General features: G+C 44.5%; 3 protein-coding genes across 5 annotated transcripts; 1 reads left to right on the top strand and 2 right to left on the bottom strand.

The window, feature by feature from the left end:
* The first annotated feature begins 20,603 nt into the window (after positions 1 to 20,603).
* On the top strand, positions 20,604 to 47,639 carry LOC131200932 (cytochrome P450 2J2-like). Its single transcript, XM_058188346.1, has 9 exons — positions 20,604 to 20,848; positions 25,524 to 25,686; positions 30,430 to 30,579; positions 33,566 to 33,726; positions 35,152 to 35,331; positions 39,116 to 39,257; positions 40,700 to 40,887; positions 46,007 to 46,148; positions 46,945 to 47,639. Exons 1-9 carry the CDS (start codon positions 20,684 to 20,686, stop codon positions 47,130 to 47,132), a joined length of 1,479 nt encoding a protein of 492 aa, XP_058044329.1. The 5' UTR covers positions 20,604 to 20,683; the 3' UTR covers positions 47,133 to 47,639.
* A 3,160-nt stretch (positions 47,640 to 50,799) lies between these two features.
* CAPN10 (calpain 10) lies at positions 50,800 to 100,134 on the bottom strand. Of its 3 annotated transcripts, none has more exons than XM_058188825.1 (15): positions 99,746 to 100,134; positions 96,956 to 97,053; positions 94,000 to 94,227; positions 89,609 to 89,817; positions 87,642 to 87,773; positions 83,464 to 83,660; positions 77,652 to 77,869; positions 76,478 to 76,619; positions 74,262 to 74,428; positions 69,640 to 69,923; positions 67,934 to 68,136; positions 64,614 to 64,869; positions 61,423 to 61,628; positions 59,934 to 59,979; positions 50,800 to 53,755 (listed from the first exon to the last, which is right to left on the bottom strand). In XM_058188825.1, the coding sequence occupies exons 4-15, from the start codon at positions 89,750 to 89,752 to the stop codon at positions 53,726 to 53,728; spliced, it is 2,025 nt and encodes a 674-aa protein (XP_058044808.1). In that variant the 5' UTR covers positions 89,753 to 89,817; positions 94,000 to 94,227; positions 96,956 to 97,053; positions 99,746 to 100,134; the 3' UTR covers positions 50,800 to 53,725. The 3 variants fall into 3 exon arrangements, with proteins under 3 accessions (XP_058044808.1, XP_058044810.1, XP_058044811.1); XM_058188827.1 differs by having other exon boundaries at positions 96,956 to 97,019; XM_058188828.1 differs by lacking the exon at positions 96,956 to 97,053.
* Positions 100,135 to 103,119: 2,985 nt separating this feature from the next.
* On the bottom strand, positions 103,120 to 143,422 carry RNPEPL1 (arginyl aminopeptidase like 1). The gene is made up of 11 exons (XM_058188829.1): positions 142,250 to 143,422; positions 133,715 to 133,855; positions 130,222 to 130,373; positions 128,173 to 128,289; positions 125,870 to 126,105; positions 121,702 to 121,815; positions 119,408 to 119,520; positions 116,528 to 116,636; positions 109,177 to 109,404; positions 108,631 to 108,773; positions 103,120 to 105,127 (listed from the first exon to the last, which is right to left on the bottom strand). The coding sequence occupies exons 1-11, from the start codon at positions 143,405 to 143,407 to the stop codon at positions 104,849 to 104,851; spliced, it is 2,790 nt and encodes a 929-aa protein (XP_058044812.1). The 5' UTR covers positions 143,408 to 143,422; the 3' UTR covers positions 103,120 to 104,848.
* Positions 143,423 to 143,790: the final 368 nt, after the last annotated feature.

Genomic DNA, 143,790 nt, shown 5'->3' with positions numbered 1-143,790 from the left:
GTCCAGAAGTCACAAAAACAGGAAGCAGAGGACGCAGCTACAACGTTGTTTTCCGGCAAGTTGAAACACCCATGCTGGTCTGTTATTAAGCCTTATGAGAGAGACCAATCATCGCTTGGCCCTACTCCTGAGTTGTCCTCTCTGCTTGAGCTGCTCTTGCCTTTTGGCAGCTCTTCTCATGCGTGCATGAGGAACACGCTCCTCCTGTTCCTCTGCCTCACTACTGTCAGTCTCTGGAGGCTCCGGAGTCCGCACCTCACTCCCTGATGGCCCTAGCCCCACCTCAGCCTCATTGCTGTCCGACTCTGTTGCCATCACCATAGGCTGCTGACGGACCACAAAAGCCTGTTCCTAATGCACGCATGAGAAGAGCTGCCAGAAGGCAAGAGCAGCTCTAGCAAAGAGGACAACTCGGGAGTAAGGCCAAGAGATGATTGGCCGTTCCCATAAGGCTTAAAACAGACCAGCACCGGCGTTTGGCCTTTGCCGGAAAACAACGTTGTAGCTGCGTCTTCTGCTTCATCTTCTTCTACGTCTTTGTTTTTGTGGCTTCTGGATGTTTGCCAGGAAGGGCCTTTGGCAGTTTGCCTAATTGGACCAAGGTTTGCGAGATAACTAAGGAATTTGTGTTGGGAGGCATTTGTTTTACTTTGAGTTGAATGAAGCTGGGAATGAAGTAATTCCCAACTGTTCGAATAAAGTTTGTTTGTTTTTTCATGGACTGAGTTTATTACTACCTACTTGTTGTGACTCGTCCTCCCTCCCTCCTCAGCTGGGCCCCTCCCGTCTCCAACCGGGCCTTTTATCAGACTCCGAGTCTGATAATGAAGATGAACGGCCTGTCATGACTCCAGCCCCCGGCCCTGGCCCCATGCCCGGAGAGGATTCAAGGAGTGAAAGGACAAGCCCGATAAACCTCACTCATACAGCGTGTGTTCCTTTGGCTCAGCCTTCAGAGCAGGAAGCCAGCCAGATGGTGGAATTACCCAGGCCTACTCCCTCTGACCCCTCCCTTTCCCAGACGCTGACAGCAGATCCAGCTGAAAACAATTCAGCATGGGTGGACCCTCGCTTCCGGAGATCTGAGAGGCGACACCAGCAGAAGGAAGGGTGGGACAGGCCTGGATAAGTGCTGAGTCATGGAGCCACACCCCACAGCCTATATAAAGGACCTGCTTTTGGCATTCCAACCTTGAGTCAAGCAAAGTCTTATCTAGTTTGCTGATATCGGACTCTATCGCTGAAGTCACAACTTGGACTCCTGCCTGCCCTGATAAACCTCGAAGGAACTTGGCAAGCTGCAGAGGCTTTGTTGCCAGGTTTGTTACGGACTTCCTTGACTCGTTCGGCGGAGTGGGAGTGGGACATGACACTACTTGGGCCTGGGTCACAATAAGTTTCAGCAGGTTCTGACCAGTTCTGGAGAACCAGTAGTGGAAATTTTGAGTAGTTTGGAGAACCAGTAGTGAAAATTCTGACTGGCCCCGCCTCCATCTATTCTCTGCCTCCCGAGTCCCAGCTGATCAGGAGGAAATGGGGATTTTGCAGTAACCTTCCCCTGAAGTGGGGTGGGAATGGAGATTTTACAGTATCCTTCCTCTGAAGTGGGGAGGGAATGGAGATTTTGCAATATCCTTCCCCTGCCTCGCCCACAAAACCCCGCCCATCAAGCCATGCCATGCCCACCAAGACACACCCACAGAACCAGTAGTATTGATTTTGAAAGATTTTGAAATAATTCAATAATTTCAAAATAAGATTTTGAAACTCACCACTGCTAAAGGTGCATTAGAAAACCGCTCGACCCCCTCCTCTCTGTGGCAGCCCCTCAAATATGGGAAGACCTTTCGTCGTGAGCTAAAAACATATTTATTCACTCAAGCAGGACTGGCATAAATAGTGGATTTTAAATTGGGGTTTTAGTAATATTTTAAATTTTTAAATCTTTTAAATTATCGGCCGTTTAGTAATAGTTTATTTTAATTTCTTTTAATTGTATATATTCTGTATTTTATTCCGGCTGTACACCACCCTGAGTCCTTCGGGAGAAGGGCGGTATAAAAATTTAATAAAATAAAATAAATAATAAATAAATAAGACTGCTATCATGTCTCCCCTGGTCATTCTCTTCACTAGACTAGCCATGCCCAGTTCCTGCAACCATTCATTGTATGTTTCATCCTCCAGTCCCTTAATCATCCTGGTTGCTCTTCTCAGCACTTTTTCTAGAGTTTCAACATCTTTTTTAAAGTTCGGTAACCAAAACTGGACGCAGTATTCTAGGTGTGGTCTTACTAGGGCATTATAGATTGCTATTAGTACCTCCCTTGATCTTGATTGATCTTGATATCCCTCTGTTAATGCAATTTAGGATTGCATTGGCTTTTTTGGCGTCTGCTGCACACTGTATGAAAGTGACCTCTTGTTGGCTGTGCCATGAAGGTGCCTTTCTGGCGTTGAGCGACCTATCTTCATGAATGAACTCCATCTCTTTCTTAGCCCACTCCTATGGCAGCTTCATCCTTTAAAAGGTAAAGGTTCCCCTCGCACTTACGTGCTAGTCATTCCCGACTCTAGGGGGCAGTGCTCATCTCCATTTCAAAGCCGAAGAGCCAGCGCTGTCCGAAGATGTCTCCGTGGTCATGTGGCATGACTCAACGCCAAAGGCGCACGGAACGCTGTTCCCTTCCCACCAAAGATGGTCCCTATTTTTTCTACTTGCAGTTTTACGTGCTTTCAAACCGCTAGGTTGGCAGAAGCTGGGACAAGGAACAGGAGTTCACCCCGTTACGCAGCACTAAGGATTCGAACCGCTGAACTGCCGACCTTTCGATTGACAAGCTCAGCGTCTTAGCCACTAAGCCACCGGGTGCCCTCAGCTTCATCCTTAGATCATCCTTAGATATCCAGGTTTGGGAATGGATGCTTTCCTTCTTCGCCCTACTCAAGGCTGGCCATTCCAACGGTGTAAGGAAGCTACTGGGGATGACCCTCTGGGCAAAGTGATCTATCTCTGCTCCAACTTGGCCTAAGACTTGGTCAAGCTTGTTGCATGAAAACAACCAATGAACTACACTCAACACTAGCTGATGGCCTTGAATTAAACTTTGATGGCCTTAAATTCCTGCCCTTGGTCATTCAGTAACACAGTTGCTTTCAGGGTTCAGATGGGATCCGGTCTTCTCCTTTATCTTCCATGGCTTGGTGGTGGTAGGGGGTCATGTGACTGTGTGGGCGTGGCCGACATCACCCCACCAAGCCACGCCCAAACCGGTTCCTAACCACCTGAATATCACCTCTGGTGAGCACCTTCTCTAGAACTTGCCTTATACACTGTAAGCCGCCCTGAGTCTTCGGAGAAGGGCAGGATATAAATGTAAATAAAAAATTAAAAAAAACTTCTTTGTCCATTGGATTCATTGTCTCTGCTTCTTCATAAGTCTCCCAACTCATCTACCACTCTCAGTGCCTTGCCAAGAAAGGTGAGATACCAAATCATACCAATCAAACTCAGGTAGCCCTCGACTTACGACCACACCTGAGCTCCAGATTCTGTCCCTGAGCGAGACAGTTAAGTGAATTTTGCCCCGTTTTACTGCCTTTCTTGTCACAGCTGTTAAGTGAATCACTACAGTTATTAATCTAGCAAGACGGTTGTTAAGTGAATCTGGATTCCCCATTGACTTTGCTGGACAGAAGGTCACAAAAGGGGATCACGTGACCCCAGGACAATACAATGGTCGTAAGTTTGAAAAATGGTCATAAGTCACTTTTTCCATTGCTGTCGTAACTTTGAACAGTCACCAAACGAACTATTGTAATTCAAGTGTAGTAGAAAACTTTCGTCTTAAAGTGAGGAGACAAGACCACAAAGGATTTGAGAAACAAGAATTAATTTATTATTTGCGCAAATAGGACACAGACCCCCACTCACGTGGAAAACAAAGGTCTGAGCCTCGAGCAAGGCTCAAGCATAATCTTTTATACCTTTGGTTACAGATATCACATAAGAAAAAGAAGAAGTTATCCTAATTGGTTGTCACAGACAAAAGCCCATATACGGACTACCATTATCATACACCATCCGGATACATACGTTGATGCATACGTTGCTATCGATGCCCCCTTCTTACCACATATAGTTACTGGAACAGGTTACAAAGAACAGCATGTAGAAATATTCCTGTGCTTTACAGAAAGCTTGCAACACCACACCTCTGCCAAGCAATATACTTCCGCTTTTATGTGACACGTCGACTTCTATCTCTAATGCATCTTGTTATAATCCTAACAAATAAACATAAAGCACTTGTATTATAAAGCATTGGGGTCCTGCTTCACAAGGACTACCTTTAAATGTTGGTACAGAATGCAGGTTTAAAAAGATGCTTTTTTTCTGATTGGCTTCCGCAAAATCTTTTGCTTCAAGGTGTCGCCTCGCCTTCAAGGTGATGCAAATTACTTTTCAAAAGTGTGCTTGTGTATTGTTAATTCCATATCCGCGGCTAATCGCTCTAAAAACCCGCTGCCAGAGCAGTTTGTAAGGTTACACAATCAGCTGAGTACTCGTACAGTACGAGTGTCATCATACTTGCAGTATGATGACACTAATTCACGGAGCAGAGGTTTCCCGCCAGCTTTAATTATTACTGATTATGAATCACTATGAATCATTATGCAATAAAGAGCTGAACACTTGACTTCTTCAGACTACTTTTAAAATCAGGCCCTGTCTTCTAATGTCACCAACAAAATCTTGCAAAGAGCTGCAAAGTTGCAAAGAGTCAGAACTGACGGATGGTCCAGGCTTAAATATATAAATAACAGAGTTGGAAGAGACTTCGGAGGAGAACCAAGTCTTTGAGTTCTGCAGCTGTTCTAACGTGAAACCAAGATTGAAGGATGGCTTCTATTAACTGGGTTTTATTGCTGGGTCGCTTCTGACTAACCAGTTTCTTTAGTCGGCTCCATCGATTTTGAATTGGGTTAAAGTCTGGGCTATTCCCAGGCCATTCCAGCAGTGGAATAGGATTCTCTTGACACTCAAAAAAAAAAAAAAAAGTGGTGTTATTAGCCATCAAACCTCAAAAATATACATTTCCCAAAAAGGTTTCCACAATTTTGGCCACAACTGTACTTCAGATATTAGCTCACACATACCCACACATCTCACCCTGAATCTCAAGATTTGCAAAGCAGATTTATGAGAGCATTGCTGCTTACAAGCACTTAAGAAATTAATTCAGGAAAGCCAAGATGGCCATGAGGAGAATAATCCTGAATTAAAAGCTTTATATTTGTATCATTATCCCTGGGAATGGAAACTAGTTCATCAGTTTAGCAAACGTTTGCTAAGTGGATCATAAGCTTCCTAACAAACAGGAAGCAGCAGGTGAAGGTAAGCAGAATCACATCAGATACCTGTACAATTAGCACAGCCCACCCCCACACTTCTCTTCTCTCTGTATACCAATGACTGCATCTCAGCGATCTAATTTCATTCGAGACAATGATGAATCTGCACACAGACGGGAGGTTGAACGACTAGCCTTGAGGTGCGACTGGAACAATCCGGAACTGAACACACTCAAAACTGTAGAAATGGTGGTAGACTTTAGGAGAAACCCTTCCATACTTCCACCTCTCACAATACTTGACAACACAGTATCAACAGTAGAGACCTTCAAATTTCTAGGTTCTGCCACATCGCAATATCTAAAATGGACAGCTAACATCAAAAAACGTCATCAAAAAAGCAAGCAAATAATGTTCTTTCTGCGCCAACTCAGAAAGCTCAAACTGCCCAAAGAGCTGCTGATCCAGTTCTACAGAGGAATTATTGAGTCTGTCATCTGCACCTCTAGAACTGTCTGGTTTGGTTCTGCAACCCAACAAGACAGACACAGACTTCAGAGGCTCATTAGAACGGCAGAAAAAACAATGGCTACAAATCTGCCTTCCATTGAAGACCTGTATACTGCACAAGTCAAAAAGAGGGCTGTGAAAATATTTACAGACCCCTCACATCCTGGACATAAACTGTTTCAACTCCTACCCTCAAAACGACGCTATAGAGCACTGCACACCAGAACAACTAGACACAAGGACAGTTTTTTCCCAAACGCCATCACTCTGCTAAACAAATAATTCCCACAACACTGTCAAACTATTTACTAAGTCTGCACTACTATTAATATTCTCATCGTTCCTATTACCCATCTCCTTCCATTTATGACTGAGTGACTGTAACTTTGTTGCTTGTATCCTTACGATTTATATTGATATTGATTGTTTCTTGATTGCTTATTTGTAGCCTATGACTATCATTAAGTGTTAAATTTGAACCCTATGACTATCATTAAGTGTTGAAAGTGTTGTATCTTGATGAAGGTATCTTTTCTTTTATGTACACTGAGAGCATGTGCACCAAGACAAATTCTTTGTGTGTCCAATCACACTTGGCCAATGAAGAATTCTATTCTGTTCTATTCTATTCTATTCTATTCTATTCTATTCTATTCTATTCTGTTCTGTTCTGTTCTATTCTATTCTATTAAAATATTTGGCTTGGAGACCTGCAGGTGGGAAGATAAGTCCCATTTTTCAGTGCTATTGTAACTTCAAACCGTCACTGAATGAACAGTTGGAAGTTGAGGGTTACCTTTATTACAGTTCATTATATTCCCAAGTGGGGAGTTTTCATTTATTTACTTCCTCAGGAGTACAATCAGGATCGGTTAATATTTGGCTGACATACTTGATCACACGCTGTGTGAAAAACGATCATATGTCCCTTTTTTTCAGTGCCTTCGAACCATCACTAAACCAAGTATTGTACCTGACAATGGGACTGAAAAAAAACACTGAGAGAACTGAATAAAAAAAAAGAGCCACTTAGAGATGTTAGCTGCCGGCAGGCGGAGGTTAAAGAAAAGAGGATCGACTCGCCTGACTTGTTCAGACAGTCTGGGGACAAGAAAGCTAAGGAAGCCACATACAGTTTCTGTATTTAGCCCCAGAGAAAAAAGTGTTGAACAGTTCAGGATTGCAAAATAGCCACCTTATCAGGGTGCTTCCTAAAAGAAAAAGTATCCTTCCACCCAAAATTTTGTAAAGTATAAAGGGCATTTACAAAACAGATAGCGGTTTTCCTGCACAGCCGATGTTCCGTGTGCCTTTGAACTGTATACTAATATTCCTGGGAATCTCAGATGGGGAATGAATACACCTGTAAAACTAATTTAAATAGAATAGAATAGAATAGAATAGAATAGAATAGAATAGAATAGAATAGAATAGAATAGAATAGAATAGAATAGAATAGAACTTTTTATTGGCCAAGTGTGATTGGACACACAAGGAATTTGTCTTTGGTGCATATGCTCTCAATGTACATAAAAGAAAAGATACGTTCATCAAGAACCTTAAGGTACAACACTTAATGATAGTCATAGGCTACAAATAAGCACTCAGGAAACAATATCAATATAAATCGTAAGGATACAAGCAACAAAGTTACAGTCATACAGTCATAAGTGGAAAGAGATAGGTGATGGGAACGATGAGAAGATTAATAGTAGTGCAGACTTAGCAAATAGATTGACAATGTTGAGGATATTATTTGTTTTAGTAGAGTGATGGCCTTCGGGGGGAAACTGTCCTTGTGTCTAGTTGTTCTGGTATGCAGGGCTCTGTAGCATCATTTTAAGGGTAGGAGTTGAAATAGTTTATGTCCAGGATGTGAGGGGTCTGTAAATATTTTCACAGCCCTCTTTTTGACTCGTGCAGTAGACAGGTCCTTAATGGAAGGCAGGTTGGTAGTAACTGTTTTTTTCTGCAATTCTAATTATCCTCCAAAGTCTGTGTCTATCTTGTTGAGTTGGAGAATCAAACCAGACAGTTATAGAGGTGCAGATGACAGGCTCAATAATTCCTCTGTAGAACTGGATCAGCAGCTTGAGTAACGATTGAGTAATGATTTCATGGGCACAATACCAATGAAGAAGAAAAATAACAGCTCTCAAAAGAAACCAGCATGGCTGCATAAAGAACTCTCTGACAAATTGAAAGACAAAAAGGACACATATAAAAAGTGGAAAGAGGGACAAATAACTAAGGCAGAAGATCAGCAAATAGCCCGAGCCTGTAAAGGTGAAGTGAGGAAAGCTAAGGCTCACAATGAACAAAGGCTAGCGACAAAAGTAAAAAATAACAAAAACAGCTTCTTCCAACATGTTAAAAACAAGAAAAAAGTCAAGGAAACGATTGGCCCATTGCTGGGAGAAAGTGGCAAGAAGGTGACAAGCAACAGGGAGAAAGCAGAACTACTTAACTCATATTTTGCATCTGTCTTTACACAAAAGGAAAAAACAATCCAACCTATCAAAAACAGCACCACAAAAAATAGATTAAGAACACAAGATAAAATAGGGAAGAAAATGGTAAGTGAACATCTGTCTACCCTAGATGAATTCAAATCACCAGGACCGGATGGATTACACCCCAAGGTTCTGAAGGAACTGGCAGACGTGATCTCAGAACCACTGAACTATATCTTTCAAAGATCCTGGAGCACAGGGGAGCTGCCAGAGGACTGGAAAAGAGCTGAGGTAGTTCCCATCTTCAAAAAAGGGAAAAAAATAGACCTAGGAAACCACAGACCTATCAGCCTGACGTCGATACCAGGGAAGATTCTGGAAAAGATAATCAAGCAACAGAAGCAAACCAAGTAATAACCAAAAGCCAAAATGGGTTTGTCAAAAACAGATCATGCCAGACTAATCTTATTGCATTCTTTAACAAAGTGACAAAATTAGTGGACCAGTCGATATACTGTCATATAATTTACTTGAACTTCAGTAAGGCATTTGATAAAGTGAACCATAACCTACTATTAGATGAAGTAGCAAAATGTGGTTTAGACAGCATCACCACCAGAGGGATTCGTAACTGGCTGCCCAACCACACTCAACGTGTAGTCCTCAACGGAACTGCATCCACATGGAGGGAAGTATGCAATGGAGTACCCCAAGGCTCTGTTTTAGGCCCAGTACTCTTCAACATCTTCATCAATGATTTGGACAAGGGGATAGATGGGGAACTCATCAAATTTGCAGATGACACCAAGCTGGCAGGAATAGCCAACACTCCAGAAGATAGGCTCAAGATACAGAAGGATCTTGACAGACTTGAACATTGGGCTCTATCTAACAAAATGAAATTCAATGGTGAAAAAAGTAAGGGTCTACATTTAGGTAAGAAAAACAAAATGCACAGGTACAGTATATGTGGTACCTTGCTCAGTAGTAGTAACTGTGAGAGGGATCTTGAAGTCCTAGTGGACAACCATTTAGATATGAGCCAGCAGTGTGCAGCAGCTGCCAAAAAAGCCAACACAATTCTGGGCTGCATAAACAGAGGGATAGAATCAAGATCACGGGAAGTGTTCATACCACTTTATAATTCCTTGGTAAGGCCACACTTGGAATATTGCATTCAGTTTTGGTCGCCACATTGTAAAAAAGATGTGGAGACTCTAGAAAGAGTGCAGAGAAAAGCAAGGAAGATGATGAGGGGACTGGAGGCTAAAACATATGAAGAACGGTTGCAGGAACTTGGTATGTCTAGTTTAATAAAAAGAAGGACTAGGGGAGACATGATAGCAGTGTTTCAATATGTCAGGGGTTGCCCCAAAGAAGAGAGAGTCAAACTATTCTCCAAAGCACTTGAGGCTTTCCAATGGGTGGAAACTAATCAAGGAGAGAAGAAATTTCCTGATATTGAGAACAATTAATGAATGGAACAACTTGCCTCCAGAAGTTGTGAATGCTCCAACACTGGAAGTTTTTAAGAAGATGTTAGATAAACATTTGTCTGAAGTGGTGTAGGGTTTCCTGCCTAAGCAGGGGGTTGGACTAGAAGACCTCCAAAGTCCCTTCCAACTCTATTATTCTATTCTATTCGATTCGATTCGATTCGATTTGATTCGATTTGATTCGATTCGATTCGATTCGATAATAATAATAATAATAATAATATCAGAGTTGGAAGGGACCTTGGAGGTCTTCTAGTCCAACCCCCTGCCCAGGCAGGAAACCCTTCAGAAACATTTCAGACAAATGGCTATCCAACATTTTCTTAAAAATTTCCAGTGTTGGAGCATTTACAACTTCTGCAGGCAAGTTGTTCCACTGATTAATTGTTCTAACTGTCAGGAAATTTCTCCTTAGTTCTAGGTTGCTTCTCTCCTTGATCAGTTTCCACCCATTGCTTCTTGTTCTACCCTCAGGTGCTTTGGAGAATAGCTTGACTCCCTCTTCTTTGTGGCAACCCCTGAGATATTTGAACACTGCTATCATGTCTCCCCTAGTCCTTCTTTTCATTAAACTAGGCATACCGAGTTCCTGCAACCGTTCTTCATATGTTTTAGCCTCCAGTCCCCTAATCATCTTCGTCGCTCTTCTCTGCACGCTTTCTAGAGTCTCAATATCCTTTTTACAATTTGGCGACCAAAACTGAATGCAATATTCCAAGTGTGGCCTTACCAAGGCATTAGAAAGTGGCACTAACACTTCACGTGATCTTGATTCTATCTCTCTGTTTATGCAGCCCAGAATTGTGTTGACTTTTTTGGCAGCTGCTGCACACTGCTGGTTCATATCTAAATGGTTGTCCACTAGGACTCCAAGATCCCTCTCACAGTTACTACTATTGAGCAAGGTACCACATATCTGGTACCTGTGCACTTTGTTTTTTTGGCCTAAATGTAGAACATTACTTTTTTCACTGTTGAATTTCATTTTGTTAGATAGTGCCCAATGTTCAAGTCCGTCAAGATCCTTCTGTATCTTGAGCCTATCTTCTGGAGTGTTGGCTATTCCTGCCAGCTTGGTGTCATCTGCAAATTTGATGAGTTCCCCATCTATCCCCTTGTCCAAGTCATTGATGAAGATGTTGAAGAGTACTGGGCCTAAAACAGAGCCTTGGGGTACTCCACTGCATACTTCCCTCCATGTGGATGTAGTTCCGTTGAGGACTACACGTTGAGTGTGGTTGGTCAGCCAGTTACGAATCCATCTGGTGGTGGTGCTGTCTAACCCACATTTTTCTACTTTATCTAGTAGTAGGTTATGGTCTACTTTATCAAATGCTTTACTGAAGTCCAAGTAAATTATATCGACAGCATTCCTCTGGTCCACTAATTTTGTCACTTTGTCAAAGAATGCAATAAGATTAGTCTGGCATGATCTGTTTTTGACAAACCCATGTTGGCTTTTGGTTTGTTTGCTTCTAGGTGTTCGGTGATTCGTTGCTTGATTATCTTTTCCAGAATCTTCCCTGGTATTCCTTCAGAACCCTGGGGTGTAATCCATCCGGTCCTGGTGATTTGAACTCGTCTAGGGTAGACAGATGTTCACTTACCATTTTTTTCCCTATTTTAACTTGTGTTCCTAATCTGTTTTTTGTGGTGCTGTTTTTGATAGGTTGGATTGTTTTTTCCTTTTGTGTAAAGACAGATGCAAAATATGAATTAAGTAGATCTGCTTTCTCCCTGTTGCTTGTCACCTTCTTGCCATTTTCTCCCAGCAATGGGCCAATCGTTTCCTTGACTTTTTTCTTGTTTTTAACATGTTGGAAGAAGTTGTTTTTGTTATTTTTTACTTTTGTCGCTAGCCTTTGTTCATTGTGAGCCTTAGCTTTCCTCACTTCATCTTTACAGGCTCGGGCTATTTGCTGATCTTCTGCCTTAGTTATTTGCCCCTCTTTCCACTTTTTATATGTGTCCTTTTTGTCTTTCAATTTGTCAGATAGTTCTTTATGCATCCATGCTGGTTTCTTTTGAGATCTATTATTTTTCTTCTTCATTGGTATTGTGCTAGACTGCGCTTTTATAATCTCACTTTTCAAAATTTCCCAAGCTTCTTGAGTTGTTTTCCCCTTGAAGATTGTCATCCATGGAATCCTTCTCAAGCTCTCTCTGAGTTTATTGAAATTAGCTCTCTTGAAGTCCAAGACTCTAGTTTGACTTTGTTCTTTGATCAAAAACATGTTTATTTATTTATCTATTTATAAACTGTTTCAGTGAAAATTACTCTAAGCAAGCGGCCAGCCCCTGCAGCCAATTCAGTCATACTGCAAAGGGAAAGCTTTAAAATTTTAAAATAGTTTTGTAGGGTTTTAGTTACTTATTTATTCCTTTGTAACCCACCTTTATTGTTTTTGCAAATAACTCAAGGTGGTGAATATAGCCAACACACCTTTCTCCGCCTACAACAACCCTGAGTTGGGCTGAGAGAGGGGGACTGGCCCAAAGTCATCCTTCTGCCTTTTGTGCCTAAGGTGAGATTAGATGTCCCAGTCTCCTGGTAATTGGCCCCAAATCACCCAACTGGCTTTCATGGCTAAGGTGGGACTAGAACTCCCAGTCGCCTGATGATTGGCTCAAAATCTTCCAGCTGGATTTCCTAGATAAAGCAGGATTTGAACTCACAAGCTCCCGCTTTCTACCCCGGTCTTTAACTCTCTAGAGCATAGACTAATTTGATTCTTTTTCTTTTCTTCCTTCCTTCCTTCCTTCCTTCCGGTCATAAGTCACATTTTTCAATGCCATCATAAATTTGAACAGTCACTAAATGAACTCTTGTAAGTGGAGGACTACTTGTCCTCCCTCCCTCCCTCCCTCCCTCCCTCCCTCCCTCCCTCCCTCCCTTCCTCTTTCTTTCTTTCTTTCTTTCTTCTTTTGGTCATAAGTCACATTTTTCAATGCCATCATAAATTTGAACAGTCACTAAATGAACTCTTGTAAGTCGAGGGCTAATTGTCCTTTTTTCCTTCTCTCTCCTTCCCTCCCTCCCTCCCTCCCTCTTTCTTTCTTTCTTTCTTTCTTTCTTTCTTTCTTTCTTTCTTTCTTTCTTTCTTTCTTTCTTCCTTCCTTCCTTCCTTCCTTCCTTCCTTCCTTCCTTCCTTCCTGTTTATTGTCTTGTGCACCGCACATTCCTTGATGACTGAATTTACCTGCTCTGTGAGTTTGGTTCAACAGTGACACAACAATGAAACAATGCAGCTCAAAAGCCACAAAAATCAAACCTACAACATTGCAATTAATATTAATCATGCTTAGTATGCAACACAAATGCCTCCATCTGGCTTTTAACTAATCAACTGAGTATATTGCCCGACTAACCTACGTGATTGTAGAAATGCAACTTTGAGGACAAAGGCCCCAGTCTGATAGATTTTTTTTTCTCCCTGTGTGTGTGTGTGTGTGGATGTGAAATGTCTCCATTTCACGACATCTGACTTGCAGAAATCCTCTTTTACCGCAATTGTTTACAAAAAAGAAAAGATCGCTTATCGCATCGTCTTACATCTGGAACAAGGGTAGAATCGGAGCCAGGAAAAGCAGGAGAAACTAAAAACATCTTAGTCTCTCAATGTAAAGGGGAAATGGAGATCTTTCAAAGGCAGAAGAAAAAAAAATTCTAGGCCCCCAGGTAAAAGATCTGTTGGGAGGAGAAAAAAGACATTTTAATAGCCTTGATGGATCATTCATCCAACAGTTGCTTTATTAGCAGACATTCAATACCACTTTGAAGAAAAGCAGCATTAAATATCCTTTAGTAGCGCTGTATTAAATATCCGCCTTTGGGGAGGCGTAAGATTAAAGACCACTCGGAGGGAAATGTAGAATTTTGAACAGACTTTTAAACAAGAAACAGTTCCAGAAAGCTGTTCCTTGTAAGTTAAAGGTAAAGGTTCCCCTCGCACGTACGTGCTAAGTCATTCCCGACTCTAGGGGGCAGTGCTCATCTCCGTTTCAAAGCCGAAGAGCCAGCGCTGTCCGAAGACGTCTCCGTGGTCATGTGGCCGGCATGACTCAACGCCAAAGGCGCACAGAACGCTGTTCCCTTCCCACCAAAGGTGGTCCCTATTTTTTCTACTTGCATTTTTTACCTGCTTTCGAACTGCTAGGTTGGCAGAAGCTGGGACAAGTATCAGGAGTTCACCCCGTTACATGGCAGCACTAGGGATTCGAACCGCTGAACTGCCGACCTTTCTGATCGACAAGCTCAGCGTCTTAGCCACTGAGCCCCTTGTTCTTGTAAGTAAGTTTTTTTTTTTTAACAATACCAGTGTCTTCTTTGGGACGTTGCAGGTAGTCTTCAACTTATGACCAAAACTGAGCGTGACATTTCTGTTGCTGAGCGAGACAGTCGTTAAGCGAGATTTGCCCCCGTTTTATGACGTTTCTTGCCACCGTTGTTTAAGTAAATCACTGCAGGTGTGTGAATAACAGGGTTGCTAAGTGAATCTTAACTTTGATTGTTAAAGGGCCACAAAAGGGGATCATGTGATCCCGGGACACAGCAACCGTCATCAATTTCAGCCGGTTGCCAAGCGACTGAATCTTGGTCACATGACCATGGGGATGTGCAATGGCCGTAAGTATGAATGCTTTTTTCAGTACCGTTGTACCTTTGAACGGTCACTAAACGAACTGTCGTAAGTCGGGGACTACCTGAATTTTCCCCAGGCCTGGAGATGAGAAGGAAGTTAAATGGTGAGAGAAGAATTCTGAATTTAATCTTAAAAATTGACGCTTATTTTTGCCTTTTATTGCCTAGGGTAAGCCCCAGATTCTCAAGCCTGTTTTACACCTGACACGACATTCTGTTATGTTGTTTAACTCTGGCTTAGCACGCTGCCCACATCCAGACTGGTTTGCAAGCTAACATTTGACGCTTCACTCGCTCCCAGCAGAATGAATGGAATTAACAAATCCTATTTAAAAAAATAAATAAAAAAATAAACGATGAAAGGATTTGGGCTGCATAAACAGAGGGATAGGATCAAGATCACGTGAAGTGTTAATACCACTTTATAAGGCCTTGGTAAGGCCACACTTGGGATATTGCATTCAGTTTTGGTCGCCACAATGTAAAAAAGATGTGGAGACTCTAGAAAGAGTGCAGAGAAGAGCAACAAAGAGGATTAGGGGACTGGAGACTAAAACATATGAAGAACGGTTGCAGGAACTGGGTATGTCTAGTTTAATGAAAAGAAGGACTAGGGGTGACATGATAGCAGTGTTCCAATCTCTCAGGGGCTGCCACAAAGAAGAGGGAGTCAAACTATTCTCCAAAGCACCTGAGGGTAGAACAAGAAGCAATGGGTGAAAACTAATCAAGGAGAGAAGCAACCTAGAACTAAGGAGAAATTTCCTGACAGTTAGAACAATTAATCAGTGGAACAACTTGCCTGCAGAAGTTGTAAATGCTCCAACACTGGAAATTTTTAAGAAAATGTTGGATAGCTATTTGTCTGAAATGGTGTAGGGTTTCCTGCCTGGGCAGGGGGTTGGACTAGAAGACCTCCAAGGTCCCTTCCAACTCTGATATTATTATTATTATTATTATTATTATTATTATTATTATTATTATTATTATTATTATTATTATTATTATTATTATTATTATTATTATTATTATTATTATTATTATTATTATTATTATTATAGGAGAAACTGAAGTCTGCCCGTCTTAAAACTTGCCAAATTTGAAAAAGAAAACCACTTCTAGTTCAACGGGATAACAACACAAGTATAACGGAATTGCTATTCTGTTGGAAGGGACTTTGGAGGTCTTCTAGTCCACCCCGCTGCTCAAGCCGGAAGCCCTCTAACATTCCAGACAAATGGCAGTCCAATCTCTTCTTAAAAGCCTCCAGTTTTGGAGCATTCACAACTTCTGGAGGCAGGTTGTTCCACTGGTTAATTCCCTGTCAGGAAATTTCTCCTCAGTTCCAGGTTGCTACTCTCCTTGATTAGTTTCCACCCATTGCTTCTTGTCCTGCCTTCAGGTGCTTTGGAGAATAGCTTGATTCCCTCTTCTTTGGGGCAGCCCCTCAGATATTGGAAGATCGCTATCATGTCACCCCAGTCCTTCTTTTCATTAAACAGACCTTTTTTTCATTCAGTAATAGCATAGCTCCGTGATGGCGAACCTATGGCACGCGTGCCACAGGTGGCACACATAGCCATGAGCTCAGCTCCAGTGTGCGCCAGCTGATTTTTGGGCCTTCTGGTCCCACCAGAAGTAGGGAAACAGGTTGTTTCCTGCCTCTGGAGGGCCTCAGGTGGATGGGGAAGGCCCGTTTTTTGCTCTCCCCAGACTCCAGAGCCTTTCTAGGAGTCTGGGGAGGGCGAAAACAGCCTTCCCCAGCCCCCAGAGGCCAAAAACGGCCCGTTTGCCAACTTCCGATCCCTCCCTAGACTCATAGAAAGGCTCTGGAGCTTGGGGACAGCAAAAAACGGGCCTTTCGATCCCACCGGAAGTTGGCAAAAGGGCCATTTCCAGCCTCTGGGGGGTTGGTGGGGAAGGCTGTTTTCGCCCTCCACAGACTCCTAGAAAGGCTCTGGAGCCTGGTGAGAGAAAAAAACGGGCCTACCGGGCCATCGTGTGCCAGGAATGGGAGGAGCGTGCTAGGAGCAGGACGCATAGAATTATGGGTGTGGGCACGTGCGACCCCCCCCCCACTCCCCCCACTCCTGGTACACAATAGCAAAAAGGCTAGCCATCACTGGCATAGGTTTACTTCTACAACAAACTGAACCAGATAACAAAATATTTAAACCTTCTTTAGCCTTGTCTAGACTATAATTATTGCACTCCTAAATCCCATTGACTTCCGTTGAAGCAGGATCCCAATGCTTTATAATACATTAGTTAGAACAATTAATAAGTGGAACGACTTGCCTGCAGAAGTTGTGAATGCTCCAACACTGGAAATTTTTAAGAAAATGTTGGATAACCATCTGACTGAGATGGTGTAGGGTTTCCTGCCTGGGCAGGGGGTTGGACTAGAAGGCCTCCAAGGTCCCTTCCAACTCTGTTGTTGACTCAGCCTTCCATCCTTTAGAATAGAATAGAATAGAATAGAATAGAATAGAATAGAATAGAATAGAATAGAATAGAATAGAATAGAATAGAATTTTATTGGCCAAGTGTGATTGGACACACAAGGAATTTGTCTTGGTGCATATGCTCTCAGTGTACATAAAAGAAAAGATACGTTCATCAAGGTACAACATTTACAGCACAATTGATGGTCAATATATCAATATAAATCATAAGGATTGCCAGCAAAAAGTTATAGTCATACAGTCATAAGTGGAAAGAGATTGGTGATGGGAACTATGAAACGATTAATAGTAGTGCAGATTCAGTAAATAGTCTGACAGTGTTGAGGGAATTATTTGTTTAGCAGAGTGATGGCCTTCGGGGGAAAAACTGTTCTTGTGTCTAGTTGTTCTGGTGTGCAGTGCTCTATAGCGTCGTTTTGAGGGTAGGAGTTGAAACAGTTTATGTCCAGGATGCGAGGGATCTGCAAATATTTTCACGGCCCTCTTCTTGATTCGTGCAGTATACAGGTCCTTTATAAGGTAGGTAAAATGAGGACCCAGATTGTTGGGGGCAATAAAATTTGACTTTGTATATAATATACAAATGGATGAAAGCTATTGCTTGACATAGTGTAAGCCGCCCTGAGTCTTCGGAGAAGGGCGGGATATAAATGCAAATTTAAAAAAAAATGCTTGGCAGAGGTGTGGTGTTGCAAGCTTTCTGTAAAGCACAGGAATATTTCTACATGCTGTTCTTTGTAACCTGTTCCAGTAACTATATGTGGCAAGAAAGGGGCATCGATAGCGACGTATGCATCAACGTATGTATCTGGATGGTGTATGATAATGGTAGTCCATATATGGGCTTTTGTCTGTGACAACCAATTAGGATAACTTCTTCTTTTTCTTATGTGATATCTGTAACCAAAGGTATAAAAGATTATGCTTGAGCCTTGCTCGAGGCTCAGACCTTTGTTTTCCACATGAGTGGGGGTCTGTGTCCTATTTGCGCAAAGAGCCTCTGGTGGCTCAGACTGGTAAGACAGTCTGTTATTAACAGCAGCTGCTTGCAATTACTGCAGGTTCTAGTCCCACCAGGCCCAAGGTTGACTCAGCCTTCCATCCTTTATAAGGTAGGTAAAATGAGGACCCAGATTGTTGGGGGCAATAAAGTTGACTTTGTATATAGTATACAAATGGATGAAGACTATTGCTTGACATAGTGTAAGCCGCCTTGAGTCTTCGGAGAAGGGCGGGATATAAATGCAAATAAAATAATAATAATAATAAATTAATTCTTGTTTCTCAAATCCTTCGTGGTCTTGTCTCCTCACTTTAAGACGAAAGATTTCTATTACACCGTGAGACTTAAGTCTGGCTACTGTATGTAGATCCTGGTTTATAATTCCAGACGGGATTCGATTGGCACATTTTTTTGCTCGTAAGATATCTAGACAGTCAGGCAAGCAGGGAAGAGAAAGAGAAGATTATGGGGGCCACATTTATTTTTTAAAAAAATCAATCAAGTAAAGGCAGTCCTCGACTTACAACTTTCATTTTCATTTAGTGGCTGAAGTTTCAACAGCCCTGGAAAAAAGTGACTTATGACTGTTTTTCACACTTACGACCACTGCAGCATCGCCATGGTCACGTGATCCAAACTCAGACATCTGGTAACTGACTCGTAGTTATGACGGTTGCAGCGTCCCGGGGTCATGTGATCCCAGGCAAAGTCAATGGGAAGGCGGCTTCGCTGAGCAACCGTGATATTAATTTAACCACTGCAGTGATTCACTTAATAACTGTGGCAAGAAGTGGGGGGGGAGTGTTTCCCTTAGCGACATAAATGTTGGGCTCAGTTGTGGTCGTAAGTCGAGGACCACCTGTAATCAGATAGACCAGGGGTCTCCAACTTTGGTCCCTTTAAGACTTGTGGACTTCAACTCCCAGAGTCCCTCAGCCAGCAAAGCTGGCTGAGGAACTCTGGGAGTTGAAGTCCACAAGTCTTAAAGGGACCAAGGTTGGAGACCTCTGAGATAGACCACGAATGAAGAAAAATGATGGTTGAAAAATGCAAGATAAAACGAACTGTTCCCAATGTTCGTTTGTTTTTTAAATGGTGGGCGCAAGGTTGGTTACCTCCTCTGTGGAAAACTGTTCTTCTGTTCTAGAACAATCCAGAAGCATACGGTAGATTTGAAAGGAATGACTGATGGAGCATTTCCCAGGCCTGTCAATTATTGATTCTGGCCAATATCCATCACACAATAAGATCAAAGTCTATGGTGCTTCTCAGTCACTTTGGGTCACAGTTGATTTTTTTTTTTCAAGAGGCAACTGGACTTTCCAGTTTTCATTTGAAGATGTTTCGCTTCTTACCCAAGAAGCTTCTTCAGCTTCTTGAACTCAAGGAGCTTCTCAGGTGAGAAGCAAAACGCCTTCAAAGAAAAAAACCAGGAAGTCCATTTGTCTCTGGAAATAAAAGCAAAGGTTAAATTTTCCATTTTTTTAGTTGGGGAATTTATTTTTATTTTTTTTTGACAATTTCCCTCTTGGATCATTTTTTGAAAAAATGACTTTAAAACGCCGTTTGTTAAAAATGAAATGTTCCTCAATGTTCTTCGACGTAAACGACCGTGGAGGATCTCAGAAGCCAAGATGGGCCAGCCTTGGATAGTAACATAACATAATAACATAATAACAGAGTTGGAAGGGACCTTGGAGGTCTTCTAGTCCAACCCCCTGCCCAGGCAGGAAACCCTACACCATTTCGGACAAATGGCTATCCAACATTTTCTTTAAAATTTCCAGTGTTGGAGCATTCACAACTTCTGGAGGCAAGTTGTTCCATTTATTGATTGCTCTGTCAGGAAATTTCTCCTTAGTTCTGAATTGCTTCTTTCCTTGATTAGTTTCCATCCATTTCTTCTTGTTCTACCCTCAGGTGCTTTGGAGAATAGTTTGACTCCCTCTTCTTTGTGGCAACCCCTGAGATATTGGAAGACTGCTATCATGTCTCCCCTAGTCCTTCTTTTCATTAAACTAGACATACCCAGTTCCTGCAACCGTTCTTCATATGTTTTAGCCTCCAGTCCCCTAATCATCTTTGCTGCTCTTCTCTGCACTCTTTCTAGAGTCTCAACATCTTTTTTACATTGTGGCGACCAAAACTGAATACGGTATTCCAAGTGTGGAATAATGCATTCAGTTTTGGTCTCCACGATGTACTTAGATGAGAGACCACAAGGAGATCCCAGGACAGAGGGGGGGGGCTAACCTGGGAATGCAAAAACAACAACCCATGCTAGAAGATATCCATCTGTTTTGGTCATGCTATATAGATGCAGGTTTAGGACAGTGCTCCCTTAAATGCCCTGGATGTCCCTCGGGCCCCATCCTTCTGGATCCAAAATTTTACCACCGGGTGACTAGGAAAGATGGTGTTGGGGGAAAATCATCTCTCCTGCAGACTTGTTGCAAACTATTTTCACCAGAAAGAGCCAAACGATTGGAAAAAACCGCCAGGGAAGGAGTGGCTTGGCAAAATGAATGGGGAGGGGAAGAGAGAGAGAGAGAGAGAGAGAGAGAGAGAAGCTTATTTCTAAGCCATAAATAGAAGGGAGAGAAAAAAAGAGAAGGAGTGAGAGAATGGGGAAGGAAAGGAGGTGAAGCGAAGGAAGAAGGCTGCACTTTCCAAGAATTAATATATTTTTTTAAAAAAGCAAAAAAAAACCCCAACCACCCAAAAACCAGGAGATTTGCAAAGAAGAGGACGTATCCGAGATGCTGATCGAAGGATTCTTGCTTTTTGCCCTCTTGATCTTCGCTTTCCAGTTTTTACAGTTGCAACGGGCACGCAGTCGACTTCCCCCTGGTCCCACTCCTCTTCCCATCCTCGGCAATTTATGGCTGCTGGACTTCGCTCTGAAACGAGAAACTCTGGTGAAGGTAATTGGGTTGTGATTTTTTCCCCCTCAAATTGATTTATTTTTGCAGGATGGGAGAGAAGGAGAAAGGAGAGAGGAGGGAGAAAAAGAAAGAGGTTACGTTAGCATTGATCAAGCGCAAATCCCCAGATGATAAAGATGATAATAAAACCATCAAGTCAACCCTCCGGTGGGGTTAAATTTATTTTTAACGTTCCCTGCTCCGTTTTGAAAACCAACCAAGCTGTTGAAATGAGAGGAGAGCCTCTTGTCTGGTTGGCGTTTAGAACAAACATCAAAGTTGGTGGACTTCAGAGTGTTTGTTGGAAAAAGCAAACACAGGAAAGGCTCCCAAATGGTTGGCCAATTCGAAGGCATGAACCATTTTCGTCCGTAAACAATAGATGCCTTCTTGTGGACTCTGAACACAAGCGGGAAATCGATCTCTCGCCACCACCTCTGAGATCAAGGTCTCTCATCCCAGGTGAATTCAGGTGGTTAGGTCAGGGGTTATAAATGGCCTTTCCAAAATCTCAGGCCCCCTGAATCGTCAGTGAACCCAGACGGGTGGGTTCGGACAGCATCCTGGTTTAATGGGATGTGTGAACGTAGCATAGAACTGACTCGGGGGTGTGTGTGTGTGTTAGGTTTTTGTGTGGACGCAGACCCTCTGTGGCCACCCGCAAAAGGCTACGCTGAGGGCTTTTTGTGATTCTCTAGCAACTGTCTGTTAGTTGATTTCTTGGTTTCTTTTGGTATTGTATGTGTTCTTATTTGTGTTTAATGTTGCGAGCTGCCGAGAGTCATAGCCTTGAAATGGATGGCCAGCTAAAGCAAATGGATAAATAAATAACCATGATGCGGGCAAAAATATGGTTAGAGTTTAAATAAACTAGCACGTTCCTGGAAATATATAACTTTAACTTTCTACAACAGCTTGGAAGTCACCTATATCTGGTGACAAGATAGCTTCCTTCCTTCCTTCCTTCCTTCCTTCCTTCCTTCCTTCCTTCCTTCCTTCCTTCCTTCCTTCCTTCCTTCCTTCCTTCCTTCTTCTCCATCCCTTCTTTCCTTCCTTCTCCTTCCTTCCTTCTTTCCTTCCTCCCTCCTCCTTCTCCCTCTCTCCTTTCCCCTTCCTCCCATCCTCTCCTCCTCCCTCCTTCCCCTCCTCTCTCCCTCCCTCCCTTCCTTCCACCTCCTCCTTCACCCTCCTTCCATTCCTTCCTCCCCCCACTCCTCATCCTCATCCCCCCTCCTCCCTCCCTCCCTTTCTTCCTTCTTCTCATATATTTAAACTACTTTTATACGTTCCTGACAATTTCTCTTCTGGTGATCTACACCAGTGGTATGTCATTTGATAAAAATTCTCTTTAAGGTTATAACAGTATAAACTTCAATCCTATCATCATCTTCATCATCTTTTAACGACCCCATAATCCCTTGCGGGTGGAATCTGGGCAACTGAATGGAGCTAGCAGAGTGTTTACTGGCCGGATGCCCTTCCTGTCGCCAATGCGGAGTTTTGTTCAGCAGATATATTCTCATTGTGCCCAGAGAGAGTGAAATATCTGCCTCTACCTAGGATCGAACTCACAGCCTCATGTGACCTGCAGTAGTTGTAAGTGTGAAAAATAGCCATGAGTCACTTTTTTCAGTGCAGTTGTAACTCTGAACGGTCACTAAATGAACTGTTGTAAGTCAAAGACTACCTGTACTATGCCCAAAAGTTTTGCTCAGCCCAAGTTGGTATTTATGTAAGTATGAGGTTATTTTTCTAAATAAAAATCAAACTGCAAAAATGAGAGCCAGTTTCGAAACGTAAAATAAAACCAAGAGAACCAAGTGGCAGAGGGATCTACATGCCAATGCTTCTCTTATCTACCATCAACAGAAAGATTTAAAGTAGACATTAAAGAATTTAGGAGCTCTCTAAGACTGACTTCACAATAGAATGGTGTACAAATGCTAAACCTGCAATTGCTGAAATACATAAGCCCTTCTTGAAATTTGAAACAGGAGAAGAACAAAATGGAATAAAGATCACTTAACAACAGTCTCACTTAGCAACAGAAATGTTGGGCTCAATTATGGTCACAAGTTGAGGACTACCTGTATAGGTGGTCCTGTATTGGTGGGGAGGGGTGGCCTGTGTCCAGACCAACACATGTGTGTTTGGTGTGGTATGCAACGCACATACTGTGCTGTATTTCTGGCAGGTCATTCTGAGAAGCTCTGGGAACGATGTTACGCCAGTAAAACCAGGCAGTGAAGCAAGTTAGCAAAACTGGGCCTGAGGAATCCCACAATCTCCAGCCATTGAAATAGAGTTGAGAAATATAAGGGAAGGAGGCAGAACCAGAAGGCCAGTTTCCAGAGGCCGTGTTTCTCGACCTTGATGGGTGGGCTTCAATGAAAAAGAGAGAGGGAGGGAGGGAGGGAAGGAAGGAAGGAAGGAAGGAAGGAGAAAGAGAGAAAGAAAAAAGATAGAAAGAAGGAAGGAAGGAAGGAAGGAAGGAAGGAAGGAAGGAAGGAAGGAAGGAAGGAAGGAAGGAGAGAGAAAGAAAGAAAGAAAGAAAAAGAAGGAAGGAAGGAAGGAAGGAAGGAAGGAAGGAAGGAAGGAGAGAAAGAAAGAAAAAAGAAAGAGAGAAGGAGGGAGGGAGGGAGCGAGGGAAGGAAGGGTAAAGAAAGAAAGAAAAAACAGAGAGAGAGAGAGAGAAGAATGGATGGATGGAATGGATGGAAGAAAGGAAGGAAGGAGAGAGAAAGAAAGAAAGAAAGAAAGAAAGAAAGAAGGAAGGAAGGAAGGAAGGAAGGAAGGAAGGAAGGAAGGAAGGAAGGGAGAGGGAGGGAGAGAAGGAAGGAAGGAGAAAGAAAGAGAGAGAGAGAGAGAAAGAAGGATGGGTGGAATAGATGGATAGATGGAAGGAAGGAAGGAAGGAAGGAAAGAAGGAAGGAAGGAAGGAAGGAAGGAGAAAGAGAGAAAGAAAAAGATAGAAAGAAGGAAGGAAGAAGGAAAAAGGAATGAAGGAAGGAGAAAGAGAGAAAGAAAAATATAGAAAGAAGGAAGGAAAGGAGGAAGGGGGAGAGAGAGAGAAAGAAAGAAGGAAGGAATGAGGAAGGGAGGGAAGGAAGGAAGAGAGAGAAGAAAGAAAGAAAGAGAGAGAAGGAGGGAGGGAGGAGGAAGGAAGGATAAAGAAAGAAAGAAAAAGACAGAGAGAGAGAGAGAAGAATGGATGGATGGAATGGATGGAAGAAAGGAAGGAAGGAGAGAGAAAGAAAGAAAGAAAGAAAGAAAGAAGGAAGGAAGGAAGGAAGGAAGGAAGGAAGGAAGAAAAGAGAAGGAGGGAGGAGAGAAGGAAGGAAGGAGAAAGAGAGAGAGAGAAAGAAGGATGGGTGGAATAGATGGATAGATGGAAGGAAGGAAGGAAGGAAGGAAGAAGGAAGGAAGGAAGGAAGGAAGAGAAAGAGAGAAAGAAAAAGATAGAAAGAAGGAAGGAAGGAAGGAAAAAGGAATGAAGGAAGGAGAGAGAGAAAGAAAAATATAGAAAGAAGGAAGGAAAGAAGGAAGGAGAGAGAGAGAAAGAAAGAAGGAAGGAAGGAAGGAAGGAAGGAAGGAAGGAAGGAGAGAAAGAAAGAAAGAAAGAGAGAAGGAGGGAGGGAGGGAGGGAAGGAAGGAGAAAGAAAGAAAGAAAAGAGAGAGAGAGAGAGAGAGAGAGAGAGAAGAATGGATGGATGGAATGGATGGAAGGAAGGAAGGAGAGAAAAAGAAAGAAAGAAAGAAAGAAAGAAGGAAGGAAGGAAGGAAAGAAGGGAGAGGGAGGGAGGGAAGGAGAAAAGGAAGGAAGGAGAAAGAAAGAAAGAGAGAGAGAGAGAAAGAAGGATGGGTGGAATGGATGGATAGATGGAAGGAAGGAAGGAAGAAAGGAAGGAAGGACAGGTAAGAACAGAACAGAACAATACAGGTAGTCCTCAACTTACAACAGTTCATTTAGTGACCATTCAAAGTTACAGTGGCATTGAAAAATGTGACTTATGACCACTTTTCAGACTTACGACATTTGCAGCCTCCCCATGGTCATGTCAACAAAATTCAGACGCTTGGCAACTGGTTCATACTTACGACCATTGCAACTGGTTCATACTTACGACCAAGGTCACGTGATCCCCTTTTGCGACCTTCTGACAAGCAAAGTCAATGGGGAAGCCAGATTCACTTAACAATCCAACAACAGTGGATTGCTAACTGATTAACTGCAGTGATTCGCTTAACAACTTGTGGCAAGAAATGTCGTAAAAATGGGGCAAAACTCACTCAACAACAGACATTTTGGGCTCAGTTGTGGTCGTAAGTCCGAGGACTACCCGTAGAGTTAGAAGGGACCCTGGAGGCCTTCTAGTCCAACCCCTCTGCTAAAGCAGGAAACCCTCTACCATGTCAGACAAATGGCAGTCCAATCTCTTCTTTAAAAACCCCAGTGTTGGATCATGGACAACTTCTGGTGGCAAGCTGTTCCACTGGTTAACTGTTAATTCCCTGTCAGGAAATTTCTCCTTAATTCCAGGTTGCTTCTCTCCTTGATTAGTTTCCATCCAACACTTCTCGTCCTGCCTTGGAAATCGATCAATAATCCTCCCTCCCTCCCTCTCTCGAACCGTGACACCGTTTTGCTCATTTACTCTCTCATTCCATCTTTCAGTTAACAAACATCTATGGGGAAATCTATACCCTTTGGCTGGGGACGGCGCCGGTGGTTGTGCTGAATGGCTACAAGGCTGTGAAAGAAGGACTCGTCACTTACTCAGAGGAGACCTCTGGAAGGCCACTGACGCCTTTGTTTTTTGATCTGATGGGTGAGAAAGGTCCGTTCTGAACTTCTCCATCGAAATTTGCGTAGCTTCTTTTCCAAAAACACCACACTACTAACCAGAGCATAGAAAACATTTGCTAGACCAATTCTAGAATACAGCTCGCCTGTTTGGAACCCTCACCACATCTCTGACATCAATACAATTGAACATGTCCAGAAATATTTTACAAGAAGAGTTCTCCATTCCTCTGAAAACAACAAAATACCTTATCCCACCAGACTTGAAATCCTAGGCTTAGAAAACTTGGAACTCCGTCGCCTTCGACAAGACCTAAGCTTAACTCACAGAATCATCTGTTGTAATGTCCTTCCTGTTAAAGACTACTTCAGCTTTAATTGCAATAATACTAGAGCAACTAATAGATTTAAACTTAATGCCAACCGCTTTAATCTAGATTGCAGAAAATATGACTTCTGTAACAGAATCATCAGTGCTTGGAATACTTTACCTGATTCTGTGGTCTCTTCCTACAATCCTAAAAGCTTTAACCAAAAACTTTCCACTATTGACCTCACCCCATTCCTAAGAGGACCATAAGGGGCGTGCATAAGCGCACAAACGTGCCTACCGTTCCTGTCCTATTGTTTTTCTTTTCTTCTTCCTATATATATATATGCTTATACCTCCTAACATTTACTCATATATATGTTTATATACTATATAATCTTTTTGTATGATGTTGTGACAAAATAAAGAAAATAAAATAAAAATAAATTATACAACGCAGATTTGGAGGCATAACTACAACGCCTTTAAGCACGGTTATTTTTATCTCACGTTGATGCTTGGCTGTCTTTCCTTTAAGGTGGCACCTATGAGGGTCTCCCTTAACTAATCCCCAAAAAAACAGCAACCCCTTTGAGAAAGGCTGGGCTGAGAGTATTTTTATTTTATTTTATTTATTTTGTCACAACAGTATATATAAGCATAAGCATGAAATAACTATAAGATATATAAGCATACAGTATATATAAGCATAAGTATGTAATAACTATATGAAATTTAGATACAATCAAAGGGAACATTAGGACAGGAACGGTAGGCCCGCTTGTGCTCTTATGCACGCCCCTTACAGACCTCTTAGGAATGGGGTGAGGTCAATAGTAGACAGTTTTTGGTTAAACCTTTGGGGATTTTGGGAAGAGACCACAGAGTCAGGTAGTGCATTCCAGGCATTAACAACTCTGTTACTGAAGTCATATTCTCTGCAGTCAACATTGGAGCGGTTCACATTAAGCTTAAATCTATTGTGTGCTCGTGTATTGTTGCGATTGAAGCTGAAGTAATCTTCAACAGGAAGGAATTGTAATAGATGATTCTATGAGTTAAACTCAGGTCACGTCGAAGGCGGCGGAGTTCTAAATTTTGTAAACCCAGGATTTCAAGTCTGGTGGCATAAGGTATTTTGTATAGCAAGTATAGGTCAGAGTAAAGTAAAGTAAGTAAGTATAATGTATTTTATATAGTAAGTATAGGTCAGAGGTCTTCAAACTTGACAGCTTTAAGATTTGTGGACTTCAACTCCCAAAATTCTCCAGCCAGCTATCCTCCGTGTACGCCCTGCACTTACCTGCATCCAAAACGGGCCGCGTGGGGACTCCTGGGAGGGGAGGGGTGGGGTGAGCGGGGCCAGCCAGGAGTGGGATTTAGGCAGTGGTGGGATTCAAGTAATTTAACAACCGGTTCTCTGCCCTAGTGATTTCTTCCAATAACCAGTTCACCAAACTGCTCAGAAAGTTAACAACCGGTTCTCCCGAAGTGGTGCGAACTGGCTGAATCCCACCACTGGATTTAGGGGTTTCTCCAAACTGCACAGAATCTTTGCTATAGGTTCCTCCGAACCCCTGCGGACCCCCAGCAGCCCCACTCCTGCGTGTGACCCAAGCCTTTTACGACTGACCCTTCTCTCGTCTCCCTGAAACATTTCTGTGGTTGAAGAGAGCTTTGAAAATAATGTGGAATACCTAAATATTAAAGCAGGGAAATGGATTAAAATCTCAGACAGAGCAAAGAAACTTAAGATATTGCATTTCTGCAGACATTTGGTACAGATATTATATTGTCGCAGGTCTGCATGTGGAACACACCTAGAATGATCAAAACTCTCTTATTGCCTCCTTTGTTAGAAGCGCAAAGAAGAGATCTCAAACCAAAAAGGCCCAGTTAGCCCAAAAAGAAGAAAAAAATAAATAACCAGGAGCCATCAACAATGAGCATTGTAAGGACTGTAACAGCATTTAAGTACTAGAGACAGGCAGAAGACTGTCAAAGCATATCCCTGAACACTGACTAGCTGTCAGAAGACATGATGAAAACTCCTTAATTGTACAACACATTGAGAGACTTAACCATAGTTTAAACTGGAAAGGTGGGAGCACCTTGGCCAAGCCAAAATTGCTAGACAATTCCTGGAATTCATGCAGACAAATCAGCCATCGATGGACCCGTAGAGATAAACAACATCTATATAGCATTTATAGATGCTGTCGCCAGAGGACCTTTTTATCAGGTTCGCCTGATTCGCCAGTTACATCCCTTCTTAGACCGGGATGCCCTATGCACAGTCACTCATGCCCTTGTCACCTCCCGTCTGGACTACTGTAACGCTCTCTACATGGGGCTCCCCTTGAAGAGCACCCGGAGGCTTCAGCTGGTCCAGAATGCAGCCGCGCGGGTGATAGAGGGAGCAAGTCGAGGCTCCCATGTAACACCACTCCTGCGTAGGCTGCACTGGCTTCCGGTGATCTTCCGGGTGCAATTCAAGGTATTGGTTACCACCTTTAAAGCGCTTCATGGCACGGGACCTAGTTATTTACGGGACCGCCTACTGCGACCGACGGCCTCCCAGCGACCAGTGCGCTCCCACAGAGTGGGCCTCCTCGGGGTGCCGTTGGCTAGACAATGTCGGCTGGCGACCCCCAGGGAGAGGGCCTTCTCTGTGGGGGCTCCAACCCTCTGGAACGAATTACCACTTGGTATTCGCCAACTCCCTGATCTCCGGACTTTCCGACGCGAGCTGAAAACATGGTTGTTTCATTGCGCAGGACTGGCCTGATAGTTTTAATTGGGAATTTTAAACGGGTTTTAAGGAGTAGCCTAAATTTAAATATTTCATTTTAAATTATTTTAATGTTTGTATACTGTTTTTTATATGGCTGTAAACCGCCCTGAGTCCTTCGGGAGAAGGGCGGTCTAGAAATTTAAATAAATAAATTTAAAAGAGACGATCAAAAGCTAAAAAAACCACAGCAATTTATTCAACAGAGCACTGTTTCTCCACCTTGGAAACTTGAATCGGGTGGATGGACTTCGACTGAACGAATTTCCCAGTCAACATCTTTAAGATGAATTGAAGTCCACTCATCTTAAAGTTGTCAAGGTTCAGAAACACACTGCGATAGAGCATGGTTTTAACAACTATTGTTAGTTACAGTTGAAACAAACCAAGATAAAAGAACCTATTGTTGTCTATGGAGATTCTCAGTCATCCGGTTCATGGTTGTCCAAAGGTGCTTTTTCAAGAAGTTCCTTCCTTCCTTCCTTCCTTCCTTCCTTCCTTCCTTCTTTCTATAATAGATTGATTATATAATCTATCAATCTCTATCATCTATCTATTATCTCTCTCTCTGTGTATCTATCTGCCTGCCTGCCTATCATCTGTTTATCTATCATCTATCTATCTATCTATCTATCTATCTATCTATCTATCTATCATCTATAATTTATAATTTATATTACATCCATAAGGGGCGTGCATAAGAGCACACTTGCCTACCGTTCCTGTCCTATTGTTTTCTTTCATTATATCCAATTAATATAGTTATTGCATGCTTATGCTTATATATATATGCTTATATATTATATAGTTACTTTCATGCTTATACTTATATATATTGTTGTGACAAAATAAATAAATAAATAAATCTATCTATCTATCTATCTATTTCTGCCTATGAATCTATGTATATCATCTCACTATCTCTATTTCTATCATCTCTGTCTACCTATCATCTATCTATCTATATAGAATAGAATAGAATAGAATAGAATAGAATTTTATTGGCCAAGTGTGATTGGACACACAAGGAATTTGTCTTGGTGCATATGCTCTCAGTGTACATAAAAGAAAAGATACGTTCATCAAGGTACAACATTTACAACACAATTGATCAATCTATCTATATCTAGATTGATTGAACACAATCAATCTATCTATATCTATATCTATACCTACCTACCCTGTGTATCTATCATTTCTCTCACACACTCTCTCTCTCTCTATCATATCTCTCTATCTATCTATCTGTCTGTCTATCTATCTATCTATCTATCTATCTATCTATCTATCTATCTATCTATCTATCTATCTATTTCTGCCTATGAATCTACGTATACCATCTCTCACTCTCACTATCTCTATTTCTTTCATCTCTCTCTGTCTATCATCTATCTCTATATCTATCTCTACCTACCCTATTTATCTATCATCTCTCTCACATTCACACTCTTTTTATCTCTATCCTATCTATCTATCTATCTATCTATCTATCTATCTATCTATCTATCTATCTGAAGAAGAACTGAAGAAGCTTCTTGGATGAGAAGTGAAACATCTTCAAGGAAAAACAAAGAAAGTCCACTTGCCTCTTGAAAAAGGGCTTCCACCTTAGGAAGCCCAGCTGTTGTACCAAAATCTTATACAGAAATATAAGATATTCCAACTTTGTGCTGCAGGCGTTTTTATGACCAGTGGCCCCATCTGGAAACAGCAGAAGCGCTTTGTCATGACAACGCTGCGAAATCTGGGCGTGGGAAAGAAGATCTTGGAGAACCGGATCCAGGAGGAGGCGCATCACCTTCTGAAGGTGTTCAAAAGCAAGAAAGGTGACATCTTTTTTTCACCTCCCTGCACAATAAAGCAGCAATGAGCAACCTGGCAATGGTCCAGGGTGATGTTGAGATTCCCACCCCCAACATCTTCTTTTAAACTTTATTATGCTTAATAATCTAGTTCTGCGGTTCGAATCCCTAGTGCTGCCATGTAATGGGGTGAGCTCCCGTTCCTTGTCCCAGCTTCTGCCAACCTAGCAGTTTGAAAGCACGTAAAAAATGCAAATAGAAAAATAGGGACCACCTTTGGTGGGAAGGTAACAGCATTCCGTGTGCCTTTGGCATTTAGTCATGCTGACCACATGACCATGGAGACGTATTTGGGTAGCGCTGGCTCTTCGGCTTTGAAACGGAGATGAGCACCGCCCCCTAGAGTTGGGAACGACTAGCACGTATGTGCAAGGGGAACCTTTACCTTTACCTTATGTCTAATTTATGCCCAGTTGAGTGGCAGCAGGTAGCCATAGTTTGTAACATCGAAGCCTATTTCAGCCTGGTTAATACTTGGAAAGGAGACCACCAGGATATATATGACTCTCAAGGAAAGATTGGACACTAGAAAACCATCTGAGAGGAAGAAAATGGTGAACAATGTGACATACATGTTGTTTTCCCCAAAATGCATGGAAATTAGTTAATAGATAGATAGATAGATGAGTGAGAGACAGAAAGAGAGGATGGATGGATAGATAGATAGATAGATAGATAGATAGATAGATAGGTAGGTAGATAGATAGATGATAGATAGATAGATAGATAGATAGATAGATAGATAGATAGATAGATAGATGATAGACAGACAGACAGATAGATAGATAGATAGATAGATAGAGATAGATAGATTAGATAGATAGATAGATAGATAGATAGATAGATGATAGATAGATAGATAGATAGATAGATAGATAGATAGATAGATAGATAGATAGATGATAGACAGACAGACAGATAGATGATAGATAGATAGATAGATAGATAGATAGATAGATAGATAGATAGATGATAGATAGATAGATAGATACCGTATTTCCCCGAAAATAAGACATCCCCCAAAATAAACCCTCCTGCAAAAATATTTAAATGCATGTGCAGCCAGTCCCCACCATTTCCTCTGGTTAGGGTTAGGGAGACAAAGCTGGAAATCAGGAAAGACAGCAAGAGGAGCCCCATCTTGCTCCATGCACCCCAAAATAATAAGACCTCCCCAAAAATAAGGCCAGGCATTTATTTTGGGGTTCAAAAAAAATATAAGACAGGGTCTTATTTTTGGGGAAACACGGTAGATAGATAGATAATGGATGGATAGACAGATAGACAGACAGACAGATATAAATAGATGATAGCGAGAGAGAAGAGAGAGATCATATGATAGAGAGAGAGAGAGTGATAATAGATAGATATAGATGGATGGATGGATAGATAGAGATAGATAGAGATAGATGATAGATAGATAGATAGATAGATAGATAGATAGATAGATAGATGATAGATAGATGATAGATAGATAGACAGACAGATAGATGATAGATAGATGATAGATAGATAGATGATAGATAGATAGATGATAGATAGATAGATAGATAGATAGATAGATAGATAGATAGATGATAGATGAATAGATAGATGATAGATAGAAGATAAATAGATAGATAGATAGATAGATAGATAGATAGATAGATAGATAGATGATAGATAGATGATAGATAGATAGATAGATAGATAGATAGATAGATAGATAGATGATAGATAGATAGATAGATAGATAGATAGATAGATAGATAGATAGATAGATACCGTATTTCCCCAAAAATAAGACATCCCCCAAAATAAACCCTCCTGCAAAAATATTTAAATGCATGTGCAACCAGTCCCCACCATTTCCTCTGGTTAGGGTTAGGGAGACAAAGCTGGAAATCATGAAAGACAGCAAGAGGAGCCCCGTCTTGCTCCACGCACCCCAAAATAATAAGACCTCCCCAAAAATAAGGCCAGGCATTTATTTCGGGGTTCAAAAAAAATATAAGACAGGGTCTTATTTTTGGGGAAACACGGTAGATAGATAGATAATGGATGGATAGATAGATAGACAGACAGACAGATATAGATAGATGATAGCGAGAGTGAAGAGAGAGTTCATATGATTGATAGAGAGAGAGTGATAATAGATAGATATGGATGGATGGATGGATGGATGGATGGATATATAGACAGATGAGAGAGAGAAGAGAGACAGAGAAGAGAGATCATACAATAAAGGTAGAGAGATAGATGATAAATAGATGATAGATAGATAGATAGATAGATAGATAGATAGATAGATAGATAGATAGATAGATAGATAGATAATAAGCAAGCAGGCAGAGAGGTAGGTAGGTAGGTAGGTAGGTAGGTAGGTAGATAGATAGATAGATAGATAGATAGATAGATAGATAGATAGATAGGTAGGTAGATAGATGCTAGATAGACAGACAGAGGCAGGCAGGCAGACAGACAGACACATAGATAGATGCAGGCAGGCAGGCAGGCAGAGAGGTAGATAGGTGATGGATAGATGATAGATGGATGATAGATAAATAGATACATAGAAGAGAGAGAGAGAGAGAGATGAGAGAGAGAAAGAGAGAGAGGGATAAGGGATGGATAAATAGATAGATAAATAGACAATCTATATTCATGAGTTGTATGTATGTATGAATGAATCCAGCCAGGATCCCCAAATCCCAAGCTGCAGACTATTATTGATCCACGGTCTGTTGGGAGCCAGGCCAGACAAGTGAGCAAAGCACTTGTCTAGATAGTGCACGAAACCATCAGCTCACCCCACCCCAACCCCCAAGTCCGTGGAAAAATTGCCTTCCACGTAACCCTTCCCTGGTTTCAAAATTTATATAGATTCTATATAGATTCCCTCACTGGGTCTTCACTCCTTCAGATCAAGTCCACTGTGTGAACGCAAACTCTATATTTTCTCCCTTCCCAGAATCGCCCTTTGACCCCCGAACGCCTTTATTCAAAGCGGTCTCAAACATTATATGCAATTTTATGTTTGGTTATCGCTTTTCCGAAGAGGATGCCCATTTCAACAAATTATTAAAAGCTGTCCACCTGATTGTCTACATTTCTGGCAACGCCTGGGGCAGGGTAAGCGCTGTATCTCTGTTTGAGTTCGGGGTGGGTGTGGCTGGGTGGGCGTGGCCTGGGTGGGCGTGGCCAGCTCGACATCACTCCTGTCAGGAGCACCTGTGGTGGCCAAATGCTAAGGCAGGACTCCGCTCAGACCCTCCCTCATTCTCTTTATAATCTTCCTTCCTTCCTTCCTTCCTTCCTTCCTTCCTTCATTCATTCATTCATTCATTCATTCATTCCTTATTTTTTTATTTATTTTATTTGTCACAACAGTCTATATAAGCATAAGCATGAAATAACTATACGCTATATAAGCATATATATAAGCATAAGTATAAAATAACTATACGAATTGGATACAATCAAAGGGAACATTAGGACAAGAACGGTAGGCACGCTTGTGCTCTTATGCACGCCCCTTACAGACCTCTCAGGAATGGGGTGAGGTCAATAGTAGAGAGTTTTTGGTTAAAGCTTTGGGGATTTTGGGAAGAGACCACAAGAGTCAGGTAGTTTATTCCAGGCATTGACAACTCTGTTACTGAAGTCATATTTTCTGCAATCAAGATTGGAGCGGTTCACATTAAGCTTAAATCTATTGTGTGCTCATGTATTGTTGTGACTGAAGCTGAAGTAGTCTTCGACAGGAAGGACATTGTAACAGATGATTCTATGCGTTAAACTCAGGTCCTGTCGAAGGCGGCGGAGTTCTAAATTTTCTAAACCCAGGATTTCAAGTCTGGTGGCATAAGGTATTTTGTTCTAATCAGAGGAGTGGAGAACTCTTCTTGTAAAATATTTCTGGACACGTTCAATTGTATTGATGTCTGAAATGAGGTGTGGGTTCCAGACAGGCGAGCTGTATTCTAGAATTGGTCTAGCAAATGTTTTGTATGCTCTGGTTAGTAGTGTAATCTTTCTGGAGAAGAAGCTATGCAAGCTTAAGTTTACAACTCTTAAAGCCTTTTTGGCGATGTAGTTGCAGTGGGCTTTGGCACGTAGATCATTTGATATGAAAACTCCAAGGTCTTTAACAGGGTGGGGGTCATCTACAAGGTAATGTCCATCCTTCCTTCCTTCCTTCCTTCCTTCCTTCCTTCCTTCCTTCCTTCCTTCCTTCCTTCCTTCCTTCCTTCCTTCCTTCCTTCCTTCCCTTCCCTTCCCTTCCCTTCCCTTCTTTTTCCTTCCCTCTTCATTCTCTTCTCTTCTTCCTTCCGCTCTTTCCTTTTTTTTCCGTCCTTGCTCTCTTCCCATCTTCCCTTCTTTTTCTTCATCTTTCCTCTTTCTCCTTTCCTGTCCCTTCTTGCATGCCCCGTTTTGTTCTCAGTTTCTTTTGCTAGCCCTCTGCCAGCGAAAAAGGAAGCACCCAACAGCCAGCCTGGCGGTCAATTCTCACTTAACGTCATTCTCCTTCGTCTCCGTTTTGCTGCCTTGCTGTAGGCCTACGACTCGTTCCCCACAATTATGCGGAAACTTCGGAAGCCTTACCAGGCGTTGTTCGAAGGGAACGAATTCTTGCACGACTTCGTCACGGACCAGATTCAGAGCCACAAGGAGAGATGGGAAGAAGGCAATGAACCAGAGGATCTGATTGACTTCTATCTGGAATTCACATCCAAGGCAAGGAGAGGGCTTCCGCGTAGCGTCGTCTTCGGCTCAGCCTCCCCAGTTCTGAGCGACTAGCCGTCTTGGCTAGGGACAGGAGAGCCAGGGGCATGTGGCGAGGGTCCCAGGTCAAGATGGTGTTTGTAAACACGGAGTTGTAGCCACCATCTTTACTGTGGGGTCCTTGGTACTCTCTGCACTTGGTTGTTTTCTTGCAGAAGTTTCATTGCCAACCGGGTAATGTCACTGTTCCTAGTTGGGTTATGAAACATCTGCAAGAAAACAACCAAGCTCAGAAAGCATGAAGGACCCCATACTCTACTTCCTCCTCCTCTTCCTCCTCCTCCTCCTCCTCCTCCTCCTCCCCCCCCCACAAACTTCACTCCTTACTAGCACTGATAATGTTACCAAGTTGGGTAATGAAATGTTTGCAAGAAAACAACCAAACTCAGAGAGCACCAAGAACTCTACAGTCTTCCTTCTCCCCCCTACATACCTCACTCCTTACTGGTGCTGATGATGTGACCTAGTTGGGTAATGAATTGTCTGCAAGAAAACAAGAACCTTTGAGACAACTATGACCTGGATGATTGAGACTCTCCCTAGACGTAAGGACTCAATACTCCTACTCCTACTCCTCTCCTCAAACCTCACTCCCTTCTAGCACTGATCACATTCCCTAGTTGGGTAATGAAGCATCTGCAAGAAAACAACCGAGCTCAAGAGCACCAGGGCACCACAGTTGAACCCCGAGCTATAAAGATTTTCCTTTATTGCGACCATCCTGGACTTTTGGGCACACACACAAACACACACACACACCCATTCTCCCAAACAGGGTTCTCCAACCTTGGCAATTTTAAGACTTGTGGACTCCCAGAATTCCTCAGCCAGCTTTGCTGGGAGTTGAAGACCACAAGTCTTAAAGTTGCCAAGGTTGCTCCAGACAACTTGTAGGTAGCAGATATCCAAATAATGACACTGTTCTTATATCAATGTAAGACCAGCCTCTCCTATGTGACGCCAACCTATTTCTTGACTTCATAAGTTAGTGGGTGTAATGGTATTATGCAGTGGTGACATTCAAATTTTTTTTACTACCGGTTCTGTGGGCGTGGCTTGATGGGCATGGTGTGGCTCGGTGGGCGTGGCAGGGGAAGGATACTGCAAAATCCCCATTCCCTCCCCAATCCTGGGGGAAGGATACTGCAAAATCTCCATTCCCTCCCCAATCCTGGGGGAAGGATACTGCAAAATCTCCATTCCCACCACACTCTTGGGGGAAGGAAACTGCAAAATCCCCATTCCCTCCCCACTCCAGGGGAAGGATACTCCAAAATCTCCATTCCCTCCTCACTCTTGGGGAAGGATACTGCAAAATCTCCATTCCCACCACACTCTTGGGGGAAGGATACTGCAAAATCTCCATTCCCTCCCCACTCTTGGGGGAAGGATACTCCAAAATCTCCATTCCCACCCCACTCCAGGGAAAGGATACTACAAAATCTCCATTTCCTCCTCACTCTTGGGGAAGGATACTGCAAAATTTCCATTCCCTCCCCACTTCAGGGAAAGGATACTGCAAAATCTCCATTTCCACCCCACTCTTGGGGGAAGGATACTGCAAAATCTCCATTTCCACCCCACTCTGGGACCAGCCAGAGCTGGTATTTGTGTTGTGACTCGTCCTCCCTCCTCTCCTCAGCCGGGCCCCTCCCGTCTCCAACCGGGCCTTTTATCAGACTCCGAGTCTGATAATGAAGATGAACGGCCTGTCATGCCTCCAGCCCCCGGCTCTGGCCCCATGCCCAGAGAGGATTCCAGGAGTAGGAGTACAAGCCCGATAAACCTCACTCATACAGCATGTGTTCCTTTGGCTCGGCTGTCAGAGCAGGACGTCAGCCAGGTGCTGGAATTACTCGGCCCTACTCCCTCTGACCCCTCCCTTTCCCAGAAGTTGCCAGCAGATCCAGCTGAAGACAATTCAGAGGAGGACCCTCACTTCCGGAGGTCTGACAGGCGATACCAGCAGAAGGAGGGGTGGGGCAGGCCTGGATAAATGCTGAGTCATGGAGCCACACCCTATAGCCTATATAAAGGACCTGCTTTTGGCATTCCAACCTTGAGTCAAGCAAAGTCTTATCGAGTTTGCTGATACTGGACCCTATCGCTGAAGTCACAATTTGGACTCCTGCCTGCCCTGATAAACCTCAAAGGAACTTGGCAAGCTGCAGAGGCTTCGTTGCCAAGTTGGTCACGGACTTCCTTGACTTGTTCGTCGGAGTGGGAGTTGGGACATGACAATTTGCTAATTCTCCGAACTACTCAAAATTTTCACTACTGGTTCTCCAGAACCTTCTGGATGTCGCCCCTGGTATAATGGATAGAGCTTGGAAGATGGGTGAAGTGATGCTGCCTAGGGAACTGTTCGATAAGAGGGAGCAGAGCCCTCAGCTGTACAGTCGATGGATCAAGAGGCTTAGAAGGGCTGTAAAGAGGAGGGCAGGCAAACTGTACTTTCGGACTTGCAAAAATCTGTAAATGTAACCTTACAACAAAGCAGAATTAGTTTACAAGTAGTCCTCAAGTTACAACAGTTCACTTAGTGACTGTTTGAAGTTGCAATGGCAGCGAAAAAGAGATTTATGACCGCTTTTCACACGACCGTTGCAACATCCTCGGGTCACAAAATCCAGATACTCATATTTATGACGGTTGCAGTGTCCCGGGGGGGTCAAGTGATCCCCTTTTATGCCCTCCTGACAAGAGCAATCAAGGGGGAAGCCGGATTCACTTAACAACCGTGTGATTCACATAACATCGACAGCGATTCCCTTAACAACTGTGGCAAAGAAAGGTTGTAAAACAGGGTGGAATTCACTTAGCCGTCTCACTTAGCAACAGACATTTTGGCTCAATTTATCTGTCCATGTCTAGTCTTAACTGGGAAGGCTGACAGTGAGAAAGACAGGAAACCCAGAACAAAATGTTTCTCTTTCAATAGGAATACTTTTATCCTTTCAACGGGCAGATCAGAGGTGGGTTTTAGCAGGTTCTGACCAGTTCTGGCGAACTAGTAGTGGAAATTTTGAGTCGTTCGGAGAACCTCAAAGGAACTTGGCAAGCTGCAGATGTACATACCGGTACATACCACCTCTGACTGGCCCCCAACTATTCTCTGCCTCCTAAGTCCCAGCTGATAGAATAGAATTTTATTGGCCAAGTGTGATTGGACACAAAAGGAATTTGTCTTGGTGCATATGCTCTCAGTGTACATAAAAGAAAAGATACGTTCATCAAGGTACAACATTTACAACACAATTGATGGTCAATATATCAATATAAATCATAAGGATTGCCAGCAACAAGTTATAGTCATACAGTCATAAGTGGAAAGAGATTGGCGATGGGAACTATGAAACGATTAATAGTAGTGCAGATTCAGTAAATAGTTTGACAGTGTTGAGGGAATTATTTGTTTAGCAGAGTGATGGCCTTCGGGAAAAAACTGTTCTTGTGTCTAGTTGTTCTGGTGTGCAGTGCTCTATAGCGTCGTTTTGAGGGTAGGAGTTGAAACAGTTTATGTCCAGGATGTGAGGGATCTGCAGGATGATCGGGAGGAAATGGGGATTTTGCAGTAACCTTCCCCTGCCACGCCCACCAAGACATGCCCACCAAGACAAGCCACACCCACCAAGCCACACCCACAGAACCGACAGTAAAAAAAATTGAAACCCACCACTGAGGCAGATCTAATGAAAAGTCACCCACTTAATCGGCCTTTTCTCCTATTTTCCAGAGCAAAGATGACTCCGGTTCTATTTTCAGCGAGGACAACATGGTTCAAATTATCGTCGACCTGTTGATTGGAGGAGCACAGACCAGCTCTACCACTTTGTACTGGGGCCTCCTTTATTTGCTCAAATATCCAGATGTGCAAGGCAGGTGAATGCAGCTGCCGCGGCTTTGGAATTTGAGTATCTGTTCACTGGGTCAATGTGATATTCAGCTTGCAACAATCCATTTAGTGACCGTTCAAAAATTACTGTTGTGGGACCGTCGGCAGAGCTAACAGCAGAGTCAGAGGAGGGGAAGGGGGAGCCTGGGCCATCTTCGGATCCTTTGGAAGTATGAATCCGTTGCCAAGCATCTGAATTTTGATCATGTGACCATGGGGAGGCCGCAATGGGCGTAAGTGTGAAAAACAGTCCTAGGTCACTTTTTTCAGTGCCGTTGTAACTTCAAACAGTCACTAAATGAACTGTTGTAAGATGAGGACCAGCCGTTCTCAACAAATTTTGAAGCTAAAATCTTGTCCCGATACTTGTTGTTTTTCCTGGTACTCAACATGCAAGCTAGTATTTGTCGGTGTTGGCTGCTTCGTGACCCACTACCCCTTCTGGCCGAAATAAAGGGTCACGTGGTAGGCCACACGGTTTGCTTAGTACTCGTCATTTTTAGTACTTATTGAACTCCCTGGAATGAAGTAACAATGAGTACTGAGATACCACTGCACGTTGCTTCATTGGAGCAATATGTTGTGGTCCGCCAGCAACCTGCAGAGCTGGCAACGGAGTTGGACAGCGATGAGGCTGAGGAAGAGCGTGAGCCAGTCCTGGAGGCTGGGGAAGGCCCGGATGAGAGCTCTGCATCGGAGGCTGAGGTAAGGCCAGGGCTATTGGGGCATGAGGTACAGACTCCGGAGCCTCCAGAGGCTGACAGTAGTGAGGCAGAGGAACAGGAGGAGCCTGTTCCTAATGCACGCATGAGAAGAGCTGCCAGAAGGCAAGAGCAGCTCAAGCAAAAAGGACAACTCGGGAGTAGGGCCAAGAGATGATTGGCCCCTCCCATAAGGCTTAAAAGATAAGCAAAAGCGTTTGGGCACTTTGCCGGAAAACAATGTTGATATCTTTGTCTTGTTGCATTTGTATCGGTGTCTTATGAACTTTTGCCAAGAAAGGCCTTTGGCAGTTTGCCTAATTGGACCAAGGTTGGTGATAGGACTGAGGAATTTATATTGGGAGGGATTTGCTTTAATTTAATTGAACTATGCTGAGAATGCAGTAATTCTCAGCTGTTCAAATAAAGTTTGTTTGTTTTTACATTGACTGAGTTTCCTACTACCTACTGTGGCCTGGGTCAAGTAACATTTGAACTATGTCCCAAATGAAAGAAATTAATCACAATTTGCAGGAATCAGGAGAGAAAATGGCAAAGGCAAGATTAAGATAACCTGTAATGCAGGGCTGTCAAACTTGCGTCGTCATGTCGTCGTCACATGACAGATCATGAACTTTTTCCCCCTTCGCTAAACTGGGCATGGGCGTGGCCAGCGCGTGATGCATCCGGGCCCCAAGTTTGACTGTAATGTATCTATCTATAGAAAAAATCCACCATGAAATAGATGCCATTCTGGGGCCTTCTCAAGTGATCACTTATGAGGATCGGAACAGATTACCCTACACGAACGCCGTACTGCATGAAATCGTTCGCTACAGCAACGTTGCGATCACTGGGCCCTTACGGAAATGCCTGAAGGACATCGATATCAAGGGATTCCCAATTGCAAAGGTAAACGTCTCTCTTTTTCTTCCCCCCCCCCCACCCGCAGCTTGTTGTGGTACACTTATTAGCACAAGAGCTTGCAAAAATATGGGGCTAAATTGACATTCAGCTTAGTGATGCAAGGACTGTGTTCTTCGTTGTTGCAACAGACGGAATCCCAAGTGAGCCAAAAGAGGCTGGGTTTGCAAAATGCTAAGTCAGAGAAATATGTGTTAAAAGTAAGCAGCGTCGGCGTGTTGTGTAAGGACAAGGTAGTCCTCGATTTATTACAACGGTTTGTAAGGTTGTCGTGACCGTTCGACGTTACGGCGGCACTGAAAAACGTGGCGTAAGAGCGTTTTTCAGACTTTTAAGATTTTCCCAGCATCTCTGTGGTCACAGGATCAAAAAGATGCTTGGCAATTGTAAGGCATTTCATAAAGTAGACCTCAACCTACTTCTTGGTCAGATTCAAGAATGTGGGTTAGACAGCATCACCACCACATTTCAACCCCAAGAATACATTAAAGCAGAAACTTGTCTACCCCAAGGATAAAACACCCAGACAGAAGCCGAGCAACATGCTATATGCAGTACAATGCTGTGAGCCCTGTGCAGATCTCTTTATTGGGGAAACAAAACAACCACTTCATAAACGCATGGCACAACATAGGAAAACAAACCCATCAGGACTAGATTCAGCAGTCCATCTGCATTTAAAAGACAAAGGCCATTCTTTTGAAGACAGCAAAATCTACGTTCTGGACAGAGAGGACCGTTGGTTTGAAAGAGGGGTTGCTGTGACTCGTCCTCCCTCCTCTCCTCAGCCGGGCCCCTCCCGTCTCCAACCGGGCCTTTTATCAGACTCCGAGTCTGATAATGAAGATGAACGGCCTGTCATGACTCCAGCCCCTGGCCCTGGCCCCATGCCCGGAGAGGATTCAAGGAGTGGAAGGAGAAGCCCAATAAACCTCACTCATACAGCGTGTGTTCCTTTGGCTCAGCCTTCAGAGCAGGAAGCCAGCCAGGTGGTGGAATTACTCGGGCCTACTCCCTCTGACCCCTCCCTTTCCCAAACGCTCACAGCAGATCCAGCTGAAGACAATTCAGCGTGGGTGGACCCTCACTTCCAGAGAGCTGAGAGGTGACGCCAGCAGAAGGAAGGGTGGGGCAGGCCTGGATAAATGCTGAGTCATGGAGCCACACCCCACAGCCTATATAAAGGACCTGTTTTTGGCATTCCAACCTTGAGTCAAGCAAAGTCTTATCTAATTTGCTGATATCGGACTCTATCGCTGAAGTCACAACTTGGACTCCTGCCTGCCCTGATAAACCTCGAAGGAACTTGGCAAGCTGCAGAGGCTTCGTTGCCAAGTTTGTTACGGACTTCCTTGACTCGTTCGTCGGAGTGGGGGTGGGACACGACAGGGGTTTAAGAGGCCATCTATGTCAAAATTGGACAGCCCTCTCTCAACAGAGGGGGAGGGATATGACATCATCTATCTCCAGGCTGCAACACAGTCTTTTCAGCAGTTCCAAGGTGTTGTGGTCCACTAGCGGCCTGAGAGCTGGCAACAGACTCAGACAATGAGGAGGCTGGGGAGGAACATGGGCCAGTCTTGGAGTCTGGGGAAGGCTCGGACGAGGGCTCCATGTCGGGGGCAGAGAAAAGGCCATCTGGGAGGTATGAGCTGCCTCCGGAGCCTCCAGAGTCTGACATCAGCGAGGCAGAGGAACAGTGGGAGCCTGTTCTCAGTGCCTGCATGCGCAGAGCTGCCAGAAGGCAAGAACAGTTAAGACAAAAGGGGCGACTCGGGAGTAAGGCTTGGAGATGAATGGCCCCTCCCATAAGACATAAAGTGGAGCAAAGGGACATGAGCCTTTGCAAGAAGTAACTTTATTCATTCTGGTCAGTTTAAACTCTGAAGCTCCATTCTGACTTTGTGCTCCGTTTGGCCTTGCAAAGCTAATTGGCAATTAAGTCTTTGGCAGCGTTTCAAGGGAGATAAAGGTGGGTGTTTATCAGCCTTATCTCGAAGGACTGTGGCAGACTTCTGTCGGACTCTTTACAAACTGCTTGGGACTCATTACGGGCTGTGAATGAACGTACTTCCCAGCCGTTGAAATAAAAAGAGGGTTTTTGGGATTAAGCGTGTGATTGTTACTGAAGAGAACTGAAGAAGCTTCTCAGATAAGAAGCGAAACGTCTTCAAAGAAAAACCAGAAAGTCCAGTTGCCTTTTGAAAAAACAGCAACTTTGGAACAACCGTGACCCACGACTGACTGAAAAATCTCCATAGATATCTTCAGAACTGTGTCATAAATACTTGTGGGGGGTGGGGGGTGGGGGGTGTCGTAACTTTGAACCATCGCTAGGTGAACTGTCGTAACGCGAGGACTACCTATATTCTGTTCTGCTAAGTCCGTCTAGCCGTCAAAACCGAAAGGCTAACTTTAAAAGTCCAAGGCATAGATAAAAATCGGTAAATTGAAGAAACGAAAACAAAAAATAAGAGCAAAATCTTTTTTTTTTTTTATTGAAAGAGTTTTAAAAAACAAAAACATTTTCCCCCTTTTTCCCCCCTCCCTCCCAAAAACACCCTTCCCCTCCCCGGCTTCCCGGGTCAATCACAAGGTATTGTTATACATAAACCAAACATAGAATAAAATTTTCCCTTCCAATCCAAATAACCACATCCAAAGCTTTTCATCTCCCAACCCCCTCCCCATTACATAAAATAACTTTCTAATTATTCAAAGGCAATCTGATATTTCTTAATCTGATATTTGTTTTGTAGATAATCAATCTATTTTTTCCATTCAATTAAATATCTTTCCTGTGTATTGTCTTTTAAAAAAGCTGAGATTTTAGCCATCTCAGCCAAATTAATGACTTTCAGTATCCATTCTTCTATTGTAGGTACCTCTTCTTTCTTCCAGTATTGTCCAATCAACAGTCTTGCTGCTGTTATTAAATTCAAAATCAATTTAGTCTCAATCCCTGTACAATCCGTTATAATTCCCAAAAGGAAAAATTGTGGCAGGAACTTTATCTTCTTCTTCAGTACATTTTGAATAATCCACCAAATTCTTATCCAAAAGACCTTAATTTTCTTGCAAGTCCACCAAATATGAAAATATGTAGCGTCATCACAATCACACCTCCAACATTTCGCTTGGATATTAGGATACATACATGATAATTTTTTGGGATCTAAGTGCCATCTATAAAACATCTTATAAAAATTTTCCCTTAAATTCTGTGCTAAATAAGAGCAAAATCTTATTTTGTGGGGAATTGTGGGAACCGAAGTCTACAGATTGTCCTCAGTTTGCAGTCAGTTGGTTAGCCATGATTCTGTTAAAAGACACCCTTAAAAAGCTACTTACGGCCCGGTTGGTCACATGATTGAGTTTTGGGCACTTGGCAAACTGGCCCGCATTTACAATTGTTTGCAGCATCCTGTGGTCACGTGAACATGATTTATGACTTTTTTTAAAAATTCCCAAAACATGGATTTAATTCCAGTTTACAGCAAAAAACGGCCGACAGCAAACAATTCACTTAAAGACCACGGCATTTGCTTTTAACAGCCGCAGCAAAAAAAAAGTTCGTAGAAACAGGCCTGGTTAAAGTGGCGACTGCTTTATGACCATGACAGCTTATAACCATAACCGGCGAGCTCAATTACAGTCATAAGTTGAGGACTACCTGTACACATGCTGACCAGGGAATTCTGGGAATTGAAGTCCACCAGAGGTGGGATTCGCTTACCTTCCCTATCGGTTTGGAAATGTGAGCGCTCGCTTCGCTACCACGCCCCATCTTCCGCACACACTCGGCATTCCATGCATGCTCTTTGCTCGTGTACACGCCTTCTGCGTGTGCGCATGGCCTCCAAAGCATGGTGTTGTGTCTGCGCCCCCCCGAGCCCGGCCTCCTGCCACAAAGTGACTTGGAGCCGGGCCTCCTGCCAGAAAGTGACTTGGAAAGTGAGGGGGAAGGGCCGTCAGGACTTACCTCGGGAGCACCGGCTTCCGAGCCAGAGGCATGTCAGGTGGAAGAGATAACGAGGCCTCCGTCCCCTGACTCTTCCCTCCCCAGGCCACGCCTCCAGACCCAGCTGATGGCAATCAGGCCTGGCTGGACCCTAGGTTTTGTAGGCAGGAGAGGCGGGAACAACAGAAGCAGGGGTGGGGCAGGCCTAAGAAGTGCTGAGTCATGGAGCCACACCCCAAAAGGCAGCAAGAGCTGCTGTGCCTCTTCGTAGCAGGCAAATTAACTGCTTAATTAAGAGCTGAAGTACTGTTTGACTCATCGGTGTCGAGGGAGATAACAGAGACACTTGGCAGATGCTGGCTATTTTGCTGCCAGAGCTGATAGTGCCGGCTAATTAAGCCATCGCTTGGACAGAGGCGAAGGGGGACAGAACACATGGCTAAATAGGACGGCATTACGTCTGAGTGAGTGAGCAGGACCTACCGCAGTTCAGGGGTAAAATGCTCCCGGTTTGGACTGGATCGCGTGATGGGGGCAGGTAGTTCGGAGAACCGGTAGCAAAAATCCCTGCACCCCCTCCTGCCCACGCCTCGCTGTTCCTCTTATCTGTCCCTGAAGCTCTCGGTAGTGATATAGCTGCAAACAGCCTTAAATGACTGCCGTGGCACTTCAAAGGGCCGCACTATAGCTGTTCAGTGCTGTAGGTGGCTAGTTGACTGGTGCCTCTATTTTTAAAGTAGGTAGACCGGTGCCTCCGAAAAAAGGGCAATTGGTAGACCGATGCTTCTATTTTTAAAGAAGGTAGACCGGTGCGCTCCCAAGTTTTGTATACTTTATTATTTATTGATTATTATTGGCCATGCCCATTCAGTCACCTGACCACCAAGCCACCGCCCACCAATTAAGCCACGCCCACAGAACCGGTAGGGAAAATTTTTAGATTTCACCCCTGCCGCAGTTGGCACTACTGGTCCACCTGAACTGAACGGAACCAGCTGAATCCCACCACTGACATTCAACTTTCTTCACTGTTGGGAAGGAGAAAACCTGGAGAATTGTTGGCCTCCTTCTCAAGATGGTTGAACAGATAATTTATAAAACAAGAACTCATAATTTCCTTTGGGTTTTGTTTTTTTTCATTTCCAGGGAACACTTCTGCTGCCTAATGCCCATTCTGTGCTGTATGACCCAGAGTACTGGGAAACCCCTTGGAAATTCAACCCCGAGCATTTCCTTGATTCTGAAGGCAATTTTGTGAACAATGAAGCTTACTTGCCGTTCTCAACAGGTAATGTTAGGGATCCTTCTTTCCAGAACTCAGCCTGAACGGATTTTTAGAAAACCCTAGAGCGGATGTTTCCATGGGTGGGCTGCTAGGGGTTTGGGAGAACCTCTAGCTAAGATTTTGCGCAGTTCAGTGAACCCCCAAATCCCACTCTTGGCTGGCCCCGCCCACCTCATCCTGCCCCTCCCAGGAGTCCCCAGATGGCTGTTTTGGATGCAGGTAAGTGCAGGGTGTGCGCGGAGGCTTCAGGAGGGCGAAAAATGGGCCTACCAGAAGTTCGGGACAACCGGAAGAGATCGATGGATCGATGGATGGATGACAGTAATGATAGACAGACAGACAGACAGACGATGGATGACGTAAGGCAGGGGTCTCCAAACTTGGCAACTTTAAGACTTGTAGACTTCAATTCCCAGAATTCCTCAGCCAGCTTTGCTTACTCTCTTATAATCCCTTCCTCTGCAATCTCTCCACTTTGGTGGGTAAGAAAAAAAACAAGACACGGCTGGCTGAGGAATTCTGGGAGTTGAAGTCCACAAATCTTAAAGTTGCCAAGGTTGGAGACCCCTGACGTAAGTTACTAATTCTTCTCTAGAAGTTTGTCTCTTTCCCCCCCCATCTATCCTTCACTCAATGTGGCCGTCCTTAATTTACAGTCATTATTCCTTGGGCGGCAATGTTGCTGTGTAAAAAAGGCAAATAATTGGACAGAGCAGGATTCCCTTTGAAACGCGTTTCCTTTTGTTTTCCAACCCTCCCGTGAACCAACAATGCCTGTTGCTTCCTCCTCCTCTCGTAGGGCGTCGGGTATGTGTGGGGGAATCCTTGGCCCGAATCGAACTCTTTGTTTTCTTCACCAACCTTCTCCGTTCGTTCAAGTACCAGCTCCCACCAGAAGTAAAGGATGTCAGCTTTGAGGAAATCACAGGGTCCACCCGCCAGCCCCTCCCGTATCACCTCTGTGCTATTCCACGCGAAACCGCCTGATGGCTTCTTCCTTCCAGGAACAGCTGACGGAGCAAGATTTTTGAACCATTTCATGTCTTCTCACTTAAGCGTAGATGTCCTCAGTTCTTCCTGGGCCATCTTTGTCCGTTTTGTTTGTCGTTGAAATGCATAAAGGGAAGCTCCTTGGGGGTCGGACTAGATGACCTACAAGGTCCCTTCTGAATCTGTTATTCTGTTATACGCGGAAGTGCATGTCTGTCTGTTCAAGCTTATTACAATACAGGTAGCCTTCAACTTAATCCCCATTTGTTTAGTGGCGATCGGAGTTACGACGTACCTGAAAAACAGGACGTGTGACCATTTTCCCCAGTTACAACCGTTGCAGCATCCTCATGGTTGTGTTATCAAAATTCGGATGCTCAGCAACTGGTTTATACATACGACGGTTGCAGAGTCCCGGGGTCATGTGATTCCCATGACGAATGTATCTTTTCTTTTATGTACACTGCGAGTATATGCACCAAGACAAATTCCTTGTATGTCCAATCACACTTGGGCCAATAAAAAAATTCTATTCTATTCTATTCTATTCTATTCTATTCTATTCTCACTAAGTGTTGCATCTTATGATTCTTGACAAATACACGTATTTTATTTTTTCTTTATGTACACTGAGAGCTTATGCACCAAAGACAAATTCCTTGTGTGTCCAATCACACTTGGCTGATAAAGAATTCTATTCTATTCCATTCCATTCCACTCCATGTTTTCTATTCTATTCTATCCTATCCTATTCTATTCTATTATCACTAACTGTTGTATCTTATGATTCTTGGCAAATATATTTTATTTTTTCTTTATGTACACTGAGAGCTTATGCACCAAAGACAAATTCCTTGTGTGTCCAATCACACTTGGCTGATAAAGAATTCTATTCTATTCCATTCCATTCCACTCCATGTTTTCTATTCTATCCTATCCTATCCTATCCTATTCTATTCTATTATCACTAACTGTTGTATCTTATGATTCTTGGCAAATATATTTTATTTTTTCTTTATGTACACTGAGAGCTTATGCACCAAAGACAAATTCCTTGTGTGTCCAATCACACTTGGCTGATAAAGAATTCTATTCTATTCCATTCCATTCCACTCCATGTTTTCTATTCTATTCTATTCTATCCTATCCTATTCTATTCTATTATCACTAACTGTTGTATCTTATGATTCTTGGCAAATATATTTTATTTTTTCTTTATGTACACTGAGAGCTTATGCACCAAAGACATATTCCTTGTGTGTCCAATCACACTTGGCCAATAAAAAATTCTGTTCTATTCTATTCTATTCTGTCCTGTCCTGTCCTCTCCTGTCCTGTCCTATCCTATCCTATCCTATCCTATCCTATCCTATCCTATCCTATCCTATCCTATCCTTTGTGGCACTTCTGATAAGCAAAGTCAGAATGGGGAAGTCGGGTTCACGTAAGAACCACGTTACTCATTTAACAACGGCAGTGATTCATTTAACAATCGTGGCCGGAAAGGCCGGAAAATGGGCAAAACACACTTTTTTTGTTTTGTTTACATTTATACCCCGCCCTTCTCCGAAGACTCAGGGCGGCTTACAGTGTATAAGGCAATAGTCTCATTCTATTTGTATATTTTTACAAAGTCAACTTATTGCCCCCCCAACAATCTGGGTCCTCATTTTACCTACCTTATAAAGGATGGAAGGCTGAGTCAACCTTGGGCCGGGCTTGAACCTGCAGTAATTGCAGGCTTTGTGTTCTTAATAACAGGCTGTACCAGCCTGAGCTATCCACTTAACAAACACATCTCACTTAGTAACAGAAATGAGCTCAACTCTGGTGATAAGTCGAGGACTACCGTATGTTGCACAATCGAAGTTGGTTTGAAGGTTGCAAACATGTCATTATTAACAGCCTCCGGGTCATTCAAGGTTTAAGTGCGTAAGTTGAATTTGTGACTGAACAGGTAGCGGTAGGATCAGGAGGCAGGTGGGCAAACCCAGGAAGGAGATACGGTGGGAGTGAACAAGTGGCTGTTATATTGATCTCTACTTGCTTAGCATAGGTTAGCACAGGGGTCTGCAAACTTGGCTCCTTTAAGACTTGTGGACTTCAACTCCCAGAGTTCCTCAGGCAGACGTGTCTGTTTCTCTTACCTGCCAAACTGGAGAGATTGCAGAGGAAGAGATTACAAGAGAGTAAGCAAAGCTGGCTGAGGGATTCTGAGAGTTGAAGTCCACAAGTCTTAAAGTTGCCAAGGTTGGAGACCCCTGCTCCAAAGGACCTGAAGGCAGGACAAGAAGCAATGGATGGAAACTAATCAAGGAGAGAAGCAACTTGGAATTGAGGAGAAACCTCCTAACAGTTAGGCCACGCCTCCAGACCCAGCTGATGGCAATCAGACCTGGCTGAATCCTAGGTTTCATAGGCAGGAGAGGCGGGAACAACAGAAGCAGGGGTGGGGCAGGCCTAGGAAGTACTGGGTCATGGAGCCTCACCCCACAGGATATAAAGGCAGCACGAGCTGCTGTGCCTCTTCGTAGCAGGCAAATTAACTGCTTAACTAAGAGCTGAAGTACTGTTTGTTCCTGGGTAACTCATCAGCGTTGAGGGAGGTAACAGAGACACTTGGCAGACGCTCGCTAGTTTGCTGCCAGAGCTGATAGTGCCGGCTAATTAAGCCATCGCTCGGACGGAAGCGAGGGGGGACAGAACAAGGACTAGGGGCGATATGATAGCAGTTGTCCAGTATCTGAGGAGCTGCCACAAAGAGGAGGGGTATTCTCCGAAGCAGCAGGCGGCAAAGACAAGGAATAATGGAGGAAAAAAGAATCAAGGAGAGAAACAACCTAGAACTAAGGAGAAATTTTATGACAGTGAGAACAACAGATTATAAGTTGACTTTGTATATAATATACAAATGGATGAAGACTATTGCTTGACATAGTGTAAGCCGCCCTGAGTCTTCGGAGAAGGGCGGGATATAAATGCAAATAAAAAAAATAAAAAAAATAAATAAATCAGTAGAACAGAAGTTGCCTCCAGAAGTTGTGGGTGCTTCATCACTGGAGGTTTTTAAAAAGAGACTGGACAGCCATTTGTCTGGAATGGTATGGGATAATATAATATAACAACAGAGTTGGAAGGGACCTTGGAGGCCTTCTAGTCCAACCCCCTACCCAGGCAGGAAACCCTACACCATCTCAGTCAGATGGTTATCCAACATTTTCTTAAAAATTTCCAGTGTTGGAACATTCACAACTTCTGCAGGCAAGTCGTTCCACTTATTAATTGTTCTAACAGTCAGGAAATTTCTCCTTAGTTCTAAGTTGCTTCTCTCCTTGATCAGTTTCCACCCATTGCTTCTCGTTCTACCCTCAGGTCCTCTGGAGAATAGCTTGACTCCCTCTTCTTTGGGGCAGCTCCTGAGATATTGGAACACTGCTATCATGTCTCCCTTAGTCCTTCTTTTTATTAAACTAGACATACCGAGTTCCTGCAACCGTTCTTCATCTCATGCTTGAACAGAGGAGTTAGACTAGATGGCCACCAAGGGTCTTTTCCAACTCTGCAATTCGGTTATCCTGCCTATGTTCTGCTCTAAATGTTATCAACCTGCCATGCAAATGTTCCCAATATCAGAAATCAGAGAATTAAAAAATAAACAAACACGTTTTTTTCATATTGCTAGTCCACATTTTTATTATTATTATTTTTATTTCAAAAGACATTTCAACACCACCTCACTTATTTAGAAACAAAATGAAAACACAGTGTTTCCAAATCTTAATCTTTTAAAAAATGCTCTCCAACGATACTGAGGGAAAATGAAACGAATACTGTATGAGCTACTGGAAGGAAAGTCGGGATAGCAAAATAATAATCCAGATTTATATTTTGCCTGATATCGCATTTCTTCCTTTTATAAGGTATTTCCAACCTTCCTGATCGACGTTTTTTTATGACAGAAACACCATAAAAATCTTTGCCACTCCATTGAGTATAATCTTTTCCAGAAATCACTTCCCTGAATAGTTGTATTTTAACTCTGCCACGGTCTCAATTACCTAGATAATAAAAGGGAAAATGGGACCGTGTATTTTGGCAGGGATGGGAAACGGACAGCATTTTTTTTCCCCAGATGTTCTTTGACCAGCAAATGTGACTCTCTTTAAGTAACAAAAATAAGGGGAAAAAAATTTTTTTTTGGACTGACGAAAGGAAAGGTGAAGGAAATGGAGAGATGAAATTTAAATAGCAAAAATAAGAGAAACGTTGGACTGACGAAAGGAAAGGTGGAGAAAATGAACAGACGAAATTTAAATAACAAAAATAAGGGAAACACCGGACTGAAGATAGGAAAGGTGAAGGAAATGGAGAGATGAAATTTAAATAACAAAAATAAGGAAAAAGGGTGAAGAAACAAAAGATGGAAGAAAATGGAGAGATGAAATGGGATAGACGTTGAAAAATTGTCAAGGAAACGCACACTAGAACGGTGTTTCTCAACTGCGGCAACTTGAAATCGGGTGGACTCCAACTCCCAGAATCCCACATGCTGGCTGGGGAACTCTGGGAGTTGAAGTCCGCCCATCTTCAATTTGCCCAGGTGGAGAAACACTGTCCTAAAGAAAGCCACGAATAACTCTTTTCTTCCAACAACCGCCAGTTCAACTCGTTTTTGCGCCATCTTTTTCTTGGGCAGCACCCGAACATTTATTTAGCCTTTGACCCGAGATAGGCGGCAAATAAGTTTCATAATAAATAAATAAATAAATAAATAAAGAGTTGAGCAGGAAATGGAGCGCCAGAGAGATTTCGCGGTGTAAATCTCTTCTCTGCCAATTTGCCACGCTGTCTCCCGCTTCCGTCGTGCTCTTATGGGGGAATTTAAGGTGCTTCCTGTGCTGCTCAACAACAGCTCACGAAGAGTTCAAGATCAATGTTGAGGGATGTTTGTTTATAACAGTGGTGAGGAACCATTGGACCTCTTTTATGACTTGTGGACTTCAACTCCCAGAATTCCTGAGCCAGCCTAGGAATTCTGGGAGTTTTTTTTTTTGTTTTTGTTTACATTTATACCCCGCCCTTCTCCGAAGACTCAGGGCGGCTTACAGTGTATAAGGCAATAGTCTCATTCTATTTGTATATTTACAAAGTCAACTTATTGCCCCCCCAACAATCTGGGTCCTCATTTTACCTACCTTATAAAGGATGGAAGGCTGAGTCAACCTTGGGCCAGGCTCGAACCTGCAGTAATTGCAGGCTACTGTGTTCTTAATAACAGGCTTTACCAGCGTGAGCTAAACCGGCCCTTATAGTTGAAGTCCACAAGTCATAAAGAAGCCAATGGTTCCGGTACGGGTGATGCCCAAGAGGAAAACTGCACTATAAAACAACAAACGAATCCACAGTGGAGGACCAATGCCACAGTCTCTCAGAAGTATCTGGAGAGCTAGGATCTCTGGGCTGGCCTAGACCAGGTTTAAACAGGGCCGGAACCTGGTTTAGAGCAGACCTACCATGTGATAAAAGAGTCCAGCACAAGCCATAATGATGTCTTGCGCAAATAACCCAACGGACGCTTGTGATAAAATGATGTCACTATATACACTACAGAATTCACAAATCCACTTACCCTGTTTTGACCACATCATGCAGACACTGATGTTTGTATACTGGAAACCAAATTTATGCTCTAATTTTATTGCTCTTGAGCCCTACAGACTAGAAGAACCCAGCACTGGCGGTGTGCAAAACCCATTCATTCTGACCTCTCTCGACTGTAAAACGTCTCCCTTTGAACACAAAATGGCTGACGCGCATTTTGAAAGATTGTCTTGATCATTTAGGAAAATATTTCCAGCTCAAAGCATCTTTGGTTCGCTTTCAAAAAACCCTCAGTTTTGAGCCCAAAACACTTCATCAATAATCAAAATGTCTCATTTTATTTTTTTTTCAACTCAAGATGAGGCCAGGGAGGAAAATTGGAATAGTTCAAATTCAAAATCTTTTGGACGGCCAAAGCTCCGATTGTGGCGCATTCCAACTTTTTTGCAGCTTCAACTTTTCTGACGTGTTTTATAACCGCATCTTCTTTTTCCAGCATCGTTCCTTCCGTTTTCGTTGGCAATCCTATCTCTCTGCAGAAGTGCTGATCGCTACGAAAATACAAGCACGCACACCACACCGAAAGAATATTATTCGCCACGGACCCAAAACCAATTTGAACATCATCACATGTACACAAATTTTCATCGATGTTTAAAGGTGGCCGGAATGAGAAACGAAAGGAATAGAAACACAGGCAAAACCAGGAAGAAATTTTGACGATTTCAACATCAGTTGAAATTCAGATATGTATTTTTTTAAAAAAGGGGGAAAAAAAAACCAAAACAGGAGGGAAACTTGAGCTGGGATGTCACTCAAGTTTGTTTCTACAGAAAAGTTGGTTAAAAGTCACAGATGTTCTTCTAACCCAAGAAGCTTGGAGATCCAACGTAGATTTTGGAATGATTTCAATTTAAACTAAAACAAGTTTGGCTTCCTTCTAAAGGTCTCCCTTATGTCTTCCTGCAGGAAAAGGATCACTCCAAAAATTACATTTTCATCACAGCCTTGAAAGAGACCTGCAGAAACCAAGAGGATGGGAAAGGAAGAGATTAAAAACAAATAACTTGGATAAGTCAAAAAGGAAAAATAAAATAGGTTACAGACTTCAGTATATGTTGCTTTTACAGAACAAGAATTTGGACACAGAAATGACATGAGAAACTCATCCAAGAAAAATGAGAAACAGTTCTAAAATTATTGTATATAATATAGAGATAATTGTATATATGTAAAATCAGAACGTATTATGTTATTATAATATGTTATATATAATATATAATGTAACATAATTATTATACTATTACTAGAGTTGTTAAAATTTATGATAAGGCAAACATGGAATATTGAATTACATAAGCAGAATATACATGTTGATACGGAAAGCTGTAAAATTACATCACACTGTTGTGTTGCTTGTTTTTTACTTGTTTGTATTTGTATTTGTTTGTTTCTTTTTATTTTTTCTCTTTTCTTTTGTACATATGTTTTTTAAAGCTGGAAAACGTTTAATAAAAACTATTATATAAAAATAAAAGAAAAAAAAATAGGTTACCGACTTCAGGATGTTGCTTTTACAAAACAGGAATTTTACAGAACAGGAAGCTTGAGAAACTCATCCAAGAAAAATGAGAAACACAAGAATTCTTAACAACAGACAGATAGTCCTCAACTTACAACCACAATTGAGGCCAAAATTTCTGCTGCCTAGCAAGGCAGTTGTTACATGAGTTGTGCCCCATTTTATGACCGTTTTCTGAGTTGTGCCCCATTTTATGACCGTTTTCTGAGTTGTGCCCCATTTTATGACTGTTAAATGAATGATTGCAGTTGTAAAGCGAATCACCCAAATTTTAATCACATGACCATAGGGATACTGCAAGGTAAGTGTGCTAAATGATCATGAGTCACTTTTTTCAGTCCTGTTGTAACTTCAAACGGTTATTAAATGGATGGTTGTAAGTCGAGGACTACCTGTATTTGATAATTAGAGAAAAGACTCATTGAGGGCTTTAGTGATGGACCCAATTGGGATGCAGGAGGATATTCAGATTTTAATCTCTTAATCGAGATCAGTATTTGTCAACCTTGGCAATTTTAAAACTTGTGGACTTCAGCTCCCAGAATTCCTCAGCCAGCATGGAAGAGAAAATGGAGCTGGGAGGTCACTCAATCTACTTCTGTACAAAAATTGGCTGCAAGTCAAAGATGTTCCTCGGGGTGGGGAATGATGGGCCTTTTATGACTTGTGGACTTCAAGTCCCAGAATTCCTGAGCCAGCCATAGTGGACTTCAACTCCCAGAATTCCTAAGACAGCCATGCTGGCTCAGGAATTCTGGGACTTGAAATCCACTGATCATAAAGGGACTATAGTTGCCCATTTCTTTTATAACCTGTGGACTTCAACTTCCAGAATTCCCAAGGCAGCCATGATGGACTTCAACTCCCAGAATTCCTGAGCCAGCCATGGTGGACTTCAACTCCCAGAATTCTTAAGACAGCCATGCTGGCTCAGGAATTCTGGGACTTAAAGTCCACTGATCATAAAGGGACTATAGTTGCCCATTTCTTTTATAACCTGTGGACTTCAACTTCCAGAATTCCTAAGGCAGCCATGATGGACTTCAACTCCCAGAATTCTTAAGACAGCCATGCTGGCTCAGGAATTCTGGGACTTAAAGTCCACTGATCATAAAGGGACTATAGTTGCCCATTTCTTTTATAACCTGTGGACTTCAACTTCCAGAATTCCTAAGGCAGCCATGGTGGACTTCAACTCCCAGAATTCTTAAGACAGCCATGCTGGCTCAGGAATTCTGGGACTTGAAGTCCACCGATCATAAAGGGAATATAGTTGCCCATTTCTTTTATAACCTGTGGACTTCAACTCCCAGAATTCCTGAGCCAGCCATGATGGATTTCAACTCCCAGAATTCCTAAGGCAGCCATGATGGATTTCAACTCCCAGAATTCCTGAACCAGCCATGATGGACTTCAACTTCCAGAATTCCTAAGGCAGCCATGATGGACTTCAACTCCCAGAATTCCTGAGCCAGCCATAATGGACTTCAACTCCCAGAATTCCTAAGGCAGCCATGATGGACTTCAACTCCCAGAATTCCAAAGGCAGCCATGCTGACTCAGGAATTCTGGGAGTTGAAGTCCGCCAGGCTTAAAGTTGCCAAGATTGGAGACCCCTGGACTAAAGGTCCTTTTAATTCTTTACAGCCTACAATTCTAAGAAAGAATTCAAAATGATCAGGAACACTTTCTGCCTCCTTCCCCCCACCCCCCAGCTTCCCCCTCCCCCCACATTTCTTTGGAAGTTTTAGCGGGCCCAATAAAACTAACTTTCTGATCTCGCTCATAAACTCGTAAATTAAAAAGCCTATTTTATGGCTTTTTAAATGAAAAAAGAGATGGGAAGAGCGGAAAAGAAGCCAGAGGAATGTTCGGAAAAGAGGAGCAGAAAGGGAAAAATTGGCTTACTGTGGCCTGGGGGGGGGAAATTAGCGGATTCCTGTACCATGAGGCACTTAACAGGCAGAATTGTTTGGAAAATATACATCAGGATTGTGGCCGCTTAGAAGTTACCGTGTATCACAATTTGCTCGTTCTATATAGTTGGGAGTATGGTGGGAATCCAGCCAGTGGTGGGATTCAAATTTTTTTACTACTGGTTCGGTGGGCGTGGCTTGGTGGGCGTGGCCAGGCGGTGTGACAGGCAGCACTCGGCCTCCTGCACCCCCCCACCCCGGGAGCAAAAATGGACCGTGTGTGGGGGGGGCACCTCCGTTTTGGGCCTAGGAGGTCTCTCTGAAGCCTCCTGGCGAAAGCGGGCCGCAGGGGAGGGGGGGCTTGGCCCCACCCCCACCCCGTTTTGGGCCTAGGAAGCCTCCCTGCACTTACCTGGAGCCAAAACGGGGGTGTGTGGGGACTCCTGGAAGGGGCAGGCAGGAAGGGACAAGGCCAGCCAGCAATTTAACTACTGGTTCACCAGATTCGGTTCGAACCGGCTGAATCCCACCACTGAATCCAGAGCATTAACTGATGGATCAAATTTACACATAGCCTATCTCACTATATAAGTGACTGTGAGTGGTTTATAAGAACAAAAAAACCAAACCAAAACAAAACACCAGGTGAGAAAAATATTTAAAGGTAAAACGGATGAAGACTGTCAGCAAACACCCCCAGGGTTGCATGCCAATCTCAGAACCTCATGCTTAGTTGGCTTAATAGGTTGGCTTATGGTTTAGTAGAGTGTGAAAATGAGGCATATGAGACCTCCAGATGGATACAGAAGGGCTGATCTAGAAACCAGGAGACTATGACCTCTAGTACCCCTTTAGGTGTGAAAGCCGGCTGCTGATTTTGGGCCAATCACCAGGAGATTGGGAGTTCTAGTCCCATGTTAAGCATGAAAGCCAGCTGGGTGACTTTCGGCCAATTGCCAGGAGACTGGGAGTTCTAGTCCCACCTTAAGCATGAAAACCGGCTGGGTGAGTTTGGGCCAATTGCCAGGAGACTGGGAGTTCTAGTCCCACCTTAAGCATGAAATCAGGCTGGGTGACTTTGGGCCAATCTCCAGGAGATTGGGAGTTCTAGTCCCACCTTCAGCATGAAAACCGGCTGGGTGACTTTGGGCCAATCTCCAGGAGATTGGGAGTTCTAGTCCCACCTTCAGCATGAAAACCGGCTGGGTGACTTTGGGCCAATCTCCAGGAGATTGGGAGTTCTAGTCCCACCTTCAGCATGAAAACCGGCTGGGTGACTTTCGGCCAATTGCCAGGAGACTGGGAGTTCTAGTCCCACGTTAAGCATGAAAACCGGCTGGGTGACTTTGAGCCAATCGCCAGGAGACTGGGAGTTCTAGTCCCACCTTAAGCATGAAAACCGGCTGGGTGACTTTGGGCCAATCTCCAGGAGATTGGGAGTTCTAGTCCCACCTTAAGCATGAAAACCAACTGGGTGACTTTGGGCCAATCTCCAGGAGATTGGGAGTTCTAGTCCCACCTTAAGCATGAAAACCAACTGGGTGACTTTGGGCCAATCGCCAGGAGACTGGGAGTTCTAGTCAAGTCTTAAGCATGAAAACCGGCTGGGTGACTTTGGGCCAATTACCAGGAGACTGGGAGTTCTAGTAGATGGATACAGAAGGGCTGATCTAGAAACCAGGAGACTATGACCTCTAGTACCCCTTTAGGTGTGAAAGCCGGCTGCTGATTTTGGGCCAATCACCAGGAGATTGGGAGTTCTAGTCCCACCTTAAGCATGAAAGCCGGCTGGGTGACTTTCGGCCAATTGCCAGGAGACTGGGAGTTCTAGTCCCACGTTAAGCATGAAAACCGGCTGGGTGACTTTGAGCCAATCGCCAGGAGACTGGGAGTTCTAGTCCCACCTTAAGCATGAAAACCAGCTGGGTGTCTTTGGGCCAATTGCCAGGAGACTGGGAGTTCTAGTCAAGTCTTAAGCATGAAAACCGGCTGGGTGACTTTGGGCCAATTACCAGGAGACTGGGAGTTTTAGTCCCACCTTCAGCATGAAAACCGGCTGGGTGACTTTGGGCCAATCTCCAGGAGATTGGGAGTTCTAGTCCCACTTTCAGCATGAAAACCGGCTGGGTGAATTTGAGCCAATCGCCAGGAGACTAGGAGTTCTAGTCAAGCCTTAAGCATGAAAACCAGCTGGGTGACTTTGAGCCAATCGCCAGGAGACTGGGAGTTCTAGTCCCACCTTAAGCATGAAAACCGGCTGGGTGACTTTGGGCCAATCGCCAGGAGACTGGGAGTTCTAGTCCCACCTTAAGCATGAAAACCAGCTGGGTGAGTTTGGGCCAATTGCCAGGAGACTGGGAGTTCTAGTCCCACCTTAAGCATTAAATCAGGCTGGGTGACTTTGGGCCAATCACCAGGAGACTAGGAGTTCTAGTCAAGCCTTAAGCATGAAAACTGGCTGGGTGACTTTGGGCCAATTGCCAGGAGACTGGGAGTTCTAGTCACACCTTAAGCATGAAAACCGGCTGGGTGACTTTGAGCCAATCGCCAGGAGACTGGGGGTTCTAGTCCCACCTTAAGCATGAAAACTGGCTGGGTGAATTTGAGCCAAATCGCCAGGAGACTAGGAGTTCTAGTCAAGCCTTAAGCATGAAAACCGGCTGGGTGACTTTGAGCCAATCTCCAGGAGACTGGGAGTTCTAGTCCCACCTTAAGCATGAAAACTGGCTGGGTGAATTTGGGCCAATCACCAGGAGACTGGGAGTTCTAGTCCCACCTTAAGCATGAAAACTGGCTGGGTGATTTTGGGCCAATCGCCAGGAGACTGGGAGTTCTGTCCCACCTTCAGCATGAAAACCAACTGGGTGACTTTGGGCCAATCTCCAGGAGACTGGGAGTTCTAGTCCCACCTTAAGCATGAAAACCGGCTGGGTGACTTTGGGCCAATTACCAGGAGACTGGGAGTTCTAGTCCCACCTTAAGCATGAAATCAGGCTGGGTGACTTTGGGCCAATCACCAGGAGACTGGGAGTTCTAGTCCCACCTTAAGCATGAAAACCGGCTGGGTGACTTTGGGCCAATCGCCAGGAGACTGGGAGTTCTAGTCCCACCTTCAGCATGAAAACCAACTGGGTGACTTTGGGCCAATCTCCAGGAGACTGGGAGTTCTAGTCCCACCTTAAGCATGAAAACCGGCTGGGTGATTTTGGGCCAATCACCAGGAGACTGGGAGTTCTAGTCAAGCCTTAAGCATGAAATCAGGCTGGGTGACTTTGGGCCAATCACCAGGAGACTGGGAGTTCTAGTCCCACCTTAAGCATGAAAACTGGCTGCGTGACTTTCGGCCAATCACCAGGAGACTGGGAGTTCTAGTCCCTAAACAGCCAAAGTTTTAGCCTAGTGGAAATGTCCCCTTAATTCGGGCAGCCCTGAAAGAAGCCAGCACTAGCTGGAAACATTTAAATTCTTCTTCTCTTACAGCTTTTTAACACCGTGGCAATAGAGTTGCCCCCCTCTTGACATGCCTGTAACTTTCCTTTTTCCACCCACTACGATTCTGATCTCGGCTGTTCTTCATTTTTTTCTCCTTGGTCCGTGACTTTTTGGTTACTGAACGCTGTGTTGTTTTCTTTGGACGGGGTGTGTGTGTTTGTGTGTGAAACCGTACGCTGCCAAATCCCGAACGAAGGAAGAGCTCACCTCTTGCAGCCTTTGTCCCAAAGTCTCCTTGCTCCAAATGCTCTTCCTGTGGGAAAGCAAACACAACCTCATTAGAAGAGACCAAAGTGCAGAAGGGAGAATTCCTCCAAGCTCCTGGTGTTTTTTCTTCATTACAAGCAGCAGGGGAAAAAAAACCTCGGCGCATCACACAGCAGACCACTGTGTGTCTTCCTTCCCTCCTTTCTCCTTCTTTCCTTTTTCTTTCTTCCTCCATCCACTTTCGTTCCTTCCTTCCTCCCATGCGTCCAGCCAACCATCTATCCATCCATTCACTCTCTTTCCTTCTTTCTTTCCTCCCTTTCTCCTTCCTTCGTTTTCCTTCCCTCCCTCCCCTCCCTTTGTCTCTTCCTTTCCTCCATCTCCTCCTTTCTCTTTTTCCTTCCTTCATTTTATTTTTCCTTCCTTCCTCTATCCACTTTTGTTCCTTGCTTCCTCCCATGCATCCAACTATCCATCCAATCACTCTTTCCTTCTTTACTCCCTCTCTCCTTCCTTCTCTCCCTCCCTTTCCTCGTCTCTTCCTTTCCTCCATCTCCTCCTTTCCTTCCTTCTTTCCCTTCCTCCCTTTCCTCCATCTCTTCTTTTCCTCCATTTCCTCCATTGCCTTTCCTTCCTTCGTTCCCTTCCTCCCTTTCCTCCATCTATTCTTTTCATTCATCTCCTCCTTTCCTTCCTTCCTCCCTTTCCTCCATCTTTTCTTTTCCTCCATTTCCTCCTTTCCTTCCTTCCTTCCTTCCTTCCCTCTCCCTCCCTTTCGTCCGTTCCTTCCTTCCTTCCATCCATCCATCCATCCATCCAATACAATTGGGGGATTATGACAAATACCTCAGCTGAGAGTTGAAAAGGCCCAGTGAGATCATCAAGCTCAATCTCCTGTTCAGTGGTAGAATCAAAATTCTGGGAATTTTGGGCTGGGAAGTGGCTCACCAGGCTAATGCAGCCTGTTATTAACACACAGCTGCCTGCAATTACAATTACTGCAGGCTCGAGTCCCACCAGGCCCAAGGTTGACTCAGCCTTCCATCCTTTATAAGGTAGGTAAAATGAAGACCCAGATTGTTGGGGGGGCAATAAGTTGACTTTGTATATAAATATACAAATAGGATGAGACTATTGCCTTACACAATGTAAGCCGCCCTGAGTCTTCAGAGAAGGGCGGGATATAAATTCAAATTAAAAAATAATAAATAAATAAATAAATAAAAATGGGATCTTTTTTTTTTTTGGGGGGGGTCTATCTACATGTCGGCTGGGGATTCCTGGGAGTTGAACTCCATGCACATTAAAGATTCCAAGGCTGCCCAACTCTGATCTAGAAGGGCTTTCAAACAGCTTGCTGTGCTCCCGAAAAATTAGAATTAAAATCCACCCCCACACACACTAAATTCTCACCCAGACTGAGTTGCCGCCACATCTGATTGAAGCAGGCTGGATTGACTGAGTGGCTATGAAGTATTTTTCTTCTCACCTGTCTATCTTCCTTGCTACAATCACTGTAAAGCTGCCCTCCGTGTCGGGCAAGTATGTCGATGGGACAATGGCGTAATTCCCTGAAGGCAGCCGACACGTCTGACTTATTTCCTGAGAGTAGCAATGAGGCACACAACTAACCACCGGCTCCAATTGCAGGAAAGCCGTGGAGGCCATTTTCACATGGTTGTTGTCACTGGGAACCTGAGGAGAAATAACAAAGTCATCCCTATAATTATATTTTACGTTTCCGAGGTCCGCAGCTCTTTTAATTATATGATTATGTCCTATAATAATTATAATTGTATTATAAATAATAAAATATCTAAATATATGATTATAATTATAGAACTGTCTTCATTTAACATAACATAACATAACATAACATAACATAACATAACATAACATAACATAACATAACATAACATAACATAACATAACATAACATAACATAACATAACATAACATAACAACAGAGTTGGAAGGGACCTTGGAGGCCTTCTAGTCCAACCCCCTGCCCAGGCAGGAAACCCTACACCATCTCAGACAGATGGTTATCCAACATTTTCTTAAAAATTTCCAGTGTTGGAGCATTCACAACTTCTGCAGGCAAGTCGTTCCACTGATTAATTGTTCTAACTGTCAGGAAATTTCTCCTTAGTTCTAAGTTGCTTCTTTCTTTGCTCAGTTTCCACCCATTGCTTCTTGTTCTACCCTCAGGTGCTTTGGAGAATAGTTTGACTCCCTCTTCTTTGTGGCAGCCCCTGAGATATTGGAACACTGCTATCATGTCTCCCCTAGTCCTCCTTTTCATTAAACTAGACATACCCAGTTCCTGCAACCGTTCTTCATATGTTTTAGCCTCCAGTCCCCTAGTCATCTTTGTTGCTCTTCTCTGCACTCTTTCTAGAGTCTCAACATCTTTTTTACATCGTGGCGACCAAAACTGGATGCAATATTCCAAGTGTGGCCTTACCAAGGCATTATAAAGTGGTACTAACATGTGATCTCCTAGATCAGGGGTCTCCAATCTTGGCAACTTTAAGCCTGGCGGACTTCAGAATTCCCCAGCCAGCTGTATCTGTTTCTTTTTCTTTTAATCTCTTAAAGTGGTGAGATTGCAGAGGAAGGGATTACAAGAGAGTAAGCTTTGCTGGCTGGGGAATTCTGGGAGTTGAAGTCCACCAGGCTTAAAATTGCCAAGGTTGGAGACCACTGTCCTAGATGGCTGCAGCCTGAGTCCTTCGGGAGAAGGGCGGTATAAAAATTTAATAAATGAAAAATGAAATGAAATGACTCATATTTACGACGGTTGTATTGTTCCGGGATCATGTATTTTTTGCAACCTTCTGACGAGCAAAGTCAATGGGGAAGCCAGATTCACTTAACAACCCTGTTGCACATTTAACAACTGCAGTGATTCGCTTGGCACCTTTGGCATAGAAAAGTCATAAAAGGTCGGCAAAACTCACTCAAGGCTTGTCTCGCTTAGCAGCAGAAATGCTGGGCTCAGTGGTGGTCATAAGTCGAGGACTACATGTGTGTGTGTTTGCTGATGCTTTATTTAAATCTGTATATCAGTGATTGCCATACGCTAATGAAATAAATCAAGACCCTTTTCTATCTATGGATGGGTTTACTCAGAACCCGAACTCAGATCTTGGCCACAGACAGCTGCTGCTTCACATCTGGCAATCAGGATTTGAAGCCATGGTTGGAAGTTGATTTGAAAATCATCACAGGTTACAGGATTCATTGTCATGCCTGAACACACAGAACGACAAAAGTGCCCGGCGCAGTCAAGAACTCCAGCAGGAAAATCCATTTACAAGCTCATATTATGGGACGGTTTCTGAATTACAGGAAGTTCCCGGACTCGAACGGTTCATTTAGTTACGGCCCTGCGACAAATGACTTAGGGGCCGATTGTCATATTTGGGACCACTGCAGCATCTCTATGGCGACTGGATCAAAATTTGGAGGCTTGGCAACCGACTGCTCTTGATGATGAACACAGAAAGTGCCGGCTGGGGAATTCTGGGAGTTGAAGTTCCTGCCACCTTCAAGTGACCCAGGTTGAGAAACGCTGCTGGAATTCAATCAGCAACCACGAACCTGTTCTGAGCCAGCTCCCCAAACCCTCTGAGGTTAACTCCAAGATCCCTTTATTAGGAACGCAGGCAAAAAGTTCCTCTCTCACCGCAGGCTAACAAGTCCGTCCAGCTGGGAGATGAATAGTTGTCTGCCACACCTATTCATTTCCACTCCCCTGCCTTTTTTCCCCAGAGCTAAGGTGGGGCTTCGCTAGCAGCAGTGGCTCTTCCGTCCCAAGGACCGGCCCATGGATTTCCACTGCTCTCCTCTCCTCTGCCTTCTGCGCATCTGCGCGTCAGGCGCTGGACCCTCCTCTTCCTCATCAGCCGCCACCAAACCTGGGGGCTGTTGACTCTCCCTCTGAGGGCTGATGGACGGCCCAGGCTCCACCTCTGTCTCTCTCTCTCTCTGTTGTGACTCCGGCCCCCGAGCCTGTCCTCAGGGAGGAGGATGACTCTGAGAGTGATGGGGAGGAGCTGACAAAGCCTCCCTCTCCCGGACCCTCCTCCTCCCTGGCAACGCCTCAGGTTCCAGCTGCTGAAGATCAATATTGGATTGACCCGAGGCAGAGACGAAAAGATAAGCGTGCGCAGCAAAGGAAGAAGTGTGGCAGGCCCAGAGATTGCTGAGTCACTGAGCCACACCCCACAGGGGATAAAAGCAGGTGGAGTTGCCATCTGGCCCTTGTGACGGACAAAAAGCTACCAAGTGTGAACTGCAGATCGGTCGTTTGGGAGTTAAAAGGCCTGGATTGTGCAAAGGATTTTTCTGTGAGCTCTTGGCAACGGATTTTGGACACGTGGGCTCCTATCTCCGTAAGAGATAAGGAACTCGGAACTTGGCAGGCCTTTGCACTGTCGCTGCCAAGTCTGTCATCCACTACCGAAAGTCAGGTCTGTTGTAAATATAAAGGACTGTGGGACACGCGCCTCTGCGTCTTCTCTGAGAGGTGGGGAGGGGGACAGAACACTCTCTCTCTGCCAGCTCCATTCCCTCTTCCCCCTCGCTGACCCTGACTCCCATGCCTCCTCCTCCTCTGATTCAGCCCCTGGAGGGGCCAACAGCCAACAGGCCACAAGAGAACCTCAAGATTACCTGGAAGATATGAAAGCCAATGGGACGGCACTTGTTATCCGGGCAGTGCTGACGGAGGGACACCTTGACGCTTCTCTGTCCAAACCCGGCGGGAACCGACAAAGGGAAGCAGGGATTGGTGTGGAACGAAGGGAAGTTGCGGCTGCCCCCGGCGCTGTGGCCTTTCTTCCACGATCCCTCCAGCTGAGCCGTCTCCCACTCGCCCCCTGGGAACGCTTCGTGGATGGTGTTATCCAGCAAAGGCAGCTTGATCTCACTTGCGAGAGACGGAGGAGGCAGAAAGGCAGAGAAGGAAGAAAAAAAATTGATCTATCATGTGGCTTCTCCTGGCCCTAACTCCCCAACCCTGATTTTTTTTTTTAAAAAAAAAAAACCCTTTTCTTAAAAAAAAATTAAAATTTTAATATACCTAAGTCCTCGACTTACAACTGTTCATTTAGTGGCCGTTCAAAGTTCCCACAACGATGCTGACAAATGTGACGGATGACTGTATTTCACAGTTTTTCGAAGTATTTCTAGCAGGACTTTTACCAGATTCTGGAACAGCTTTGTTCCCGAGACCAGGGGTCTGCAAACTTGGCTCTTTTAAGACTTGTGGACTTCAACTCCCAGAGTTCCTCAGCCAGCTTTGCTTCGCTGGCTCAGGAACTCTGGGAGTTGAAGTCCACAAGTCTTAAAAGAGCCAAGTTTGCAGACCCCTGGTTTAAGCCATCTGTCTGGTAAACTTGCAAGATTCTTTTTTCTCACCATGTACATCTATACATCCGAAGCAGACTCTGTGGTTTCTCTGTGTCATATATTTAGAATTTAGAATAACAGAGTTGGAAGGGACCTTGGAGGTCTTCTAGTCCAACCTCCTGCTTAGGCAGGAAACCCTACACCACTTCAGACAAATGGTTGTCCAATCTCTTCTTAAAAACGTCCAGTGTTGGAGCATTCGCAACTTCTGGAGGCAAGTTGTTCCACTGATTAATTGTTCTAACTGTCAGGAAATTTCTCCTTAGTTCTAAGTTGCTTCTCTCCTTGATTAGTTTCCACCTGTTGCTTCTTGTTCTGCCCTCAGATGCTTTGGAGAACAGCCCAACTCCCTCTTCTTTGTGGCAGCCCCTGAGATATTGGAACACTGCTATCATGTCACCCCTAGTCCTTCTTTTCATTAAACTAGACACACCCAGTTCCTGCAACTGTTTGTCATATGTTTTAGCCAGGGGTGAAATCCAGCAGGTTCTGACAGGTTCGGGAGAACTAGTAGTGGAAATTTTGAGTAGTTCTGAGAACTGGCAAATACCACCTCTGGCTAGTCCCAGAGTGGGGAGGGAATGAAGATTTCGCAATATCCTTCCCCCAGGAGTGGGGAGGGAATGGAGATTTTGCAGTATTCCTCCCCTGGAGTGGGGTGGGAATGGAGATTTTGCAGTAGCTTTCCCCTGCCACACCCACCAAACCACACCACACCATGCCCACCAAGCCACGCCCACTGAACTGGTAGTAAAAAAAAATTGGTTTTCACCAGTGGTTTTTAGCCTCCAGTCCCCGAACCCTCTTTGTTGCTCTTCTCTGCGCTCTTTCTAGAGTCTCCACATCTTTTTTACATCGTGGCAACCAAAACTGGATGCAAGATTCCAAGTGCGACCTTACATGCGTGTATGTGGGTGTATGCATAGTTTTGTCCACATTTATTTTGTCATGCTTATGTAGTATATATTGGAGGCGGTGACCCTTTGAGAGCTGTATGCAATGATATTTCATTTTAAAGTATGCCAATTTGTGTACATTCAAAGTGACGATAAAAGTTATTATTTTAGTTCAGGGGTCTCCAACCTTGGCAACTTTAAACCTGGCGGACTTCAACTCCCAGAATTCCCCAGCCAGCTGTATCTGTTTCTTTTTCTTTTAATCTCTTAAAGTGGAGAGATTGCAGAGGAAGGGATTACAAGAGAGTAAGCTTTGCTGGCTGGAGAATTCTGGGAGTTGAAGTCCGCCAGGCTTAAAGTTGCCAAGGTTTGAAACCTCTGTTCTAGTTTATGACCTTTGCAGCATTCCCGCAGTCGTGTGATCAAAATTCAGACGTTTGGCAACTGGTTCATATTCATGATGTTCGCAAATGCCCCCAGGTCATGTGATCACCATTTGTGATCTTCTGACAAGCAAAGTCAATAGGGTGGCCAGATTCACTTAACAACCAGGTTAGTAACTTATCAATTGCAAGTAACTCACTTAACAACTATGGCAGGAGAAGCCATAAAACGGAGCAAAACCGCATTTAACAAATTTCTCGGCAACACAAATTCTGGTCTTAGTTGTTGTTGTAAGTCCATCGACTTATGACCATCCATTCAGTGACCATATTCAAAGGGACAACAACACTGAGAAAAGCAACTTACGGCCGTTTTTCACGCTTACGACAAACTGCAGCATCCCCGTGGACCACATGATCAAAATTCAGATGCTTGGCCACTGACTCGCATTTATGACGGTTGCAGCGATCCCCTTTGGCGGCCTTCTGACCAGCATAGTCAAAGGGGAAGCCAGAGCTACTTAACAACCGTTTCCACTAATTTAATAAGTGCAGGGATTCACTTAACAACGGTGGGAGGAAAGGTGGTTAAAAACAGGTCAGAATTATCTGAACGAATGTGTTGTGTCTCGCTCGCTCCCCCTGCCGCAGCCGGGCCCCTCTTATCTCCTGCCGGACGTTGATAGTTCGGAAGAATGTCCTAGAATGCCTCCAGCCCCCAGCCCTGGCACCATGCCCAGACAGGCCGAGCAAGACGAAGGGCCTGACGTGCCTTCAGCCCCCAGTCCTGGCACCATGCCCAGGCAAACGGAGCAACTAAACCCCTCCCCCACAGCATGTGAGCCTGAAGAATGTGAAGCCAGTCACGAGCTAAGATTACCAACAGCTGGAGGCTGGAGAGATCCTCGCTTCTGGAGAATGGAGAGGCGACGTCAGCAAAAGGAAGGGAGGGGCAGGCCTGGATAAGTGCTGAGTCATGGAGCCACACCCCATGGCCTATATAAAGGATCTGCTTTCTGGCATTCTCTGAGTCAGGCAAAGTCTAACTTGGATTGCTGAAGTCACTTCCTGGTCTCCTGCCTGCCTTGAGAACTCTGATAGGACTTTGGCAGAGCTGCAGAGGCACGCCTGATACGGACTTCCCCGACCCGGCCGTCAGCGGAGGAGTGGGACACGACAGAATGTCTCGCTTAACCACAGAAACTTTGGGCTGCGTTGCACTCGTAAGTGAAGGACCACAGATTCAAGGATCCCACCGATCTCTCTTCCCAATGCCACCCATCCCACCCTGGGTGGAAGGTACCTGAGAGAAATTCTGCCACTGGAGAAAACCCGGAGCAGGAAATTCCCTTCCGTATTGTTCAAGAAAGTGCTGGGAACGACCAGGTAGTATCCAGGAGAAAGCTCACAATGGAGATGCACCTCTCGGTTGAAGGAATGACACGCCGTGCTCGCTACCGGGGGCGCGGAGAACGTCTTGGGAAGGTTGAACTGTTTCTTCTCAATCTGGAAGACAAGAGAGCAGCGCGGGGCTGAAATACACGAAGTCCTCGACTTACAACCATTTGTTTCGTGCAGGGCAGTGGTGGATTTCAAAAATGTTTTACTACCGGTTCTGTGGGTGTGGCTGGTGGGCGTGGCATGGCTTGGTGGGCGTGGCTGGGGAAGAATACTGTAAAATCTCCATTCCCTCCCCAATCCAGGGGAAGGCTACTCCAGGGCCGCGGTGTGGCTCAGGCTGTAAGACAGCCTGTTATTAAACACAGCTGCCTGCAATTACTGCAGGCTCCAGTCCCACCAGGCCCAAGGTTGACTCAGCCTTCCATTCTTTATAAGGTAGGTAAAATGAGGACCCAGATTGTTGGGGGGGTAATAAGTTGACTTTGTATATAAATATACAAATAGGATGAGACTCTTGCCTTACACAATGTAAGCCGCCCTGAGTCTTCGGAGAAGGGCGGGATATAAATGTAAATAAAATTTTTTTAAAAAATCCCCATTTCCTCCCGATCAGCTGGGACTTGGGAGGCAGAGAATAGATGGGGGCGGGGCCAGTCAGAATTTTTACTACCAGTTCTGTGGGTGTGGCATGGCTTGGTGGGTGTGGCTTGGTGGGCGTGGCAAGGGAAGGATACTGTAAAATCTCCATTCCCTCCCCAATCCAGGGGAAGGCTACTGCAAAATCCACATTTCCTCCTGATCAGCTGGGACTTGGGAGGCAGAGAATAGATGGGGGCGGGGCCAGTCAGAATTTTTACTACCAGTTCTGTGGGTGTGGCTTGGTGGGCGTGGCATGGCTTGGTGGGTGTGGCTTGGTGGGCGTGGCAAGGGAAGGATACTGTAAAATCTCCATTCCCTCCCCAATCCAGGGGAAGGCTACTGGAAAATACCCATTTCCTCCCAATCAGCTGGGACTTGGGAGACAGAATAGATGGGGGGCGGGGCCAGTCAGAATTTTTACTACCAGTTGTGTGGGTGTGGCTTGGTGGGCGTGGCATGGCTTGGTAGGCGTGGCACGGGAAGGATACTGTAAAATCTCCATTCCCACCCCAGTCCAGGGGAAGGCTCCTGGAAAATCCCCATTTCCTCTCGATCAGCTGGGACTTAGGAGGCAAAGAATAGATGGCGGGCAGGGGCAGTCAAAATTTTTACTACCGGTTCTCTGAACTACTCAAATTTTCGCTACCGGTTCTCCAGAACTGGTCAGAACCTGTTGAAACCCACCTCTGGTGCAGGGGTGTCAAAACTCGATTTCGTTGAGGGCCGCGTCAGGGTTGTGTTTGACGTCGGTGGGCTGGGAGGGCGTGGCCAGCTCAACATCACTCGTGTTTGGGCGGTGGGTGCCTGTGGCGGCCTGAGGGTTCTGCCAGCGAAAACGGGCTCAGCAAGCTCCGTTTTCAGCTGCGACGGCCTCCTGCCCTCTGCCAGAGAAAACGGAGCTCGGGAGGGCTTACTTCCAGGAAAACGGAAAGGACTCATCTGCCTGCGCAGCCAGCTCATCTTTCCTACCTTCCATATGTGCAAGCCCACGGCATGGTAATTCTTCCCTCGGACGTTATCCACCAGGGACGGGTCGGCTTCCGGGAGGCGAGGCCAGGCGCGAATCCTGCCAGCCCAATCGGTGCTGTGCTTCCGGGGCTTCTGCAGGAGGGCGATGCACAGCTCGCTCTGCTCGCAGACTCTCAGCCAGAACTTGGGGTTCGTGGGGAAGGTGCTGTTGTTACGGCAACCCCCTGCAGACTGCCCCCGCACCCAGGACCCATACAGCTTCTGCGTGTGGCTCAGCACTTTGTCTGAATGAGAGGGGGGAAAAAGATACCGTAGTTTTCGGTGTATAAGACGCTCTGGATTATAAGACACACCTATCTTTTTTGGGGAGGAAAACAAGAAAAAAATATCTGCTTCCCAGCAATTTACCTCCTTGCAGGAAACAGTAAACAGCCTGTTTCAGTTTCAGCACAGCCTGATTAGCACAAGAAAAAAAATCTGCTTCTGCCTCCCAGCGATTTGCCTCCTTGCAGCAAACAGCCCGTTTTAACTTCAGCTTCAGCACAGCCTGATTAGCACAAGCAGCTGATTGTGGGTTGGATCGGCCTCCCGAAGATCAGCTGTTTCAGGCTGCAGGGATTGCCATAACCTATTGCCGCCTCTGCGCCGCCCATTTTCAAGGGGGCCGGCAGGTGGGCAGGGCTACATTTGGTGTATAAGACGCATCCAAATTTTCACCCTCTTTTAGGGGGGAAAAATGTGTTTTATATGCCGAAAAATACGGTACTCAATACCAACTCTCCTGCTACTGGAGGGGAACAAAACTTTTAATATTAATATTCTAAGACATTTCAAGTAACAAAACTTTACACAAAGGATTTTCTTTGTCGGCAAAAAGAACTCAGGCAACCAAGACACAGAAGGCATCTAATGAAAATGTAATACAGGTTAGTCCTCGAACTTACAACAGTTCGTTTAGTGACCGTTCAGCATTACAATGGCACTGGATTAAGCGATTTCACACTTACGACCATCACAGCATCCCCCGCGGTTCACTTGATCAAAACTCAAGACGCTTGGCAACTGGCTCGTATTTATGACAGTTGTCGCGTCCCCTTTTGCGACCATCTGACAAGCGAAGTCAGCGGGGAAGCCAGATACACTGTACAAGTGTGTTACTTGTTTAACAACTGCAGTGATTCATTTAACAACTGTGGCAAGAAAGGTCGTAAAAGGGGGAGAGGGAATTCACATACCTACTGTCTCACTTAGCAACAGAGAATTTTGGGCTTGATTGTGTTCGTAAATCGAGGACTACCTATAGCTGAATAGCCAAGATACAGATAGAGTAGGCTTTTAAAAATCTCTCTTATGAAAGGAAATCACCATCTCTCTTGCCTCAGATCTTTGTCTCTGCACATGTGCAGAGTTTAGGGAAGGGTGGTTAGAGAAGAGTTATCTCAGCCTCATTTTTTGGATGTTGTTAGGCGGGGCCTCCTTTTTTCCTTCTCTTCTTCTTAAAAAAGGAATGTTGACTTACCACCACATTGGAGCCCAAACCTTCTGTTGCTAAGTGAGACACCTGTTAAGTGAACGTTGCCCCATTGATCAATCTAGAGCAACCAGTATGATGAGGGGACTAAAACATACGATGAACGGTTGCAGGAACTGGGCATGGCTGGTCTAGTGAAGAGAGGGACCAGGGGAGACAGGATAGAAGTTTTCCAATATTTGAGGGACTGCCACAGAGAGGAAGGAGGTCAAGCTGTTTTCCAGAGCAAAAGGAAGGAAGGAAGGGAGGGAGGGAGGAGGGAGGAAAGGAAGTGGAAGGGAGGGAAGGAAGGAAGGAAGGAAGGAAGGAAGGAAGGAAGGAAAGGAAGGAAGGAAGGAAGGAAAGAAAGAAAGAAAGAAAGAAAGAAAGAAAGAAAGAAAGAAAGAAAGAAAGAAAGAAAGAAAGGCATCTGAGTGAACCATGGATGGACAGAAGACATGGCTAATCTAGTGAAGAGAAGGACCAGGGAAGATAGGAGAGCATCTTCCAATATTTGAGGGGCTGCCACAGAGAGGAAGGAGGTCAAACTGTTTTCCAGAGCAAAAGGAAGGAGGGAGGGAGGGAAGTGGAAGGGAGGAAAGGAAGGAAAGAAAGAAAGAGGGAAGGGAAGGAAAGACAGGAAGGAAGGAAGGAAGGAAGGAAGGAAGGAAGGAAGGAAGGAAGGAAGGAAGGAAGGAAGGAAGGAAGGAAGAAAGAAAGAAAGAAAGAAAGAAAGACAGGAAAGAAGGAAGAAAAGAAAGAAAGAAAAAAGAAAAGAGAAACATCTGAGTGAACCATGGATGGACAGAAGACATGACTAGTCTAGTGAAGAGAAGGACCAGGGGAGACAGGAGAGCATCTTCCAATACTTGAGGAGCTGCCACAGAGAGGAAGGGGGTCAAGCTGTTTTCCAAAGCAAAAGGAAGGGAGGAAAGGAGGGAGGAGGGAGGGAGGGAAGTTGAAGGGAGGGAAGGAAGGAAAGAAAGAAAGAGGGAAGGGAAGGGAAGGAAAGACAGGAAGGAAGGAAGAAAAGAAAGAAAGAAAAAAGAAAAGAGAAACATCTGAGTGAACCATGGATGGACAGAAGACATGGGTAGTCTAGTGAAGAGAAGGACCAGGGGAGACAGGATAGCATCTTCCAATATTTGAGGGGCTGCCACAGAGAGGAGGAAGGGGGTCAAGCTGTTTTCCAAAGCAAAAGGGAGGAAAGGAGGGAGGGAAGTTGAAGGGAGGGAAGGAAGGAAAGAAAAAAGAGGGAAGGAAAGACAGAAAGACAGACAGACAGAACGACAGACAGACAGGAAGGAAGGAAGGAAGGAAGGAAGGAAGGAAGAAAAGAAAGAAAGAAAGAAAGAAAGAAAGAAAGAAAGAAAGAAAGAAAGAAAGAAAGAAAAACATAGCATCTTCCAATATTTGAGGGGCTGCCACAGAGAGGAAGGGGGTCAAGCTATTTTCCAAAGCACCTGAAGGCCAGACAAAAAATAATGAATGGAAACTGATCAGGGAGACATTCAACCTAGAAATGAGGAGGAATTTCCTGACAGTGAGAACAATCAACCCATGGAACAAAAGTTGCCTTCAGAAGTTGTGGGAGCTTCATCCCTGGAGGCTTTCAAGAAGAGACTGGACTGCCATTTGTCAGAAACGGTGTAGGGTTTCCTGCTTGGGCAGGGAGAGGTTGGACTAGATGACCTGCAAGGTCCCTTCCCAACTCTGTTCATCTTGTTAATCTATTAAGCGGGATTGTTAAATGAGTGACACGGTGGTTTAAGTGAACCTGGCTTCCTCATTCAGAAGGTCGCAAAAGGGGATCGAGTGACCCTGGGACACTGCAGACATCATCCCTATGAACCGGCGTCCGAGCGTCCGAATTTGGATCGTGTGACCACGGGGAAGGCTGCAACGGTTGTGAAGCGTGAAAAACGGTCATAAGTCACTTTTTTCAGTACGGTTGCAACTTTGAACAGTCACTAAACAAACTGTTGTATGTCAAGGATACAAGGGCCTCCTGGTGGCTCTACAGACTAATGCAGTCTGTTATTAACAGCAGCTGCTTGCAATTACTGCAGGTTCGAGTCCCACCAGGCCCAAGGTTGACTCAGCCTTCCATCCTTTATAAGGTAGGTAAAATGAGGACCCAGATTGTTGGGGGGAATAAAAGTTGACTTTGTATATAATATACAAATGGATGAAGACTATTGCTTGACATAGTGTAAGCCGCCCTGAGTCTTCGGAGAAGGGCGGGATATAAATGCAAATTTTTTTAAAAAAAGGATTATCTGTACTGGTGTCCCAAAGGTGCTTCTTCAGGCCTGAACTGGACTTTCTTGTTTTTTCTTTTGAAGACGTTTCGCTTCTCATCCAAGGAGCTTCTTCAGCTCTGACAGGATGGTGGAGAATGGAAGGATTTATATGTTGTGTCTCGCCCAATCTCACCACAGCCGGGGCCTTCTTATCTGCTTCCGAACACGGAGGAATGTTCTAGTATGCCTCCCAGCCCCAGCCCTGGCTCCATGCCCAGACAGGCTGAAGAGGAAGAAATACCTCCAGCCCCCAGCTCTGGCTCCATGCCCAGGCAAACGGAGCAACTAGACCCCTCCCCCTCCTCCACAGCATGTGAGCCTGAGGGAGGTCAATTACCAACAGCTGCAGACTGGAGTGACCCTCGCGTCAGAAGACTTGATAGGCGGAGGCAACAGAAGGAAGGGAGGGGCAGGCCTGGATAAGTGCTGAGTCATGGAGCCACACCCCATGGCCTATATAAAGGATCTGCTTTCTGGCATTCTCTGAGTCAGGCAAAGTCTAAACATATCTTGCTGAAGTCACTTTCTGGTCTCCTGCCTGCCCTGAGGACTTTGCTAGGACTTTGGCAGAGCTGCAGAGGCACGCCTGATTCGGATTTTCCTGACCCGGCCGTCAGCGGAGGAGTGGGACACGACATTATATTCCTTGCAGACAGCTGGTCATTTGCATCTTTTTAGAGGGTCATTAAAGCACCTTTGGGACAACCACGATCTGGATGACGGAGAATCCAAACCGACTATCCGTACTTGCATTTTGCAAAAAAAGGTCTTTTCTTTTAAAAACTGGCTTTTTTTCTGGCACCGCATACCAGTGTAAAGGCTCTGAAGCTGTCCTTCTTCTGTGACAGGATATCCGGTGATGACCTCATCAAATTCCATGAAAAATTCCTCTTCTTCAGCCCAAAAGTCTCCCTCCTGCAGCTGGGATAAAAGTTCAGCGCCCACCACCGGATCCAATTGATTCCATCCAGGCCCTCTGAAGACCAGAAATCACAGTGAATATTAATACGGTTACAAAAGGTAACTGGTTTTGGCAGCTTACAATACCATAAATTGTCAGCGTTCCAGAAAACCCCCCCAACTCCAAGTAAAAACTCCGAAGCAAGTATCTTTCAAAGTTCTATTTACTAGGATAGGTAAACTGGCACATCTGGGAAAACCAGATTATAAAGGTAAAGGTTCTCCTTGCACATACGTGCTAGTCGTTCCTGACTCTAGGGGGCGGTGCTCATCTCCATTTCAAAGCCGAAGAGCCAGCGCTGTCCGAAGATGTCTCCGTGGTCATGTGGCTGGCATGATTAAATACCAAAGGAGCACGGAACGCTGTTATCTTCCCACCAAAGGTGGTCCCTATTTTTTCTACTTGCATTTTTTACGTGCTTTCGAACTGCTAGGTTGGCAGAAGCTGGGACAAGTCATGGGAGCTCATCCCGTTACGCGGCAGCACTAGGGATTCGAACCGCTGAACTGCCGACCTTTCTAATCGACAAGCTCAGCGTCTTAGCCGTTGAGCCACCGCGTCCCTTTTAATAAATATTGTACAATGCCCTAAATATTGTACATTGCCATCAATATTCCAGAGTCATCCAGAAGCTATCCATCGTCGTTCGTTATGAGATGGGCAGCAAATAAATTCAACAAGTAAATAAATAAATAAACAAACAGTATAAAACAATTTAAAAGGTTAAAAACATTAGACAAATTGAATTTTAAACCATTAAAACTGACAACAAAGTGAATAAAATAAACCCGTTGAAGTCCATACGTGCTGTTTGGGGAATCCTGGGAAGTGAACTCCATACATGCGGGATAGGGAATTCTGGGATTTGAAGTCCATGCGCTTTAAACTAGCCAAAATTGAGCAACTGCCAGCTGACAGTTTATGCTTGCTTGCGCTGTCCATGCGCTACCATCATGAGCAATCTTCCATGAACTCTGGGGAAAGTGGATATGTGAAGGGATGCTTGGGGGAAAATGAAAGTAACTTCCGTATCTCCCCGAGATGCTGCCTCAAGGTCACCCGGCTGGGAGAAGAAAGCAGCTGTATATCAATTTACGCTTGGAGTGATCGTTCTGAAAACATCTTGTTTGGACTTGATTGGTCATGGTGGACTGGGGGAGGTGTTAGAGATGGCAGGCATATAGGGGAGGGAACTTACGGATTTTGGCATGCGATTCTCAGTTCTGGCTATGCTCGATTGCAATACACTTGACTTCTAATAAAAGTATCATATTTTTCAGAGTATAAGACGCAGCTTAGTTTTTGGGGAGGAAAATAAGAAGAGGGCTGATTGGCAAGTGGATTGGCCTCCCGGAATACCCCCAATCAGCTGTTCTCAGAGGTGAATTTTAGCAACAGGTTCTTTGGTTGTGAGCTCTGTGCCTTGCTTTTTTTTTTTTGCTTTTTTTTCTGCCTCTGAAACTCCGGAAGTTGAAGCTCTCTGAAACAAAGCTTCAGAAAAAAAGCCTCTGAAGCTCTGTTTGGGGGCTTTTTTTCTGAAGTTCTGTTTGGGGGCTTTTTTACTGAAGCTCTGTTTGGAGGCTTTTTTTCTGAAGTTCTGTTTGGGGGCTTCTTTTCTGAAGCTCTGTTTGGAGGCTTTTTTTCTGAAGCTCTGTTTGGGGGCTTCTTTTCTGAAGCTCTGTTTGGGGGCTTTTTTCCGAAAGCTCTGTTTGGGGGCTTTTTTACTGAAGCTCTGTTTTGGGGCTTTTTTTCTGAAGCTCTGTTTGGGGGCTTCTTTTCTGAAGCTCTGTTTGGGGGCTTCGTTTCTGAAGCTCCATTTCTGATGTTTTTTTCAGCCTCTGAAACCTCTTGAGAAGCTGGGCGGGGCTACATTCAGAGTATAAGACGCGTCCAGATTTTCACCCTCTTTTTGGAGGGAAAAAGGTGCGTCTTATACTCCGAAAAATACGGTATTCCTTTCCCAACGAATGGAGTAAAGTATTGTTTTCACTTAGAGGTTTAAGTAGCGGCCGGTCTGACAGAAACATTATTGTAGATGCTGGAGTCAACATATGCCCCACTCACCCTTCCCTCCAAGGGCCTTTCCAGCAACGCCTCCCCCAGGGATTCCGGATCCGCAGCAGGATGGTCTCTTTCCTGGACACTTTGGAAAGATCCTGCATGTCAACCACAATGAAGGCGTGGAACTCTCCCAGCTGGCTGGTCCCTGGAGTGCAGAAAAGAGATAACATGGTAGCCACCATAAAAGCTTAAATCCCAGCAGCTCCTGGGAAGCTAGGTGAGGGTGGTGGGAAGGGCTTCAAAGATGGGGGAGTGGCTTCAAGGATGGTGGTCTCCACATGTTGTGGAGACCCAGGCCCAAGTAGGTAGTAATAAACTTAGTCCGGGTCCGATGTGGCTGGATCCGGCCTGCGGGGCCGTCCTGGAAAATGTAAAGGGGCCGGCCCATGTTGCTTTGGCCCAGTCTACCCACGTCATTACTCCCAGTCTACCCATGTTTTTTCGACCCAGTCTACCTGCGTTGTTTCTCCAGTTTACCCATGTCGCTTCGGCTCATTCTTCCCGCGTCGTCTCTCCCAGTCTAACCACGTCACTTTGGCCCAGTCTACCTGCGTTGTTTCTCCCAGTCTATGTCGCTTCGGCCCAGTCTACCCGCATCGTTTCTCCCAGTCTACCCATGTCGCTTCAGCTCAGTCTACCCGCGTCGTTTCTCCCAGTCTACCCATGTCGCTTCGGCCCAGTCTACCCGCATCGTTTCTCCCAGTCTACCCACGTCGCTTCGGCCCAGTTTACCCGTGTCATTTCTCCAGTTTACCCATGTCGCTTCGACTCATTCTACCCGTGTCATCTCTCTCAGTCTACCCACGTCGCTTCGGCCCAATCTACCTGCGTTGTTTCTCCCAGTCTACCCATGTCACTTTGGCCCAGTCTACCCAATGAGAAGAGGAAACATCGACCAAGCGTGGTGTCGACCCGGTCTACCCAATGCAAAGAGGAAACATGGGAAACATGCCAGCAGTTTGGGGAGTGGTGTGAAGCTGGTAACACCCACCCAGTCAGCCATGCCCAGTGAGTGGCGTCAATCTGGCCACGCCCACCCAGTCAGCTATGCCCGTAATCCTGATGCGGCCCCCCCAGTGAAATTGACACCCCTGGTAATACGGGATGAAATATATTTCGATATGAAACTTTCCGCAGGACTAACGACGAGGACTAACAAATTCTCCCCTTCCCCTACCTTGCCGTGAACTGAAGACGGAACAGCTCATGACACATTTCTCCTTCAGGTTCATCAACCGTCTGAACACCGTTTTCTCCAAGACTTTGCCGGCCCGCTCCCGTTCAGGATTTTGGCTCAGGTCTTTCAGCGACCAGCGTTCCGCAAGGCCTCCGGTCAGATCAACAAGGGCATCGGCTACCTGTCCTGCCCAGAGCTGTTCATAAGACCCATGAACCCTGAAAGCAGAAAGATCCAAACACAGCTAGTCCTCAATGTACGACCGCAATGTGTTGTGTCTCGCCCGCTTTCACTGCAGCCGGGGCCTTCTTATCTGCTTCCGAACGCTGAGAAATGTCCTAGTATACCTCCAGCCCCCAGCTCTGGCTCCATGCTCAGACAGGCTGAGGAGGAAGTACCTCCAGCCCCCAGCTCTGGCTCCATGCCCAGGCAAACGGAGCAACTAGACCCCTCCCCCTCCCCCACGGCATGTGAGCCTGAGGGAGGTCAATTACCAACAGCTGCCGACTGGAGTGACCCTCGCGTCAGAAGACTTGATAGGCGGAGGCAACAGAAGGAAGGGAGGGGCAGGCCTGGATAAGTGCTGAGTCATGGAGCCACACCCCATGGCCTATATAAAGGATCTGCTTTCTGGCAGTCTCTGAGTCAGGCAAAGTCGAACATATCTTGCTGAAGTCACTTTCTGGTCTCCTGCCTGCCCTGAGGACTTTGCTAGGACTTTGGCAGAGCTGCAGAGGCACGCCTGATTCGGATTTCCCTGACCCGGCCGTCAGCGGAGGAGTGGGACACGACACAATGGAGCCCAACGTGTCTGTTGCTCAGCGAGGGATTTGTTAAGTGGGTTTGCTCCGTTTTACTACTGTGCCTCACCACGTGTGTTAAGTGAATCAATGCCGTTCTTAAATTAGGAACGCGGTTGTTAAGTGAATCGGGCTTCCCCATTGAATTTCCTCTTCAGAAGGTCGCAAAAGGGGATCACGTGACTCCGGGATGCTGCAACCATCATAAACATGAGTCAGTTGTCAAGCAGCCAACTGTAAATCACATGACCACGGGGATGCTGCAACGGTAATAAGTGTGAAAAAATGGTCGTAAGTCGACCTTTTTCAGGGCTGTTGTAGGTTTGAATGGTCACTAAATGAACTGCTGTAAGTTGGGGACTGCCTGTTATCTGTAGGATTACACAGTTGTCATGGTAGTTGGGGATGACCTTGGGCGGCGGGGGACAAGCCAAGGGAAAAATCAGATAGCAACAGACTTATATACCGCTTCATAGTGTTTTATAGCCCTCTCTATGGGGTTTACAGAGTCAGCATATTGCCCCCCCAACGATCTGGGTCTTCATTTTATCGACCTCGAAAGGACGTGTTGTGTCTGCGCCCCCCCCCGGAGCCGGCCCTGCTGCCAGAAAGTGACTTGGAAAGTGAGGGGGAAGGGCCATCAGGACTTACCTCGGGAGCATCAGCTTCCCTGGCTCAGCTCCAGAAGCCAGAAACAGGCCAGGTGGAAGAGATAACGAGGCCTCAGTCCCCTGTCTCTTTCCCCACAGGCCATGCCTCCAGACCCAGCTGATGGCAATCAGGCCTGGCTGGACCCTAGGTTTCGTAGGCAGGAGAGGTGGGAACAACAGAAGCAGGGGTGGGGCAGGCCTAGGAAGTGCTGAGTCATGGAGCTATACCCCACAGGATTTAAAAGGCAGAGAGAGCTGCTGTGTCTCTTTGTAACAGGCAAATAAGGACTCCAGGACTTTGTCAACTTCCGGACTTCCGAACCTTTCGTCGCGAGCTTAAAACGCACTTATTCATCTGCGCGGGACTGGATTAGATTTTAAAGTTATTGGTTTTAAGGGTTTTTTTATTATTTATATTGTTTTTTAAATTCGGCAATAGAATAAGTTTTTTAATTGTTGTTTTTTAATCTGTATTTATATGTATTTTAACAGCCTGTGAACCGCCCTGAGTCCTTAGGGAGATAGGGCGGTATATAAATTTGAAAAATAAATAAATAAATAATAAATAAATCCACTGATTAAGAGCTAAAGTTTGTTTCTAGGTGACTCACCAGCGCCGTGGAAGATAACGGAGGCTCTTGGCAGATGCTGGCTATTCTGCTGCCAGAGCTGATAGTGCCGGCTAATTAAGCCATCACTTGGACGGAGGCGAGGGAGGACAGAACAGGATGGAAGTCAATCTTGAGCCGGTCAGAATTGAACCGCTGGCAGCGGGCAGAGTTTGCCTGCAATACTACATTCTAACCACTGCATCACCACCGCTCTACTACTATTAATCAAATATTTGTAAAGACTGGAAGCTTTTATTTCAAAGCCAGCCTCTTGCCTCCCAACAATCAGGGTATTCTGTTTCCCTCCCACAATACTCCCAACAAAGAGTCAGTCAAAGGCCTCCTCTTCTACTTTATTTACATAGATAAATGTCCTGGCCACGTCTACCCACGGGCCTGCCAAGTTTCTGGAGATAACAAGGAAGTTATAGATAAGGCCAGAATTACTCACGAATATATTCTTCCCTCCATTGATACAGTTTGCCTGCGCAAATTCATTGCTTTGTCCAAGACAAAAAACCAGGAAGTCCCGCCTCCTATTTATAGTCTCTGCAGATGTCACTGCATGACAATCATTACTTGGCTTTATCCCAACGCTGCTTCTGCTGCGCGCGCCGGTCATGTCTGCGCAGTCTTGCATCACTCCAAAACTGTTCTTGGGGTGTTGCCAAATCAGAAGAAGGCTCGAGAGAATCAGGCCTTGCCGGCCCCTCCTCCTCCCTTTGAGTGGGTGCCAGGGAGGGAGAGGGCCCAAGAGAAGCAGGGCTTGCCAGGTCTTCTCCCTCACTTTCTGAATCATCCGAGTCCAGGAGTCCTGGTCCAGGAACCTGGGTCACAACACTGGGTTTTCATTTTACTGATCTGGGAAGGATGGAAAACTGAGTCAACCTTGAGCCGGTCAGAATCGAAGTCCTGGCAGTGGGCAGAGTGAGCCTGGATTACTGGATTCTCACCACTGTGCAACCAAGCCTCTCAGATAAGAGACAGCTTAGCCCACAGCAGGAATGTCGACAAGTCAAGCAGCTGAAAAGGGACCCTAACCACTTATTTTCTTGGACTGCACAGGTAGTCCTCGATTTATGACCACAACTGATCCCAAAATTTCTATTGCTAACAGAGATTTGTTTTTGTCTCATTTTATGACCATTCTTGCCACAATTGTTACTGCAGTTGTTAAGTTAGTAACACGGCTGTGAAGTGAATATGCCTTCCTTGTTGACTTTGTTTTGTCAGAAGGTCACAAAAGGGGATCACATGATCCCCAGGACACTGCAACCATCGTTAAAAAGGTCACTTAACGGCTATGGTGATCAGCTTCTATCCAACCAAGTCAATGGGGAAGGCAGGTTCGCTTAAAGACTGTGTTACTAATCTAACAACTGCAGCAATTCACTGAACCAATTATGGTAAGAAAAGTCATAAAATGGGGTAAAACCAGGGGTGAAATGCTCCCAGTTCGGTTCGGACCGGATCGCCTGATCCGGCAGCAATGGAGGCGGGTGGTTCGGAGAACCGGTAGCAAAAATCCCTGCCCCCGTCCCCATGCCCAGCTGAGCCGCAGGATCATCAGAAGTTTTTTTTTTTTTTACTTTTAAAAGCATTTTTTCTTCAGCCAAAAAAATGCTTTTAAAAGTAAAAAAAAAAAAAAGCCTCTGATGATCGCGTGGCTCAGCTGCGATCGTCAGAACCCTTTAAAAGCACATTTTTTACAACCTCTTCGGCCAAAGAGGTTGTTAAAAAATGCTTTTAAAAGGCTCCTCTGGTGATCCCAGCTGAGTTGCCTGATAGTCAGAGGCTTTTTTTTCTTTTAAAGACAAAAAAAATGTGTTTAAAAGAAAAGAAAAGCCTCTGACGATCAGGCAACTCAGCTGAGATCATCAGAGCCTCTGGTGGCTCAGCAGACTGTCTGTCTGTTATTAACACAGCTGCTTGCAATTACTGCAAGTTCAAGTCCCACCAGCCCAAGGTTGACTCAGCCTTGACTCAGCTCTGCACTACATCCTACAGCATCTTGAGTCTCCAAAGACCTATGCAAGGGTCCTTTTTGTAGACTTTAGTTCAGCATTCAATACCATCATTCCAGACATTCTTCTAACTAAGCTAAACCAGCTACAGGTACCGGAACAGACTTGTAAGTGGATCACAAGCTTCCTAACAAACAGGAAGCAGCAGGTGAAGCTAAGCAAGATCACATCAAATACCTGTACAATTAGCACAGGGGCCCCCCAAGGCTGTGTGCTCTCCCCACTTCTCTTCTCTCTGTATACCAATGACTGCATCTCCAATGATCCATCTGTTAAGCTACTGAAGTTCGCAGATGACACAACAGTGATTGGTCTCATTCGAGACAATGACGAATCCGCATATAGACAAGAGGTCGAACGACTAGCCTTGTGGTGCAACCAAAACAATCTGGAACTGAACACACTCAAAACCGTAGAAATGGTGGTAGACTTTAGGAGAAACCCTTCCATACTTCCACCTCTCACAATACTTGACAACACAGTATCAACAGTAGAAACCTTCAAATTTCTAGGTTCTATCATATCGCAAGATCTAAAATGGACAGCTAACATCAAAAACATCATTAAAAAAGGACAACAAAGAATGTTCTTTCTGCACCAACTCAGTAAGCTCAAACTGCCCAAGGAGCTGCTGATTCAGTTCTACAGAGGAATTATTGAGTCTGTCATTTGCACCTCTATAACTGTCTGGTTCGGTTCTGCAACCCAACAAGAAAAACACAGACTTCAGAGGATAATTAGAACTGCAGAAAAAATAATTGCTACCAACCTGCCTTCCATTGAGGACCTGTATACTGCACGAATCAAGAAGAGGGCCGTGAAAATATTTACAGACCCCTCGCATCCTGGACATAAACTGTTTCAACTCCTACCCTCAAAACGACGCTATAGAGCACTGCACACCAGAACAACTAGACACGAGAACAGTTTTTTCCTGAATGCCATCACTCTGCTAAACAAATAATTCCATCAACACTGTCAAACTATTTACTGAATCTGCACTACTATTAATCTTCTCATAGTTCCCATCACCAATCTCTTTCCACTTATGACTGTATGACTATAACTTGTTGCTGGCAATCCTTATGATTTATATTGATATATTGATCATCAATTGTGTTGTAAATGTTGTACCTTGATGAACGTATCTTTTCTTTTATGTACACTGAGAGCATATGCACCAAGACAAATTCCTTGTGTGTCCAATCACACTTGGCCAATAAAAATTCTATTCTATTCTATTCTATTCTATTCTATTCTATTCTATTCTATTCTATTCTATTCTATTCTATTCTATTCTTTATAAGGTAGGTAAAATGAGGACCCAGATTGTTGGGGGCAATAAAAGTTGACTTTGTATACAATATACAAATGGATGAAGACTATTGCTTAACACATTGTAAGCCGCCCTGAGTCTTCAGAGAAGGGCGGGATATAAATTCAAATAAAAAAGAAAAAAAGAAAAAAAAGAGGAGCCTTTTAAAAGCATTTTTTCTACAACCTCTTCAGCCGAAAAACGCTTTTAAAAGTAAAAAAAAAAAAAAAGTTGGGCATGCCCACCCAGTCACATTACACACACACCCACGAAGCCACGCCCACAGAACCGGTAGTAACAAATTTTACATTTCACCACTGGGTAAAACTAAAAGCAGTGGAAAATTTGGAGGTTTCTGGTGGTTGTAAGTTGAGGACCACCTGTAACCCGAGTGGCCATGCCCATCACATACTTGGCATAAGCTTTCTCCAGCAGGGGAAGCCAAAATACGTCTTCCGTCTGGCACTGGGAGAAACAGAGCTTGCCCCCCAGACAAGGCAGCCGATCATCGATGGTCACCTCTACCCAGTGGCCAAACTGCCAGATACGACAAGTGAAGCAGCCGCGGTATTTCTCATCCTTCCAACTGGGCTGGCCTGGAGGTATCACCTGCGATAAGAGAAGAATCACTCAATGCTACGAATGCAACTGGTCGAAACAGCCGTCAGTTTCCTAGATTGGTTACTTAATGTTGTGTCTGCGCCCCCCCTCCTGCCAGAAAGTAACTTGGAAAGTGAGGGGGAAGGGCCGTCAGGACTTACCTCGGGAGCACCGGTTTCCCTGGCTCAGCTCCAAGAGCCAGAGGCAGGCCAGGTGGAAGAAATAACGAGGCCTCCGTCCCCTGACTCTTCCCCACCCAGGCCATGCCTTCAGACCCAGCTGATGGCAGTCAGGCTTGGTTGGACCCTAGGTTTCATAGGCAGGGGAGGAGGGAACAACAGAAGCAGGGGTGGGGCAGGCCTAGGAAGTGCTGAGTCATGGAGCCACACCCCACAGCCACGCCCACAGAACTGGTAGTAACAAATTTTACATTTCACCACTGGGTAAAACTAAAAGCAGTGGAAAATTTGGAGGTTTCTGGTGGTTGTAAGTTGAGGACCACCTGTAACCCGAGTGGCCATGCCCATCACATACTTGGCATAAGCTTTCTCCAGCAGGGGAAGCCAAAATACGTCTTCCGTCTGGCACTGGGAGAAACAGAGCTTGCCCCCCAGACAAGGCAGCCGATCATCGATGGTCACCTCTACCCAGTGGCCAAACTGCCAGATACGACAAGTGAAGCAGCGCGGTATTTCTCATCCTTCCAACTGGGCTGGCCTGGAGGTATCACCTGCGATAAGAGAAGAATCACTCAATGCTACGAATGCAACTGGTCGAAACAGCCGTCAGTTTCCTAGATTGGTTACTTAATGTTGTGTCTGCGCCCCCCCTCCTGCCAGAAAGTAACTTGGAAAGTGAGGGGGAAGGGCCGTCAGGACTTACCTCGGGAGCACCGGTTTCCCTGGCTCAGCTCCAAGAGCCAGAGGCAGGCCAGGTGGAAGAAATAACGAGGCCTCCGTCCCCTGACTCTTCCCCACCCAGGCCATGCCTTCAGACCCAGCTGATGGCAGTCAGGCTTGGTTGGACCCTAGGTTTCATAGGCAGGGGAGGAGGGAACAACAGAAGCAGGGGTGGGGCAGGCCTAGGAAGTGCTGAGTCATGGAGCCACACCCCACAGGATATAAAACGCAGCCAGAGCTGCTGTGCCTTTTCGTAGCAGGCAAATCAACCGATTAAATAAGAGCTGAAGTTTGTTCCTGGGTGACTCATCGGCATCGAGGGAGATAACAGAGACACTTGGCAGACGCTGGCTATTTTGCTGCCAGAGCTGATAGTGCCAGCTAATTAAGCCATCACTCGGACGGAGGCGAAGGAGGACAGAACAACCTTTCTGGATATCCCAAGATTCTAGCCCAGTGATGGCTAACCTTTTTGCCATCGCGTGCCAGGAAGGGTGTGTGTGTCATGCGCGTGTGTGCCCACACCCATAATTCTATGTGCCCCATCCCTGCGCATGCGCACACGACTCTTTCCCCCCTTTTCCTCCTACACACCTGGTAGGTCTGTTTTTCTCTCTAACCTGTCTCCAGAGCCTCTCTATGAGTCTGGGAGGGTGCAAAATGGCCTTCCCCATTTCCCTGGAGGCCCTCCGGAGGCCAGAAACAGACCGTTTACCAATGTTTTTTGGCTGTCCCCAGCCTCCAGAGACTCCTAGAGAGGCTCTGGGGGCTGGGGACAGCCAAAAAAACGTCACTTCTTGTCCAACCGGAAGTTAGTAAATGAGCCGTTTCTGGCCTCCGGAGGGCCTGGAAAGGGGTGGGAAAGGCAGTTTTCCACACCCCCCCCCAGACTCCTAGAGAGGCTCCGGTGCCAGGTAAGAGAGAAAAACGGGCCTTCCCCACCACCACCCAGGCCCTCTGGAGGCAGGAAACAGCCTGTTTCCCTATTTCTGGTGGACCAAGAAGGCCCGAAAATCAGCTGGCCAGTGGCCGCTGATGTGCACTGGAGCTGAGCTTCCGTGCCCACTGATATGGCTACGCGTGCCACCTGTGGCATGTGCCATAGGTTCGCCATCATGGTTCTAGCCCTTATGGAGGCAAAGGGTATTTGAAAATGCACGTACATAAGGTTTTTCACAACGGTGGAAAAATGAAGAAATCCCTACATCTAAAAGTGTAATAAAATATACATATATTAAAATGCGCAGAGATAGATAGATTAACACTCAGAATAAAGGAGAAAGAAGAAACAGAATATTTTTTAACATGGGACTCGTTTTACCAACGGTTACTTGACAGAAACAGAAGTTAGAAACTCAAAAGTTTAAGAGAATGATTAATTATACAATGAAGGTTTATTAGTATGGATAAGCAAATACTATTATAATTATGTGATTATTATCAATGCTATGAATATTACTGTTGTTACTATTAACATTTTTCAAAATTAACTGTATCCGGACAACACACTGTTCATGTAGATCAGGGCGCTGGGGAAATCTGAACTGGTTTACTACCGGTTCGGCACGCTGCGCACCAAACACTGTGTGCGCACATGCACAGTGCACACCACGCACCAAATGTGAGGTGCATGCGCAGTGCACACCAAAAGGAGGCATGGGAAGGAAGGTAAGTAGAACAGCGCGTGGGGGGGATTGGTCAGCTGTGGGGCGCAATCATCGGAGCCTTTTTTTAACCTTTTAAAAGCATTTTTTTTACTACCTGTTCGGGCGAATAGGTAGTAAAAGAAAATGCTTTAAAAGGTTTTTAAAAAGGCTCTGACAATCGCGTGCCACAGCTGTGATCGTCAGAGCCTCTTTTTTTATTTTTTTAAAGCATTTTTTTACTACCGGTTCCGGAGAACAGGTAGTAAAAAAAAATGCCTAAAAAGTAAAAAAAGAAAAGACTCTGACAATCACAGCTGTGGCGTGTGATCGTCAGAGCCTTTTTAAAAAGCTTTTAAATCTGACCGTCGGAACTTTTTTTTTTTTTACATTTTTTACTACTGGTTCGGTGAACCAGTAGCCTTTTTGAACCGGACCGAACCGGTAGCATTTCACTGCTGGATTAGGGGTGTCAAACTCAAGACCCGGGGGCCGGATTCGGCCCACGGGGTGCTTAAATCTGGCCCACGGGGCTGCCCTGGAAACAGTGAAAGACCGGCCCGCAGTGCCTCTGCCAGTGAAAACAGAGCTCGGAAGAGCCGCGTGCGATTCTCCCAAGCTCCGTTTTCACTGGCAGAGGGTTACAAGAGGCCGTCTGGCAGAGCACTTGGGCCACCACACGCGCCCCGATATGAGTGACGTTGAGCTGGCCACGCTTATCCTGGCCACACCCACCCCAGCTCCCCAAGGTCACACACACACACATATATATTTGTTTTCGTAGGTTTTCACGGGTATAGGTATGTAGGTCTTGGCATATTCGGGTCTTTTCCCGTGTAAGGTTGAGAGTATCTTTGCCGAGATACTCTCGACCTTACACGGGAAAAGACCCGAATATGCCAAGACCTACACACACAAACACACACACATATATAGGTCTTGGGTTGTTCGGGTTTTCTCCCACGTAAAATTGGAAGTGTCTTGGCGACGTTTCGACGAAGTCTCATTCGTCATCTTCAGGCTGGTGTTTACAGCTTCGTGCTTCTAGGAGCACAAAGCTGTAAACACCAGCCTGAAGATGACGAATGAGACTTCGTCGAAACGTCGCCAAGTCACTTCCAATTTTACGTGGGAGAGAAAATGCACCTAGATAAGAGAGGAAGCCAGTGAGAACAGTGCTTACTCCCAAAAGGTTGCAGACCCTGCTCCATCTGCTTCTGGCTCCCCAAAAATTAATGTCCTCTTCTTCCATTTAATGCACACTTCTGCTTAATTTGAATAATTTCATGTAACTGGAGATTCCTCAGGCCTGACACCCTGAGACTTTGGGTGCAGCAGGGACGCAACCGTTATTATAGTTAAACAGAATCGAACGGAGGCAATAGGTTTCGCTTAGAAATCGCGTGCTCCTGAGGGACCTGCGCCCCGAGTGGCAGGAGAGCCTTTACCTTGGTGAGCAGGTATTTGTTCTTCTGCAAAGCGGCACAAGCACAGAGAAACCAGCAGTCTCCCAGCATGCCTTGCTTGACCTGCCATTCGTGCTGATTGTCTGAAAATAAGCGAGGCGAAGAGCAGATCTCCTGATGGGGAAGACAAAGAGAATTTAGAAAGGAAACATGCTATTTTTGCGATATCTTTCTTTCCTTCCTTCCTTTCCTGCTTCTTCCCCTTGCTTCTCTCTCTCTCCTTCCATTCCTTCCTCCCTCTTTTCCTCCCTCTCTCTCCTTCTCTCCATTCCCTCTTCCTTTTCTTCCTTCTCTGCCTCCCTCCCTCCCTCTTCTTTTCCTTTTTCTCCCTCCTTTCTTCTTTCCTTCCTCCCTCTTGTTCCTCAGTCCCTCTTTCCCTCCCTCCCTCCATTCCTTCCTTCTTTTCTTTCCTTCCTCCCTCTCTCTCCTTCTCTCGCCATTCCCTCTTTCTTTCCTTCCTTCTCGCTCTCCCTCCCTTACTTTCTTTTCTCCCTCTCTCCTTCCTTTTTTTCCTCCCTCCCTTGTTCCTCAGTCCCTCTTTCCCTCCCTCCCTCCCTCCATTCCTTCATCTCCTTGATTCTCTCCCTCCCTCTCCTTCCTTTCTTCTTTCCTTCCTCTCTCTCTCCCTCCTTCTCTCCATTCCTTCTTCCTTTCCTTCCTTCTCTCCCTCCCTCCCTCTCCTTCCTTTTTTTCTTCTTCCCTCTTGTTCCTCTGTCTCTTTCCGTTCCTCCCTCCCTTCGTATAAGCCACCTGACTCCAAGCGTCTGTAACTCTAGACAACTATTATTGGGGTAAAGAAAGGTTTATTGTTATTGTATTATTGTACTGCACTGGCTTCCACTGTATCTATACTACTGTTTTTATATACCACTCAATGTCTCTTTAAAATGAGGCAGTCCATACTTTTTATAAATAAACGAAATAACAATTAAACTCATCTCTCACGACTGCATTCCCAAGAGTATTTTCCTCATCTAACGTGCGGTTTTTTTTTAAACAAGCTGGCCAAGAGGTGAAGATGTGTGTACACAGTTGAACTATTCAACTACTAAATAAGAAATTAACCCAGTCAAAGCATGACAGTGGGAACCAAGATCGATCTAGCATTCCAGCTGGAGAGAAAGTTGTTTGTACATGTGTACAGTGCAGTTGGGGAATTTCCTGAGCTGGATATTTTAGGAAGATTGAATTCTGGTAAATAGTAAGGTTATCACCATGTTTAATCAAATGCACTTAAAATTTCCCCTGAACATTTTGTGCCGTACAGGAAATCCTCACTTTACAACAGTTCATTCAGTGACCATTCAAAGTTAAAACAGCACTGCAAAAAAGTGACTTATGTCCAGTGGTGGGTTTCAAATAATTTCACCACCAGTTCGGTGTGGGGTGAGGAGGGATGGGACGGGCAGGGCCAGCCGGTTCTCCAAACTACTCAAAATTTCCGCTACCAGTTTGCACGAACCGGTCAGAACCAGCTGAATACCATCTCTACTTATGACCATTTTTCACACTTACGACCGTTGCCGCAAACCCTCCCCCCCCATATTCACATGATCGAAATCCCAACACTTGACAAGTGACTCATATTTACGACGGTTGCAAGATCCTGGTATCACGTTATCCCCAATTTGAGACCTTCTGACAAGCAAATTCAACAGATTCACTTAACAACCGTGTGACTAACTGAACAACCCCAATGATTCCCTTAACAACGGTGGGAGGAAAGGTCGTAAAATGGGGCAAAATTCACTTAACCGCTGTCTCGCTTAACAACAGAAAATCCTGGATTCAATTGCGGTCCTAAATCGAGGATTACCTGTATTTTGGAAGATCTTTGCAGGCACACATTTCATTTCTGCTTTCTAAAATATGGACCGTTCTTTCCGGCAGCTGTCCAGATAGGAAATTGCTAGGAGTTTTACCCACCGTGATTTTTTCAAAAAACAAACCTGAGGTCTCAGCCAGTAAATTTCTCCTTTGAACTGGGCCAACGGAGTAGAACAGTTGAAAAACAGAGAACCGTCGCTAGCCGGAAACGCGAGGTCCTTGTAAAGGTCTCCCTTCGGATCTGCCAGGACCCCGACGCCCATCATCTTTTACAAATCTGCAAGGACCTGCAGGCCCCTTCAGAGGCAACTGGGGGGGACTTGATTTAAATCTGCAAAAAAAAAAAAAAAAACAATGTTAAGAGGTTAGGAGAGAGAAATTGTTTTAAAATGGTGTTTTGAGAAAGTAGCAGTGGTGGGATTCAACTGGTTCGGGCGAACTGGGTGTTAAAGTGCTGGCTGGCCCCTCCCTTCCCCGCCCCGCCCCTTCCAGGAGTCCCCACATGCCCGATTTTGGCTCCCAGGTAAGTGCAGGGAGACCTACTAGGTCCAAAACAGGGTGCGGGGTGTGTGTGTCCTACACAGTCTCCCCACAATCCATTTTCACTCCCAGGAGGCTTTAGGGAGGCCTAGGCCCAAAACGGGGTGCGGGGTGTGTGGCATGCCTCCCTCTGGCGGCCCGTTTTCACTGCCGGGGGGGTGCAGGATGCTGAGTGCTGCCTGGCACACACCATGGCCACGCCCACCATGGCCACGCCCACCATGGCCACACCCACCCAGGTCATTAGGGCAGAGAACCAGTTTATTATTTATTTATTTATTTTATTTATTTATTTATTGAAAAAGTTTAAAAACAAAACATTTCCCCTTTTCCCCTCCTCCCAGAAAACCCCTTCCCCTTCCTTCCCCCGGCTTCCCGGTCAATCACAAGGTATTGTTATACATAAACCAAACATAGAGTAAAATTTTCCTTCAATCCAATTAACCTCATCCAAAGCTTTTCATCTCCCAACCCCTCCCATTACATAAAATAATACTTCCTAATTATTCAAAGGCAATCTGATATTTCTTAATCTGATATCTGTTTTGTAGATAATCAATCCATTTTTTCCATTCAATTAAATATCTTTCCTGCGTATTGTCTTTTAAAAAAGCTGAGATTTTAGCCATCTCAGCCAAATTAATGACTTTCAATATCCATTCTTCTATTGTAGGTACCTCTTCTTTCTTCCAGTATTGTCCAATCAACAGTCTTGCTGCTGTTATTAAATTCAGAATCAATTTAGTCTCAATCCCTGTACAATCCATTATAATTCCCAAAAGGAAAAATTGCGGCAGGAACTTTATCTTCTTCTTCAGTACATTTTGAATAATCCACCAAATTCTTATCCAAAAGGCCTTAATTTTCTTGCAAGTCCACCAAATATGAAAATATGTAGCGTCATCACAATCACACCTCCAACATTTCGCTTGGATATCAGGATACATACATGATAATTTTTTGGGATCTAAGTGCCATCTATAAAACATCTTTATTTATTAATTTGATTCCTATACCGCCCTTCTCCCAAAGGACTCAGGGCGGTTTCCAGCCAGATAAAACACAGTTATACATATAACATAAAATTAAAAATATATATTAAAAGACTAATTCAATTTGGCTGAATTTAAAACTTAAAACAAAATAAAAATATAATAAACCCCTATTAAAATTACTAATTATTTCAAGCCAGCCCTGCGCGGTAGAATAAATATGTTAAATTCTTTGAATCCCACCACTGGAAGGTAGCTTGTTCAAAAAAAAAAAAAAAAGCCAACATAGAAATAAGTAGTCTTGATTTGAACCTGCAGTTATTTTTCATTTTTCTTCTCTACATATTTAAAATGAGCGGGCTTCTTTTTTTTTTCTTCTTTTTTTTTAACTGACGAAAGCACAGGAGAAAATTGTAAAGGAAGGTCAGAGGAAGATCAATCAATTTATTTTATTTATTTTATTTTATTTTATTAAGATTTTTATACCGCCCTTCTCCCGAAGGACTCAGGGCGGAGCACAGCCAAGTCATAAAAAACAACACACTATACAATTAAAACAAGAACTTAAAAGAAGCATAATTCATAAATGGCCGAAATTAAAACAGTCAAATTTAAAACCCTTAAAATTTATAAATAATAACCCCGATTAAAATTGTTTTAAAATGGTGTTTTGAGAAAGTAGCAGTGGTGGGATTCAACTGGTTCGGGCGAACTGGGTGTTAAAGTGCTGGCTGGCCCCTCCCTTCCCCGCCCCGCCCCTTCCAGGAGTCCCCACATGCCCGATTTTGGCTCCCAGGTAAGTGCAGGGGACCTACTAGGTCCAAAACAGGGTGCGGGTGTGTGTCCTGCACAGTCTCCCCACAATCCATTTTCACTCCCAGGAGGCTTTAGGGAGGCCTAGGCCCAAAACGGGGTGCGGGGTGTGTGGCAGGCCCCCCTCTGGCGGCCCGTTTTCACTGCCGGGGGGGTGCAGGATGCTGAGTGCTGCCTGGCACACACCATGGCCACGCCCACCATGGCCACGCCCACCATGGCCACACCCACCCAGGTCATTAGGGCAGAGGACCAGTTTATTATTTTATTTATTTTATTTATTTATTTTATTTATTTATTTATTGAAAAGTTTAAAAACAAAACATTTCCCCTTTTTCCCCTCCTCCCAGAAAACCCCCTTCCCCTTCCTTCCCCCGGCTTCCCGGTCAATCACAAGGTATTGTTATACATAAACCAAACATAGAGTAAAATTTTCCTTCTAATCCAATTAACCTCATCCAAAGCTTTTCATCTCCCAACCCCTCCCATTACATAAAATAATACTTCCTAATTATTCAAAGGCAATCTGATATTTCTTAATCTGATATCTGTTTTGTAGATAATCAATCCATTTTTTCCATTCAATTAAATATCTTTCCTGCGTATTGTCTTTTAAAAAAGCTGAGATTTTAGCCATCTCAGCCAAATTAATGACTTTCAATATCCATTCTTCTATTGTAGGTACCTCTTCTTCTTCCAGTATTGTCCAATCAACAGTCTTGCTGCTGTTATTAAATTCAGAATCAATTTAGTCTCAATCCCTGTACAATCCGTTATAATTCCCAAAAGGAAAAATTGCGGCAGGAACTTTATCTTCTTCTTCAGTACATTTTGAATAATCCACCAAATTCTTATCCAAAAGGCCTTAATTTTCTTGCAAGTCCACCAAATATGAAAATATGTAGCGTCATCACAATCACACCTCCAACATTTCGCTTGGATATCAGGATACATACATGATAATTTTTGGGGATCTAAGTGCCATCTATAAAACATCTTTATTTTATTAGTTTGATTCCTATACCGCCCTTCTCCCAAAGGACTCAGGGCGGTTTCCAGCCAGATAAAACACAGTTATACATATAACATAAAATTAAAAATATATATTAAAAGACTAATTCAATTTGGCTGAATTTAAAACTTAAAACAAAATAAAAATATAATAAACCCCTATCAAAATTACTAATTATTTCAAGCCAGCCCTGCTGTAGAATAAATATGTTAAATTCTTTGAATCCCACCACTGGAAGGTAGCTTGTTCAAAAAAAAAAAAAAAAAGCCAACATAGAAATAAGTAGTCTTGATTTGAACCTGCAGTTATTTTTCATTTTTCTTCTCTACATATTTAAAATGAGCGGGCTTCTTTTTTTTTTCTTCTTTTTTTTTAACTGACGAAAGCACAGGAGAAAATTGTAAAGGAAGGTCAGAGGAAGATCAATCAATTTATTTTATTTATTTTATTTTATTTTATTAAGATTTTTATACCGCCCTTCTCCCGAAGGACTCAGGGCGGTGCACAGCCAAGTCATAAAAAACAACACACTATACAATTAAAACAAGAACTTAAAAGAAGCATAATTCATAAATGGCCGAAATTAAAACAGTCAAATTTAAAACCCTTAAAATTTATAAATAATAACCCCGATTAAAATTGTTTTGAATTAAAAATTTAAGCCAGTCCCGCTTGAATAAACAAATACGTTTTCAGCTCACGGCGAAAGGTCCGAAGGTCGGGTAATTGGCGCAAACCAGGGGGAAGTTCGTTCCAAAGAGTAGGAGCTCCTACAGAGAAGGCCCTTCCCCTGGGGGCCGCCAGCCGGCATTGTCTGGCGGACGGCACCCTGAGAAGACCCTCTCTGTGTGAGCGTACGGGTCGGTGGGAGGCATAAGGTAACAGCAGGCGGTCCCATAAGTACCCGGGCCCTAAGCCATGGAGCGCTTTAAAGGTGGTAACCAATACCTTGAAGCGCACCTGAAAGACCACAGGAAGCCAGTGCAGACTGCGCATCAATCAAAAGAAAAACCAAAAGAAAAACGAAGAAGCAATAAGGGAGGAAAAATGTCTACCGACGCAATTACAAAGAGAATGTCAACTTTGAAATATCCATACTTAGTACCATTAATATTGAAGGAAAAATATCATTCGCGCAACAACTCCAAGAACTAACCTGCACAATTCCACACACACGGCAAGGCGAGGGACGTTTCAGGAAAAGAGGCCTATCCAGTGATCATGGGCCTTGCTTCAAAAAATCCATGTTTCTCAAACTTAGCAAGTCTTGTGTAAACCAACAATGGAGGGTTCTGGGACTTGAAGTCCACCCATCTCAAAGTGGCCAAGTTTCAGAAACGTTGCATTAAATGGACTTGGCAGGCTCAAGGCGCTTTGTTCCAGCCTAAAGTAGAAACAAACTAGATGTGAACTTCCCAGAACGACATTATTTATTCATTCAATTTATAGAATAGAATAGATTTTTTTATTGGCCAAGTGTGATTGGACACACAAGGAATTTGTCTTGGTGCATATGCTCTCAGTGTACATAAAAGAAAAAATACCTTCATCAAGAATCATAAGGTACAACACTTAATGATAGTCATAGGGTATAAATAAGCAATCAAATCATATTAGGAAACTAGAATAGAATAGAATAGAATAGAATAGAATAGAATAGAATAGAATAGAATAGAATAGAATAGAATAGAATAGAATAGAATAGAATAGATCTCTACTCAAAATCCCAAAATCTTCAAACAAAAACTGTCTACTATTGACCTCACCCCATTCCAAAGAGGACTATAAGGGGCGTGCATAAGAGCACAAAAGTGCCTACCGTTCCTGTCCTATTGTTATATATATATATATATTTCTTTCTTCAAGATATGCTGTTTTATCTATGACATTTGTTTGTGTATACTGTTGTGAGAAAAACAAATTTAAAAAAAAGAATAGAATAGAATAGAATAGAATAGAATAGAATAGAATAGAATAGAATTTTTTATTGGCCAAGTGTGATTGAACACACAAGGAATTTGTCTTGGTGCATATGCTCTCAGTGTACATAAAAGAAAAAATACCTTCATCAAGAATCATAAGGTGCAACACTTAATGATAGTCATAGGGTATAAATAAGCAATCAAATCATATTAGGAAACTATACAATAGAATAGAATAGAATAGAATAGTCTCTACTCAAAATCCCAAAATCTTCAAACAAAAACTGTCTACTATTGACCTCACCCCATTCCTAAGAGGACTATAAGGGGCGTGCATAAGAGCACAAAAGTGCCTACCGTTCCTGTCCTATTGTTATATATATATATTTCTTTCTTCAAGATATGCTGTTTTATCTATGACATTTGTTTGTGTATACTGTTGTGACAAAAACAAATTTAAAAAAAAGAATAGAATAGAATAGAATAGAATAGAATAGAATAGAATAGAATAGAATAGAATAGAATAGAATAGAATTTTTTATTGGCCAAGTGTGATTGAACACACAAGGAATTTGTCTTGGTGCATATGCTCTCAGTGTACATAAAAGAAAAAATACCTTCATCAAGAATCATAAGGTGCAACACTTAATGATAGTCATAGGGTATAAATAAGCAATCAAATCATATTAGGAAACTATACAATAGAATAGAATAGAATAGTCACTACTCAAAATCCCAAAATCTTCAAACAAAAACTGTCTACTATTGACCTCACCCCATTCCTAAGAGGACTATAAGGGGCGTGCATAAGAGCACAAAAGTGCCTACCGTTCCTGTCCTATTGTTATATATATATATTTCTTTCTTCAAGATATGCTGTTTTATCTATGACATTTGTTTGTGTATACTGTTGTGACAAAAACAAATTTAAAAAAAAGAATAGAATAGAATAGAATAGAATAGAATAGAATAGAATAGAATAGAATAGAATAGAATAGAATAGAATAGAATAGAATTTTTTATTGGCCAAGTGTGATTGAACACACAAGGAATTTGTCTTGGTGCATATGCTCTCAGTGTACATAAAAGAAAAAATACCTTCATCAAGAATCGTAAGGTGCAACACTTAATGATAGTCACAGGGTATAAATAAGCAATCAAATCATATTAGGAAACTATACAATAGAATAGAATAGAATAGAATAGAATAGAATAGAATAGAATAGAATAGTCTCTACTCAAAATCCCAAAATCTTCAAACAAAAACTGTCTACTATTGACCTCACCCCATTCCTAAGAGGACTATAAGGGGCGTGCATAAGAGCACAAAAGTGCCTACCGTTCCTGTCCTATTGTTATATATATATATTTCTTTCTTCAAGATATGCTGTTTTATCTATGACATTTGTTTGTGTATACTGTTGTGACAAAAAGAAATTAAAAAAAAGAATAGAATAGAACAGAATAGAATAGAATAGAATAGAATAGAATAGAATAGAATAGAATAGAATAGAATAGAATAGAATTTTTTATTGGCCAAGTGTGATTGGACACATAAAGAATTTGTCTTTGGTGCATACACTCTCAGTGTACATAAAAGAAAAGATACGTTCATCAAGAATCATAAGGTACAACACTTAATGATAGTCATAGGGTACAAATAAGCAATCAAATCATATTAGGAAACAGTCAATATAAATTGTAAGGATACCAGCAACAAGGTTACAGTCATGCAGTCATAAGCGGGAGGAGATGGGTGATAGGAACGATGAGAAGATTAATAGTAATGCAGACTTAGTAACTAATTGGACAGTGTTGAGGGAATTATTTGTTTAGCAGAGTGATGGTGTTCGAGAAAAAAACTGTTCTTTGTGGCCCATTTCATTTCTAAGCAACTTGGTTTAAAAACTGTAGCAGTTCACTTGAAAACTGTGGCGAGAAAGGTTATAAAATGGGGTAAAACTCTCTTCACAACCAGTCTTGCTTAACCACAGAAATGTTAGGCTCAATTTTGGTCGTAAGTCGAGGACTACTTGTATTTAAAAGAGGGGGGTAAGCTATGATCTTGACATTCCCTTTAAAACTGCAAATGTATTTTAATCTAGGGTGAACCGTGCGCTTTTTCGTTTCTAAAGATTACACTGGTTTAATTGCATCTTCTGATACATACAGGTGAGCTTATTTGCTTACCATGTTGGTCTCGTCTTTTCATCAGCTGTAGTTGCTAAACTTTCCCGGCACCCCAGCTACCATTCTGATAAATTGACAAATAGAGCAGATACTCAAGGCTGTAGGTGAAACACAATTCATAACCGATCAAAATCAGAGAGAGAGGGAGAGAAAAAGAGAGGGGGGGAGGAGAAGGAAGAGGAAGAGGAAGAAGAAGAGGAGGAAGAAGAAGAAGAAGAAGAGGAGGAGGAGGAGGAAGAAGAGGAGAAGGAAGAGGAAGAGGAAGAAGAAGAGGAGGAAGAAGAAGAAGAAGAAGAGGAGGAGGAGAAGGAATAAGAGAAGGAGGAGGAGGAGGAAGAGGAGGAGGAAGAAGAAGAGGAGGAGGAGGAGGAAGAAGAGGAGAAGGAAGAGGAAGAGGAAGAAGAAGAGGAGGAAGAAGTGGAGGAGGAGGAAGAAAAGAGGAGGAGGAGGAGAAGAAGAGGAGAAGGAAGAGGAAGAGGAAGAAGAAGGAGGAGGAAGAAGAAGAAGAAGAGGAGGAGGAGGAGAAGGAAGAAGAGAAGGAAGAGGAGGAAGAGGAGGAGGAAGAAGAGGAGGAGGAGGAGGAGGAGGAAGAAGAGAAGGAGGAGGAGGAAGAGGAGGAGGAAGAAGAGGAGGAGGAGGAGGAGGAAGAGGAAGAAGAGGAGATTTTGGCTTGAAATATTCAGTGGGGAAATGCTAGGGCTGCTCAAAGACTTTGATGGAATAGGCACAGATGCCTGACCAAATCATCATCATCATCATCCTTTTCATGTTCTGCCAAAGTGGCTCCTAGATCTTTAAGAGACCTAGTTCAACTCCTGATTGTGGGAATGCCGCCAAAACCAGGGACTCCCAATTTCGGGTACAGAGCAGCCAACCGAATAACAGAATAGAAGCAGGCAGAAGAATAGAATAGCAGAGTTGGACGGGGCCTTGGAGGTCTTCTAGTCCAGCCCCCTGCTCAAGCAGGAGACCCTATACCCGTGATGGCGAACCTATGGCACGCGTGCCACAGGCGGCACACGGAGCCATATCGGTCGGCATGCGAGCTCAGCTCCGGTACACATGTTTGTGCCGGCCAGCTGATTTTCGGGCCTTCCGGTCCCACCTGAAGTCAGCAAATGGGCCATTTCCAGCCTCGGGGTGGGGGATGGGGAAGAAAGCCGTTTTCACCCTCCCCAGACTCCTAGAAAGGCTCTGGAGCCTGGGGAGAGCCAAAAACAGGATTACTAGGCCCACCGTACCATCGCGTGCCTAAAGTGTGGAGGGCATTTGGTGGGTCGCACTTCGCATGCGTGGGAAGGCAGGGCACATAGAATTATGGGTGTGGGCATGCATGCGTGCGACCCCCCCCCCCGCGTTCCCCCTGCTTTTGGCCCGCGATGGCAGAAAGGTTAGCCATCACTGCCTATACCATTTCAAACAGCTGTCTGGTCTCTTCTTAAAAGCCTCCAGTGATGGAAGACCCACAACTTCTGGAGGGCAGCCGTTCCACTGAATCAATTCAGCTCAAAATCTGGGCCATTTGTGAACCAGGATCTGTGCCGCCCTGGCCACAGGTGCCTCGCTCCTTCTGAGAGAAAACCTGTCCTGCAGGGCAGAATCAGAAGCCAGATGTGGCTGCCGGAATTGGGTAGGTCTAGTTTAATGAAAAGAAGGACTGGGGGGTGGGGGGGGGGGTCGGACATGATAAAAATATTCCAATATTTGAGGGGCTGCCACAAAGAAGCGGGGGTCAAGCTATTCGCCAAAGCACTTGAAGGCAAGGCAAGAAGCAACGGGTGGAAACTAATCAAGGAGAGAAGCAATTTAGAACTAAGGAAAAATTTCCTGACAGTTAGAACAATTAATCAGTGGAACAACTTGCCACCAGAAGTTGTGAATGCTCCAACACTGGACGTTTTTAAGAAGAGATTAGATAACCACTTGTCTGAAGTGGTGTAGTTTCCTGCCTAATCCTTCTTTTCATTAAACTAGACCTACCCAGTTCCTGTATGTTTTATCCTCCAGTCCCCTAATCATCTCTGTTGCTTTTCTCTGAACTCCTTCTAGCCTAGGGTCTCGGACTAACAGAGTTGGAAGGGACCTTGGAGGTCTTGTAGTCCAACCCCTTGCTCAAGCATTCCGGACAAGTGCTTGACCAATCTCTTCTTTATAACCTCCATTGGTGGAGCACCCACAACTTCTGGAGGCAAGTAGTTCCACCGGTTCATTGTTTTAACAGAAGGAAATTTCTTCTTAGTTCTAAGTTGCTTCTCTCCTTGATCAGTTTCCACCCATTGCTTCTTGTTCTACCCTCAGGTGCTTTGGAGAATAGTTTGATTCCCTCTTCTTTGGGGCAACCCCTGAGATATTGGAAAAACTGCTATCATGTCTCCCCAAGTCCTTCTTTTTATTAAACTAGACATACCCAGTTCCTGCAACCGTTCTTCATATGTTTTAGCCTCCAGTCCCCTAATCCTCTTTGTTGCTCTTCTCTGCACTCTTTCTAGAGTCTCAACATCCTTTTTACATCGTGGCGACCAGAACTGGATGCAATATTCCAAGTGTGGCCTTACCATGGATGGATGGATCCCACCTGCCCTAGGGGTAGACTGCTCCTAGGCAAGGAGGCTCTCTTAGGGACGGCGCATGCGCCTTCCCCGGCTTCTGAAGCCCCCTGCTTGCATCTCCTTCGACCCCGCCCGGCTATGCCCGACCGACCCCTTCCTTCCCCCGTCCCTCCTCTCCGGCTTCACCGGCAGACAAAGCTCGCCCCCCCCCCGCCCCACATTTTCCCAGCCCCACGCCCACCTTTCCCCAAAATCTGGGCAGAGGCGGGGGGGGGGTCCCCTCTCTCCAGCCGGACCCCCAAAACCGCCCGATCCGAGCCTTGGATGCCGCCGATCTCCAACGCCGGCCGCGCATCTGTTCCAAGGCACCACCTTGGGAGACTAGGAAACTACCGTTCCCAGCATGCAGCGGGAGCGAGGAGACGCCCCGGGTTCCCAGCATCCTTTGCCGGAGGAGAGGAACTACGCCTCCCAGCGGCCCCTTGGAGCCCCGCCTCCTTCCTTGAATAGGCGGGGAAGTGGCTCCGTTTGCTTTGGCCGAGGCTTTGGCTCGGGCGTAGTGCGCAGGCGCGGGTGATGCAAGCGCTTCGATAGGCGTCGCTGCTGCTGGTCCTGCTAGGCTGCCCACCTACCCCGAAATGTGTGCGCGTGGGGGAGAAGCTCTCCAAAACGAGGTCCACGCTATTCAATAGGCCAGGGGTCTCCAAGCTTGGCAACTTTTAAGACTTGTGGACTTCAACTCCCAGAATTCTGGGAGTTGAAGTCCACAAGTCTTAAGAGTTTTGCTGGCTGAGGAATTCTGGGAGTTGAAGTCCACAAGTCTTTTAACAGTTTTGCTAGCTTTCCTGGCTGAGGAATTCTGGGAGTTGAAGTCCACTCTTAAGAGTTTTGCTGGCTGAGGAATTCTGGGAGTTGAAGTCCACAAGTCTAACAGTTTTGCTAGCTTTCCTGGCTGAGGAATTCTGGGAGTTGAAGTCCACAAGTCTAACCAGTTTTGCTGCCTGAGGAATTCTGGGAGTTGAAGTCCACAAGTCTAACCAGTTTTGCTGGCTTAGGAATTCTGGGAGTTGAAGCCCACAAGTCTTTTAACAGTTTTGCTAGCTTTCCTGGCTGAGGAATTCTGGGAGTTGAAGTCCACAAGTCTAACCAGTTTTGCTGCCTGAGGAATTCTGGGAGTTGAAGTCCACAAGTCTAAACAGTTTTGCTGGCTTAGGAATTCTGACAGTTGAAGTCCACAAGTCTAAACAGTTTTGCTGGCTGAGGAATTCTGGGAGTTGAAGTCCACAAGTCTAACCAGTTTTGCTGGCTTAGGAATTCTGGGAGTTGAAGTCCAGAAGTCTTAAAGCGGCCAAACTTGGAGACCGCCTGCAATAGACCATCAGATTGAGGGCTGGAAAAGCTCTCCCCAAAATACAATACAGTCCTTGACTTACTACAACAATTCTTTTAGTGATTTTAGTTCAAAATTGGAAAGATGTGAGAGGGAAAGTGACTTGGGGGGGGGCTGCCTTTTTCAGTCTGGTGGACAGTCCCCATGGTCACATGATCAAAATTGGGGTGCTTGGCAACTTATGACCGTTGTTGCACCATCCTTCCAGGTCACCTTAACAAATTTCTCACTTAGCAACATACATTTTGGAATGAACTGTGGTCATAAGTTGTGGACTACCTGTATGCTGATTGTTTATTTGTACCCTATGACTTTCATTAAGTGCTGTACTTTATGATTCTTGACAAACGTATTTTATTTTTCTTTATGTACACTGAGAGCATATGCACCAAACAGCATATGCACCTTGTGTGTCCAATCACACTTGGCCAATAGAAAATCCTATCCTAATTTTGTAAACCGCTTAGAGAGGGCTGTAAAAGAACTGTGAAGTGGTATACAAGTCTACGTGCTATGCCTATTCCTTCTTTCCTTTGTCTCTTCTGCCTTCCTCTCCTTCCTTCCACCAGCCATCCATTTCCTGCAGGCCAATTCACTGCTCACTTCTAGTAGTTTGATCCTCATCAGCTCAAGGTTGACTCAGCCTTCCATCCTTCCAAGGCCGATAAAATGAGGACCCAGACTGTTGGGGGCAAGAGGCTGACTCTAAACCAGCAGTTCTCAACCTGTGTGTCGCGACCCCCGTTGGGGGTCGAATGACGATTTGCCAGGGGTTGCCTAAGACCATCGGAAATAAGGGAAGTATACTTGCGAGTCGAAGAATCGCGCTCCAACGGTTGACTCCACAAGCCAGCTGCAGGCTCTTCAAATCGCTAGCCGAATTCGGCTTCAGGCGCGATGAATTAAAAAAGAGAGAAATCTTTGCTCTGATGTCTCCCTCTCAAGCCAGCTGCAATCACTCCCAATCGCTAGCCTAATCTGGCTTCAGGCGCCATAAACTTAATAGGGGAGGAGTCTCCGCTTTAATGCCTCCGTCCTCAAGGCAATCGCAAGCAGTTCAGATCGCTAGCCAATATGGCTTCAGGCGTGATAAATTCAAAACGAAATTTTTTTTACGGTTGGGGTCGCCACATTGTGGGGAATTGTATTAAAGGGGCCGCAGCACTATAAAGGTTGAGAACCACTGCTCTAAACCGCTTAAGATGGCTGTAAAGCATTCTGAAGCGGTGTAAAAGTGCTATTGCCTCATTTGCAATCACTCAACACTGGTGTCAATGTTAGCAGCAAGGAGGGCAAACCCTTCCTTCCAACGGCGGTTGGGTCCTTACAGTGAAGAAGATCCAAATCTTTGGGGCAGAAAGGCGGAGCTACACCCAATTTGCGCTTCGGCTGATGTGCATTGTGTGTTGTGTTGTGAAATTTAAACGCTTTTTAAAAACGTCGCTTTGAAACAATGGTTGGGAAAAAAAGTGATGTCACACAATGGGGCGTTACTGAAACACAGAGTCAGGGATTTTCCATGTTCCACAAAAGTCAAGATGGCTACCACACAATGCCCCCCCACCCCAGTGATGGGTTTCAAAATTTTTTACTACCGGTTCTATGTCTATGGCTTGGTGGGCGTGGCAGGGAAGGATACTGTAAAATCTCCATTCCCACCCCACTCCAAGGGGAAAGTTACTGCAAAATCCCCATTTCCTCCTGATCAGCTGGGACTCAGGAGGCAGAGAATAGATAGGGGCGGAGCCAGTCAGAGTTTTTACTATCGGTTCTCCGTACTACTCAAAATTTCCCTCCTGGTTCTCTAGAACTGGTCAGAACTGGCTGCCCCACCCTTTCTCCATGCATGGCTGTAGGCAAGTCGGCTTCAACAAGGTTTTGCCTCTCTTGTGCGAGAGGTAGTCCTCCAATTACAACAGTTCATGACCAAAATTCAAATGCTTGGCAACTGACTCGTACTGATGACGGTCATGGGATCCCCTTTTGCCATCTTCCGATAAAGCCAAGTCAATGGGGAAGCCAGATTCACTTAAGAACTGTAGTGATTCACTTAACAACTGTGGCAAGAAAAGGTTGTAAAATGTGGCAAAACTCACTGTCTTGCTTTGGCAACAGAAAGTTTGGGGGGGGTCAATTGTGGTCATAACTCGAAAACTACTTGTGATACCGTCAATGGCTAGGGGAGGAACCCCCCCCCCAAAAAAAACCTCCCAAAGTCACAAACATTAGTTTAATTCAACATTTATAAGTGATGTTACTGTAAGGCATCCAGGTACATCTCCAAGGAATTTCCACCCTGGTTGCATACATTCTCCTGGAAAATAAAAATTAAAAATGCAGGATAACAGAGCTTAGGATGGTAAAAAGGTGTGTAGTGGTTGCGGTCTCGGCCAGACTGGAGCAGGTATCAAAAGTGCTGCCAATCAAAACACCTTAAAATGGGAAGGTGTTTCCGGAGGGGGGGGGGACGACGACAAGGGAGCCCTTGCGCATTTTCAAATGATGGGAGGAAATTCCAGAGCCGCGACGGCAAACGGTCACAACCCAACGCAAGCAATTTTGGAGTCCCGACTTCATTATTGCTCGTCCACCTTTTTTTTGTCTGAAGCCCAAAATCGCCCCAAAGTGAAAAGATATTTCAGAAGGAACAGAGCACAAGGACGTGGAGACAAGACAATTGAAGCACTTTTGCGGACCTGGAACCAGTTTTCACAAAATAGGAGACAGCGGACAAGCACCCTCTCTGCCAGAGCTATACACTAGAGTGGTATCTAGGGGGGTTATCTGCCCATCTTTACTGGGACAGAGAATAAATATTACTCTTGAACAAGGGAGGCACACACGCAAAGAAATCCCAGAGTTGCTTTGGTAACAAAAAAACACGTGGAAAGGGTTGCGTTGAGCTCGCGTGTGCGCGTGGGGAATAATGGACGAAGGGGTTGGAAACCCACCAGCGGCAACATCCAAAGACCCACAGCGCCAAAGATGTGAAGACAAAAGTCAGTAGGTTTACAGCAACCTCAGTACAGGCTTTTGTGTGGTGGTGGTTGGTTTTGTTTCGCAAAGAACACTACCTGCTGTGGAAATAGCGACATTGCACTGTTGCATTTGGTGATTGGCCACTGACATAACCGTGGCGCCGTCTCGCAAGGCCTTCCCATCCCTGCTGGCCACTGTGTGCCTACGACACCGTAAGCGTTGGGCTTGCTGGTCTCCGAGGAAAGCAAAGCGGTGTTAACACCCATGTTTCTACCACACCCCTTCCCCCAAAGGCTTGGCTTCTCTCCCCCCCCTCCCCGTTTCTATAAAGCCTGGTGTGCACTCACACCCTCAGCCTGCGAACCCCATCCAAGTCTCCCTTCATTTCTGACCCATTTCCAACCGTTTTCCTGAAAACCGAGACACCGCTTGGAAGAAAGCGCTTCATTCTTTCGGATGCTGGGTCTCGAACGCAGCGTGACGGCGGGATGAAATCCCGACATTTCGACATTTTACCATGATCCTGATCAGTGTTTTTCTTCCCTTCCAGCCTTGGGGACCAGGGTGGATTTTTTTGCTGCCTCCTCCTTCAAGGCTTGGAGAGCGAGTGCCGGAAATTGCGCTTTGTTGGCAGCCACACACACACACACACACACACGCACGCGCACACACACAAAAATCAGTCCGATGTTCAGATTCATGATGCAATGAGCCCAAACAGTCGCTTGCTCCCAGTCACTGCTTAAAAGAGTTAGAAAGGAAAAAAAAAAATACATCCCTGATATCTCGTTGTGCCTAGGGGGGTCAGGCACCTGAAGGCACATAGGACTCTCGATGTACACATACGTGGGGAGGAATTTAAAAAAAAAATCCAACCCCTCCCCCCCCTCCCCAGCAGTGGCACCAAGGGCAAGAGAGGGCAGTCCTAGCTTGGCGTTCTGGCTGGCCCTTCCAGCTTCCATGGTCCAGCGTGAGCTAAGCAGACACATTGACGTCCCTGAGAGAAACGGCGCCATGCGCGGCGGCTCCTCTGTCCTCAAGCTCGACGCCTGGAGGGTCCGCCACCACGGCGGCCGCGGCCGTGTCCGTGGCGAGAAGTGGTGGGTTCAAGCCCTGGGTCAGGATCTGATGAATGGTTTTCCGCAGGTTCGGGTGCAGCTGGGCTTGGGTCTGTAAAAAAACCTCTAGGGCGAAGGACTTGAGGGTGCCGGTGCAGAGGTCCTCGTACAATGGAATCGTGTACATGCGGGACATCTGTAACAATGCAAGCAGAAGGAGCCCAGTCAGGATCATCCCAAGAGACTCGTACTGGATGTGATTGTCGCCGTAGTAACAGAAACCTGGGGCCAGCGACAAATTAAGTAGTTGAAGGCTGAATTTTTTCCCAAAACTCCCGCTGTCACTCCCAACCAAAGCTGGACTACGGTTGGTTACTGGGCTGCGGTCACAGGATGTCTTGAAACCTCACTGCTGCCACCTAGTGGACAACTCCCTGTAGTCCTTGACTCACCACAGTTCATTTAGTGACTACTTGAAGTTACAACAGCACTTAGGACTCTTGGAACATCTCCATGGTCGTGTAATCGACGTTCAGGCGCTTGGCAACTGGTATGTATTTATGACAGTTGCATAAATCAGGGGTCTCCAACCTTGGCAACTTTACGCATGGGAGTTGAAGTCCACAACTCGTAAAGTTGCTAAGGTTGGAGGCCCCTAGCATAGATGATGTCATATGCCTCCCTCTCTGTTGAGGGAAGGCTGTTCAATTTTGAGACACCAATAGCACTTAAAACTTATATACCGCTTCACAGTGCTTTACAGCCCTCTCTAAACGGTTTACAGAGTCAGCATATTGACCCCCCCAACAATTTGGGTCCTCATTTTACCCATCTTCGGAAGGATGGAAGGCTGAGTCAACCTTAAGCCTGTTGAGATTTGAACTGCCAAATTGCAGGCCGCCGGCAGGCAGCAGAAGTAGCCTGCGGTACTGCACTCTAACCACTGCGTCACCGACGCTCATAGATGGCCTCTTTGACCCCCCCTTTCAAACCGGCGGTCCTCCAAAATATAGTCTTTTGTCCAAAATATATTTTTGTCCAAAATATAGTCTTTGCTGTCCTCAAGAGTGGCCTTTGTCTTTTAAATGCAGATGGACTGCTGAATCTAGTCAACATACCGGGAGGGATATGACCTCAACTAACTGCAGCCTACAACACAATCCTTTGAGCAGTTCCTGGAAAGCTCCATGCCCATTTGTACCACTCAGGTGACCCTGAGGACACAGATAAGCCTCCAGGTGGCCTCAATGGCCCTCTAAAAGGATGCCAATGACCAGCTGTCTGCAAGGAATATAAATCCTTCCATTCCCTACCATCCAGCCGGAGCTGAAGAAGCTTCTGGGATGAGAAGCGAAACGTCTTCAAAGAAAAACCAGAAAGTCCAGTTTCATCTTGAAAAAGGGGGGGAAAAAAAGCACCTTTGGGACAACCATGACCTGGAGGTTGTGTCTGCGCCCCCCGAGCCGGGTCTGCTGCCAGAAAGTGACTTGGACAGTGAGGGGGAAGGGCCGTCAGGACTTTCCTTGGGAGCACCAGCTTGCCTGGCTCAGCTCCAGGAGCCAGAAACAGGCCAGGTGGAAGAGATAACGAGGCCTCCATCCCCTGACTCTTCCCCCCCACCAGGCCACGCCTGCAGACCCAGCTGACGGCAATCAGGCTTGGTTTCGTAGGCAGGAGAGGAGGGAACAACAGAAGCAAGGGTGGGGCAGGCCTAGGAAGTGCTGAGTCATGGAGCCACACCCCACAGGATATAAAAGGCAGAGAGAGCTGCTGTGTCTCTTTGTAACAGGCAAATCCACTGATTACGAGCTGAAGTTTGTTTCTGAGTGACTCACCAGCGTCGTGGAAGATAACGGAGGCTCTTGGCAGACGCTGGCTATTCTGCTGCCAGAGCTGATAGTGACGGCTAATTAAGCCATCATTCGGACGGAGGCGAGGGAGGACAGAACACTGGATGACTGAGAATCTCCGTAAACTTTTGGGCTCAGTTGTGGTTGTAAATCGAGGATTAGCGATAACGTCTGCTAAGCATTCTGAAACAAAGCTCTCTGGTGCCACCTAGTGGCCCATTTCCTCCAGGATAAGTAGGGAAGCGTATTTATTTCGTTATTGCTTGGGGTTGTTGGATTAATAATATCCTGGCATTTGGTTCAAGGTAAACATACACTTTTTTGCCCAGTGTTTCTCATCCTTGGCAGCTTTAAGATGTGCGGACTTCAACTCCCAGAATTCCCTGGCCAGGGGATTCTGGGAGTTGAAGTCCACAAGTCTTAAAGTTGCCAAGAGTTGAATACAAAGGAACAGGTAGTCCTCCACTTATAACAGTTCATTTAGTGACCGTTCACAGTTACGACAGCACCGACTTAAGTGACTTAAGGCAGTTTTTCACACATCTGTTGCAACATCCCCGCGGTCATGTGATCAAAATTCAGATGCTTGGCAAGTGGTTCATATTTATGACGGACGCCGTGTCCCGGGGTACATGCGATCATCTTTTGCGACCTTCTGACAAGGACAGTCAATTGGGAAGCCAGATTCGCTTAACAGACATGCTACTCATTTAACAACTGGAGTGATTCACTTAACCCCTGTGGCAAGAGAGGTCGTAAAGTGGGGCAAAATTATCAACAACCGTTCACGGATTAGCAACAGAAATTTTGGGCTCAATGGGGGTCATAAGTCAAGGACTACATGTGTTTGCTCATGGTCCTTCCATTCCACCACCTCAGCCAGCAAGTACCAAATAAACCTTTTTTGAGGTATTTAAAATTTAATAGCTGGAGCAGTGAAGGATTGGACGATGAGTAAGAACACACGCTTATAGCTGATTGGTTAGAGAGCTGGCCATTGCATGAGGGAATTTGAGCTGTGATTGGCTGCTGTGAGAGAGAAGGGGGCGTTTCCTTGTTTCCCGCCTTTTCTCCTGTGTGGGCTCTCTGTCATTTACCTCATGATGCTCGTGCTGTGCTGATTTACCTGACGATGCTCCTGTTTGCCTATCTTAATTACTGTAAAAAAATCAATCAGAATAGAGCTGGAAGGGACCTTGGAGGTCTTCTAGTCCAACCCCCTGCTCAAGCAGGAGACCCTATACCATTTCAGACAAGTGGCTGTCCAGTCTCTTCTTAAAAACATCCAGTAATGGAGTACCCACAACTTCTAGTGGCAAGCTGTTCCACCAATTAATTATCCTCACCGTTAGGAAGTTTTCCTTAATTCCAGGTTGCTTCTCTCCTTGATTAGTTTCCATCTGTTGTTTCTTGCCTTGCCCTCTGGTGCTTATATCTATATAGCCATATATCTGTCTGTCTGTTGGTCTGTCCATCCAATCTCTCTATGTATCTATGTATCTATGTATCTATGTATCTATGTATCTATGTATCTATGTATCTATGTATCTATCTATCTATCTATCTATCTATCTATCTATCTATCTATCTATCTATCTATCAACACACACACACACACACACACACACACACACACACACATGAATAATATATTTATATTTATTTATATAAAACTGGTTCTTGTCAGCGTCTCTGGCTCCATTTGGATTCCGGCTGAACAATTCCCTGACAAACATCTATTCCCACATCCAAGCATCAGAGCTTCCCGTGTCTTTGTGCATCAACTGGTTTCCCGCCCCAGATCTCACACCCTGAGCAGCGCTAAGCTTTTCAACCCAGCAACGGATACCTGGTTTTCCAAGAAGCGACGGACTTTGTGAACATCAGGATAGTAATCATTGCGGACGATGATCTGCAGCCAGCGGATGCGAATCTCGGCGTTCATGTTTTCCAGCTGAGCCGAGTAGCATTCCGACAACTTTCTTATCACCTCTGGGGAAGACAACATTTATCTCATTTGCTTTTGATTCAATTTAGAGGCCATCCGACGACTCTGGATGGTGCAAATGCGTATGCTGATTAATAATCTCTGGAAAGTCATTAAGGTAGAAACAATACGGATCTCATTCCAGAGGATAGGCACCAACTCAGAGAAAGAACACTTACTGAGTCCCGTAAGACGACACTGCTTAATCGACTGACCTCACTGGACAGTCAGAAATAATCAAATAATCAAAGCCGTGGGGACAAGTGAGCATAATGCAACACATTCATCAGACTTATAAAAAGAGGATTTATGTAGCTCGGAGTTGAAATCGTGGGGCCCTTGGTGGTTCTCTCAGCTTGGTTGTTTTCTTGCAAACGTTTTACTACCCTACTAGGTAATTCAACTCACCATGTGGCAAGGGCGACCCATCCAGTAACCTATCCAGGAAAAGCACCGTTTGGAATGTTTGCCACTCGGCGATGTTGACGCTGTTCGCAGCAGCTCCTGCGTCCAGAGGCTCTGTGGTCCAGAGATGGAACAGCGTCTCCACCGGCTGGGTCAAGCTGGATCCCTGAGATAAGTCTGGTTCGACTAAAGGAGGCCCTGTGGCATTGAGCCAGCGGTCAAACTCTAGCCCTGCAACAGATTTGCCGACAAGGATCAACTTGGAAATGCATGCCCGTGACCATGTGATCAAAATTCAGATGGTTCCTGCTTATGACGTCGCTCTGTCCCCAAGGTCACGTGATCACCTTTTGCGACCTTCTCGCAGGCGAACTCAATGGGGAAGCCAGGTTCACTTAACAACCATAGCATACCCGAGATCACGTGACTCACATTCAGATGCTTAGCAACCGGTCCCTATTTATGACGGTTGCAGTGTCCCAGGGTCATGTGATCGCCTTCTGCGACCTTTTCGCAGATTCACCTAACAACCGGGTTGCTTACTTAACCACTGCAATGATTCACTTCACAAGTGTGGCAAGAAAAGTCGTAAAACGGGGCAAAATGCATTTAACAACTTGTCTCACTTAAGCACAGAAATTTTGGGCTCAATTGTAGTCGGCAGCCAAGGGCTACCTGTAGTTTGTCTCCTTCATCTGGGCAGCACTCCTAAGATGTGTGTGTGTGTGTGTGTGTGTGTGTGTGTGTGTGTGTGTGTGTGTGTGTGTGTTACATTCTGCCAAGATCCTCTTCCCTACCTGTTTTGCAATCGATGCATTGTTCTTTCAGATCTGGAAAAAATGCCAAGAAGGAATCCAACAGATCTTGGGCTACAACGCTTGCGAACTTGTACTTCTCGATATAAGTCTGAAAGAGAACCAGCGTAAACACAGGGTTACAAAATTAATGGGAAGAGCAAGGTTGAGCAAGAGGAAACTGGAGGGGCCCCGGAGTGGAAATGGCCAGAAAGGCAACACATACACTAGAGAGAACAAAGTAAAATATTACAACTGAAGGAGCTTCTCTAAGAGGAGAGCAAGAAAATAATCAAGGTTTAAAATAAATCAGAAAAAAGACGTGCTGGATTTCTAATGCTCTGACACAAAGATCCCCGCCGATGGAAAATTTCTAGAGGTCGTTCATCCAGCACAATATTTTTCTTTCAATTACAGCAGGCTCCAGTCCTTTATGACAGCGCAGTAATTTAGAGGACCGAGACTAAATTCTGAAATAAAATCAATAATGCTCCAGAGCTTTTAGCAAATGTGTGTAGGGATATATTCACACGTGTACTAGAGCAGGGGTCTCCAACCTTGGCAACTTTAAGCCTGGAGGACTTCAACTCCCAGAATCGTCCTCCAAGGCTTAAAAGTTGCCAAGGTTGGAGACCCCTGCACTAGAGCAGTGCCCCTCCCCGCAACCTTTTGGGCACCAGGGATCGGTTCCGTGGAGAGAGGTTTTTCCATGGACCGGAAAGGGTGTGGTTTCGTGTGCTTCCCGCATCCCGTGGATGGGGCTTTGCTTGTTTCCGTGGCATACAGTGGCCTGGATCTGGCTCATGGACCGAGGATTGGGGAGCCCTGCACTAGAAGTCTTCAGATATTCTCTCCAGCCTAATAGAGCTAGGAACCACTGCTGGAAAAGGAAAGGCATTTTCAATAAAAAATGTAGTGGAAAAATTCTTTAGCACTGTTGCTGCACTGTATTTTTCGGAGTATAAGACGCACCTTTTTCCCCCAAAAAAGAGGGTGAAAATCTGGGTGCGTCTTATACTCCGAATGTAGCCCCGCCCAGCTTCTCAAATGGAGGTTTCAGAGGCTGAAAAAAGCATCAGAAATGGCGTTTCAGAAAAAAAGCCCCAAACGGAGCTTCAGAAAAAAAGCCCCCAAACAGAGTTTCAAAATTCTTCAGGAGCTTAATATGTTAAGAAATAAAATGATAGAAGAAGATACAGAGTTAGTAAAAAGAAATTTGAGATTTTTAAATAGGAATTTTTTTGAATTTAGTAATAGAAATTCTAAATTATTGGCAAAGATGGCGAAAGATAAAAGAGAGAAGAGAGAAATTGGAGTTTTGATAGATGATAGAGGTATAAGATGTTATAAAAAATTAGAGAAATGTGAAGTGGTTAGAAACTTTTTTCAGAATCTATATTCAAAGAAATCAATTAATCGGGGAAAATTGCAGAGTTATTTAGAAAAGTATGTGGTGAAAATTGATCAAACATATAAGGAATTGATGGAAGAAGATATAACACAAGATGAGATTAATGGAATAATACAAAGATTAAAATTAGGAAAGCTCCAGGTGAGGATGGATTACCTGTTGAGTTTTATAAAGAATTTAAAGAATTAATAATACCAAGACTGCAAAAATTATTCAATGGAATATTACATGGTGGGGAAGTACCTTCGTCATGGAATAGAACGGTGATATCCCTAATTCCTAAACCAGATAAAGATTTAGAAAGGATTGAGTCCTATCGCCCATTTCTTTAATTAATCAGGATGCAAAGATATTTACTGCTATTATAAGTAATAGATTAAATAGATTTATAGATAGATATATAAGTTATAATCAAGTAGGTTTGTGAAGGGTAGATACATGAGTGATATTGTTAGAAGAGTATTAAATATTATAGATGTAGCTGAATATAATGGTGATAAAATTGGTATAGTATCATTGGATATTTTTAAAGCTTTTGATTCTGTACAATGGGAAACAATTAAAGTAATTGTGGAGGCTTTAGGCTTTGGTAATAAGTTTATACATGTTATTTCAAAATTGTACCAAAAGAGCAGTGCAAGAGTGAAGGTGAATGGAATATTAACTGAAGAGATAAAATTAGAAGCTGGTACGAGACAAGGATGTCCCTGTCCCCAACATTATTTTTATTGGCTATGGAAATATTGACAAAATGATAGAAAAGATGAAGAATTAGAAGGATATAAGGGTATAAGATAAATTTGTATGGATGATACTTTAATTATTTTGAAAATGTAGAGAAAGATTTGAAAAGATATATAAGCATTTGATAGAATTTGAAGAAATGACAGGATTGAAAGTAAATTGGTCAAAGTCAGAATTATTGATGGATAGTAATGGTAATGAGTCTGAGAATATGCAAGAGCAATTTGGGATAAGGATTAAAACACATTGAAATATTTGGGTATAGTGCTTTCACTTAAGGTTAAAGAATTGAAAAAACTTAATTATGATGTGGTGATTAACGAAATTGAGAAGAAGATAGATAAATATAAAATTTTAAAGTTGTCTTGGTTTGGTAGAATTGCAATGTGTAAGATGATGTTGCTGCCCAAGTTCAACTTTTTATTCGAGATGCTACCACTAAATTTGACAGAGAAAGATATTGAAGGATATCAGAAAAAACTGGATAAATTTTGCAATGGTGGCAAAAGACCCAGATTAGTGAAGAAAATGTGGTATCAAAATCAAAAGGAAGGCGGATTAGGAATCCCCAAATTATTTAATTATTACTGTGCGTATGGTATCCGGATAGTGGTAAAAATACTTAAAGGTGAAGATAATTATTGGAGAGATTTAGAGTTAAGGGATATAGAGAAATTTGGATCAAGGTGGTTTTAGATAAAGCAAATTTAAAATGTGTAAGTAGAAGTTATTGGTTAAAGGGATTAAGTAAAATGTGGAACAAATTTGTTAAAATTTTAATTCCGGATATAATCTTTTTGGGGGAGACAACTGGAATTTGGCGATTAAAATAATATAAAACGTAATGAAGTGATTAAAGAGGAAAATATAGAAATTATTAGAGATTGGATAAAAGTTATGGAAATGAAAGGAGGAATAAAGAAATTATTGAAAATTAGGGTTAAGTTGGTTTGAAAAATACAGATAGAAAATGGACAAAAAACTAAAGGAAAATTATTCGATAAATAGATGTGAAACTGAATTTGAATATTTAGTATCTCGGATTATGAAAGATGAAATTGGGCTAAAGGGACTCGTTAGTAGGGTTTATAAGATTATAAATTCTGATGAAAAATTACAAAGAGTGATGAGGACAAATTGGGAAAAAGATCTTAATATTGAAATACCAGAATCAGATTGGAATGTGAATTGGAAGAGTAGAATTATGAGAACTTTATCTATAAGGATTAAAGAGCACAATTATAAAGTTGTTTGGAAATGGTATTTGACTCCAGTAAGATTGTCACAAATGGATAAAAAACTAGTAAAAATGTTGGAGATGTGAGATGGAATTGGGGACTTATGAACATATGTGGTATAATTGTGATAAGGTTAAAAGTTTTGGCAACAATTGGAGAAAATGATATTTGAAATGATGGGGAAAGTAATAACATTGAGAGTGGAAACTATATTATTGTTGGTAATTAAGGAAATAGAATTAACAAAATATGAAAAGAATTGATTAGAATTATGATTATAATAGGTAGAATTATAATAGCTAGATATTGGAAACTGGATGTGATTTTTAGAATAGAAGAGTGGAATTCTGAAATGTGGAAATTAGCTTTAAATGATAAAATGACATGTGATATTAAAATTAGAAGTGGTGTGTATAAAGAAGATATTTTCTGGAAGACTTGGAAACCATTTGTGGACTTTGCGCTTGGAACATTGGACGCTTCAGTACCTGTACCTCGAGAACGTGGATTTTGGCAATCATGAGGATATATCCGAAGACCCAAATCTTCCTTTTATGTATAGCACAAGGGTGTAATAATGTATTTTCTTTTTGTTTGTTTGTTGTAAAAAAAAATAATAAAAAATTTAAAAAAAAAAAAAAAAAGTTTTTTCTGAAACAGAGTTTCAGAGGCAGAAAAAAAAGGCACAGAGCTCACAACCAAGGAACCTGTTGCTAAAATTCACCTCTTGAACAGCTGATTGGGGGGTATTCCGGGAGGCCAATCCACCTGCCAATCAGCTTTTTTCTTATTTCCCTCCCCAAAAACTAAGGTGCGTCTTATACTCTGAAAAATACAGTATCTCTCCGTAGTCATCGGAGTTGTACCTACACTGAAGGGATTTTAACACATATATAGGTACACATGCACCCACCCCTCTTCTCAACCTTTCTCAGATGGCCTTCTTGGATCCCGAAAAAAAGCTAAGAAGGGCTGAACTTAAATTTATTCTCAGATGGGAGACCACCAGGTCTCAAATCCCAATGCTAGATTGGGAAGCTGGAAAAAAGGAGACACCAACAAAACACTTTCATATTGCTACCAAAAGGTCTATACATGGAGATAAGGATCAGCCAAGCATTTACTGGCCGGATGCCCTTCCTGATGCCTATGTGGAGTTCACAGCAGATATTCTCTCTCTGCGCCCTGACAGAGAAACATAGGTCACTGCCTAGGTTTGAACTATCAACCTCCTACAACATCTTGAGTCTCCAAAGACCTATGCAAGGGTCCTCTTTGTAGACTTTAGTTCAGCATTCAATACCATCATTCCAGACATTCTTCTAACTAAGCTAAACCAGCTACAGGTACCGGAACAGACTTGTAAGTGGATCACAAGCTTCCTAACAAACAGGAAGCAGCAGGTGAAGCTAAGCAAGATCACATCAAATACCTGTACAATTAGCACAGGGGCCCCCCAAGGCTGTGTGCTCTCCCCACTTCTCTTCTCTCTGTATACCAATGACTGCATCTCCAATGATCCATTTGTTAAGCTACTGAAGTTCGCAGATGACACAACAGTGATTGGTCTCATTCGAGACAATGACGAATCCGCATAAAGACGAGAGGTCGAACGACTAGCCTTGTGGTGCAACCAAAACAATCTGGAACTGAACACACTCAAAACCGTAGAAATGGTGGTAGATTTTAGGAAAAACCCTTCCATACTTCCACCTCTCACAATACTTGACAACACAGTATCAACAGTAGAAACCTTCAAATTTCTGGGTTCTATCATATCGCAAGATCTCAAATGGACAGCTAACATCAAACACATCATTAAAAAGGACAACAAAGAATGTTCTTTCTGCGCCAACTCAGTAAGCTCAAACTGCCCAAGGAGCTGCTGATCCAGTTCTACAGAGGAATTATTGAGTCTGTCATTTGCACCTCTATAACTGTCTGGTTCGGTTCTGCAACCCAACAAGAAAAACACAGACTTCAGAGGATAATTAGAACTGCAGAAAAGATAATTGATACCAACTTGCCTTCCATTGAGGACCTGTATACTGCACGAATCAAGAAGAGAGCCGTGAAAATATTTGCAGATCCCTCGCATCCTGGACATAAACTGTTTCAACTCCTACCCTCAAAACGACGCTATAGAGCACTGCACACCAGAACAACTAAACACAAGAACAGTTTTTTCCCGAAGGCCATCACTCTGCTAAACAAATAATTCCCTCAACACTGTCAGACTATTTACTGAATCTGCACTACTATTAATCGTTTCATAGTTCCCATCACCAATCTCTTTCCACTTATGACTGTATGACTATAACTTTGTTGCTGGCAATCCTTATGATTTATATTGATATATTGACCATCAATTGTGTTGTAAATGTTGTACCTTGATGAACGTATCTTTTCTTTTATGTACACTGAGAGCATATGCACCAAGACAAATTCCTTGTGTGTCCAATCACACTTGGCCAATAAAATTCTATTCTATTCTATTCTATTCTATTCTGAGTGGGAGGCGAGCGTCCTTACCTCTAGGCTACGGCACCCCTTCAACTCAGTCAAGTTGCCACAATGAATTTCTGAGTTTTGCTTCCTGTGTTCTCATGTTATAACCCTTGTTCACTTGTTACTCTCAGGAAAGTTTTAATCGGGTTCTGCTAGAGTAATATATACCATGACATTTTGCTGATATGTTTCAACTGCATGTTACAACCATTCGTTTAGTGACTGTTCAAACTTACAATGGCACTGAAAAACGCGACTTATGACCATTTTTCACAGATATGACTGTTGCAGCATCTTTGTGGTCATGTGATTATAATTCGGATGCTCAGCAACATATTTATGACAGTTGCAGTGTCCCATGGTCTGATCGACCATCTGATATGCAAAGTAAATGGGAAGCCAGATTCACTTAACAACCGTGTTACTAATTTAGCAATCTGGCAAGAAAGATCGTTAAAATGGAGCAGAGTTCACTTAACAACTGTCTCACTTAAGCACAGAAATTTTGGGCTCAATTGTAGTCGGCAGCCAAGGGCTACCTGTAGTTTGTCTCCTTCATCTGGGCAGCACTCCTAAGATGTGTGTGTGTGTGTGTGTGTGTGTGTGTGTGTGTGTGTGTGTGTGTGTGTGTTACATTCTGCCAAGATCCTCTTCCCTACCTGTTTTGCAATCGATGCATTGTTCTTTCAGATCTGGAAAAAATGCCAAGAAGGAATCCAACAGATCTTGGGCTACAACGCTTGCGAACTTGTACTTCTCGATATAAGTCTGAAAGAGAACCAGCGTAAAACACAGGGTTACAAAATTAATGGGAAGAGCAAGGTTGAGCAAGAGGAAACTGGAGGGGCCCCGGAGTGGAAATGGCCAGAAAGGCAACAGAGACACTAGAGAGAACAAAGTAAAATATTACAACTGAAGGGGCTTCTCTAAGAGGAGAGCAAGAAAATAATCAAGGTTTAAATAAATCAGAAAAAAGACGTGCTGGATTTCTAATGCTCTGACACAAAAGATCCCCGCCGATGGAAAATTTCTAGAGGTCGTTCATCCAGCACAATATTTTTCTTTCAATTACAGCAGGCTCCAGTCCTTTATGACAGCGCAGTAATTTAGAGGACCGAGACTAAATTCTGAAATAAAATCAATAATGCTCCAGAGCTTTTAGCAAATGTGTGTAGGGATATATTCACACGTGTACTAGAGCAGGGGTCTCCAACCTTGGCAACTTTAAGCCTGGAGGACCAACTCCCAGAATCGTCCTCCAAGGCTTAAAAGTTGCCAAGGTTGGAGACCCCTGCACTAGAACAGTGCCCCTCCCCGCAACCTTTTGGGCACCAGGGATCGGTTCCGTGGAGAGAGGTGTTTCCATGGACCGGAAGGGGTGTGGTTTCGTGTGCTTCCCGCATCCCGTGGATGGGGCTTTGCTTGTTTCCGTGGCATACAGTGGCCTGGATCTGGTTCATGGATCGAGGATTGGGGAGCCCTGCACTAGAAGTCTCCAGCCTAATACAGCTAGGAACCACTGCTGGAAAAGGAAAGGCATTTTCAATAAAAAATGTAGTGGAAAAATTCTTTAGCACTGTTGCTGCACTGTATTTTTCGGAGTATAAGACGCACCTTTTTCCCCCCAAAAAAGAGGGTGAAAATCTGGGTGCGTCTTATACTCCGAATGTAGCCCCGCCCAGCTTCTCAAATGGAGGTTTCAGAGGCTGAAAAAAGCATCAGAAATGGCGTTTCAGAAAAAAAGCCCCAAACGGAGCTTCACAGAGCTTTAAAAAAAAAAAAAAAGCCCCCAAACGGAGCTTCAGAAAAAAAGCCCCCAAACAGAGCTTCAGAGGCTTTTTTTCTGAAATTCTGTTTCGGAGGCTTTCAGGGGCAGAAAAAAAGTTTTTTCTGAAACAGAGCTTCAGAGGCAGAAAAAGAAGCCAAAAAAAAAAAAAAAAGCAAGGCACAGAGCTCACAACCAAGGAACCTGTTGCTAAAATTCACCTCTGGAACAGCTGATTGGGGGGTATTCCGGGAGGCGGATCCACCTGGCAATCATCTTTTTTCTTATTTTTCTCCTCAAAAACTAAGGTGCGTCTTATACTCTGAAAAATACGGTATCTCTCCGTAGTCATCGGAGTTGTACCTACACTGAAGGGATTTTAACACATATATATAGGTACACATGCACCCACCCCTCTTCTCAACCTTTCTCAGATGGCCTTCTTGGATCCCGAAAAAAAGCTAAGAAGGGCTGAACTTAAATTTATTCTCAGATGGGAGACCACCAGGTCTCAAATCCCAATGCTAGATTGGGAAGCTGGAAAAATGGAGACACCAACAAAACACTTTCATATTGCTACCAAAAGGTCTATATATGGAGATAAGGATCAGCCAAGCATTTACTGGCCGGATGCCCTTCCTGATGCCTATGTGGAGTTCACAGCAGATATTCTCTCTTTGCGCCCTGACAGAGAAATATCGGTCGCTGCCTAGGTTTGAACTATCAACCTTCTGAGTGGGAGGCGAGCGTCCTTACCTCTAGGCTATGGCACCCCTTCAACTCAGTCAAGTTGCCACAATGAATTTCTGAGTTTTGCTTCCTGTGTTCTCATGTTATAACCCTTGTTCACTTGTTACTCTCAGGAAAGTTTTAATCGGGTTCTGCTAGAGTAATATATACTATGACATTTTGCTGATATGTTTCAACTGCATGTTACAACCATTCGTTTAGTGACTGTTCAAATTTACAATGGCACTGAAAAACGCGACTTATGACCATTTTTCACAGATATGACTGCTGCAGCATCCTCGTGGTCATGTGATTATAATTTGGATGCTCAGCAACATATTTATAACAGTTGCAGTGTCCCATGGTCACGTGATCTGCTTTTGCGACCATCTGATATGCAAAGTAAATGGGGAAGCCAGATTCACTTAACAACCGTGTTACTAATTTAGCAATCCCTGGCAAGAAAGATCGTTAAAATGGAGCAGAGTTCACTTAACAACTGTCTCACTTATCAACAGAAATGTTGGGCTCAACTGTGGTTGTAAGTCGAGGACTCCAAAGCACCTGAGGGCAGGACGAGAAGCAACGGGTGGAAACTAATCAAGGAGAGAAGCAACTTAGAACTAAGGAGAAATTTCCTGGCAGTTAGAACAATTAACCAGTGGAACAGCTTGCCACCAGAAGTTGTGAACGCTCCAACACTGGAAATTTTTAAGAAGAGATTAGATAACCATTTGTCTGAAGTGGTATAGGGTTTCCTGACTAAACAGGGGGTTGGACTAGAAGACCTCCAAGGTCCCTTCCAACTCTGTTATTCTGTTCTGACTACCTGTAAGGATCCAACTTTCAAACAAATGTCTGAGATCTAAACTCCACCCTTGGTTTTTGGATGGAGTCATGTTTTTTTTTTCCTTTTTCTTTGGAGGATTCAGCCAGAAAATGACTGGTTTCAGCTGAGATTCACTGGCAAAGTCGATCGGGCATTAAGTATCCATGGGCACCCATGCGTATACCCCTCCCTCCCGCCTCAAACCAGGTTACTAACTCGGAGAAAGGCATCAAAATGTGTTGGGTCTCCGCACAGCTGAGACAGATAGTAAACAAAGCAGAACCCTTTCTCGTAGGTGAAGAGGTTCATCAGGTTGCTGGGATTCACACCTGGGGGGAAAAAAAAGGAAGAGAGGATAAGAGTGATAGAAAAATAAATGGCAATGCAGCAGTGGTGAAATCTGAACCGGTTTACTATCAATTCGCTGGCTTTGCAAGGTGCACGGGTACGTAGTGCACGCCACTACGGGGTAAGTAGAACGACGTGCGGGGGGGCGGGGGGGGAATGATCAGCTGTGGCGTGCAATCTTTTTTTTTTCTTTTAAAAGCATTTTTTACAACCTATTCGGCCAAATAGTTAAATAGTTAAAACCTATTCGGCCAAATAGTTAAAAAAAATGCTTTTAAAAGTAAAAAAAAAAAAAAAGGCTCTGACGATCGCACGGCTCAGCTGTGATCATCAGAGCCTTTTTTTTTTACCTTTTAAAAGCATTTTTTACAATCTATTGGGCCAAAAAAGTTGTTAAAAAACTGCTTTTAAAAGTAAAAAAAAGGCTCTGACGATCGTGCGGCTCAGCTGGGATCGTCAGAACCTTTTTTTTTACCTTTTAAAAGCATTTTTTAAAAGAAGCGGCAAGCGGAGAAGCGGGCGACCAGGAATTGTGGGCATGGGCGGGGGGGAGGGGGGCAGGAAGTTTTGCTACCAGTTCTCCAAACCACCTGCCGCCATTGCTATTGGATCTGGTCCGAACCGGGAGCATTTCATCCCTGCAATACAAGTAGTCCTTGACTTATGACCAGAATTGAGCTCAAAATATCCACTGCTAAGGAACACAGTTGCTAAGTGAGTTTTGCCCCATCTTATGACCATCCTTGGCACCTTTGTTAAGTGAATCACTATAGTTGTTAGTAACATGGTTGTAAAATGAATCTGGTTTCCCTGTTGACTTTGCTTGTCAGAAGGTTGCAAAAGGGGACAATGGGACCCGGGACACTGCAATCGTCATAACTATGAGTCAGTTGCCAAGCGTCTGAATTTCGATGACGTCACCATGGGGATGCTGCAACGGTCATTAAGTGTGAAAAACGGTCATAATTCACTATTTTTCAGTGCCGTTGTAACTTCAGTTAGAATGGTCACTAAATGAATTGTCATAAGTGGAGGACTACCTGTAAATATTTTGTGGGGGGGGGCAGTATTATTTTCTTCCTCTTATTTTCTTCCTCTTTGTATGATAACTTTCTTTGGAATGGGCTTTTTAGAACCATCACTGTGCGTGTTGTTCTACATCACTGTGCGTGTTGTGGCTCAGACTGCTAAGACAGTCTGTTATTAACACAGCTGCCTGCAATTACTGCAGGTTCTAGTCCCACCAGGCCCAAGGTTGACTCAGCCTTCCATCCTTTATAAGGTAGGTAAAATGAGGACCCAGATTGTTGGGGGGGCAATGACTTTGTATATAATATACAAATAGGATGAAGACTATTGCTTGACATAGTGTAAGCCGCCCTGAGTCTTCGGAGAAGGGCGGGATATAAATGCAAATAAAAAAAAATGCAAAGCTGAGCATCAAAGAACTGACAAATCAGCTTCTAAAAATCTAGGCTTTGCTTTAGAGTGGGGATCCCCGACTTTTCCAGCTTTGCGGACCGGCGGTGGCAGGGGGCAGAGCGGATGGTTCTGAGCGCACAGCTCCATTTGTGCCAGCGGCTGGCACAAATGCCTCTATTTGTCACTCACGCAAATTGAGCTTCGCGTGTGAGCTCCCCTCACTCACGCAAATTGAAGCTGCACGTTGCTCGAGTGGCCTGGCTCCAAATGGGCCACGGCCATGGCCCGGAGGCTGGGGATCCCTACTTTAGAGGGTTTTATGAACCCAGCCAACCCGTATTTATCCCACAAGCTATTTTTTTTTTGTCTTTTAATGACCCCATTATCCCTTACATTGGGGTGGAGTCAGGGCAACTGAATGGAGCTGAGCATTTACTAGCCAGATGCCCTTCCTGTCACCAATGCAGAGTTCGCAGCAGATAACTTACTCATGGTGCCCAGAGAGAGAAATACCTGCCGCTACCTAGGATCGAACTCACAGCCTTCTGATCCTGAGGCGAGAGCTCCACCTCTAGGCCACTGCACCACTCTAACCCACAAGCTATGGTGAACCACGCCCTTGTTTGCTGCCTGCACCTTCTGCAACTTTCATTTCGGTTATTCCTTGAGCAAACTACGCAGAGAAGGCAAAGCCAATGGCTTGATTTCATAAAAGACGAGACCCCGGCCCTCTTTCGTACCTGGTTCAAGTTTAACCTGAAGTTTGCTGACTGGATTGTCCTCCCCAAGGAGCTTCATTTGCCGGTGAAGGGCATCAAGGCGGAAGGCTGTCTCCAGGCACGTAAAAGCAGCACCTGTCCACACGCACATCCCAAAATACATGGATTTTAATCCGAGAGTTGACATTTTTCCATATTATGTGGACGTTCGGATGACTATGTCCTCCGACACATGACTGTTCTGTCCCCCCTTCCACGTCACGGAGAAACGCGAGTTTCACAGTCCTTTTATTGACACAGACCTGATTCTTCTGTAGGAAGCACAAGGCTTGGCAGCGACCGTGCAGAGGCCTGCCAAATTCTGAAGTCTTAATCTCAGACAGAGATAAAAGCACTCACATCCCAGTCCCGTTGCTAAGCTTACAGGAAAGAAAGGCCTTTAACTCCCAATCAACCGAGCTGCAACACACGCTGGGTAGTTTTTTGTCCGTCACGAAGCTCAAAGGCAGCTCCACCCGCTTTTATGCCCTGTGGGGTATGGCTCCGTGACTCAGCACTCTCTGAGCCTGCCACACCTTTTCCTCTGTTGCACACGCTTACCTTTACGTCACTGCCTCAGGTCGATCCAGGATTGATCCTCAGCAGCTGGAGCTTGGGGCGTTGCCAGGGAGGAGGAGGAGGGTGTGGGAGAGGGAGGCTTTGTCAGCTCCTCCTCCTGGCCTGCAGCTGGAACTTGGGGCGGTGCCAGCGAGGAGGGTCCTGGCGAGGGAGGCCTTGTTGGCTCCTCTCCCTCACTCTCCGAATCATTCTCCTCCATGAGGGCCGGCTTGGGGGCTGGAGCCACAACACATGACATTACTACCCCTCTGTATGTTTTCTCTAAGTATTGTCCTGCTTTTATCTGATCCATGTTCTGGATCCTTCTGTGAGCCAAACTCCAGGACAGGGATGGTGAACCTGTCGCATGGAAATGTCGCATGCACACGCTTGTCAGGGCTGTGCTCCGGAAAAGCGAAACTTCCGGGTTTTAGCGCGCACATGTGCCCAATGATCAGCTGGCCAGCATGCAAGTGCAGGCCGGTTTTCGGCACTGTCGCGCGCGAAGAGATCGCGCTCCAGAAAAGCCGAACTTCCAGATTCTGGCACATATGGACACCTGACAATCAGCTGGCCAGCATGCATGTGCCCACCGGTTTTCGGCACTGCCATGGACACGAAGGACAGCTGACTGTGGCACACACATGCGCGCCAGAAACCCAGAAGACAAACAGGCAAGGCCGTGCGTGCCAGGCGACATGGCTTCATGTGTCACTTTGGGCACGCGTGTCATAGGTTCGCCATCACGGCTCTAGGGCCGCCATTCCTTGAACCACCCAATCTTGCTGGATCTAAACAGTTCAGGCATTGGTGTGCTGCTCCATCCATCTGTGATATCATGGAAGCTCAACTAATAATTTGCCAGAGGGAATCTTATGCCCCAGAGTAGGGCTTCTCAACCATGGCAGCTTGAAGATGCGTGGACTTCAATTCCCAGAATTCAGCAAAGCTGGCTGGGGAATGCTGGGAGTTGACGTCCACAGATCTTCAAGCTGCCACAGTTGGGAAACACTGTCCTACCAACAAAGTCCATGTCTTACAGTGAAGAACTTCAATATGGTTTTTGTCACATCTCAAAGATTCAAGGCAAGGAGTGATTTAATTTGTCTTTGTAATTGTTGTGTCTCGTTCGCTTTCCCCGCAGCCGGGCCCGTCTTATCTTCTTCCGAACGCTGAGGAATGTCCTAGCATGCCTCCAGGCCCCAGCCCTGGCTCCATGCCCAGACAGGCTGAGGAAGAAGAAGTGCCTCCCGACCCCAGCCCTGGCTCCATGCCCAGGCAAACGGAGCAACTAGACCCCTCCCCCTCCCCCACAGCATGTGAGCCTGAGGGAGGTCAATTACCAACAGCTGCCGACTGGAGTGACCCTCGCGTCAGAAGACTTGATAGGCGGAGGCAACAGAAGGAAGGGAGGGGCAGGCCTGGATAAGTGCTGAGTCATGGAGCCACACCCCATGGCCTATATAAAGGATCTGCTTTCTGGCATTCTCTGAGTCAGGCAAAGTCTACCTTATCTTGCTGAAGTCACTTTCTGGTCTCCTGCCTGCCTTGAGAACTTTGCTAGGACTTTGGCAGAGCTGCAGAGGCACGCCTGATTCGGATTTCCCTGACCCGGCCATCAGCGGAGGAGTGGGACACGACAGTAATACTTATATGGAATAGTACAGGTAGTCCTTGACTTACGACCACAATTGAGCAATTTCTGTTGCTAAGCGAGGCGGTTAAGTGAGTTTTACCCCATTTCACAACCTTTCTTCAGGTGGTTGTTAAGTGAATCACTGCAGTTGTGAAGTTTGTAACACAGTTGTGAAGTGCATTCCCCATGGTCAAAATTCAGGCGCTCGACAACTGGTTCCTATTTATGACGGTTGCAATGTTCGCTTTTGCAACCTTCTGACAAGCAGTCAATTGGGGAAAGCTAGATTCAATTAACAACCAGCCCCAGGAAATAAAACCTGAGCCGCGGTAGCGCAGTGGTGAGAATGCTGTACTGCAGCTAATTCTGCTAACTGCCGCTGCCCGCAATTTGGCAGTTCGAATCTCAGCAGACTCAAGGTTGACTCAGCCTGAACCAATAATGTTGGAAACATGGGAGAAAATCTTGGTTAGAAATGTTAAGTTTACACAAGCACAGAATTTAAGGGAAAATTTTTATAAGATGTTTTATAGATGGCACTTAGATCCCAAAAAATTATCATGTATGTATCCTGATATCCAAGCGAAATGTTGGAGGTGTGATTGTGATGACGCTACATATTTTCATATTTGGTGGACTTGCAAGAAAATTAAGGTCTTTTGGATAAGAATTTGGTGGATTATTCAAAATGTACTGAAGAAGAAGATAAAGTTCCTGCCACAATTTTTCCTTTTGGGAATTATAACGGATTGTACAGGGATTGAGACTAAATTGATTCTGAATAACAGCAGCAAGACTGTTGATTGGACAATACTGGAAGAAAGAAGAGGTACCTACAATAGAAGAATGGATATTGAAAGTCATTAATTTGGCTGAGATGGCTAAAATCTCAGCTTTTTTAAAAGACAACACGCAGGAAAGATATTTAATTGAATGGAAAAAATGGATTGATTATCTACAAAACAGATATCAGATTAAGAAATATCAGATTGCCTTTGAATAATTAGAAAGTTATTTTATGTAATGGGGAGGGGGTTGGGAGATGAAAAGCTTTGGATGTGGTTATTTGGATTGGAAGGGAAAATTTTACTCTATGTTTGGTTTATGTATAACAATACCTTGTGATTGACCCGGGAAGCCGGGGGGGGGGAGGGAGGGGGGAAGGGGGTTTTTTTGGGAGGGAGGGGGGAAAAAGGGGGAAAATGTTTTTGTTTTTTAAAACTCTTTCAATAAAAAAAAAAAAAAAGGTTGACTCAGCCTTCCGTCCTTCTGAGGTGGGTAAAATGAGGACCCAGATTGTTGGGGGGCAAGAGGCTGACTCTGTAAACCGCTTAGAGAGGGCTGAAAAGCACTGTGAAGTGGTATATAAGTCTAAGTGCTAATGCTACTAATTTTTCAACTGCAGCAATTCGCTTAACAACTGAGGCAAGAAAGGTCATAAAATGGGACAAAACTCACTTAACAAATGTCTCGGCAACAGAAACGTTGGGCTCAATTGTGGTCACAACTTGAGGACTACCTGTATTGCTTTATAATGCCTTGACAATAAACCAGACCCGGAATGTTGCATCCAGTTTTGGTCGCCGCGATATAAAAACGACGCTGAGACTCTAGAACAGGGGTGTCAAACACAAGGCCCACCGGCCTCATCCAGCACGCGATGTGCTCGGATTTGGCCTGTGGGCACATCCTGAAAAATATAAGGGGCTGGCCAGTGTGGCTTTGGCCCGGTCTACCCAATGCGAAGAGGAAACATGCCAACAGTCTTGGGAGTGTCATCAAGTTGTTCATGCCCACCCAGTTGGCCACGCCCACCCAGCGCTCCAAGGTCAACCACAGCCCTGATGCGGCCCTCAATGACAATTGAGTTTGAAACCCGTTTTAGAAAGATCCAAGCTGGCCTTGGCAACTCGCCCAATTTAAAGGCGCAATACGCGGGCTTAAGACGGGACTTACCGTAAGTCTCCGTCGTGATTCGGCGCTGAGCGTAAGTGGCCAGCCCTTCGCTCAACCACATCTCTTCCCAGGTGGCGTTGGTGACGGCATTGCCAAACCAGCTGTGGGCTACTTCGTGGATGATGTCGATGATGAGAAACTCATCGCTCTCCAAGATGGACGAGATTACGAAGGTCAAACACGGGTTCTCCATGGCGACGATGGGGAACGAGGGAGGGAGGAAAACGATGTCGTACCTAGAAGCCAGAGGAGGGAGGGAGGGACTCGGCTCAATTTGCAAATCTTGAAGCCATAATTATCGAAGCAGACCGACCGACCGACCAGGGTGAAATTTGTTACTACCGGTTCTGTGGCCGTGGCTTGGTGGTTGTGGGGTAATGTGACTGGGTGGGTGGGCGTGGCCAATTTTTTTTTTTACTTTTAAAAGCATTTTTTCTACAACCGGCCGAAGAGGTTGCAGAAAAAATGCTTTTAAAAGCCTCTGATGATCAGGCAACTCAGCTGGGATCGCCAGAGGAGCCTTTTCAAAGCATTTTTTCTACAGCCTCTTCGACTGAAGAGGTTGTAGAAAAATGCTTCTAAAGGGTTCTGATGATCCCAACTGAGTTGCCTGATCGTCAGAACCCTTTAAAAGACTTTTTCTACAGCCTCTTCGGCCAGAGGTTGTAGAAAAAATGCTTTTAGAGAGTTCTGACAATCCCAGCTGAGCCGTGCGATCATCAGAGGCTTTTTTTTTTACTTTTAAAAGCATTTTTTCGGCCGAAGAAAACATGTTTTTAAAAGTAAAAAAAACAACCACCCTCTGATGATCATGGCTCAGCTTGGCATGCAGGGGGAATGGGGGGCAGGGATTTTTGCTACTGGTTATCTGAACCACCCGCTGCCAACGCTACTGGATTGGGTGATCTGGTCCGAACCGGGAGCATTTCACCCCTAAGACAGACAGACGTAAAAATGTAGATACGCATAAATAAAATTCCCCATAATTTACAAGGAGCCCTCATCTTACAACTACTTAAGTGAGTTTTGCCTAATTTTATTATCTTTTTTGCCTCAGTTCTTAAATGAAGACTGCAATTGTTAAATTAGTAACACGATTTTTGTGTGTGTTGAATTTATGTTTTGCCGTCGAAGAAATAAAGGGAGACGAGTATAGATCTATTTCCAGCTATTTAGTTCTCGTTCATCTAGCCATATTTTATTCCTTTATAAAATTTCCTTTCTTTCTTTGTCGGTAAAACATACATTCAACAGAAAAAAATAAAGTCTGTCGCGAAAGTGACTGCCTGCGAAGGCTCCTGGGGCTGAAAGGCGAAAACAGAAGCAGTACACTCCGTCCCCTATTTGGGTAGACCAAGTTTCCCTGACCAAAATAAAAACCACTTAGTAACAGTGTTGTTAAGTGAATCTGGTTTCCCCATTGACTTTGCTTGTCGGAAGGTCACAAAAGGTGATCGCACAATCCCGGGAGATTCCAACTGTCATAAATTTGAGTCATTGTACTCATGAATTTGCGGGTAAATATATTTTTTAAAAAATCCTGTCTCCAGCCTCTCACCACGGTGATACCAAGAGAGCAAAATGTGTACTGTCACATCACGACACAGGCTCTGCCTTTTTCGACCTGCGTTGCGAGTTGCACGCAAACAAGGAACAGAATTGCCACCCCGACGTGCATTTCGTTCCTTTCACCCCAGCAGAGAGACCTGTTGTGGTCCGTCAGCAGCTTATGGAGCTGGCAATGGAGTCAGACAACGATGAGGCTGAGGTGAGGCCAGGGCCATCGGGAAGTGAGGTGAGGACTCCAGAGCCTCCAGAGCCTGATAGTAGTGAGGCAGAGGAACAGGAGGAGCCTGTTCCTAATGCACATATGAGAAGAGCTGCCAGAAGGCAAGAGCAGCTAAAAGCAGAGAGGACAACTCGGGAGTAGGGCCAAGAGATGATTGGCCCCTACCATAAGGCTTAAAGGATCAGCAATGGCATTTGAGCTTTGCCGGAAAACAACGTTGGTAGCTGCATCTTCTGTTTCATCTTCTGCTTCGTCTACGTCTTTATTTTTGTGACTTCTGAACGTTTGCCAAGAAAGGCCTTTGGCAGTTTGCCCAATTGGACCAAGGTTTGCGAGAGAACTGAGGAATTTGTGTTGGGAGGCATTTGTTTTAATTTGAGTGGAACGACGCTGGGAATGAAGTAATCCTCAGCTGTTCGAATAAAGTTTGTTTGTTTTTTCACGGACTGAGTTTCTTACTACCTACTTGGGCCTGGGTCACAACAAGACCTATGCATGCTATAAATGAGCTTACCTGCCCCAGATATAGGGACCGTAGAGGCTCTCTGCAGCGCTGAGCCAGTGCTCCACCCGACCTGAGAGTTTGCTGATGGCTGTTGACAATAGGCATGGCTCGGCCCAGACTTTGCTCCTGTTTGCAAAAAAACAAAAAGGCAGAAAAACAACAGAATTCACACTGGGGCCTAGCAGGAATCTGGCATTCCTTGCTGTGGAGGTGCAAGCTAACAGTGAGAGGGATCTTGGAGTCCTAGTGGACAATCACTTAAAGATGAGACAGCCGCGTGCAGCAGCTGCCAAAAAGGCCAACACAGTTCTAGGCTGCATAAACAGAGGGATAGAATCAAGATCACGTGAAGTGTTAATACCACTTTATAAGGCCTTGGTAAGGCCACACTTGGAATATTGCATCCAGTTTTGGTCGCCACCATGTAAAAAAGATGTGGAAACTCTAGAAAGAGTGCAGAGAAGAGCAACAAAGATGATTAGGGGACTGGAGGCTAAAACATATGAAGAACGGTTGCAGGAACTGGGTATGTCTGGATTAATGAAAAGGAGGACCAGGGGAGACATGATATCCGTGTTCCAATATCTGAGGGGCTGCCCCAAAGAAGAAGGAGTCAACCTATTCTCCAAAGCACCTGAAGGAAGAACAAGAAGCAATGGATGGAAACTCATCAAGGAGAAGCAACTTAGAACTAAGCAGAAATTTCCTGACAGATAGAACAATTATCAGTGGAACTACTTGCCTCCAGAAGTTGCAAATGCTCCAACATGGAAGTTTTAAAGAAGATGTTGGATAAACATTTGTCTGAAGAGGTGTAGGGATTCCTGCCCAAGCAGGGGGTTAGACTAGAAGACCTCCAAGGTCCCTTCCAACTGTTATTCTATTCTGTTCGAACACCTGCTTTAAAGAAAGTTCATGAGTCCAATACAGGTAGTCCTCGACTTACAACCGTTCGTCTAGTGACTGTTCGAAGTTACAACACATTGAAAAAAGTGACTTATGACCATTTTTCACACTTATGACCGATGCAGCATCCCCCATGGTTGCGTGATTTACATTTGGATGCTGAAGAACTGAACTCACATTTATAATGGTTGCAACACCCCTTGCCTGTGACCTTCTGACAAGCAAAGTCAATAGGGAAGCCAGAATTCATGGAACCAGCGTGGCAAGGAAAGTCGTAAAACGGGGGCAAAACTCACTTAACAAATGTCTTACAAACATCCACTTTGAGCTCAACTGTGGTTGTAAGTTGAGGACTACTTGTACGTTACAACCGCACTGTTTAGTGATGGCAATTCTGTACTTGTAACTCAAGGTCTCCCTGTACGGCTTTCTACAAGTTTATTTATTTTTTATTTTATTTATTTATTTTGTCACAACATCATATAAAAGGATTTTATAGTATATAAACATATATATGAGTAAATATTAGGAGGTATAAGCATCTATATATATATAGGAAGAAGAAAAGAAAAACAATAGGACAGGAACGGTAGGCACGTTTGTGCGTTTATGCACGCCCCTTATGGTCCCCTTAGGAATGGGGTGAGGTCAATAGTGGAAAGTTTTTGGTTAAAGCTTTTAGGATTATGGGAAGAGACCACAGAGTCAGGTAAAGTATTCCAAGCACTGATGATTCTGTTACAGAAGTCATATTTTCTGCAATCTAGATTAAAGCGGTTAACATTAAGTTTAAATCTGTTGGTTGCTCTTGTATTATTGCAGTTAAAGCTGAAGTAGTCTTTAACAGGAAGGACATTACAATAGATCATTCTATGAGTTAAACTTAGGTTTTGTCGAAGGCGACGGAGTTCCAAGTTTTCTAAGCCTAGGATTTCAAGTCTGGTGGGATAAGGTATTTTGTTGTTTTCAGAGGAATGGAGAACTCTTCTTGTGAAATATTTCTGGACTCGTTCAATTGTATTGATGTCAGAGATGTGGTGTCGAACTGCAATTCCCAGCCTCTCCAGCAACCACAATGGTTAAGATTACAGCCTAGCAATATCCCGGCCTTCCATCAACCCTGCTGAATCAAGGTCGGCAAGAACGCCTTACCTAGGACCAACCTCTGCGGCGACAAGATCCCCGGCCACCAGAGCCACCAGGTAAGCGGGGATGGGGTACTCCATGTAGAACTGGTATACGCCCTCTTCTTCCTTGTAGGTACTTTGGGTGGCGCTCATTAACACCTGCATACCTGCAGGGGCCTGTTAAAAAATGGAAAAGAGAAAGAGAATAATACAGTTGAAAGGGGCCTTGGAGGTCTTCTAGTTCAGGGGTCTCCAACCTTGGTCCCTTTAAGACTTGTGGACTTCAACTCCCAGAGTTCCCCAGCTTTGCTGGCTGAGGGACTCTGGGAGTTGAAGTCCACAAGTCTTAAAGGGACCAAGGTTGGAGACCCCTGTTCTAGTTCACCCCACTGCTCAAGAAGGACACCCTACCATTCCAGACATATGGCTGTCCAATCTCTTCTGGGTGATGGAGCACCCACAACTTCTGGTGGCAAGCTGTTCTACTGGTTGATTATTCTCACTGTTAAGAACTTTCTCCTTCATTCCAGGTTGCTTCTCTCCTTGAGTAGTTTCCACTCATTGTTTCTTGTCTTGCCTTCTGGTGCTTTGGAGAATAGGTTGACCCCCTCTTCTTCTTTGTGGCAGCCCCTCAAATACTGGAACACTGCTACCCTATTGTCCCCCTCACCCCAGTCTTGATCTCCTAAGGACCAACTAAAGCAGAGGGAACCATGGTCCCCTTTATGACTTGTGAAAGTCATAATCCCAGAATCCCAGAGCCTCTGATGTTGGAAGTCGAATCTGAAGTCCACAAGTCGTAAAGGGACACCTGAAGTAAAGTCTGAGGAATATCCGTCATCTCTACTCTAAAAGCAACGTAAATTCTGTCCTGAAGAAAGTTCACTTCTGTATCAGTTGTGCAATGTTCACAATGCTCAAACCCCATGCGCAGTCCTAAAATGTATCCCACAGCCTCTCTGGGATCAGAGACTTCAATGGTGGCATTTGACATTCTGAGGCAGTTTACTGGAAGGAGCAAGCTGGCCTATTCACAGAATGGCTACCCCAGGGTGGGCAGTGATTATAGGAGTGGTCAAAACTGTGGAAACCTTTGGGAAAAGTGTATTTTTGAGGTTTAATAACACCTTTTTTGGGGGGGGGTGTTTCAAGATAATCATATTCCCACTGCTGGAATGGCCTGGGACCTTCACCCAATTGAAAATCTATGGAGTCGACTAAAGAAACTTGTTAGTCAGAAGCAACCCAGCAATAAACCCAGTTAAGAGAAGCCATCATTCAATCTACCGCTCCTGCGCAGTCTGCATGGGCTACCTGTGGTCTTTCGGGTGCGCTTCAAGGTGTTGGTTACCACCTTTAAAGCGCTCCATGGCTTAGGGCCCGGGTACCTACGGGACCGCCTACTGTTACCTCATGCCTCCCACCGACCTGTACGCTCACACAGAGAGGGTCTTCTCAGGGTGCCGTCCGCCAAACAATGTTGGCTGGCGGCCCCCAGGGGAAGGGCCTTCTCTGTTGGACCACCTACCCTCTGGAACGAACTTCCCCCTGGTTTCCGTCAATTACCTGACCTTCGGATCTTTCGCCGTGAATTGAAAACGCACTTGTTTATCCAGGCGGGACTGGCTTAATTTTTTAAACTTTTTGAATTTTAATATTTTAATTGGGGTATTTTTATGAATTTTATGGGTCAAATTTGACGGTTTTAAATTTTCGGCCATTTATAGAATATGTTATTTTAATTTTGTTTTAATTTGTATATTGTATAGTTTTTTTAATCTGGCTGTACACCGCCCTGAGTCCTTTGGGAGAAGGGCGGTATAAAAATCTAAATAATAAATAAATAAATAAATAAATCTTGGTTTCACATTATAACAGCTGCAGAACTAAAAGACTTGTTCACTCCATGGGAAGATGTTGTAAGGCCGTCATTCGTCCTAAAGGTTACCCAACTAAGGATTAACTGACATAGTGATAATTTGGTATATCTTGTTTTTTTCTATGGCGATAATTTTAGTATATCTTGCTTTTTCTATGGCGATAATTTTGGTATATCTTGTTTTTTCTACGTGTTTCACTTTTCTTCTTTATACTGTAACTGCTATTCTACTAGCAAGTCCTTCACAAGTGTTATTGCATTACATTCTTGATTAAATTATCTTTCCATTGATATATAATTTTATGGTACTACTCCCCCAAAAAGGGGTGTTACAATATTAGCTACTGTATGATCCCATAAAAGAGGGTGAAAATCTGGATGCATCTTATACTCCGAATGTAGCCCCGCCCAGCTTCTCAAACGGAGGTTTCAGAGGCTGAAAAAAGCATCAGAAACGAAGCTTCAGAAAAGAAGCCCCAAACAGAGTTTCAGAGGCTTTTTTTTTTTTTGAAGCTCTGTTTTGGAGGCTTTCAGGGGCAGAAAAAAGTTTCTTCTGAAACAGAGTTTCAGAGGCAGGGAAAAAAGCAAAAAAAAGCAAGGCACAGAGCTCACAACCAAGGAACCTGTTGCTAAAATTCACCTCTGGGAACAGCTGATTGGGGGTATTCCGGGAGGCCGATCCACCTGCCAATCAGCCTTTTTCTTATTTTCATCCCCAAAAACTAAGGTGCGTCTTATACTCTGAAAAATACGGTAGTTTTAGAAAATACATTTTTCCCAAAATGTTTCCACAATTTTGGCCACTCCTGTAATCACAAAACAGCTGATCTGAAAGTATGTGTGAGGAAGGGTGTTCTCTACCATGGTCTTTGATAGCCCCCGCAGTGTACTCAACGACTGGGTTTTCCACAGCTCGCTTGGCCAAGTCACATGTAAAGGCCTTGAAAGTGACCAATGAGGGAGATGATCCAGAAAGGGGATTAAGATTTTCATGGGGGGGGGGGGAATCACCTACTACTGGGTGTAAGAGCAATTCAAAAACTGAATTCTGGCAGTTCCTGAGCATGAGGTTCAGGTCTGGTTCTTTTTGTGGTCCATCAGCAGCCTGCGGAGCTGGCAACGGAGTCGGACAGCGATGAGGCTGAGGTGAGGCCTGGGCCATCGGGAAGTGAGGTGTGGACTCCTCCTGTTCCTAATGCACGCATGAGAAGAGCTGCCAGAAGGCAAGAGCAGCTCAAGCAGAGAGGACAACTCAGGAGTAAGGCCAGGAGATGATTGGCCCCTCCCATAAGGCTTAAAACAGACCAGCACCGGTGTTTCAGCTTTGCCGGAAAACAACGTTGTAGCTGCGTCTTCTGCTTCATCTTCTGCTTTGTATACATCTTTGTTTTTGTGGCTTCTGCACCTTTGCCAGGAAGGCCTTTGGCAGTTTGCCTAATTGGACTAAGGTTTATGAGATAACTGAGGAATTTGTATTGGGAGGCATTTGTTTTACTTTGAGTTGAACGACGCTGGGAATGAAGTAATTCCCAGCTCTTCGAATAAAGTTTGTTTTTCCACGGACTAAGTTTATTATTACCTACTTGGGTCTGGGTCAGAACAGTTCTTCTGACATTCTGGGGTGAGGAAAACGTCTTACCTTGACAACCGCGGAGTAAGTGCATTTCACAGCCGGCGTGTCAAAGCAGGGGAAGAAGGACCGGTTGCACACCGAATGGCCTTGAGTGAAAACAAATGGCTTAGAGTTGCCGTAGGTGAGCTCAGGATCCAGCCACCAGATCTGACAGAAGGAAGAGATAAGGGGAAAAACAACAACAGATAGATCAAGCGGATGGTCTTCGACTTATGGCCACCACCAAGGCCCAAATTTCTGTCGCTAAGTGAGACAGTTGAGCTTTGCCCCATTTTTCTTGCCATAGTTGTTAAGTGAATTACTGCAGCAACGCGGCTAGTAAAACGGTTGTTAAGTGAATCTGGCACTTTGTGTGTCCGACGGTCGGAAAAAGGGATCACGTAGCCACGGGAAACTGCATAAATAGGAGTCAGTTGGCCAGAATTTTGATCACATGACCGTGGGAATTCTACAATGGTGGTTAAGTGGGAGCCACTTTCTTCATCGCCGTTATAACTTCGAACAGTTACTAAAGCAGGGGTCTCCAACCTTGGCAACTTTAAGCCTGGCGGACTTCAATTCCCAGAATTCCCCAGCCAGCTTTGGGCAAAGCTGGCTGGAGAATTCTGGGAGTTGAAGTCCGCCAGGCTTAAAGTTGCCAAGGTTGGAGACCCCTGTACTAAAGGAACGGTTGCAGGTCAAGGACTACCTGTATTGCTATTGTACTTGTATCCTTGAATATCATTCCAGCCAGCAGTGCTGTTTACTGAAGAAGATGGGATTTTAGTTCAAGAAGGGCTGGCTGGCTGGGAACAATGGGGATTTTAGTCCACCTGGGGTTAACAATTTGGGGAAGGCAACTTTGCATAAAATCTTCATTTTTTTTGAGATCATAGAAGGCAAGTTAGTCTGATGTCAAGGTTCCAGAAAAACCTCTTCTGCATAAAAAAACTCAGAAGCCATTGTTTTTTCAGAGTTCTTTACTAGCATGAGGAAACTGGCACACGATGAGTGAAATTCCAAAACTGAACTTCCGGATTCTTTTCCCAGTTATACAAACCCCAAGAGTCCCACCCCCCTGACCCCTTTGATGGTCACATGGTCCCACGTTCTCCCAGTTCATTCGAATATCTTCTTGCCACTCTTCCTGCAGATGTGAACACCATCCGACCTTGACCGCTTGAAGAATGTTACCATACCCCTCAGCCCCCCTTCCTCCCCTCAGGGGAAAAATGTGGCAGTGTCTGGAACCCTAAAGTCTAGTATGGTTTCCAGGCCTGACATCTGATTCATGAAAGTGTAGAATGGGTCTTTCAGGGTTACAGCCAGTGGTGGGATTCAGCCAGTTCGGGCGAACCCGGTAGTTAAATTGCTGGTTGGCCTCACCCCTCCCCTCCCCTTCCAGGAGTTCCCACACGCCCCATTTTGGCTCCCCAGGTAAATGCAGGGAGACCTACTAGGCCCAAAATCGGGTGCGGGGGTATGTGTGGTGCGGGGCCCCCGTGGCCCGTTTTTGCTCCCAGAAGGCTGCAAAGAGGCCTACTACTCACACCCTCTGGCCACTCCCACCATGGCCACGCCCACCCATCCGGTCATTAGGGCAGAGAACCGGTTGTTAAATTATTTAAATCCCACCACTGGTTACAGCCCATCTTCCCCACGGCTCATCACATATGTGTACACAACAGGCACTCTGAAATCCTTTCACAGGAAGAAATACAGGTAGTCCTCGACTTACAACAGTTCATTTAGTGACCATTCAACGGCACCGAGCAAAGGTGACTTATGGCCATTTTGCTCACTCTTATGACTACTGCAGCATCCCCATAGTCACGCGATTTACATTTGGATGTGTGGCAACTGTTTCATATTTACGACGGTCGCAGCGTCCCGAGGTCATGTGATTTACCTTTTGCGACCTTCTTGACAAGCAAAGTGAACGGAGAAGCCAGGTTCACTTAACAACGGTGCTACTAACTTAACAACTGCAGTGATTCACTTAACAAATGTGACAAGAGAAGTCGTAAAATAGGGCAAAACTCCCCTAACAAATGTTGGGCTCAATTGCGGTCGTAAGTCGAAGACTACCTGTAGGATGCAAAGTTCAGAAGGACAAATGAAAGGCTGGATTCTAAGAAAACAAGAGAAGGAAATTAAACTTTCTCTTAAGTTTACACCCAAAATATACAATATTCAAAATACTTCTCTTATGTCAGCATCACTCACTGTATCTGTCCAGGAACCGGTAACATAGAAAAAATGTGTGAATTTTCCCATTTTAAAGCACTTTTTGCTGGAGAGGTAAAGCCAGAAATGGGCCCATTTTTGGGTTCCTGAACCCTCCGCATGTCACATGTTCGCCCTCCCCAGCCCCCAGAAGCGCTCTGCAGGCCAAAAAACGGGTGCGTCTTTGGCGAAAACAGGATGTGCAGAGCACTGCAGAGTGCTTCTGGGGGCCGGGGACGACATGGAGGCTAAAAACATTTTTTTCTTGTTTTCCTCCTGTTAATCTAGTTGCATCTTATAGTCTGGTGCGTCTTAATAGTCCAAAAAAAATGCGGTAATTTTATAACTAGATCAAACAGCCATGGGATGCAAGCGCAGCTCCCTGCCTCAGTTTAAAGACCCTCTCTAAAACTAACCTCCAAATATAACCTTTGTATTGGAAAAATATCAGTCCTGCCTGAAGGAGATAATATAAACCAGTGGCTGGTTGGGGAATTCTGGGAATTGAAGTCCACCCATCGGAAAGCTGACAACAGAGAGAAACACTGATATAGATGCATTAAAAATAGAATTGCATGGGACAATAGGCCGCCGCCTTAAAATATGCCACCTCTGCCCGGCCTCTTTGATCTCCTAGGCAAGAGAGAATAGAAAGTCTGGCCAAGCCTGGCATATTTTAAAACGATGGCATGCCGTTCCATGAAATTCTATTTTTAATGCACCTATATAAACTACTTCAAGCAGGATGGATCAAATGCCACCGCCTAACAAGAGAAGGACCTGACAGTGAAGGCCAAATAACAGCCCATCCCAAATAGAAAGTGATCATCTCACAGCCATCCATTCCTCTGTGTAAAAGCATACTTATTTATTAAATTATGATTGGCGTTATTAATTCAAATTATGTACTGCCCCGATTTTCAGGGACACCTAATGCTTCATTGAAACGAGGGCTCTTGTTTCCTTTTGCATTGAATTATCTCTCAACAGGCAAATGCTACACACAGCCACAATATTTTATCTAATTGAAGGAGGTTTTCACTCATAGGTTTACATGCAATCAATACTAGTGAGAAAGTATCTTAGATGGAGAAGCAACTTACAGCCACCGAATAGAGGCAATCCTTGACTTAAAGCCATTTGTTTAATGACCGGTCGAAGTTAACAACAGCGCTGAAAAAAAAGTGGCTTACGATCGTTTTTTCAGACGACTGTTGCAGCATCCCCAGGGTCATGTGATCAAAATTCAGATGCTTGGCTCATATTTATGACGGTCACAGTGTCCCAGGGCCACATCATCCTCTTTTGCCACCTTCTGACAAGCAAAGTCAAAGGGGGGAGGGGGGAGACCCAGAGTCACTTTACAGCCGTGTTACTAACTTAACGATTGCAGGGATTAATTTAACAATGGTGGCAAGGAAGGTCACAAAACGAGGCCAAATTCACTGAACTAATTGTCTTGTTCAATGGGGAAGCCAGATTTTCCTAACAACTGGGTGACTAATTGGACAGCTGCAGTGGTTCGCTTAACAACCGTGGCAAGAAAGGTCGTAACGTGGTTTTTTAAAAATTTATTTACATTTATATCCCGCCCTTCTCCGAAGACTCAGGGCGGCTTACACTATGTCAGCAATAGTCTTCATCCTATTTGTATATTTACAAAGTCAACTTATTGCCCCCCCAACAATCTGGGTCCTCATTTTACCTACCTTATAAAGGATGGAAGGCTGAGTCAACCTTGGGCCTGGTGGGATTCAAGCCTGCAGTAATTGCAGACTGCTGTGTTTTAATAACAGGCTATCTTACAGTCTGAGCCACCACGGCCCTACGATTGGAACTCACTTAACTCTCTTGGCAACTGGCTCATATTTATGACGGTTGCCATGTCCCCAGGGTCATACGATCCCCTTTTGCAACCTTCTAACAACCATGTTACTAAATGAACTGCAGGTAGGTCACAAAATGAGGCAAAACTCAGTCTCTCGCTTAGCAGGAGAAATGTTGGGCGCAATTGTGGTCGTAAATCGAGGACTACCTGTACGCCTTGCTCCCCTCAGCCCAGTCTTCCATTCTGTCCGGTTTACGGCGCGATTTGGTTTTGACATCCCTTACGGTTTTTCTCCTATTGTCTGTTTTTTGACCTTTATGCAGAGAAGGTATTTTACCTTTTCCTCCCTTGGTAACCAAGTTTGCTAAGAGCGAAAGAATTCATAAAGAACTTTTTGCAAATCCAAGTCAATTTTGCTAAGTCATCCCAGCCACTTTGGAAGAACTCTGAGTTTGTTTGTTTGTTTGTTTGTTTTAAAAAAAAAAGATTATCAAGGGAACTTTGCAGAATCTATATTAAAGCTTCTTCGACTAAATTTGTCCTTCTTTTATTCTTGATAACTTTTATATTTATAAATGCTTCCACCAATTTATACCAGGGTGGATAAAAATTGATGATTTTTTAAAAAAAAATAAATTTTAAAAAATGGATTTTTTTTATTTAAATCAGATTTTTTAAAAAATGTAAATCGCATTTTTTTTTATTTTTATCTAATTTATTTTAATAAAATGCTTTTGGAGTAAAAATCTATCTAAATATCATTTTTCTATTTAAGATACGTTAGTAATTCTGTTTTTTTCAGGATGAAATGAAGCTTACTTAGGTAGCATGAGGCTGTAAATCTGCAATAATTTACATTTCTGGTAAACTCATTCAAGGAATCTAAGCTCTGCAAGCTAAGATAACATGCACTGCATCGATGCATTCACACAATTTCACAGCAGAGATGAAAGTTGTTCTTTAAAACTTTTTTTAACCCTGCTCTAAACCAGGGGTCTCCAACCTTGGTCCCTTTAAGACTTGTGGACTTCAACTCCCAGAGTCCCTCAGCCAGCTTTGCTTTGCTTTGCTGGCCGAGGGACTCTGGGAGTTGAAGTCCACAAGTCTTAAAGGGACCAAGGTTGGAGACCCCTGCTCTAAACTACCTGATTATTCCAAATTAATCCTAAAACCTGAGCTCCAACCCCCATATGCCTCTCTGCATCTTCCTGTCCTCCTGCCCCCCTAAAGCTCTTTCAAGTTATCTGCCCCCAATTTTCAATTTTCAATCATGAGGACCGTTGCAAAGAATTTGTTAGGCCTACCTAAAATCTTACTGCCCTATTTCATATTTTTCTGTCTCCTGTTGTTTTATTAAAGCAGATGTGATTTACTTGCAGGGACGGGAAGATTTTTCGTTCACAACTTTTGGGGTATCCCAGCTTGTATTAGCATTCCCAGAAATTTCTTGGGGGAAGGGGGTGATAATTTCTATTTAGAAAACAGAGAGAGAAAACCGATGGCAGAAAAAGACCCTAGGGTTCCATTGAATCTGCCCTTTGAGGGTTTTTTATTTTTTTTTATTTTTTTTAACTTTTTAATCATTTAATTAGAGCAGTTTGGTGGCCTAGTGGTGAAGACACTCGCCTCCCACTCATCAGGTGGAGAGATCAATCCTAGGCAGTGGCAGATATTTCTCTCTCTGGGTGCAAAGAGAAAATATCTGCTGTCAACTTTGCATAGGTGACAGGAAGGGCATCTGGCCAGTAAATGCTCAGCTCCATTCAGTTGCCCTGGCTCTACCCTGAACTAAGGGATTACAGGGTTGTAAAAAAAAGGAGTTAATTAATCATTTAATGATAATGCCAAACAAGGCTTGCTGAGAGAGGCTGGGTCCAGTATTCCTCCATAGAAGAAGCTGCCCAAGATGCAAATTTTGGGGCCATCGGAGCTGTTTACATTATTGAAAATGACAGAGGACCCCTAACAGTATTGGATTGGGTGGCTCGCTTCTGTTGATGTTTACTGATATATTGATATATTGATCATCAATTGTGTTGTAAATGTTGTACCTTGATGAACGTATCTTTTCTTTTATGTACACTGAGAGCAGATGCACCAAGACAAATTCCTTGTGTGTCCAATCACACTTGGCCAATAAAAAATTCTATTCTATTCTATTCTATTCTATTCTATTCTATTCTATTCTACTGCAATAGATATGAAAATGGAGAGATTTATAATAGAATAACAGAGTTGGAAGAGACCTTGGAGGTCTTCTAATCCAGGCCCCCTGCTCACGCAGAAGACCCTGTGCCATTCCACACAAATGGCTGTCCAATCTCTCCTTGAAAACCTGTGATTTTTTTTCCCTTTCACCTCTCCAGCCACCAACATTCAGATAAAAGGGAAAGGGAAAGATTCCCCTCGCACATATGCGCCAGTCGTTACCGACTCTAGGGGGCGGTGCTCATCTCTCTTTTTCAACTCCCTGCACAATAAAGCAGCAATGAGCGACCTGGCAATGGTCCAGGGTGATGTTGGGATTCCACACCCCCCCCTTGCTCTTCTTTTAAACTTTGTTATGCCTAATAATCTAGTTCTGCGGTTCAAATCCCTAGCGCCGCGTAACAGGGTGAGCTCCCGTTCCTTGTCCCAGCTTCTGTCAACCTAGCAGTTCGAAAGCACGTTAAAAAAATGCAAGTAGAAAAATAGGGACCACCTTTGGTGGGAAGGTAATAGTGTTCCATGCGCCTTTGGCGTTGAGTAATGCCGGCCTCATGACCACAGAGATGTCTTCGGACAGCGCTGGCTCTTCGGTTTTGAAACGGAGATGAGCACCACCCCCTAGAGTCAGGAACGACTAGCACATATGTGCGAGGGGAACCTTTACCTTTTTACACTGAGAGCATATGCACCCAAGACATATTCCTTGTGTGTCCAATCACACTTGGCCAATAAAAAATTCTATTCTATTTTATTCTATTCTATTCTATTCTATTCTATTCTATTCTATTCTATTCTACGCTATTATCACTAAGTGTTGAATTTTCTGATTCTTGACAAATATATTTTATTGTTTTCTTTATATACACTGAAAGCATATGCACCAAGACAAATTCCTTGTGTGTCCAATCACACTTGGCCAATAAAGAATTCAATTCAATTCAATTCACTATTCTATTCTATTCTACTCTATTCTACTCTATTACCACTAAGTGTTGAATTTTATGATTCTTGACAAATATATTTTATTGTTTTCTTTATGTTCTTTATGTACACTGAGAGCATATGCACTTGGCCAATAAAGAATTCTATTCTATTCTATTCTATTCTATTCTATTCTATGTCTATTCGATTCTATTCTAGTCTAGTCTACTCTACTCTACATTATTACTAAGTGTTGTCTTATGATTCTTGACAAATATATTTTATTTTTTCTTTATGTACACTGAGAGCATATGCACCCAAGACAAATTCCTTGTGTGTCCAATCACACTTAGCCAATAAAGGATTCTATTCTATTCTATTCTATTCTATTCTATTCTATTCTATTCTATTCTATTCTATTCTACATTATTACTAAGTGTTGTCTTATGATTCTTAACAAATATATATATATATATATTTATGTACACTGAGAGCATATGCACCCAAGACAAATTCCTTGTGTGTCCAATCACTTGGCCAATAAAGAATTCAATTCAATTCAATTCAATTCTCTAGTCTAGTCTAGTCTGTTCTATTATCACTAACTGTTGTATCTTATGATTCTTGACAAATATATTTTATTTTTTCTTTATGTACCCTGCAAGCATATGCACCCAAGACAAATTCCTTGTGTGTCCAATCACACTTGGCCAATAAAGAATTCTATTCTATTCTATTCTACTCTACTCTACTCTACATTATCACTAAGTGTTGTATCTTATGATTCTTGACAAATGTATTTTATTTTTTCTTTATGTACACTGAGAGCATATGCACCCAAGACAAATTCCTTGTGTGTCCAATCACACTTGGCCAATAAAGAATTCAATTCAATTCAATTCAATTCTCTAGTCTAGTCTAGTCTAGTCTATTATCACTAACTGTTGTATCTTATGATTCTTGACAAATATATTTTATTTTTTCTTTATGTACCCTGCGAGCATATGCACCCAAGACAAATTCCTTGTGTGTCCAATCACACTTGGCCAATAAAGAATTCTATTCTATTCTATTCTATTCTATTCTACTCTACATTATCACTAAGTGTTGAATTTTATGATTCTTGACAAATATATTTTATTGTTTTCTTTATGTCCACTGAGAGCAGATGCCCCCAATCCCGCTTGGCCAATGAAGAATTCCATTCCATTCTATTCACGACCACCCCTCATATCCTCCTTTTCTAAACCATTTGACCGCTCTGCCTTTCGGGGAGCCTTTCAAGGGCTTTTGGGGGGGGGGACCCACCGCCCACCCTGAGCGTCTCTAAGTCCTTGAAAGGCCCCGCTCGGTCCTCGGCTGAAAGGCTCCCCACTTACCGCGGGGGCATCCACGGTGGTGTAGCGGACGATGATCTGGAAGGGCCGCTGAGGCTCCAGCGAAGCCGGCAGGGAGACGCTGAGCGCCGAGCCGTAGTCGGTGAAGGGATCCACGCGGAAGAAGAGCGGGCACGGGGCGGGCGCCGAGCGGGGGAAAGCGGGCAAGGGCGGCGCGGGAGCCTCGGCGCTCTCCAGCGGGGCGCAGGCCCAAGGCCCGGCCGGCGGAGGCTGCTCGCCCCACGGCGGCGGGGCTATTCCAGCCGGAGGGTCCCTCAGGGACTCCGGGGAGGCGGCTAAACCCGGCCGGTCCCCTTCGGGCGGCGGCGGCGGTTGCCCGAAGGCCGAAAGTGCGCTGGCGGTGCTGAGGAGGCAATGCGGGTGCGGGTGGCCCGCCGGAGCCGAGGAGGAGGAGGACGGGCGGGCCGGCGGCGGCGGCAGAAGAAGGCCGGCCCGGCCCGGAGGCTCGCTTTCCGCGCCGCTGGAGAAGACGAAGCCGCAGCGGGCCTCGCCGGCGGGGCAAGGCCGGAAAGCCACGGAGGCCACCCGAAGGGCCGGGTGGGTGTCCAAGACCAGGACGCGAGGTCGGCGGGGCCGCCGCTCTTCTTCCTCCTCCTCGGCCGCTTCTGGTTGGGCCCCGCCGGGCGCCGGCCGGGCGCACAACTCCAGCACCAGGCAGCCGGCCAAGGCGCGGGCCTCAGGCCGCAGGTCCAGCCCGAGGCGGAGGTGGCGGAGGCGGAAGAGCGAGGCGCTGGAGGCCGAGGCCACGTCCGGGAGAGTCTCGGGGGCCGCCATGAGGCCTAAGTAAAATCCATGGGCGGGCGCGGGAGGCCCGGCGGCGGCGGCCGACGACGACTCACCCAGGCCGCCCGGGAAGCCGCTCGCCGGCGCCAGGAAGAGGCGAGGCCCAGCCGGCCGGCCTGCCTGCCTGCCTGCCCCGAGCGGGGCGAAGCGCTGCGTGCGGCTGGCGGAGGAGGAGGAGGAAAGGGAGGCGGCGGCGGCGCTGGGCGGCGCCCGAGAGCGGCGCGCGAGGAGGCCGGAGCGGCCTTTCGACGCCCGCCTTGCCCAGCCGGCCGTTGGACGGGAGCCTCGAGCTTTATGGATCCCGTCGCCCCCCAGCCCGGCCTCGGGATGATGGCGGGGAGACAGGCGGGAGCGCATCGTGCTGGGAGGCTGTGGTTTATTTATAGATTGTTTGTTTGTTTATAGTTTATTGATCCCTCTTTCGATGTGGTTTATTTATTTATTTTTTATTTATTTATTTATTTATTTATAGTTTATTGATCCCTCTTTCGATGTGGTTTATTTATTATTATTATTATTTATAGTTTATTGATCCCTCTTTCGATGTGGTTTATTATTTATTTATTTATTTATTTATTTATAGTTTATTGATCCCTCTTTCGATGTGGTTTATTATTTATTTATTTATTTATTTATTTATAGTTTATTGATCCCTCTTTCGATGTGGTTTATTTATTATTATTATTTATAGTTTATTGATCCCTCTTTCGATGTGGTTTATTTATTATTTTTATTTATTT

The sequence above is a fragment of the Ahaetulla prasina genome, chromosome 6 (genome assembly GCF_028640845.1).
Source record: "Ahaetulla prasina isolate Xishuangbanna chromosome 6, ASM2864084v1, whole genome shotgun sequence".
Lineage (NCBI taxonomy): Eukaryota > Metazoa > Chordata > Lepidosauria > Squamata > Colubridae > Ahaetulla > Ahaetulla prasina.
This window is presented reverse-complemented; position numbering and strand designations above follow the sequence as displayed.

Coding starts and splice junctions, on each gene's coding strand:
- LOC131200932 (XM_058188346.1), top strand. CDS start 20,684: ATGCTGATCGAAGGATTCTTGCTTTTTGCCCTCTTGATCTTCGCTTTC. Junction 35,332..39,115: donor ATCTGGAATTCACATCCAAG/GCAAGGAGAGGG, acceptor CCTATTTTCCAG/AGCAAAGATGACTCCGGTTC. Junction 46,149..46,944: donor TTACTTGCCGTTCTCAACAG/GTAATGTTAGGG, acceptor CTCCTCTCGTAG/GGCGTCGGGTATGTGTGGGG.
- CAPN10 (XM_058188825.1), bottom strand. CDS start 89,752: ATGATGGGCGTCGGGGTCCTGGCAGATCCGAAGGGAGACCTTTACAAG. Junction 61,629..64,613: donor TTGGCTTTCATATCTTCCAG/GTAATCTTGAGG, acceptor ATTTCTCCTCAG/GTTCCCAGTGACAACAACCA. Junction 59,980..61,422: donor GTAGCAAGGAAGATAGACAG/GTGAGAAGAAAA, acceptor GCTTTCCCACAG/GAAGAGCATTTGGAGCAAGG.
- RNPEPL1 (XM_058188829.1), bottom strand. CDS start 143,407: ATGCGCTCCCGCCTGTCTCCCCGCCATCATCCCGAGGCCGGGCTGGGG. Junction 128,290..130,221: donor GCCGCAGAGGTTGGTCCTAG/GTAAGGCGTTCT, acceptor TTTTGCAAACAG/GAGCAAAGTCTGGGCCGAGC. Junction 121,816..125,869: donor AATCACGACGGAGACTTACG/GTAAGTCCCGTC, acceptor GCGTGTGGACAG/GTGCTGCTTTTACGTGCCTG.